Here is a 137,105-nt window from a genome sequence, read left to right on the forward strand (position 1 = left end):
TTCCCGGGTGGACACACGTGAGTGAGCAAACGAATGAGCCTTATCTCACGAGTGTCTCGAGGGTTATTATTACGTAAAGTAGAAGTCACCAGGAACTACTGGGCGCCGGGCACGGTTGAAGCGCTCGACGTGTCGGCTCGGGCAACGCTCGCGGCCCTTGACGTGTTCTCCCCTTAGCTTGTGGGACGCAAGTCGTGAGGCCAAGTGCACACGGCTGGTTGGAGACATGCGGGTTCCAGAGCCAGGTCTTCGGCTGCGACTGCGAGGCTTGTCCTCCCTGACGCCAGGACTGCCTGCGGGGGCGGCTGCTCCTCTCCCAAGTGAGCTGAGCGTAGGCCCTCAGCTCCCCCCCAAACCCACACGCCCGTGGTACTTGGCTCCTGTGATCCGCGGACTCGGTTTCCTCTGCTCACTTAAACCGCGGCCTCCTGGAGGGCAGCTTAACACACCGTATCCTCTCCAAGGCGACCACTGCCCCCAACACTGGAGGTACAGGATGCGGGGTCCACGGCTCCGGTGCCGGCGGCGGCCACACAGGCACCTGCGAGCCTGGAAGGGCACCGAGAGGGAAGGTGCAGCCTAGTGCCGCCGAGCCTCTGGGGGGCTCCCACCTGCCCCATGACCAAAGGTGGAAGTGACCAGGCTCGGTGATGAGCTACAAGATGGGATCCGGAAGGATCCAGAAAAACTTTTTTTTTGGATTGAAAACCGTTTCCCAGTGTTGCCATCCACCGGGATGGGGAATGGGGAAGGGATAAGCTTATGTGCAAATGGGAGTCGTTGTAGAGACACTGAACTTGAGGGGAGACCCCAACATCAAGCTCCGTCCGCATTTGTAGAAAAGACAGACCCTAGGTTTCCCTCCTAGATCGCTTCCCTTTGCCTCCCTTAGGGATGTTCTGAGCAGAACGAGAGGCAAAGGGTCTGTGTCTGGCCGTTGCCTGCGGCTGAGGGGTGAGGCCCGGCCAGACGTGCCATGGGGCGGAGACCTGGGGTTCCCACCTGGGCCTGGTCTGTGAGTCCTCAGCCGAGACCCCAGCCGACCCCAGAGCCTTCGGTCCTTCCGGGGCTCCGGTGCCTCAGCTCGAGCCTGGAGCCCAGCAGCCGGACGTCGGGCAAGTCCAAGGGGTGGGACGTTGGTGATGGGGTCTCATCCCTGCACAGATACCCGATTTGAGGGGGCGCCTCTCCTCGCCCTCCATTGTCCCCTCGCCGCCCCCTCGGTGGTCCAGCTACCACTGCACTAGCCGCACTGAAAAGATTTTCCTGTTTGTCCGATAGATGAGCTTAGAAGTCAGGAGATAGGACATGAGAGACCCCTAACTCTGGGAATCGAACTAGGGGGGGTGGAAGGGGAGGTGGGAGGGAGGTGGGGGTGACTGGGTGACAGGCACTGAAGGGGGGCACTGGACGGGATGAGCACTGGGTGTTATGCGGTATGTTGGCAAATTGAACACCGATAAAAAATAATTTATAAAAAAAAAAAAAAACCCAAGCAACGAATAGAAGCCGAAGAAACGAATGGCCAGGGAGGTGCGCTGCCGTCACTCGGGACAAGCGTCCTGTTCACGTGTGACACTGGCGCGCCCGGCCGAGGACTTCCTTGGTTTTCGTTCTAGCGGATTCCCTGAAGTCCTGCACCAGGTAACGCCAGGTTAACCTGGCTCGATTTAATCGCCGGCGCTTCCCCTGGAGACCTGGATTGAGGCTAATTTCCCTGAAGAACAACTGCTCATTATTCATTAATTGGAGTCTTAGTACCTGTAATTTAATTGTGAAGCCTAAAGCGTTCATTTAGGAAAGGCCCAGGGCGTTGGTGACAATTTATTCTGTGCAAACAATGGATGAGGGTAGGCCTCCGTGTGGCCAAGTTTGCCGGTCACACCTGTGAGGTGCCAGCAACTCGTCGCTCTGGTGGGCGGCTTACGGACTTTTAATTAATTAATTAATTAATGTGTTTGTTTGTTTGTTTATTTTTGTGGCTTACGGACTTAAAGGCCAAAGGAGAAATAAACGGGTAGACAGTCGCCCCCCGCCCCCGCCGATGGTCGGGGACCGTGGACCTGAGGGCCGTGCTGAGGACGGCCCGCGCGTACCGAGCAGGAGTATGAGCCCTCGTTTCCACTTGACGCAACAAGAACCATCAACGGGAGAAGCATCCCCAGGCTCCCGGGCCTATCAGCTGCGTGCTGGAGAGGAGGACGTGGGTCCTGGGCTCCCCCGAGCCCCCCGGTGAGAACCAGGGCACGGCAGGTGGAGGGATCGTATCCCCCCAGGAGCTGGGCAGATGCCAGGGCAGCGGAGGGGAGCTTGAGGGGAGCCGGGCCCGCGGCACGTGCAGTGTTGGCAGCGGCCATGGGGGGTGAATGTGATCTGCACCAGCTCACGGCTCTGCTCGGCTCCGAGGGCAGCGAGCCAGGGGCCTCCGTCGTGCACAGGACACGGGTGTCCTCCTGTCCTTCCAAGAATACGGGGGACTGTAAACCCAATGACACAAGCTCAAGGAGAAGCTCCCACCACGGGGCAGATGGACGCACGGGGCCCGGCTGGTTGATGGACGCACAGAGGCCCGGGTTCGGGGGCCCGGCGGGAGGTAAAACTGGCTCCCGTCCACCATCGGGGCCCCGAAGAATTGAGTGGGGGGCTGGACCGTGTCACGCTCTGGATCCCCAGACTCCTTAATGATTCTCAAACTTATAATTTGCAATAAATGAGACAAATTCAGCCTAAAGCAGTTGGAGTTAGTAAGACTTTCATAGACGTGCACAGTCCATTCAGCCTCAGCTTGTCTTCCCACCCCCCGCCCCCCTGCCCACCTCCTCCCTTCGGCCAGTCATTGGAAGGGAGCGGCGCATGAACACAAGCCCAGCCTCCCTCCCTTTGACTGTCTTTTGGGGCCCCGCCCCTGCCCCCATGACCGCATCCATCCTCCAGCCGTGGGCAGGGGCCTGGCAGGGTGCAGAGAGGAGAGGCTGGGTGGCCTGCACGGAAGTGATGGCGTCTGACCCCAATCACACCGACCTATTCACCTCTCCCCTGCAGGGCTCCCGGGGCCGTCATGCCAGAGGAGGGTCAGGGGTTAGGGACGGGAGACCCACAAATTCCCATCCATCACCCTGCGAGCTGGCTGTGGGATGAGAGCTGGGCACAGGGCGTGCCCGTGGGTGGAAGGGAACGGGCCCTGGGGTTTAAGGTGGAGCTCATACGCCCCTGTGCACGGTCTACGGTCTAGCGTCCACGAACCAGGGGGGCCCCCAGTGCAGGCCGGGCCCTTCTCCAGGTCTCAAGGCGTCCCTGGGTCTGGCCTTCACCTACCCCATGGGCCACACCCAGCAGCCTTCATAAGGAGCCGGGCTCCCAGCGGCTGGTGGGACCAGCAAGGTGCTGCCTCAGCTGCTCTCGGAGCCCCACCAGGTGCAGGCCCTGGGAGTTCCCCACCCCGGGGCTGTGTCTACACCACCGAGGGGAGCGGCCCGGCTGGTGGGCACCCCCCCCCCCACCCGACATCAACACAGGACGCTCTCTTAGCACCCAGTCTTTATTCATTTTTTAAAAAAGAAATCCAAATAAGTTAGCAAAAAAAAATTACAAAACAATGTCAAAACCACACGATGCTTAGTTAAGAAAGGAAATCACCCAAGACCCCTGCCCCCCTCCCTGCCTGTCCCCGGCAACTCGTATGCAGGAGACCTTGGTCAGATGGCAGCTTCGCAAACACAAGACATGAAACCACTGGAAGTTTCCCAGGATTCACTGCAAAGCTTGCCCCCCCCCCCCCGCCCCGGGAGCAGGATCGTCCCCCTCCCTTGTCTCCCAGTGCAGGGCAGGCCCAGCCCAGCCGCTGGCATCGGGAGGGACAAGTGCGGGAGGCGCACAGCCCGTCCTGGTCAGGACCGGCTGGCCTCTCGCGGTCTCTGTCGAGGGGGGTGGTGGAGCATCAGGAACAAAGGGGAGCTCCTGAGTCTGGCCCCTGACCTGGGGCACACACGGGGCACACGAGGGGCCCTCTGGTCCCTGCTTATCTCCCTGGAGACAGGCTGCTCCTTGCTGTCAGGAGTCAGCTGGGAGAGTGGCCACCCCTCTGGGGGGGGTGACTTGACCTTATATGGATGGGGGGGGGGAGACTGGCGCTTGGCAGCCCCGGGCTGGCTCTCTGGCATCAGGACAGCCCGGCTTAGGAAGGCGTCTGCGGCCAGCGGGGGGGACGCTCACGGGCGCCCTCAGTTGGGCATGGCTTCGTCCGGAAAGGCCGCAGAGACGTCTTCCACCGTGATGCTGTCCACGATGGACGTGAGAGAGTGCAGGTTGTGGGCATCCGAGGGGTCGGCGGCGAGCAAGTGGTCTGCGGGGAGACGGGAGGGTGTTACCCGGGGGTGACGGGGCCCTCGGAGTGGCACGGGCGCTCCAGGACGGCGGCTGGGCGGGAGCTGGGACTCCTGCTCCCCAGGCCCTGCCTTTCCCGGGCCTGCGGGGAGGGGGTGCGGGTGCACGTGTGCGTCCGTGTGCCCGCTGAGCACGCGCCCCCTCCGTGACCTCCCCGCTGGTGTGAGTGGAGCCGCCCGGGGCCCGCCGGGCACGGAGGGGCGGGAGGCCTGGCCTGCTCCCCCGGCTCCTGGGCCTCAGGAGGCGGCCTCGGCAGGGAGAGCCCTGGGGCGGGAAGTGAGGCAGAGGCCTGGGCTGAGGGGTGCGGGGCTCACTCACCCCCGGGGCTGGGGCCGAACTCCAGGGTGCTGCCCCACTCGGGGCTGCAGGAGGCGCTGTGGGAGCTGCAGTCACTGGGCACCTGCAGGACGCGAAGCCCGAGGTCAGAGCGTGGCCACTGCTGGCGTCCCTCCGTCCCTCCGTCCCTCGGTCGCCGCCGTGGGGTGGGGATGGGCCCCAGGGCCTCGTCGGAGACCGTGCCCCCGCTGGACACACGCCCCCTGCGTCCGGGCCTTTCCTGACCCCCGTCTCCGGCCGTGGCCCTGTCCTCGCAGGCCACCCAGCCGAAGGGGTCCCTGGTTTTCCCGAGCCTCAGAGGTGAGGGACGCGGCTGCAGCGAGCGGGGCGCTGGGCCACACGCGCCCTTCACCCTCGCCCCCACCCAGGCCGGCTCTGGACTCGCCCTCGCCTCCCTCCTGCCGCCCACCCCCCCGCCTCCGTGTCCCCCCGCCGCCCTCAGCTTGGCCCGAAGGACAAAGGGACACGGGTCAGCTGGGCAGCATGGCTCTGCCGAGGGGCTCCCGCCGTGTCTAGGCCCCCCCGGCGCCTGCTGCAGCCCCCCCGGCCCCACGCGGGCACCGGCCTCCCGCCCCCCGGGCAGCTGGAGGGACCGCGGCCACTCACCCCCGGCTGGGGCCCGCCCCCGCCCCGGTAGCGGAGGTCCCGCTCCTCCTGGTTGAGGGAGCTGAGCAGGGCCTGCAGGCGCTCGATGTACTGGATGGCGCTGCGCAGGATCTCCACCTTGGGCAGCCGCTGGTTGGGGTTGAGCAGGGTGCTCCTCTTCAGGGCCTCGAAGGCCTCGTTCACTTTCTTGAGCCTGCGCTTCTCCCTCAGCGTGGCCGCGCGCCGCCGGTCCACCGACACCGACTTCCTCTTACACACCTTGCACGCCCACGGCAGGCACTGGCCCAGGCAGTGCTCGGGGGTCCCCAGCCCCTTGTCTTCGAGGGGCCCCCGGGCCTCGGGGCTCAGGCTGAGCTCAGTCCGCTCGTAGCCCGGCGGCTCGAAGGCCTGCAGGTGGACGGGCAGGTAGCTCTCCCCGTCGTAGAAGTGGGGCTCCTGGTAGAAGTAGGGGGACGTCTCATAGAGCTCCATGGGGTCGGAAAGGACCTGCTCCTGCCACCGGCCCCCAAGCTCCTGCAGCCCCTCACGCCAACTGCTGGGTGCCATTTAAACCCTCCCCGCTGGCATGGAACCAGAGATAAATATAGCCGATGCCGCAGAAACCTGAGCCCCCCCTAAGCTGTTGCTGCACATCAAGACGTTTACAGTGGATTAGATGTGATTCCCCTGCCCTCTCCCCAGCCCCCGCCCGGCCAGCCCGCCTGCCCCGGCCCGGCCGGCTCCTGTGCACCAGGAGGGAGGCCGTCGCTGTAATTCGATTAGTTTTCATTTCTCTGCGGCCCCCGGGGGGCAGGGGAGGTGGGGGAGGACACACGCTCCCCTCTCATCTGCTCCTTTCAATTACTCCGGGCTGGGCGGCCCGCCTGCCGCGTCCCTGCCAGCCCCAGAGAAGTGGGGTGGGGGCAAGGGGAGGGCACAAGGGGCACGGGGTCGGCTGGAGGGGGCCCAAGGAGTCAGCGGGCCCAGCCCTGGCCCAGGCCCCAGCAGTCAGCAGCAGGAGAGGGCTTCAGATCCGGGGCTCGGGGGGCTCGGTGTCCAGGGATTAGAGGGAACCCGCAGACGCAAGTGGGTTTCCAAAGCGGCCTGGACATCTGGCGACCTCAGGTCTCCGGCGAGGGTGGAAGTGGAGGCAGGAAGGACTCCCCGGTCTTTGGGCGAGGACCTTAGGGGTTTCCCTTCCACGCGGCTGGTGGGGGGCAGAGCAACATCAGGACTTACAGGCTACCCCGCCCCCTCCCCACCGAGTGAACCCTGTCTTCCCCGTCTGTCCCTCTGGCACAGGGAGGCCTTTTGGGTTTTGGGCGGCAATGTGCCCCCTTCTTCATTCTTTGGTCCCACTCTTTTCCCTAGAAACCCGTGGACTAAGTCTGATTCCCCCTCCACTTGACATCTGAGATTGAGGCTAGAAGTTCTAACTGGGGTAAGGACAGTACGGGGAGGAGGAATGGCGCTGGGGACTCAGAGACGACCCCCCGGGGGAGGTGGGACCCAGTGGAGCCCGAGGGACCCGGCTTCCCTGCCGCTCACGGTCCATGGTGAGGAGCCAGGAAAAGGCTGGCGTCCGTCTGGGGCAGGGAACAGAGGTGAGGCGGGGCTGCCACTGGGCATTGCAAACCCCCATGCATGTTGAAGGGAGCGGGGGTCTTCACTGGGTTCTTGGCCTCCCCAGCGCGGCCGCTCGGGGGCTCTGGGTTCCAACCACGCTTCGGCCAGCTGGGCTGAAGGAGGATTGCTGTTTCTAACACGCATCCCGCCAAGCAAGGGAAAAAGAAAAACCTTGCCTCAGTTTACACTCCATCCCTATGAGCCCCGAGAGGAGAAGGGATGCTGAAGTTACTATGGAAACGGACACACTGCACCGTTTCGTGCTTCTGGGCTGCAATCCGCCTTGCCCCTCGGCGGTGCGTTCGCACCCTCTAAAAAAGGAAGCAGGGAAGCTGGGCTTGTTCTGATTTCTAGGATCTTTACTCTCTAGTTGGCGAGCGTGGACTCCGGCACGCGGATGGTGAAGGATGGTGAATCGCAGTGTAAGAGGGAGCTGTTCTAAGGCAGCAGGAAGCATGGGGGCCGGGATCGATGACAAACGAGCGGGCTCGCCAACCGGGCGCTTCAGTCTAGAGAAAGTCATAACCGCCGAGTCGGGGTCTCTGTGGAGGCGGAGGCTTGCGGAGGAGCCGGACAGCAGGTGGGATTTCGGGGGAGGGAGCGGAGGGGCGGGGGCTGGGGAGAGGGTTTGGCCCCGGTCCGGCCGGGTCTGTGGAGGTGGGAGGGGGCCCACCGGGCTCTGCGGGGCTTGATGCTGCGCAGAGAGCTCGGTGCCCTCAGCCCGGGGCAGGAGGAATGGCACTGGGGACTCAGAGCAGCCCGGTCAGCGGGAGGCTGGGCACCGCCAGGAGGGTGCACGTCAGCTGGCAGGGGGGTGGCGCGGCGAGTGGCGAGCGTGATGGGAGGACGCTCACTGTCATCGCGGTAGTGCGAGGTGCTGCACCCCACCGTAGGGGGGGGTATGCACCCCACCGTAACCCAGACGTAACCCAGAGGAAGCATTTGTCGGCCTCCCCTTCCCGGGTGGACCCAGTTTCCCAGGAGCCCCTCCGTGCCAGTCCCGGGGCTGGGTCCAGTCCTCCTGCCGTCAGGCCGGGCTGTGAGTGTGGCCTCGTGCGTGTGTAATGTTCGCTTCGAACGAAAGCTGAGGGCAGGGCTGGGAGGCTGGGGCCATCTCACGTGTCTGGGTTTCACGGAATCCCCGTCAGTCCATGTGTTTGTGTATCTCTGTCCGAGTGAGTGGCCCGAGGCCCGCGTCCGGGTGCAGCTGTGGGGCACGGAGCCTCCCAGGGGGGAGGGCATCCCTGACCTCGACGCCCTCGTGGGGGGCTTGCTCCTCCACCCGCCGTGTTCCTCTCTCCTGGCTGAAGCGCGGCGCAGCGCGCCTAGGGCTTTGGCCTCCCTCCCCTGCACACGCAGGCTGCCCTCTGATGGATGGGAACACATTGGTGCCAAGCACAGAACAGCCTTTGTGCTCCGCCACCAGCGGTGATCCGTCAGCTCTAACCTGACAGCGGGGCGTCGGGCCCTAATCCCCACCCCTGCCGGCTTGGGCACACGGGGCCCCTGCCCCACCGGAGCCTCCCCCAGCCATCCTGCTCCCTCCAGAGGAGGCCCTTGCCCGGGTGTGCTCCAGCCCGGCTGGTCCGTCTCCACTCCATTCGGTCCATTTGCATGCTGGGCTGAGCTCATTTGCATGGCGGTCGTTGGGTTTCAAAATGCCCCAAACCCCCTTTGCTGCCCGGCCTGCCCTTCCTTCCACCTCGGCTACACACCGAGCCCTCCTCCCTGACTCCTGGTCTCTTCCCGTCCCTGCCACCTCACAGGTGGGCTGACCCGGGCCACCACGTCACTTGGCCAACATCAAATCAAGTTTCCCCGTCTGGAGTCTCAAGTGTCTGGCAATGGAGAAGCAAAAAGAACAGTCTGGAAAGGGTTCTCCACACAGGCCCCACCTTTTGTTTTCTTAGCCTGGGTCTCTGGGTGTTGTAGATGAGAACTAGGTGGGGCTTGGGTGGCAGCAACGTGTGCACATGTCAAGGACCTAGACGCATGTGCATGTGGCGAACAAATCAGCTTATTTGAGGATTTGGGGAGCAGTAGCCTGGCAGCAGGGTGAGGGCCCATCACAGGACCGGAGGATGTCAGAGCTGGGGGGCAGCCCAAGGGTTACTGGTCCACCTTCCCTCTACACACCGGGAGACTGCGGCCCAGAGTCCGAGCATGCGATTTGCCCCAGGGGCATGGAGCACTGGTGTCAGAGGTGTGAAGGCGGTTGGCTCTTGCACTGCCTGATTTTAGGCCTTGGGGCCGAATCCAGGTGTCTCCTCTCCCTGAGTGAGGCTGATACGTGAGGAGCACACTTCATGGGAGCATGTGCTTTCCAGGCGGGAGGCTGTGGGGGGACTGGAGGTGCTCTAGGCTTCGAGCGGAGAGTCATGGAGACGTGGAGAGATGAAGACAGGAGAAGAGGGTGAGAGTCACTGAGCCAAGGAGATGAGGAAGTCTAGGGGTTTGAGACAGGAGGAGAGGTCTCGAGGCAGATGGGAGCCCCAGCTGAGAGGTGAGGTGCAGGGGGCCTAGGCCTCCGGAGGCCGCACATTGTTTCCACTGAGGACTGAGCATCAGATAACCACTGGGAAATCCGTCCCTGCCTGGAATCTGGAGCTCAGAGCCAGGCTCATTCATCAAGAATCTCTGGCTTTGGGGTGGGGGAAGGTGTGGGCCTGGAGGCGGAAGGGAGTGGGTCCCCAGGGGGTGGGGGGTCACGGGGAGGTGATTGGTGGACGCAAAGCTCGGAGCTCGGTTTAAAAATAACCAGACCAGGTTTCAGCAGAGTGTGTGGCCGTGTGAACCCGGGGGCCTTTGGAAATATGGGTGAAGATTTGTTATGAGTAATCCATATTCCTGTGTGAGCTGTGCCCTCAGCTCTGGATTAAAACAAATACTGTGAGGAAGTTAAGGGCAAGTGGAAGAAGGAACCCTGGATGAGGAGTCGGGGCATGTGGCTGTCGTGTCTCCCCTCTGGGTCTCAGTTTCCCTGTTTGCAAATCAAGATGCTGATCTGAATGATCCAAATGGCCCTTTGAGGGGTAACATTCCTTTTCTGACTCAGCATGTGGGTCTGGAGGAAGTGCTCATAGGGTCAGAGTAGGACTGTTCAGAGAGTTGTTTTTGGACCAGGCCCGGTCCTAAAGAATGGACTTGTGGGATCAGAAAGGGCAGGTTTCCTGGAATCTGTCTGTCCCTTTCCCATATCCACGGCTGCTCCCAGACTTCATCTCACTGAAAGGTGACCACATGGTCCTCTGGACTCATTTCAGTCTCTAGAACTACCTGGCATGTATTTGTCACACTTGCCCTCAGACTTACCCCCCTCCTAGCCTCTACCCTCTAGCACCCCCCATCCTGCCCTCCATGTGGGTTCAGAAGCCTTCGGCCCTCCCTGTGGGTTCAGAAGCTGCCCCACCCCCTTCCACTCCATGGACAGCTTCTATTTCTGCCTCTTTGACAAGTTGTGACATATTTGGGAGCAGCTGCTGCCTGGGTGGAGATGCCTTTGCTTTTCTCCTGGCTCTGTCTTCTCCTCCCCAATACCTCTCCCAGCAGCCACCCTTTCCCAGAATGTGCTGGAAGACCCTCCCTGCATTCCCCTCTCGGAACTCAGACATCCAGCTTTTCCTACGTTTCTACAGGAGTGGCCCAGGCTCTAAACTGATACAAAGGGAGCCTCCTGGGATAGAAAGTTGGGTGGTTGGGCATAGGGTTAGGATCTCTTCCGCCAAGTCCCAAGATGTGTGGTTTCAGGCAAATCTCTTCCTTGTCCTGGGCTTTATTTTTCTATCTTTTAGATGGGAGTGATGAATAATGTCTTCCCTGCCAACAGCAAGTAGTTTTGCCACCTGTTAACTGTAGGAACTTGGGAACTCTCCCTGTGCTATTGCCCCCATTACTCTCGTCTTCCCTAAATACTTTATTTCACTGTGACCCACAAACAGAGAAAAATCAGTCTATTGAAATGGATTCAGAAATGGTAGGGAAGATAGAGGGGCGCCTGCGTGGCTCAGTCAGTTGAATGTCTGACTCTTGATTTTGGCTCAGGTCATGATCTCAGATTTTGTGAGATCGAGCCCCGGGTTGGTCTCCTCGCTCAACCGGGGTCCGCTTGAAGATTATCTTTCTCTGCCCCTCCCCTGTGTGCACATGTGTTTTTTCTCTCTCTCTCTCTCTCTCTTTCTCTCTCTCAAGTGAATAAATGATAGAGAAGATAGCATTAGCAGGCAGGGCCATTGAAAGAGCTATTATAAATATGCTCAATATGTTTAAGGATTTAAAGGAAAACATGAACATAATGAAGAGAGCATTAGAAGATACAAAAAGGAATTACAGTTTCATTGAATAGGATTATGTATTAGTCTGCTTTTGTTGCCACAACAAAATAATACAGACAGGATGTCTTAAACAGCAGAAATTTATTTTCTCACAGTTCTGGAGGCTGGAAGTCTGAGATCAGGGTGCCAACAGGTTGGGTCCTGGTGAGAGCTCTCTTCCTGGTTTGCAAACGGCTGCCTTCTTGCTGTGTACTCACACAGCCTTTCTTCAGTGCGCGTGTACAGAGATAGCAAGCTCTCTGGTGTGTCTTCTTAAAAGGGTCACTAATTCCATCAGACAAGGCTCTCACCTTCATGCCCTAATTACCTCCCCAAGGCCTCATCTCCAAATACCATCACATTGGAGGCAAGGGCTTCAAATATGAATTGGGGGGGGGGGACAAATATTCAGTATATTACATATTAATAGCAAATTAGACATCGCCAAAAAAAATTCACCAAATCTGAATACACAGCAATAGAAATATTCAAAATGAAACATAGAGAAAATAATATATAAAAAAGTTTCGTTGACTCATGGGACAATATTAAGTGGATTTACATACATGTAATTAAAGTCCAAGAAATGGGGCAGAAAAAATGTTGGAAGAAATAATGGTCATAAATTTTCCAAATTTGATGAAAACTATAAACTCATAGATCCAAATCATTTATCCTTAAAAGTATAAACAAAGAAAACCACACCAAGACACATCATGATCAAATTTCCAAAAACCAGTGGTAAAGAGAAAATTTTAGAAGCAGACAGAGAAAAAGAGAATCAAGCTAAAAAAAAAAAAATACTGATTTATCATCAGATACTTTGAAGTCCAGGAGACAATAGAACAGCATCTTTAGGGGTGCCTGGGGGGCTCCGTCGGGTAAGCGTCTGCCTTCGGCTCAGGTCATGATCCCAGGGTCCTGGGGTCGAGCCTTGCATTTGGCTCCCGCTCGGGGGGGGGGGGTCTGCTTTTCCCTCTGCCTCTGACCCTCCCTCTGCTCGTGCTCTCTCGCGCGGTCTCTCTCTCGTGTGCGTGCTCTCTCTCTCTCTGTGCCAAATGAATAAAATCTTTAAAAAAAAGAGTAGCATCTTTAAAGTGCTAAAAGAAAAACTACAAACCAAGTCTTCTATACCTAATAAAAATATCTTTCAAGAATGAAAGTGAAGTAAACACTTTTTCAGACAGAGAACAGCTGGCAGAATTTATCACCGGGAAAGAGTCACTATAATAAATGTTAAAGGAAGTACTTTAGGTGAAGGAAAATGATACAGGATGGAAACTTGAATCTCCATAAAGGAACGAAGGGCATCAGGGGTGCTGAACATGCAGGTATGAAAAGGATTCCACTCCACCCCCTCATTTAAAAACTTCTTTAAATGATAGTTGCCTATTTAAGGCAAAAATAGTGACCATGTGTCATAGGGTATATAAGAGTAGAATGTACGAGAACAACAGCACAGAGAATGGGAGGTGGGAAGTAGAATTATACCGTTATAAGGTTTCTACATTATATGTGGAGTAGTTTAAATTATTTGAGGATAGACTGAGAAGTTAAAGATGCATATTGTTAACACTAGAGGAACTTCTAAAAAATAAAATATAGACCTACAGCTAATAAGTCAATACTAGAGATAAATGGGAATATTGAAAAATAGTTAATCTAGAAGAAGACAGGAAAGGAGACAAAAGAACAGACAAATGATGGGATAAATTGAAAGCAGTTTGCAAGTCGGTAGATTTACTCCCAACTATAACTGCATTACATGTAAGTAGTATGACTGGATAAACAGCGATATCCAACTATAGGCTATTAAGTTCAGGAAATGAACTTAATGAGTAAAGATAGTTAGGTTGAGAGTAAAATGATGGAAAAATACATCCCATGCAGACAGTAATCACAAGAAATGTTGGAGTGCCTGGCTGGCTCAGCCAGTTGGGGTGAGTTTGAGCTCCATGTTGGGTGTAGAAATTACTTAAAATTAAACATCTTAACAAAAAAGAAAAGAAGTGTGGAGTGGCTATATTAGTATCATAAGAAAAAGTAGATTTCATTTTTTTAAAATTATTTATTTATGTAGTCATACAGAGAGAGAGAGAGAGAGAGAGAGAGAGAGGGGCAGAGACATAGGCAGAAGGAGAAGCAAGCTCCATGCACCGGGAGCCTGACGCGGGATTCAATCCCGGGTCTTCAGGATCGCGCCCTGGGCCAAAGGCAGGCGCCAAACCGCTGCGCCACCCAGGGATCCTGAAAAAGTAGATTTCAGAACAAGGAATATAACTCGGGATAAAGAGACACCCTGCATAATGATAAAGGGATCAATTCATCAAGAAGACATTAATTTTTGAATATCTATGCACCGAATAATAGACCTTCAAAATAGATGAAGGAAAAAAAATGACAAAACTGAAAGGAAAACCAGATAAATCCAAAATTTTAGTTAGAGTTTTCAGTTTTTAAGAAATTTTTGTTTTTTAAGCAGACTCCATGCCCAGCATAGAGCCCAATGTGAGGCCAAAACTCACAACCCTGAGATCAAGAGCTGAGCCGAAATCAAGAGCTGGATGGTTAACGGGCTGGGCCACCCAGGTGCCCTAGTTAGAGATCTCGACAATCCTCAGTCAGTAATTCAGAGAACAAGTAGGGAAAATCAATATGGAAACAGAAGACTTTGCTCATTCTATCGATTTTCCAGCTGACGTTTGTAACAATAAGCAGCACACGGAGCCCCGAGTGAGGCAGACCATGTGCTGAGCTGCTGAAAGTCTCCATAGATTACAAGTACTGATAACAGAGAGCATGTGCTCTGGCCACAGTGGCATTACATTGGAAGCCAATGACAGAAATTTATAGAAAATCCCCCAATGTTTGGAAATTAAACTTTTAAATAACCCCTGGATCATTACCTATCGAGCCCTTTCTGCCAAACCCTGTGCCAAGTGCTAGATAAACTGTATCCCACTGAATCCTCACAGTAATCCCCACACGATAATCACTATTATCACCATTTTGCAGATGAGGATGCAGAGCCCGGAGAGGGTAGGCTGCTGGGAAGTCGTAACGCCAGGACCAGGAGCTCGGAGCCGGCTCGGGCCAAAGCCCAGCTCATGACCAGTTATTCCGCAGCTGAGGAGAGCCCCGCTGGGCCTGGGGTCGGGGAGAGCGTGGCTGGGCTCCTGACCTCCTCCCCAGACCCCCTGCCCAGGCTCCCCCCAGCTTGGTGCTGCAGAACCTTCTCTCGGAAGCTTCAGGCTGGATGTCTCCTGTGCTCTCCGCCCAGATCTCCCTCCGCTCTGGGGCTCCTCTGCCCACGGCCAGCTCTCTCCACGGCGGGCCTGGCCGTCTGCAGGTGCTCCCGGTCTCCCTCCTCCAGGGCTTCCTCTTCTCTTGCCCCCATCCTGGCTTCTCCATCCTGCTCTCTGCTTCAGGCCTTTCTGGAACCTTGTCCCTGGGCCCTCAGTTCCAAGCAAGACCCAACACACTATGCCCCTTAGACAGCCTTCTCAGGCCAGACCCATGGGCGCCCGGCACCTGGAATCCACGGTTATCAACATTTTCCAGCCTGCCCAGCACTGCTCAGCGGCTTGCTTTTTCTTGGTCTTTTACTTGAAAGACCCTTGAGCCAGACTGCCTGGTTTTCAATCCTGGCATTGTCACTTTCGAGCTGTGTGACCTTTAATTCTTTAAAAGGGTAAAAAGTAGGACCTGTTTCGTGGAACTGTTGTATAGATTAAATGGGTTCGTATTTAGTATCTACTCAACAAACTTGGCTTCGTAATCATTATTGAATCTGCCTTCTGTCTGTCTCCTCCATCGGACTGGGAACTCCCTGAGAGCAGCAGTAGTGCCGTCGTCGTCGTCCTCGTCGTCGTTTTCCATCACTCTGTCATCCTGGGAGCTCGCTGGGGAGAGGGGTGCATCTTCCCTAAAAAGTGAGGGGCTCCCCGAGGGCTCCCATTAGCTGGGGACTGTGTCTGCATCCTCAGGCTCTGAATTTCCTTCTCTGCCTGTCCCTCTGGACTCAGGACGGGGACATGAGTGTGGCAGCCCAGGCGAGCTCCCGGGGGTTGAGGATGTTGCAGGGAGAGGCCCTGTTAAGGGACCCATGTAGACAGATTCCTGCCCAGGGCGGGGCGGCACCCAGAGAGAGCTCGGCGGCTCCAGGAATGAGGTCTAAAGACGGCCTCCGAGGGCTACTTCTTTCCTCTGTCCCTGCCCACCACGGGGGACATCAGCCCGCAGCCCAGCCTTACCCCTTTCTCTCCATCGGGAGGTGCAGACGGCACGGGGTAAACACATGAGGTGACACTGAGTCCGGCTCTGCCACTTGCTAGTTGTGTGACCTTTAATTCATTTAATATCTCCGAAGCTGTTTTTTCACGACGCAAGGCTAATTAGAAAACCTGTTTCTCCCGGCGGATCACATGCTCAGTGTTTGCTGAATGAATGAATATTTGGGCGAGGGTCGGGGGTTGGTACGAGCAGCCATGCGTCTGGCCAGCTGGATCCCAGCATCCGCGGGCTGAACGGGTCATTGGGATGACATCTGGTTCCCTCCCAGCCTTTAATCCACCCCAGGCACACACTTAAATAGGCTCCCAGAATGGAACCCGTGGTGATACATTCCCGTGCTTTGGCCATGAGAAGATCCCTCCTGACGTCCCCTCCCCACCCTTAATGGCGCATCGAGGGCTTGTCTGTCTTTGAGTCTTTGAGTCTCCCCGCCGGGGTGAGGAACGCGGCACCTCACTGGGCCGGCAGCCGGCAGGGCTGTGTCCTGCTCCTAGCTCCGCTCGGGACTCCCGTGTGGCCCCGAGAGCCGGAGCCGATCTGTGCAGAGTCTCTACCGAGAGCATTGCCCCACGCGTCTCTCTCAAGTACGCGGGTGAAGGCAGGGTCCCCGTTTCACAAAGGGGAAACGTGAAGCTCAGAGAAATTAAGGAGCCTTCATCGAATCACGACACAGCTTGTATTTATTTATTTTTTCTTTTTAAATTTTTTTAAAAAGACTTTATTTATTTATTTATTCCTGAGAGACACACACAGAGAGGCAGAGACACAGGCAGAGGGAGAAGCAGGCTCCATGCAGGGAGCCCGACACGGGACTCGATCCCGGGACCCTGGGGTCACGCCCTGAGTCAGAGGCAGACGCTCGACCGCTGAGCCCCCCAGGGGCCCCACTTTTTTTTTTTTTACAGATTTTATTCATTACACAGCTTTTAAATGATGAGTTCCTGTCTCTGACTCCATAGTTCCTTTCCACTATGCTATGCTGACTTCTCCAGGGGCCTCAGTTTCCCCCTCAGTAAAACAGGGAGATCGGACTCAGGCTTCCAGAGGGTCCCCTCCAGCCGTGGCATTTTGTCACCTGCTGCTCAAGGCCTCTGAAAGGAGCTCAGGAAGTCGGGGCTGGGCGCCCTGGCTCGGCTCCCCGGCCCCTCCCTGCCCTCCTCTCCTGCTAGTCTCTCCCTGGGCCCCCCTCACCATCCTTCTCCAGTGAGTTGGTGTGAAACAAGGAACCAAATGTTTCCCTGGAGTTGGGGCAGGTCCATCTGCCGCGTTCCCCGAATAGTGGGCTGTGGGAACGCGGCCTTCCGCCGGGGGCCCTGCTTCCCCGCCCCGTGGGGACGGCTGCCTGGGCGCGGGCAGGGGGGTGGGGTGGATTTGCCTCCAAGGCCTAGGGCCTTTTCCTCCGGGGGCCGTTTTCATTCCTAACGTGCCAAGCCTCGCAGCCTCGCACATGGAGGGGTCACTAACTCGCCTGCCCCGCACCCTCTCTCCACCTTGGCTCCACCTCCGTGGCCTCAGGGCCCTGACCTCAGATTTCCAGCCTTGGCTCCTGTCAGCCTATGGTTTGCTCTTCTGCATTTATAGATGGGGAGGTTGAGGCCCTGGGGGGGCGGGCGGGCCGGGCCCCCCACCCCGTCTTCAGGAGCACTGCCTTCCCAGCACTGGCTCTGGCTTCCCAGGCTCCAGCAGCCGGTCCCCAACTATTTTCGCCGTAACCAGGTTTTGATAGAGCCTGTTCCCTTTGTTGGCCAGTGAGCTCTCAGGCGTCCGGGGCCAGGGGTGGGCAGCCCCGTTCCCTGGGATTCCCCAACCCAGGGGCAGCTGCCTTCTCCGTCTTGAGTCACCTGCTAGGCACGGGCTGACCAGGGCAAGCACCCTGGCTCCAGAGCAGGAGCGGCTCGGGGTGATGTGACAACCGTTCCTGGGCCGTCGTCAGCTAGGGCTTTCCTGTCCACCAGGCGCGGTGAAAAATGCTTTATACACACAAACTCTTTGGTCCCTACGATAATTCCATGAAGTAAGTGGTATTTCTGCAGTTTTCAGACTGGGTGGGAACCATGGTCACGGAATTTGTTACCAGCACAACTGGAAGGTGGAGGCAGGATTAGAGCCGAGGCTGGCGGACCCCGAAGTGGGTGCCAGGGTCCTTCACTGATGTCTACTCCCTCGTCTCAGGGCCTAGCCCTGCTGAGCAAGTCTGCAGTGGGTATACAGCAGGTACTCAGCAAGTGCACGTGCACATGCCCACTACACACTTCCTGGTTACCTGAGCTGAGCAAGGGAGCCCATGTCATCAAAGCCTGTCCTCTCTGTGGCACAGAAAGAGGGTTTGGGCCATTTTTCCTTCTCTGGGCTCACCTGAGCTTCATGGCCTCCACTCTGTGACCGGGGAGAATTCCAGGCCCTTTGGATGCTGGTGGGACCCAGCGGGGCGAGCGAGGATGTCATGCAGACGGGCCTGGGACTGTCAAGGACTCGAGACCCCGGGACCTTTCAAAAGGGCTGTTAGGAAGCGGCGAGCTGCTTTGAGCTGCCTGGGGCTTTGCTTGTTCGGAGAGGGACAGCCTCGCTCCCAGAGTCCTGAATTTAGGAGCATCCCACGCCACGTGACACGCCCGGCCCGGCGCCCGTAGCCCCGGAAGTGGGCCGCGCGGGACTCCAGCAGCCTGCCGGCCTTGCCCCCGGAGCCACCTGCATGCTCGTCCTCCCCGTGACCTCGCCGCCTGCTGCTGGCGATCACCTGGGTGCACGTGGGCACCACATGCGTCATGTACACACACGAGAGCACACATTGTCCAGGGCCTCCCCCCGGCTCTGCCGGCCACTGTCCCCTCCGGCCCATCAGAGGTCCTGGTCCACATTTCCACTGCTGCTGATCTTGCCTCTTCGGGTGGGTTAGGACCCATGTGACCGTGGAAGGTGTCTAGACCTCGACCTCCCCTCCCTTGCACGCAGCCGGGGTGCCCGGCAGAGAGCTTCACACTTGTAGTCCTGAGGCCTTCAGTTGGTCACTTATCCTCACCAAGCCTCGGCCTTCTCATCTGGAAAATGGGCAGAATAATGCGCTTAGAACCTGCCTGCAGTCGGCTGCATGAGTTGGTTACTACTTACTACTGTTGTTAGTGGGACTATCAGGATTCCTGAGAGCAGCGCTTCTCTGGGGCACGTCCCGCCTGCTGGGGGCTGGGGCTGGGGTTCCACGCCTCCCAGGACACACGGACGCACGGACAACAACCAGCGTCCCGGGAGCCCTCGGGAGGTTCCGATCCCTACCTGCCCCGTGCATTTCGGCCACGGCCCTGGCTGCCCGGGTCGGCGCTGCCCGCTGCGGGTTGTGAATAAGCCCCGGCCATCTGTCCTACGAAACCCCGGTTCCGAGGCCGAGAGCAGAAGCTTCCCAGATCCCCGTCTCCATCCCTGCCCGTCTTCGGCTGCTTCTGGCAGGATTTCTATTTTCTCTGCTTTAGAACGTGCAGCTCTTCCCAAGCCCGTGTGCGGACGCGGCATCCCCGCACATGCCGAGGGGGTCTCGGGGAGCGGTTCTTTTGGCAGGAAATGCCCCCCGAAAGCAATGGCACAGAAGCACCATGTCCCCCGTATGCCGCGGCTGGGCAGGGCCGGGCGACTGGGCAACGGCGCAGGCGTGGGAACCGGCTGGGCCTTGGAACAGGTGCCCGCCCGCAGCCCCGGGGCTCAGACGCGGTGGCCCTCGGAGGCCCCAGGGCCAAGAGCCCGCAGTCCCGTTGGGGGAACTGAGGGGAGGACCTGGGCCCTTCCTGCCTCCTCCCTGCCGCCCCCCGCGCGTGAGTCCTGTGGGCCGGTGCCGCCCCACCTGCCGGGCAGAGCCAGGAGTGATGACAAGGAGCTGAAGGTGGCCCCCAGCCGGTCCAGCCAGCTCTGCTACGGACGGGACGGTCGTGCTCCTCCGGACTGGGATGTTGAGGCCCTAACACCCGCGGGACGGTCTCTGGAGACGGAGTCCCTGGGGGGCCATTGGGTTGGGTGAGTTCGTGAGGGCAGTGCCTCCTCGGAAAGGACACCCGACAGCCTGCCGTCCCCCCGCGGGAGCAGAGCAGGGGGTGGGCGTCCTCGGGGACCGCAGGGAGGAGGTCGTCTGCAGGGGGTGGCCGTGGGCGCTCGGGCTGGGAATGCATCTGTGCTGGGGGAGCCTCGCCGCTGTCGGGGTGTGGCGGCGGGTGCGGCTGGGGCTGGGGGAGCCCCTCAGTGGCCTCTCCCTAGAGACTTGGGCCGGGGTGGCCCCCAGAAGTCCCAGAGCCTGCGAGACACGAGACGTTTAAACGTGTCAGATTTTACTGAGTAGAAAGTGGTGTCTGCAAGTCATAGGGTGCGACCATGAAGTGCAGCAGGCGCTCAGGGCCTCCGTGGGCTGCGGGCTGCGCTGCCCCCGGCTGCCCCCCGGCTGCCCCCCAGCTGCCCCCGGCTGCCCCCCCAGCAGCCCCCCTGCTGCCCCCAGCTGCCCCCCGGCCTCAGCCTTCCACCCCTGAGCTCAGGTGACCCAGGTGCGCCTCTGATTTCCTTGCCTTCCTTCAGGCTGCGTCACGCTTCTCTCCCGAAGCGACCCGAGGCTTCGTCCCCGCGTCTCTGAACGTCTGGCCCATGGCGTCCGAGGCCCGTCCCTGGGGGCTGCGGGGTCCCTCGCGTCCTGGTCCGACTGCTGGCGGGGAGGGTCCCCGGGCAGGAGGGTCGCCGCTGCCCCGTGGCCCGGGGGTGCACACGCAGGTGCACCTGCTGCCCCGTGGCCCCAGCATCTTCACTTGTTTCCCTGACGTCAAGCCTGTCGCCGAAGGTGACCACACCGATCTACCCCCCTGAGGCCTGATCGTGTCAGACTTAACAATTTGGTTTGTTTCTCGGGAGGGACGACGATGGCATCTCTCAGGCACCTGGAGGCCCAGGGGGCGAAGCGGCTGCCTCAGCTCGGGGCGTGACCCCGGGCCTGGGAGAGAGGCCGCGGCAGGCATCTGGGCTCCGCGGGGGCCTGCGGCTCCCCCCACCTCGCCATGCCCTCTGGGTCTCTCTCTCTCTCTGTCAAATAAATAAATAAAATCTGGGGGATCCCTGGGTGGCTCAGCAGTTTAGCGCCGCCTTCAGCCCAGGGTGTGACCCCGGGGTCCCGGAATCGAGTCCCACGTCGGGCTCCCTGCAGGGAGCCTGCTTCTCCCTCTGCCTGTGTCTCTGCCTCTCTCTCTCTCTCTCTCTCTCTGTCAATCATAAATACATTTTACAAAATAGTAATAATAAAATAAAATCTTTAAAAATAAAGTTTGCACATCCTTAATGACTAATAAAGTTGAACATTTTTTCAGATATCTATTGATCATTCATATTTCTTCTTTTGTGGAAATTCCAGTTCAAGTACCTTGTCCATTTTTCTATTAGATTGTTTATTATTTTCTTACTGATTGTAGGACTTTTCTCATGTATATATATATTTTTTTTAATTTTTATTTATTTATTTATGATAGTCACAGAGAGAGAGAGAGAGAGGCAGAGACACAGGCAGAGGGAGAAGCAGGCTCCATGCACCGGGAACCCGACGTGGGATTCGATCCCGGGTCTCCAGGATCGCGCCCTGGGCCAAAGGCAGGCGCCAAACCGCTGCGCCACCCAGGGATCCCCTATATATATTTTTTAATGAATAGGCTCCCTGCCCAGCACAGAGCCTAACATGGGCGTGACCTCGTAAGCCCTGAGATCAATACCGGAGCAAGACTCAGACACTTAACCGACTGAGGCACCCCGGCGCCCCTCGTTTCTTGATAGCAGTCATTTGCCAGAGAGGAGAGTGACAGGTATCCTCTCCCGCTCTGGTTTCCTTTTCACTCTTAAATGTCATTTTGCCTCTTTTCCTTTAGACTTAAGAATTTTTGTTCCTGGGATCCCTGGGGGGCTCAGCGGTTGAGCGTCTGCCTCTGGCCCAGGGCGTGACCCCAGGGTCCCGGGATCGAGTCCCACCTCGGGCTCCCTGCAGGGAGCCTGCTTCTCCTCCTGCCTGTGCCTCTGCCTCTCTCTGGGTCTCCCATGAATAAATAAATAAAGTCTTAAAAAAAAAAAGAATTTTTGTTCCTGTTTAAGAAATCTATTACAAGGTCATGAAAATACTTTTCCCTGTTTTCCTCCAGAAGGGGCTTTGCTTGACCTTCCGCACTTAGGGCTCCATGTCGGAACTGAGTCCGGTACGTGGTACGAAGCTGTTGGTGTCCCCACAGGGCAGCCCCTGGGGACCCTGATGGCACGGCCATGTGGCCGACACTCATAGACCCCACTTGGTCTCTGTTCCCAGCCACCTCAGACGTCGTAGCCAAGCCAGTGTCCCCAGCCGTCTTTCTCCGTGGGTATTTTCCATGTTTGCTCCATGGCGTTTCTGTAGGTTCTTATCGGACCTCTGAGCCCTCCCAGGGCTGTTTCTGCTTGCGGGTAGCTGTGTGTCGTTTTTTGTGGGGAACAAAGCCTGCTGTCCCCTACTCTGCTGTCTTGCTGATGTCACTCCCAAGTTCCTTTTGCTCTTTATAAATCCTAAACCTGCACTTGTTTTTAGCACTTTAGAGGTTTGCTCCATCGTCTCCTGGCTTTCACTGTTTCTCTTGAAGGGTTTGCTGATTGTATTAGCTCCTTGGCAACAAGGAATCTTTTTACTCTGTCTGCTTTTAAGATTTTCTCTTTGTTTTGTACTATGGTGTATTTATGTTTTTTTTTTTTTTTCCAGGGGAAGGGGATGGATATTCTTGAGTCTATGGCTCCACTTCCGTTGTTGTTTTTCCTTCATTTCTTTTCCGCCGCCCCCCTCCCCGGCCGTGTGTGTATGTGTATCTTATTCAGGTAGAATTAACTTGCCGTGTTATATTAATTTTATGTGTACCATACAGTGATTCGACAATTCTATGTATTATCCTGTGCTCATCACAGTAAGAGTGCTCTTTTCTTTTTAAAGATTTTATTTATTATTTATTCATGATAGACATAGAGAGAGAGAGAGGCAGAGACACAGGCAGAGGGAGAAGCAGGCTCCCTGTGGGGACCCCAATGCAGGACTCAATCCCAGGACCCGGGTCATGCCCTGAGCCTCCCAGGTGTCCTAGTAAGTGTGCTCTTAATCCCCTTCACCAGTTTCACCCACCCACCACCCCCACACCTCCTCTACTATTTTGGAATATTCTAGGATTTGGAATGCTTATATTTGTTTGTTTGCTTTTTAAGATTTTTTTTTATTTATTTGAGAGGGGGAGGGCAGAGACATAGACATAGAGAGAGAATGAGCAGGGGGAGGAGCAGAGGGAGAGGGAGTAATAGGCTCCCCACTGAGCAGGGACCCTAATGTGGGGCTCCATCCCAGGACTCTGAGATCATGACCTGAGCTGAAGGCAGATGCTCAACCGCTGAGCCACCCATGTGCCCCAGAACACTTATATTTGAAGTATCTTTTCAAATACTGCGTCTATCTTACCTTTCTTCCCTCTTCTCTGGCACACCAGTTACATATATGTTGGGGTTTTAACCATATATTGTGTGTCTTACACATTTTCCACCTTTCTGGGAGAGTGATTTTTTACTTTAATCTGATTTGTTTCTATTGATCCATCTTCCAGTTTACCGATCCTTTCTTTTGCTTAGTCTATTCTGTTGTTAGGCCCAACAAATAATTGTTTGTTGTTAATTATGTTATCCTATTTTTCAGTCCTAGGCTCTCTTCAAGAGAAGAGAATCTTTCAAGATTCTAGTCCTCTGCTGAAATATACTATCTTTTACTGTATTTTCTTGAATATGTTAACCTAAATCTGGTAAATAACTAATCTGAATCACCTATGGGGCTGGGTTTTCTTCTTGGAGATAAGGGTCTTCCCCCCCTCTCCCCTTGGCTTTCAATCTCTGGTGTTGACAATTTTTGATTGATTGCTAGATATTGTTTCTGATAAATTGTAGAAGCTCTAGATGATGTTAACTTCCTCCAAATAAGGATTCAATTTTCTTCTGGCAGGCAGATAGATTATGATCAAATTAACGTGATTCAATTGAGGCTTGTCTGTTTCCATGTTCCCCTTACTTCTAGGATATAAGTTCTTCCAGCGGCTAAATTGAAAGCCTGGAGCCCCAAACTCTAATTTGTCTCTCCTGAGCCATAGCATTGCCAAAATTTCTACTTGGTTCCTCGAAGCACTGCCTTACATATGGACAATTGAGACAAATTACTTGATGGAAGATTATCTTTAAAATGTTGGGATCAGCTGAGCACATTTCCCTTCGCTTTGGACTGCGGCCCTTCACCCAGGATGGCTGCCACCCATCATGCCTTCAAACAGCTTTACGTAGCTTTTAAAGTTCTTGGTGCAAGGGATAATCTGATACCAGTCATGTTTTTATAGGTAGAAGCAAAAATCCCCCCTAGATTAAAAACTCAACAAGAGCAGGGACCATGTCTATCTTGTTCTCCCCTAATCTCAGTTTCTAGAGCAGTGACTAGAACATCGTAGGTGTTTAATAAACGGGGCAGCCCAGTCTTGCCATCTGCATGGGTCACATTAGAGCTGTGATTTGCCTCAGGAACTGCAAGTGGACCTCAAAATCCTGACAGATACCACCCCTGGATCACTATGGCATCTCTTGGGATTTTAATTGGAATTGCATTGAAACGATCAATTAATTTCACAGAGAATTGACATCTTTATAACTTTGGAGAGAACTGACGTCTTTATAATTTTGTGTATTCCAAACTATAAATAAGATACCTCTGTCCATTTATTTAATTCATCAAGAAAGGCAAAATAATAGGTTAATCTTTTTCTTTAAAGATATATTTATTTATTTTAGAGAGGGAGAGGATGAGAGAACAGGGGGTGGAGAGGCAGAGGGAGAGAGAAACTTAAGCTGACTCTGCCCTGAGCATGCATTCTATGGCTAAACTGCCTGGGTCCAAATCCCAGCTCTCTCGTTCACGATTTGCCATTTTGTGGTAGTTTCTAGTTTCCTCACCTGTAAATGCAATGATTACCATAATGACGTCTCTCTCATGGGGGTCGTTTTGAGAAATTAGTAGTTAACAATTGTAAATCATTAGAAGCACTTGATATGTAGTGGGTTTTGCACAACTGTTACATGAAATAATAATTCCCGTTTAATGTTTTTAAATAAAGTTTTAAATATTTCTTCATAAAAAACTTGCAATCTTCTCTTAGATATATTCCCAGTGACTTTGTATTTTGCCGTTATTTTGAACGACCACAGTTCTAAAAGCTGTGTTCTCTATCTGTTTTTGCTGGTTCTTGGAAATAAAATTAAGTAAAATTGATTTTTGTATATTGATATTTTTGGTCAGTGACCTTGCAAAATGCTTCAGTTTGTTCTAATTACTTATTTGTGGATTCTTTAGGATTTGTCATACAGATAATCTTATCATCTGTGAAAAATAACAATTTTGATTCTCCCTTAGCAGTTCTTATAACTTTCTCCCTCCTTTCTTTTTCTCCTTTCCCACTTTCTGTGTCTTGCTTAGAACTTCCAGATGATAATGTATATTCTCTTCTTGTTCCGATCTTGTAGGAAATATTTCAAGGATTCGCCATTATGTATAGTGTTTGCTGTGAGTTTTTTTTTTAAGATTTTATTTATTTATTCATGAGAGACACAGAGAGAGAAAGAGGCAGAGACACAGGCGGAGGGAGGAGTAGGCTCCATGCAGGAGCCCGACGTGGGACTCGAACCCTGGTCTCCAGGATCACACCCTGGGCTGAAGGCGGCACTAAACCACTGAGCCCCCCAGGCTGCCCTGCTGGGAGTTCGTTTTTTTTTTTTTTTTAATTTTTTAAAATTTATTTATGGTAGTCAGAGAGAGAGAGAGGCAGAGACATAGGCAGAGGGAGAAGCAGGCTCCATGCACCAGGAGCCCGATGTGGGATTCGATCCCGGGTCTCCAGGATCACGCCCTGGGCCAAAGGCAGGCGCCAAACCGCTGTGCCACCCAGGGATCCCCCTGCTGGGAGTTTTTAAAGGCTCTCTTTTATCAATTTCCTTCTGCTTCTAGTTTGCTAAGTTTTCATGATGAACAGATATTTAATAAAAAATTTGTAGTAGCAAGTGATATGATTTATCGCCTTTAATCTGTTAATGTGTTTAATTACATTAAATGGTTTTTTTTTTAAATGATAGAACACCTTTCATCCCCAGAATAAACCCTTGGTCAAGATGTAGTATATTTCTATATGTTGCCATATCTGACTTGATTTGCTAATATTTTGTTTAGATTTTGCATAGATATTCATGAGAAAAATGGCCTATAAAATCTTGTTCTCATATTTTTTTTGACCTGGCTTTGGTGTCAAGGTTATGTTAAGTAAAATGATATGGGGATTTCCCCCTTTTTTATATTTCTAGAACAGTTTTTGTAAGATGGAATTATTTCTTGAATTTTTGGTAGAACTACTGATTCAATTTTCTTATTGGTTATAAGACTTCAGATTTTTTTTCTTCGGTTAGTTTTGGTAAATTATATTTTCCTAGAAATTTTTCCATTTCATCTAAAGTTCTAAAATGTTGCACATAGAAGTTTTCTTAGTATCATCTTACTCTCTTTTTAAAATCTTTGTAGCAATGTAATTTTGTCTCCCTTTTCATTCTTCATTTTTTTTGTGTCATGTCTTTTCTTTTTTACTCATTCTTGCCAGAGTTTTATCAATTGTATTAGGCTTTTCAAAAAAGCTAACTTTTGGCATTATTGATCCTCTCTGTTTTCTATTTTATTAATTCTGGTTCTTATATTTATTGTTTTCTTCCTTCTACTTTCTTTGAGTTTAATCTATTGTTATTTATTAAATTTCTGAAGTTAAATAGCTAATACATTAATTTTTAATCTTTTTCTTTAAAGATATTTTTATTTATTTTAGAGAGGGAGAGGATGAGAGAACAGGGGGTGGAGAGGCAGAGGGAGAGAGAAACTTAAGCTGACTCTGCTCTGAGCACCACCCTGAGATCACCACTTGAGCCAACACCAAGTTGGATGTTTAATTGACTGCATTACCCAGGTACCCCTAGTTTTCAATATTTTTATTTTCTAATGTAAGTGTTTGAGATTATTATTTCCTTCTAAAGTATCACTTTAATTATATTTAACAAATTTGACATGTAGTGTTTTTGTTTTAAAACTTTTCTAAATATTTTAAATTTCCATTATAATTCATTCTTTAATCCATAAATTATTAAATATTTTTATATTTCTTTCACAGGTGATATTTTCATTAAGAATAATAATTTTAGGATGAAAAATTTAAAAAGCGTATTAAGGATATAACTCTACTGTCCTCTGGCTTTCACTATTGATGAAAAAGCAGTCAGTCTATTTGTCCTTTACTTGCAGATTATGTATCTTTTCTCTCTGATTGCTTTTAATATCTTCTCTTCCTTTTGAATTAAAAAAATTGAGACATTCTGATAATTTCACTGTGATGTGGTCTAGGTGTGGATTACCTTCTATTTTTATTGCTTGTGATTAGCTGGGCTTTCCAATATAGTGGACAGTCATCAGTTATCTATTCTCCAAGAAGATGTCAACCATTAACTCTTCAAATATTGTCCATTCCTTCTCTCTCTCATGTTTTCCAGAATTCCAGTTTAATTTTTCTGTCATACTTTCCATCTCTTTGTTCTCTGAACTGCAGTCTGGATAATTTCTTCAGATCTGTCTTCCAGTACAATAATTCTCACTTCAGCTTTGTCTAATTTGCTATTAAACCTGCCATTTCATTTTTAAAACTTTTTTTTTAATTGGGAAAATACAACACAATTCAGAAAAGTGTGAAACAAATTAAACACACATCTTAACAATTAATTATAAAACAAATTCCAAGTAATCACCCTAGAAGTATAACATTACCAATAGTCCCGAAGCCCTCATGTGTCCTTTCATGATCTCTAACTCCTTCCTCCACCAGAGATAACTACCACTCTGACCTCGATGTAATTAATGTCTTTGCTTCTCTTTATAGTTCCATTAGCTCTGTCCATTTTTGTTTGTCTGTTCTCTTTTAACCTGATAATCTGTATATATTTGGAGTTTTGCTTCTTTCCTTCAACATGCTGTTTGAAAGTTAACCCATGTTTGTACCAATGATTCGTTTACTTTCACTGCTGTGAGATAGTCTTTTGTATGAGTATATTATACATTTTCATTATATTTTGTTGCGTTAGCTTTTTCCCTTTCTGAGGAGGAACCACTTTGAACAATGCTGCTATGAACATTGTAAATATATTTGTACACGTATATGCATACATCAGTGTATATGTATGTTGGAGCACATGGGCATGGGTGTCTCCAGGCTATGCATTAGGAATAAAATTGTTTAAAAAAAAAAAAACAACAAAACAAAACAAAAGGAATAAACTTGTTGGGTCACAGACTATGTATATCTTCAATTCTGTTAGATAATTCAAAGCTATTTTCCAAAGATGGTTGTCCTACTAATTTTTAAATTTCAGTTGTTTTGCTTAATTCATTTTTTTTGTTTTTTCTTCAAATCTGCTTGACAATACAACCCATTGCTCTTTACTCATATGTTAAATTTCTTCAAGACTGCACCTTTATTTATTGCATATACTATTTCTGATCATTCCAAAACAGAAGCTTTGCAGGTTTGATTCTGCTGTCTCAGGTCTTCTCGACTTTGACACTATTGACATTATGGGATAGATGAATCTTTATTGTGGGAAGCTGTCCTGTGCGTTTTAGGATGTTTAATAGCATCCCTGGTGTCTCTACACACTAGATCCAGTAGCACAAGTTTCTCCCTTTCCAGTTATGACAAACAAAAATACCCCTGCAGGGCAAAATTGCCCTGGACTGTGAACCACTGTGATTTTTTTTTCTCTTGTGTAACCTCACTCATGGGGTCTTGTTTCCTTGTGTTTTGTGATTTGTTTTTACTGTCAGCTCATGTTTCTTAGAACTATGCCTGTAGAAATTCTCCGACACCTGGGTTGAAGGTGTTTTCTTCCAGGACTGTTTTTCCTTTGTTACTGCTAGGCACCTGAGGGCACTGGCAGCTCGGGATTGCAAAAAAGAAAATTATTGGTTTTGACTATTTGGGCCACGTAGGTAGTGTGAATTTGGGCAGCAACTCTGCACAATGGCTAGCGGGTAGTTATTCATTCTTGAGAGATGCTTTTCTCCCTTCTGTTTAGTGCAAGTAGGTAGAGCATGGATTTATTTTGAATTCACCCTAACAATAAATTGTAGCTTTTGGGTTCCAGGTTCACAAGTTTATGCTGGGACTGCAGCCTCCTATTAGACTCCTCACCTTTAGCAAGCCTTCCAATGCCTTGTGAGGTTTGTGAAAGTTAAATCTCATTGTACATGTTGACATCAGTGTGAAGATTCTCTCTGGCTCCTGTTTTCATGACTTTTGGCCTCCAAATTCACCTTTCATTCTTTTCCAGTCAATTGATGCATTTAAAAAGAGGTGTTTTTGCTTGTCTATTTGGTTGGGTGGTTTGGTTTGGTTTAAGAAAAAGCCCCAAGTCAATATGGCTTTTATTGCATCTTTAAAATACCACAGGTAAGTCTGAAAAGTCACCTGGCATTTTGCTGTTTCTGTAGCCAGACAACTTAGGTCTTATTCGTCAACCTGCTCAGAAACATAGATATCACCCAAAAAAGTTCTGATATCCTTGCTTTTAACTGTCATTGCTTGCTGAATCAAAATAGCTGAGTTTGATACAAGTTCAACGTCATTCCTACAAGAATTAACTCATCTTTCTGGGCTTGAGATACTGAACAAGCAACACCTGGCCTAATCCAAACTCTGTGAATATATTTTTCACCCACAAAATTTCGGATTTCAACCAGGGAACCATTCTCCTGAATAACAATCTTGTGGGGGGAAGTGAGCATACCCGGACCTCATCCTGCAATGGAAGCCCAGTGTGACGCCCTTGATCACGTCCTGTGCGCGACTACAGAGAGTTGAATTTCTTTTCTAGATCCCACCATTCGTCAGCTCGGAGCCTCTTCTTTTTCTTTCCAAGGATACTGAGTTCTACATCGATGTGATTGTAGTCCCCTTGCAGGGTCCCCCTGGGGTCCTTCACAGTAACAGCTTGTCCCTTTAGAGTGACGTCAACATTTCCTGGAATGTCAACAGTCTGATTGCTGAGAATCGTCTTCATTCTCACAGCAGATGAGGCAAAGAGTAAAAAGATTTCAATTATTTTGTCCAGTATTTTTAGTTGTCTTTAGTGAGGGGATCAATCAGTAAGCTCCTCTGCTATTTATACTCAAGAACCTGAAATCCACCACTTTTAGAAATTAATAACAATCGTGAAGCTAGTTGAACAAATGTATGGATTTTTAACAACAGCACAAAAGCAGTACAAATTGAATTAACATGGTTTATCCAGCAGTGCCCTCCTGGGCACCTACGCTAGATGTGGGTCAGTTTTGAGAATATCAGTGAAGTCCATGAGGACAAGCGTCTAACAAAGGGAGCAGTGGAGTGTCCTTTGGTGAGGCAGGTGTCAACACAGCCCCCTATGTACATCCCTAGTGGCAGTCCTCAGTGTTGGTCTCAGTTGTTTTATGAAAAGAAGGAAATGGACCGAAACGTCACCTAGAGTTAGGCCACACAATAGGCACCTTACCCAGTGCATTCTAAAATCCTAGGAAAAGTAAGTCTTCTTGGTGAGCATAATTCACTTTCATCATAAAAGTTCCCTGGAGATGAAGCCCCATTGATATGGCTGACGCTCTATGATTAGGATCCATCCTCAATTTATGAAAAGCAGTCAGGAGCGCTGAGGTCAGCTGCCAGGGTCAGAGTCCAGGCTCCTCCACTTTTAAGTGGATTTTGCTTCTTACCCTGAGTCTCTGTTTCATTATTGTGGAATGAGAATACCACTAGGAACTACCCCCACAGATGTGTTGTGCAGCCTATATGAATAAGTGCACACAAGATGCCAAGAATAGTGCCCAGAACATATTAAGCACTCAAAGACGTTAGCTTTAAAAAGGTAAAAATACTGAAACTTAAAGCAAAATTCATTCTTATCAAAATCCAAGAATTTCTCCTAAAATGGGATTTCGTGCCCATCAGATAGCATTGCATTTCTTCTTCTTCTTTAACATTTTATTTATTTATTCATGAGAGACACAGAGAGACAGAGGGAGAGGCAGAGAGACAGGCAGAGGGAGAAGCAGGCTCCATGCAGGGAGCCCGATGTGGGACTCAATCCCGGGGCTCCAGGATCAGGCCCTGGGCTGCAGGGGGCGCTAAACCGTGAGCCACCCAGGCTGCCCTTTTTTTTCCCCAAAAGATGTTATTTATTTATTTGAGAGAGAGAGAGAGAGAGGGCGCACAAGCAGGGGGAGACGCAGATGCTCCACCGAGCAGGGAGCCCGACACAGGGCTCCACCCCGGGACCCAGGATGAGGACCTGAGCCGAAGGCCGACGCTGCTGAGCCCCCAGGCACCCCGATGGCCCCGCATCTCTTCACCACTGGTGGTTTCACTGTATCGGGCAGATTCCAACGGTCAGTCACTTTGTCCGTGGGTCCAGCTCCAGTTCAGCGTGAGCACGTCCTCCACCCAACGCATCAGCAGTGTTTTACTTTCAAGATGAGAGTGTTTACACGTCTTGTCACATTAGTAAGACGTGAGCTGCCCGAGGTCTGAGGAGTTGGGTCCTTCAAAGCCTTTTAATTCCTTGTGGTGGGAAAGCAGTTCAGTAAACTTCTCGACAAGTTTCCATGACCTCATCACCCAACAGCATCAACATAAACTGTGTCTCCATACTCTGCTTCATCTTCTTCCAAACTTCCAATAAACCATCAGAAGCCCACAAAGAAAGAACATTCACATTTTTGGTGACTTGTTCCATGGAATCATGCCACGAATGCGATTTGCAAAGTGCACGATCCATACTCCTCAAAGGAACGAGGCCATGCACGTCCTTTCACTGGGATAAGCTGCCGACACCCTCCTGCCCCCATCTTCCTTCGTTTGAGAGCCCCGTCCACCCGCAGTGAACTCTACTTTTGCATGTTTACAGCCACACTCCTCTTGGGAGGTTGAGGGCTGGTCTCATCAGAAGTCTCTGGAGCGCTGCTCTACGGGACCAGGGGCCTCAAGTCCTTTCCTGGCCCCCTGGAGAGAGCCTCGCCTGGTAAGTGTGAATCTTGCTTTAAGTCTCTGCACTTCTTGCTTGTTTTCTTTAACTGAGCGTGCGTTGGGTGCTCAACTCTGTGCCAGGAACTATTCTAGGTGCTTTCCATGTGATTCATTCAACTGGGGAGGCAACAGGCAGCATAAGCCACATTTGGCTCTTCATGATGGGTAGGAGCAAAGCAAGAGCGAGAGGCCCAAGTCACAGCCATCATCTGCCTGCAGACGCACCCTTGCCCTGCGCTTCCGGACACAGGCGGCGGCTCCACTGTCCACCCAACCTCCGAGGCGGGGACCTAGAAGGACCTCCCTGCCTTCCCACCTCCCATCTGCTCCCGCCCCTCATGCTCTCTCCCTCACTGGCTTCTCTCTGTTGCGGCACTTTTCACATCCATCTGGAACCATCTGTCTCCCTCTCCGTCTTCCCCTCTTAGGACAGAGACTGTCTTCCATCGCTGAAGGCTCGGTGCCATGGCAGACCCTCAAAAGATGTTCACTGCACGAACGAACAATGTTCTATCATTTCTACATAAGGATTTCTTGACTTAATCCCTCTGTCCTCACCCCATTAACTGCCCCCATGGAGGGTCCTGCTCTTCCCCATCAGAACTCTTCAGGTAACCTCCCAACTGATGTCCCTCCTCTCCACTTACTCTCACCACTTTCCCCATCGTCTCAAGGGTCATCTCTCCAACACACAGCTTAGAGCGCGCTATTGTTTTCATTAAACACTGTAATGTGCCGGTGCCTTGGCACGAGTGCCTTCTACCTAGGATGCTCCCCCTTTTCTCCACCTGCCAACCTCCTGCCCATCCTTTGAGATGCCCAGCTTGTGAGGACTTCTGGGACCTTGGAACCTCCAGCTTCAGAGGATTAGACCTCTGGTCGATGGGATCCCTGGGTGGCGCAGCAGTTTGGCGCCTCCCTTTGGCCCAGGGCGCGATCCTGGAGACCCGGGATCGAATCCCACGTCGGGCTCCCAGTGCATGGAGCCTGCTTCTCCCTCTGCCTGTGTCTCTGCCTCTCTCTCTCTCTCTGTGACTATCATAAATGAATAAAAAAAATTTTTTAAAAAGACCTCTGGTCGAACATTTGTTGATTGTCGTTGCTCACATATCCATGCCTGCTCTCTCCCTACCTGCTAGACTCTGAGTCCCTTAAACTCCGGAGCTTGGTATCCCTAACTCCTGGGGAAGCTTTAAAAGATACTGGCAGGCAGAGGGAGGAAGGTGGGTATCTGCTATGTAGGGTGGAAACGGCATTCAGGGACCCCTGGGTGGCTCGGTCTGCTCAGCGTCTGCCTTAGGCTTGGGTCATGATCCTGGGGTCCTGGGATTGAGCCCCGCGTGGGGCTCCCTGCTCAGCGGGGAGCCTGCCTCTCCCTCTGCTCCTCCCCCCACCCATCCTCTCTCTTTCTCTCATTCAAATAAATGAATAAAATCTTAAAAACAAAACAAAATAATCACCACCTGTTTTCAGTCCAAAAACCCTGGAGGAAGAGCCTGAGTCAGCTCTGTGGCCGACACGGCTGCTAACGGTGGTCCATGGGCTTCTCTTCCAGCCTCCTGTCCTCATCTCTCCATCTGTGCTGTGCTACCCCCTCCTCCCCCTCCCCCTCTCCCCTTCTCCCCCTCCTCCTCCCCCTCCTCCTCCTCCTCCTTCCCCTCCTCCTCCTCCTCCCCCTCCTCCTCCTCCTCCTTCTCCTCCTCCTCCTCCCCCTCCCTCCTTTCCTCCTCCTCCTCCCCCTCCTCCTCCCCGTCCTCCTCCTCCTCCTTCCCCTCCTCCTCCTCCTCTCCCTCCCCCGTCCTCCTCCTCCTTCTTCTTCTTCGTCTCCTCTCTTATTCGTTTCCCTTGCCTTCCTTCTCCTTGCTGCTATGTAGCGTTAATCAATCATATATTGCACAAAACAATATTACCACAATGGTAGTGGCAATAAGTGGTAATAACAGGGCACCCACAATTCTGCTACCAGAACCAATCTGATTGTTTTCATTCGTCTAGGTTCCCTCCCCATCTTTGTATCATCTTGCAGAGTTGTAGTCATAATGCAGCTTTAATTTTGTAGTCTGCTTTTTAACTTAATATCAGAAGCATTTTCCATGCTCCTACCTCGTCTCCATAATTATCATTTTAATGGTTGCATAATATTCCGCAGACTAGATATGCCCAGTTTTACTTAACTGTTTCCTTCCTGCTGGACGGTCCCAGGCTTCCCGGCTGCAGAGACGGCTGTAATCCGCAGGCCCTTTCCCTTCTCTTTCTTGTTCCCCCCTGGTCCCTTGTCCTCACTGCTCGTCTCTTTGCTCTCTCTGATGTCTCCTTCTCCCTCCTGGACCACAGCCGTCTCCTAGAACAGTAATTTGCCCCCAAGCGGGTATGGAAATCATCTTAGGGGGACCCAGGATTTTGGAAGAAGAAATTATTACAGATTGGTTCTAAAATGCTCCTAAGGTCACTTCTGGTATTTTTGTGCCCCTAAAACAGTGGAAATAGTAACCCTTCATGCCCACAAGGGGTAGGAAGAGAGAATTAAGCAGTTTATGAAAGGAGGCTCGTCCCCATGTTTGTAATGGAGGAAGAAGCACAGAGGCGATCTAAGTGTCGGTCGATAGGGAAACAGCTAAGAAAAGCACGATATGTCCACGCTCAGAACACTACGTACCCCTGAAGGAGGCTGCCGTGTGGAGGTATCGGCTTAGGAAGGGGAGACTTGCTGTGTTTTTTAGTGAATTTAGTTGCAGAATACATGTAGTTACAATTTACATAAAAAATAACAGCAAAACCCGAACCCACATGATAGTACCCGTTATCTTATTAGGCACATGTGCAGACAGGCCGGGAACCGTGGTCACCTCTCTGTTTAGGAGGACGGCTGTGCATTTGGGGGACCCGTCAAAGGGAATTTGAGTCTGAGTGGTAGTGGTTTCATTTTTTATTCGAATCAAGGAAAACGTATTCACCCATTGCTTGTATAACAAAAAATTAATCAAACGAAGGTTGCCACCGCTGCGTCTGTGTGTTTGCATCGAACGCGGACTGGCCCCGACCCGGGCGCTGTGGGGGAAGAAATGAAACTAGTACGACAAGGCTGCTAAACCTGCAGATGTCCTGTTGGGAAGAGTGGGCTTCTCCCGGGTACGTGGGTGTTGTTTGGGGCGGTGCTGGCGGGCCCGGGGGTGGGGGGAGCAGGGCCGCTCTCCCAGGACGTGGGCATGGCCCCGACTCGTCCCCGCCTCAGCCAGGCCTCCCCACCCCAGCCTGGCAGGTGGAAGCTAAGGGTTTTGAAGTTTAGCCTCTCGCACTGAACCCTGGATGGAGGACAACAGATGGGGCCGCACAGCCTTGCCGCTCAGACCGAGGGGAACAGGTGGAGGCTCTGGGGCCAGAGTGTGAATGCTGGCGATTCATGAGTGGCGCAGCAGGCGGGGTGCCCAGCTCAGGCCGGGGACAGCTGGGCAGCACGTGGGCGGGAGGGGAGCAGGGGCCTGGGGGTGGGCAGCGGGTGGCTTCAGGGCAGAGGGGAGGGGGCGGGAAGAGGGAGACTTCCTCGGGCCTGCCCCCCACCCCGCTGCCCACCGGGAGATGGCCCCGGAGGGAGGTCAGAGGTCCCAGGCTGACCTGAAAGTCTTAGGCAGCAGCAGACTGAGTGGACGCAGCGAGAGGGGGACGCGCTGCTCCTTTCCTGCCCCCCCCCCCCCCCCCCGCCAGCTGTCCTCTACCTAGCCCTAAACCCGAGGCATTTGGGCCATTCCAGCAGCTGTGCCAGGCCTTCGGCTGGGTCAGGCCCGGGCAGGGGAGGGAAGCAGCTGCCACCCCTCCCCTCAGACAGGGGGTCGGAGCACGAGGAGGTGACCAGTTGGGAAGTCACCGACACAGGACAGCACAGTCCTCACTGTTCCTCCCAGAACTCCCACCTGCCTGCTGCAGCCTCCCCCCGTTCGTCTTTAGTTAAGTGAGAGACTGGGAGAGGTAGGAGAACTGTGGAGGTAGCGATAACTGCTCGTAACGTAACATTTACGGAGTGCCTACTGTATGCACAGTGCCGCTGATTCTCCCTGCGGGGAGCGGAGGCGGGACTCGATCCCAGGACCCCGGGATCACACCCTGAGCCGCCCAGGTGCCCCCTGCTATTGACTTTATGATTTATCACGGTGCCCTTCCAGCAGCCCACTCGGAAAGCCCCGTAACTTCCATTTTACAGGTGAGAAAACTGAGGCTTCTTGGTTAAGTAATGGGCTCAAAGCCAGACACTAAGAAGGATGATGTCAAATTGGTTTGACACAAGGGACCAGACTGTCAGAACCTTTGAGGAGGACTGGATGGGCCACGAGGGCCGCCGAGGCCCGCGCCCCCACTTCCAGGAGCAGGAGAGGCCGATGCGCCTGAATTAGCAGAACTGCGAGCAGTTAGAGGAGGTCGGGGAGGTCGGGGGCAAGTCAAGGAAGCCAGAAATCCTTTTCTCTGGAGATGTTTTTCTGAATAGGAGGGCCCAGGGGCGCCCACCCCTATCCCTTTGGGCTGGTTTAGGAGACTCGGCCTGGAACGCAGCCTCCGCAGCCCCCACCCCCGGGCTCCCTGGTGCGCTGCGGCGGGGGATCGGCTCACCTGCCACCTGGCGCAGTGCACCTGCCAGGCCCCCGACCCTGCGCCCACCTACGGCTCCTCCTCCCTCGGGAACCCAGCCCGGAGCAGGGGAGGGGGGAGGGGGGAGGGGGGGAGGACGACGGGGGGGGGGGGGGGGGGTGCGCCCAAGGGAAGGGCGTGGATCCGGTGTTAGGCGGGGAGCTGGTCAGGGCATCCGGGAGGGGGCCCGGGAGTTGGGGGGTCGAGCCGGGGAGGGGCGTCTGGGGAGGGGGTTCCGCCCCCGCACCACCCCCCGCCCCTCTCCCCACCCCTCTTCCCCCCTCCCCTCGCCCCCGCCCCGACCCCACCCGGCCCCTCCCCCTCCCCCTCCTCCCGCCCCCTCCTTCCTCCCTCCCCCCCCCCCCCCCCCCCCCCCCCCCCCCCCCCCCGGCCGCCGTCCCGCCAGCAGGGGGAGCCCGAGGCCCGGGCAGCGGCCGAGTTCCCCCGCGGGTCCGCACCCCCAGCCCGGCCCCTCCCGCGTCCGCGGAGCCCTGGGGCCAAGCGACTTCTAGCAGCGCCGGGCGCCCCGCCCTGAGGTCCCTGAGCCCCGCAGCCCCCCGCGGCCTCCGCCTGGCCGCACCCCTGCCCCGGGGCAGCACCCACGCGGTTGGGGCGGAGGCGTGGGCCGCGGGGACCCTGTGCCGCCCACTCGGGGGGAGACGGGGGGACATGGGGGGGGACACGGGGTGGACACGGGGGGAGACACGGGGTGACACGGGGGGTGACACGGGGTGACACGGGGGGACACGGGGGGGGACACGGGGGGGGACACGGGGGAGACACGGGGGGTGACACGGGGGTGACACGGGGGGACACGGGGACACGGGGGTGACACGGGGTGACATGGGGGGTGACACGGGGGGACACGGGGGGGACACGGGGGGGACACGGGGGAGACACGGGGGTGACACGGCAGGGGACACGGAGGGGACACGGGGGTGACACGGTGGTGACACGGGGGTGACATGGGGGGACATGGCAGGGGACACGGAGGGGACACGGGGGGACACAGGGGGGTGACACGGGGGGTGACACGGCAGGGGACACGGGGGGAGACACGGGGGGTGACACGGCAGGGGACACGGGGGGGACACGGGGAGAGACACGGGGGAGAGACACGGGGGGCGGACACGGGGGTACACGGCAGGGGACACGGGGGGACACGGGGGGTGACACGGGGGGTGACACGGGGTGACACGGGGCGGACACGGGGGGACACGGGGGTGACACGGGGTGACACGGGGTGACACGGGGGGACACGGGGGGGACACGGGGGAGACACGGGGGTGACACGGCAGGGGACACGGAGGGGACACGGGGGGGACACAGGGGGGCACGGGGGGACATGGCAGGGGACACGGCAGGGGACACGGAGGGGACACGGGGTGACACGGGGGTGACACGGGGGGACACGGGGGGTGACACGGGGGGACATGGCGGGCACCTGCTGCAGGCCCCGTTAGGTCCTCTGGCCTGGAACTCGTGACTTTGGGGTGAGCCCGAGGGGGCAAGGCGCCCAGGCCACAGCCCCTCCCTGCGCTGACTCTAGGCACGTGCACTGTGCAAGGCCTGTGACCTCACACCCAGGGCTCTCTGGTGACAGGACCTCGGGTTCAGGGCAGCCGTGACCGGAATAACCCGCCGAGCATTCAGTCCTGCCTAACATCAGGGTAAGACTGGGGCCCAGAGAAGGAGCTGAACCCCGAATCCATGGCCGAGCCTGAGGTTTTCTTTTTTTTTTGTTTTTTTTTTTGTTTTTTGTTTTGTTTTTTTTTTTGTTTTTTTTTGAGCCTGAGGTTTTCAGAGGGCTCTGTCTGTTCTTTCCCCAAGAGCGCGGAGCACCCGGGGTGCTGCCATGTGACTGAGTCCGTGCCTCAGGCAGGCTCCTGGCTCCGTCCCCGCCAGGCCCGCTGCTGTCAGCCAGTCGCGGTGGGAGCCTGGGCCAGACTTGGCGACAGCTCCCAGGAGTCACTGGGGTGCAGGAGAGAGGCCTTTCCGCCTCACCCCTCCACGAAGCCTCAGCTTCAGTCTGCGCCTCACCCAGGACACGGTCCCCGAAGCACCCAATGAGGACTTCAGCGTGACGAGGGGACTGTTCACACTGGTTATGCGGCTTTTCAAATGCCGGATGTTTTGTTCCCCCGCGTGGACCGCAGCTCATCATGAAGAACCCTGGACCGGGAATAGGAGGCCTGAGCCCCTGCCCCAGTTCCAGCTCGTGGTGGTTCCAGGCCTCTCTCGGAGCCTGTGATTTAACCTGTTGAACGGGATCAGAAGAGCTTCTGCACCAGGCAGCGTGACGATACCTGGGATGGACGTGACAAAGGCCCAGGCCTGTGGTCCTGCCCCTCCTTCTGTCCGTATCTACCCAGAACAAGTGAAAACATATGTTCACACAAAAACTCATACACGAATTTCATAGCAGCATTATTTATAGGAGCCTGAAAGTGGAAACCACGCGAACGTCCATCAACTGACGAATGGGTAGACACAACGTGGTACAGGCACGAGATGGAATATTACTCAGTCCTGAAAAAGAACGAGGTACGGACACGTCCGATAGAGAGGGACTTGGAAAACGTCACACCAAGTGGAAGAAGCCAGTGCCCGGGCCCCCAGTGCATGGTTCCATCCAGGTGGAAGGTCCAGGGCAGGAGCATCCACAGGGACGGCAAGCAGAGGAGTGGCTGCCGGGTCTACGTAGGACTGGAGAGGGCTCAGGGAGTGACTGCTCGTGGGTGCAAGGTTTCTTTGGAGGGTGATGAAAATGTTCCAAAATTAAATTATGGGGATGGCCGCACAATTCTGTAATTATGCTGAAAAATCATGGAGTGTTACACTTCAAATGGGTGAACTTCATGATGTGCAAACTACGCATCAATAAAGCTCTTTAAAAATGTCTCTGGGTGTCCTGAGTTTAATCTAGAAACGCTACTTGTGCTCCCCCTTCCCTCTCTCCCCCGATCTTCAGGGCCTTCTTCTCCCTCTGAGAACATACAGGAGGTAACGGGCCTCCTTCTCCTTCCTGAGGTGCGAGGGCACCGTTTGATGTGTGGGAAGGAATAGGGAAGCACTAGGGAGTCCGGATGCCACCCTGCCTGACCTCCGACAGCCACGGGAGCTCCCCTGCCTTGATTTACCCTTCTGCCCACTGCAGGGAGAGGAAGCAGGGGATCCCGGCCCTTGCATCCTGCAGATGGTGTCTGGGGAGTCCGGGAAGGTGGGGAGCGTGTCTTGGTCAGGATGGGGTGGCTGGGCAGGGAGCTCTATTGAGTCTGTTAAGTGATGGAGCCCACTCGGCGTCTCCAGGCGGTGTGGGGGGGCAGGTGGGCTGCCCAGGGGTACCACTCTGGCTGCAATCGGGCCGGAGAAGCCAAGCAGTCAGTGGCTGGCGCCCTCTGGGCTGGGGTCAGGGGCGGGGCCGGGCCACCCGCTGCCAGATGAGGAGATGCTGGTGCCTGGACAAGGCTGATTCTTTAATTGGTGTGCAATGTGGCGGGCAAACTGCTGGCACGTGTCCGCTGGGCGCGGTGGGGGTGGGGCAGCGCCGGGCAGGGGGGGGGGGGGTGGGGTGCTCCGGGGGAGATGCTGGAGAGCTAGCACTCCCAGGGCGGTGAGCGCCCGAGCGCCTGCCCAGCCGGCTGTCATCAACCACTTAGGGTCCTTGACAAGCAGGGTCTGTTCTCAGTTGCTCTTCCCTCTGATTCACCTCTTCTTGCCCCTGCTTCGCTCCCTCGGCTGTGAGCATGCTCAGATCTCCCCGCCTGAAACCAGCCTCTTCTCGACCCCACTCTCCCGCCGCCAACTGTCCAGCTTTTATTCCCTTCCCCACGCCCCCCCGCCCAGCGTTAACCCTGGAGAGAGATTGGGCCTCTACCCCCGCTCCTCCCCTCCTGTCACCGCATCCTACCACTTCCCCCCTGGGATCCTGAACCACTCAGCACCCTTCTCCCTGAAACACCTGCTAGCCCGCTCTCCCTCTGGCTGTTCCCCTCCATTTTTCCTTCTGCGTGCCTTCCCGAGCGACCCCATCTCTCCCAGGGCTTTGACCTCCGCCTCATGAGATGACCCAGCTGGAGCTGCGACTGCCTCCTTGGCCACTTGCACAAGCCTGCTGGCCCTTGCTCCTGGATGTCCCCTTACGCACACCCACCCAACCTGTCCTCCTTGCTCAGTCCCCGAAACTTGCGTCTCCTGTGTCGTGTCCGCCTGACAGTGGCCAGCACCCCCCAGGAGCCCAAGCTGGGGATCCGAGTCAGCACCTCTCCATTCTCCCTGGCTGCTCTGCGTGACTGGCCAAGGAGCCCGGGGTGGGGGGTCCCATGTGACATCTCTCTTGTCTATTTTCTCTGTTCCCACCATTTCCTCTTATGGTGGCTTCTAATCTTCTGTGGCCACGACAGGTCTTCCTGTTTTACCTCTCGCTCCTCCAGCCCGCCCTGCACAGGGTCACAGAATGATCTTTCCAAAGTATCTTTCAGATCCTTCGGCCTCCTGCTCAAAAAGGCCCAGAGGCTTCCCGTCTCCCATAGAGGAGGTCATGATATCCGCCCAGTGATTTACAACCTGAAAAGTACTTTCAAACAAACAACAAACAAACAAACAAACAAAAAACAGGCAACGTAATTATTCCTCTTTTATGGAAAAGAAGACTGAGGCTTGGAGAGATGTGGTGAGTGCTTGGGTTCACCTGGTGCTACGGGGTGGAGCCGGGGCTGGGGCTGAGGCCTTCTGGGTTTAACCAGATGCATGGCCCACTCGAGTCTTCTCAGCCTCCCCCGGGAGGCCACCAGCAGCACGGCCCCCAGCTGTCACCCTGCTGCCCAGCCTGAGGTCAGTGCCCTGGCCAAGGCCCCACTCTTGCCCAGAAACCCCTCCTCCATGCCACCAGAACTTCTCCACGAACGCAGAGCACCCTGCTCCTCCTCCAAGACCCAACCCAGGCCGGGCAGGCCCAGGGAGGTCCCGGAACATATCCCTTGGAGCTTCAGCTGATTCTAAGCAGGCCTGACCCAGGCCTCTGGGTCCCACGCTGCAAGCACTCGGATGGCACCTCGGACTGGCGCCGTCTCATGGTAGGTCTCCGACACACACCCGTGGAGCCAGCAAATGCATCCACGAGGCTGCCGGGGATTCTCTCCTCCAAGAACCGCTTCCAGATCAACGGGTGCAGCGACTCCCATCACCCTGACCCTCCCACGCCCCTGCACGAGCACAGGGCCCCGCATCTGGGTTAGTACCAGCCCTGCCAGGCGGCTTCCCTCTGACCTCCCGGCTGCCACTGACCGCGGCGATGCTCTCTGCCGGCGCGCGGTGAGCCTTAGAGGGGCCGCTCCGCGTGGAACATAATGTGCGTGTTCACGGATGTTAACTGGCCGTGCCGCTGCCACACCTCTATCACCGCGGTGTCGTGGATGCCGCTCGGCTGCGTCTGGGCCTCCTCCCTCCTGAGCGGGCGAGGCTGAGAGCCCGGCCGGTTTAAAGGGCTGGTGCTCAAAGGGGTCCGCGGACCCAGGCGGGAGCGTGGCTCACTTGTGGCCGCCCCCCCTTCCCCCCGCGGCACCGGGCTGTCCCCCATCTCGTGGGTGGGCCCGAGCAAGTTCACTGCTCCTCTGGGTCTCGGTTTCCTTTGTACACAACGATGAGGTTGGGTTGACGTTCAGATTTTCTAGTATTTAAAGGCACAGAACTAATAAACTCTTACCTTGATATAAAGCCTCACACCAGGAACCCACACGGGAGGTCAGCGCTCTAGCTGACGCGGGGTGGCTCCTTCCCACCCCGGGGGTCCCGGGGCTCAAGCCCCGAAGGCCTCGATCGCAGCCCGCGCCCCGCCCGCCCACTGGTGAGAGGGCTCGGCCGGCCCACAGCTCTGGCATCAGGCTTCTTCATCCCTCCTGAAATTCAGCAAGAGGAAGGTGGGGTAGACTGAGGCTGGAAAGACCTCCCGCGTCTCACGGGTGGGGGGGGGGTAGTTTCCCCGCCTGACTGGAGCCCTTTCTGAAACTACGGGGGAGACTGGTTTTCTTCTCTCTCTGTCCCGGTGCTCGGCTCACTGTCTGATCCAAAAAGGGATCTGATCAACGCCTGTTGAACAGGACAGGAGGAGGAGTGGATGCAGCAGGGGCACCGGGGCTGGGACAGAAGCTGAGGGGCGGCCTCCTTCGGGAACTCGCACTGGCCCCCGGCCCGGCCCATGCCTCCCCTGCCCTCAGCGGTGGGAGGACATGCGGGGAGCACTCAGGCCGCTCTGCGCTCCTTCCCCGGCGTCTCTTCCGCAGCAGCCTCTGACCTGGGCACCGGAGGGGACGAGGAGGCAGAGAGACCTGGAGTCCAGACCTGAAGGCAGAGGAAGTCACTGCAGGGGCCTGGAGGTGGGCTCCCCAGGGCGGGAGGACCTGCGGCCCTGGCGCAGCCCTCCTTCCCCTCCTTGGACACACACCACCCAGAACAACGCTGAGAGACACCCAGGGACCAGATAGCCTCCTGCCTGCTGGAAAGGGAAAGAGGCCAAGCTCATAACCTTGTCCACTCCCTCAGGCTCTCGGGTGGGGCTGCTAGCTGGCCTGGCCTGGCCTGGCTACACCCTCCCTGCCGGTACCCGGAGGAAGGCGTGCTCAGCGGTGGCTTCTCTCGCTGGGAGGACTCTAGCAAGGAGGGCATGCAGGGTTGCCCTCAGGGGTGCTCCCACTTCAGCCCCCTCTCTTCCCCCTACACCCCTGCCGGCAGCACAAAGACTGCAGGGGTGGGAGGCCCCAAGCAGCCCAGGGTGGGGCTCCAGAAGCAAAGAAGTGGGACCAAAGGTGAAGGGGCGAGGCCCTGGGGGGACTTAGACCCACTGAGATCTTATTCTCCTGTCCCCAGAGCCACAGGCCAGAGAGAAGCTTTCGCTAGGTAAGGACCCCGTGAGGGTCCCCAGCTCTGGAACCTGTGGGATCAGCATGACTGGCCGCGTGGAGCCGAGTCCACCTGCCTGGTGCCGCCCACTTGCCTTGTGGATAAAATCCCACCCACACCCCGCAAGTCAGCTCAAGGCCTCACAACGACGAGGCGAGGCGAGGTGCAGTTCCCACGCCCATTTTATGGATGAGGAAACCAAGACTCGGCTGTTCTAGGCAGGGGAAAGCATGGAGGCTCATGGTCTGCAGAGCACGAGTGGACCCTGGGGGGTCCTCTAGTTAGGAGTCCCGGACAGACTTCGAAAGCCAGAGTTTTTGGCTCAGTGCAAACTCTTGATATCTTGTTCCCCCTGCTCTGCTCACACCTTCCCACGTTGTCTTCTTCCCACTATAGACCCGACGTCCCCCTTCCCCCACCACAGAGCTCTCCTCCGCTCCATCCTGGAGTCTGTCCTATGTGGGGCAGCCAGGACTCAGAAGGTTTCCAGGTAGAAAGACCCAGAACCCGTGGACTCCATGTTTCCCACCTTGGAATGGACTTACCAGCTGTTGGAGCAGGAGAGGACGAAAGACGTCACTCAGCTAAGCTGACCGATGGGTAAACAGGCGCCCAGGGAGGAGAAGAGATTTGCTTGGACCCCCATCCAGTGAGTCAGCTTCCAGCTCTTCCGACTCTTGATCAAGTGCTCTTCTCACTGCACCGAATGGCTCTGTCGCCCAGGAGCGTTGTGTTCACCACTGACACCCCCACTCCCTCCTGCCGAAGACTTGAGGGGATGGTGTGTTTTCCAGGATACTCTGGGAGGGACCCTGACTGGGCCAGCTCTGTTCTCAGACAGGCCAGTCTAATCCCCCAGGAGGCCTGGCCCTGGGAACAAGCAGAGGTTGAGGGAGGAAGGGAGAGAGGGAAGAGGGTTTTGGTTCATTTTACCCAGAACCGAGGAAAAACAAATGATGTACAGGTATTGCGCAAACGTATCCACTAAACGTCAACCACCCACAGTTAGAGGAGTTGGGGGTGGGCTCAGGTGTCCTCTGCAGCTGAAGATGCTGGAAGGTGACATAGGGTGATGCAGTCACCACCCTCCACCACCACCACCCGCCTCCGCCCCAAGATAGACCTGCTGGGGGCTTCCTGGCTCTTTCTGTCATCAGCTACATGAGTGAAAATCGGGGGGCTGAGTGAGAAATCAGAAGAAAACCTTGACCCCAGAAGAACTTGGGTCAAGGCCAGGGTCCAAGGCAGGTGGGGATAGACCCACAGGTTGGCGTGGGGCTTGGGGGGCAAGCATCACTGGGGGTGTTAGGGAAGTCTTAACCTCCACGCAGTCCACGCAGGGGCGTGGAGGGACAGCGGTCAGGGAGAGTGCCCCCCTCCCTATTTCTCCAGCTGGACTCCAGGGACACTGCAATTTTGCCCTCTCCTGGGTTTCTTCCTCCTCCTCCCCCAGGATCAACCCCATCTGACCTTCTCCTCCTGCTGCTGGGCGTCCTGCCCCAGCCCATCACTCCTGTGCTTCGATGCCCCCCTTCCCGCCAGCCGAAGCTGCAAGCTCACCCTCCTCCCAAGACCCAGCAAGGGGGCAGCGCCCTCTGGGGCCTGGGTGTGGCCCGGTGGCACTGGTTCTCTTTGCCCTCCCAGACCCATTTCCAATATCTACCAACAAGGGTTTCTCAGGTCAGGGTCTCTGCAAGGCACGGGGTTCTGGGTGAGGGACCAGTGGGCTACCTAGATGGCACCTGCAGCAGGAGGCAGCCAAGAGGGGCCAGGATGGGGCAGTGTGGAGAGCACTGTGTCGGGAGTCAGGAGCCTGCTTTCTTCCTCTGGTCCCCTTAAGACCTGCTCTGTGATGTCTTGGAAGCCCCCTCCGTCCCCGAGTCTTGGGCTGGGTACCCCTGGGCTTAGGTACTGGGCCATGGAGAGGGCGGGGAGGCGGGAAGGGGGCACGGGAGGGGGTGACAGCGGCCGAGATCCTCTTGGGAAGGTCGGTCACTTCCCCGAGGCCCAGTGCCCCCATCCGCGCAGCGGACCTTGCAGGGGGCCAGCGAGCAGCCCCGAAGGACGAAGGACGGCGGGGACGCGGGAGGGATGTGGTGGCTCAGGCCGGAGCCTGGAGCCTGCAGCGCTGTGCTGGGGGCTGGGGGCTCCGGGCCGGGGTCGCCTGGGCGCGGGGGCCGGGCCGGGGCGGGGGGCGCGGGAGGTGCCCGTCCTCCCCCGGGCATCCACCGCCCCGCCTGGAGCTGGGGCCGGCGCTTCTCCCCAGAATCACTTCCTTTGTCTGGAGGAGGGGGTGGGGGAGGAGGCGCGGCGAGGAGGGAGGGGCCGCGGTGCCGCCGCCCCCGCCTCCCCCCGCCCTCCCGGGGCGCGGAGCCGCTCGTCACTCGGCTCCCGCGGGGGCGACGGAGGCGCCGGAGGCCAGGCCCGCGGCTCGGCTCGTCCCGGGGCCCGACAGGCGGCGGCGCGCGGCGGGCATCCCCGGAGGGCGGCGCGGAGGCGTCGGGCCGGGAGGGCGCTGGGCCCCGGCGCAGGTGCTCGGAGCCCTGCCCGCCCGCGTGACCTTGGGTAAGTCTGTGCCTCGGGTCGCCGCGGCCGCCGGTGCGGGGAGCAGGGGAGGGTGGAGGGGGGACCGGACTGCCCCTCGGGGCGGGCGGGGGCGGGGAGAGCCCGGGCCGGGAGGGTCCCTGCGGGACCGTAGGGCTGCGGGGCGGGGAGCGCAGGGTTGGGGGCGCAGGGCTGCGGGGCGGGGGGCGCAGGGCTGCGGAGGGGAGGGCGGGGGGCGCAGGGGTGCGAGGCGGGGGGCGCAGGGCTGCGGGGCGGGGGCGCAGGGTTGGGGGGCGCAGGGCTGCGGAGCGGGGGCGCAGGGGCGGGGGGCACAGGGCTGCGGAGGGGAGGGCGGGGGGCGCAGGGGTGCGGGGCGGGGGCGCAGGGCTGCGGGGCGGGGGCGCAGGGCGCAGGGCTGCGGGGGGCGCAGGGCTGTGGGGCGGGGGCGCAGGGTTGGGCCGCAGGGTGCAGGGGTGCGGGGCGGCGGGCGCGGGATGCGGGGCGGGTCGGGGGAGCCCGCCGCCCGCCGCCCGCCGCCCGCCCCCTGCCCGGCCCAGGTGACCGGGGCGCTACGTCTTTAAAGGCGCCCGGGGCTGAGCCTCCGCGACCATGTGACGGCTCGAAGGCCGGAGCTGCGCGGGAGCCCGGGCCGGTGAGCGCCGGTGCCCTGCCCTGCTCTGCCCTGCCCGGTGCCCCCGCCCCCCGCAGCCCGCGCGCATCCAGGTGCCGGAACTGGGGCGGCGCCCGCGGACCCCGGTGTCCAGCGGCCGAGGGTGGAGGGTGAGCGCCCTGCGGCCGGTGAGGGGGAGGGCGGAGCCGCCCGGGGACCCCTGGCGGGGTGTGGCCTGGGGCGCCGCACACCTGATAAGGCGGAGCAGCGAGCGCTGCTATTTTAAGTTGTTGAATGGAACCTCCGGGACGATAAGGGGAGGGGACAAAGATTAGGCGGAGGAAGGGCCAGGGTACCCGCCAGCCCGGCAGGCTCTAGGGCGCAGTGGGGTGCAGCTGCAGGGCGCGGGATCTCCAGCGGCCTGGGCTCCCCCCCAGGCAGGCCTCCCCACCCCGGGCTTCCCACCACAGGTGCCTGTCCCCGGACCCTCCGCGCCCGCCTGCTGATGTGCCTGGCCCGCGCCTGCCATGCCGCCCGCCATCTCGGCCTTCCAGGCCGCCTACATTGGCATCGAGGTGCTCATCGCCCTGGTCTCTGTGCCCGGGAACGTGCTGGTGATCTGGGCAGTGAAGGTGAACCAGGCGCTGCGGGATGCCACCTTCTGCTTCATCGTGTCGCTGGCGGTGGCTGACGTGGCGGTGGGCGCCCTGGTCATCCCGCTGGCCATCCTCATCAACATCGGGCCGCGGACCTACTTCCACACCTGCCTCATGGTCGCCTGCCCTGTCCTCATCCTCACCCAGAGCTCCATCCTGGCCCTGCTGGCCATTGCCGTGGACCGCTACCTCCGCGTCAAGATCCCACTCCGGTGAGTCCAGAGCGCCCAAGGTACCCACTGCGCCCCACCCTGCACCCCGGGCCGGGGTGCACCTAGAGAGGATGACAGGTAGAGCAACAGACCCCGCGAAAGCCAGATTGTGCCCCAGCCCTGGCTCTGCCCTCTGTCCCCCGCTCTCCCCGGGAGCAGTGAGCTGAGCTGAGCCGCAGTTGAAGCCGCGGGGGGCTGGGCGGCTGGAGGAACCTGAACCTGGCGGTGCCCGGGCCCCCAGAGCTGGAGCTGCGGCTGTTCGGATACAGCTGGGAAAGGCCAGGCTGCCTGGAGGCTTTGCCCAAAGAGGGGGGTAAACCGAGCCCACTGGCCCCAGGGAGGTGGAAGGGGCAGAGCCGACTGCTAGAGGGGCGAGGATGACGGAGGTGGCCCACGCCGCCCAGTGCTGCTTCTCCGGCAGATCCCAGCGGGCGTCCTGAACACGCTGGTGGCTCCTGTTCTCTGTGGCCGTGGCCGCCGGCTCCACCCTCCGGGGCTGTCCCCTTGAGCCCCGGCGTCTGATTACCTCTGCCCAGCGTCCACTTACGGGATCTCTGCGCCAGGCCGGCAGGGGGGGCGACGCAGGCCCTGTTCTCTGGCTAAACTGTGTGCGTCTATGCCGGTCCCAGCAGAGGTGCTTACGCCGGGTCCAGGCAGCACCAGGGTGGCGGTCCTCATGCGGGTGTCCGGTCCACGCCGGGGCCTGCCAGGCTGTAATGTCGTCACCAGGCAGTGCCTGGGCCACCAAGTGCCAGTGAATGCCTGGGCGCGCAGCCAGCGCTGGTCCTGCTGGGACGCTCTTGTGAGGCGTGCTTGCCCCCTCCAAGTCCTGTCACCAGCAGATTCCCCTTCTACCAGGGAGCTCTGGCCTTGTCTGGCACCCGCCTTCCAGAGCAGCTTCCAGATCTGGGACACGGGGCCTCTGGCCTCGCTTGGCAGCTTGCCCGGGGAAGGCTGCGGCGCCCACGGCTCTCCCGTTTGCAGTACATTTGTGCACGTTTACCTTTTCCAAGCTTTTCTTCGTGCAGCGTGTCTTCCCTGTGTCCTCCATGATCCTCTGAGGGAGGTGGAGTAGGAGCTGCTAAAGGAGAAAGTTGGGAAAGACCCAGAGGGTCTCCCGAAGCAGGTGGGAGCGCAGCCTAGATTCCACTGCCCACCTCCCTTCCTTCCCGAGCCCCCTGCCCGGGCACCGTCATGCCCGTGCCCGTGCCCGGCTTCCTTCAGCACTGCCAGCTTCCCAGGGCAGGTGGGTGAAGAGTGCTGCGGGGACGGGGTGGGGGTGGAGGCGGAGGAGGGGCCTCGCTGCCACCATTAGTCGCAGGCCGCAGGCGGCTGGGGCGGAGGAAGCTGGTCTCAGCCCATTAGAGCGGGCTGCGCCTCCGAGCCGAGCCGACCATTAGAACCAAGTGTTGCCACGTTAGGAAACTCCCGCAGGTCTGCAGAGGTAGGAGGGCCGCTCCAGAAATTGTGTGGCTCAGCGGGTGCCAAGGTGAGCCAGAGGCCTGGTCGTAAGTGACAGAGGTCGCGGGACTCAGAATGTGCTCCACTCGCCCTGTGGGGTCGGGCGGGGGCTGTGCGGCAGGAACCGCAGGCTCCACCTCCCCCGGGGCAGCTGTGGCTGCTCCTGGCTCCAGCCTCCAGGAGCCAGGTCTTGAGGAACTTTCCTCTCTTCTCCTTCTCTTCCTCCTCCTCCTCCTTTTAATATTATTACCTCTATTTTTTTTTAAGATTTTGTTTATTTGAGAGAGAGAGAGCACGAGTGGGCGAGGGGCAGAGGGAGAAGCGAACCCCCGCTGAGCAGGGAGCCGATGCTGGGCTCCACCCCAGGCCCCCAGGATCATGACCTGGGCCGAAAGCAGACGCTTAAGTGACTGAGGCACCAGGCGCCCCGACCAGCTGCCTTCTGCGGGCCGAGGCGGCGAATGCGTAGAGTCCAGGCCTGGGTTCGAATCCTAACTGTGAAGTCCTAGCTGTGTGACCTTGGGAAAGTCACTTCTTCATCTTGTGAACCTTCAATTTCCTCATCTATAAAAGGGAAAATTAATAATAGGACCTTCCTCCTCAAATGAATGGAGAAATACTATGAACTCCTATATAGAAAACCCTTAGGGCTATAAAATGCGCGTAGTATCACCTGCAGGCCATACTATGTCTCTGTCCGTAGCTTTATCAGCAGCATTACCGTATGGCTCAAAGTGGGTCTGAATGAGCAAGCCCTGGCACCCCACCCCGTGCACGCTCGTGCTCTCACACACCCACACACATGCCCCCCCCGCCCCCCGCCCCACGAACACACGCTGCATTCCCAGGGAGGTTTCAAAATACTGTCAGGTTATATTTATACATGTTTTTCCTTCCCTGGTGGATTGTCAGCGTGTTCAAGACAGTGACCCAGGCAGCGACTGCACGCGGCCCGTTTCTGCCAAGTCTCCAGGATGCCTAGCTCAGTGTCTGGCACGCGGCGGATAGTCAGTAAACGCCCGTTGTGTTGGATGCGTCTGCAGAGCTCACAGGGTTGAGCCTGCGGCAGGCCTTCCTGGTGTCTGACCTCTAACCTTCTTGCTGGGAACTAGACCTCCTCTGCATTCTCCTTCAGGGATCTGACCACAGCTGCCCCAGCAGCTCGCACGGTTCCTTGGGAGCCGCACCCCAGCAGCACCTGGGGGTGTCCTGCCCCGTGGAGAAGTCTTCTCCACGGCAGAAATGGGGCTGGGGCCTGTCTCCAAAGCCAGGGTCCTGGAGGCTGATCTGCCGTGATGGTCACTCTGGGCCCTGGCCCGTCTCTGCCACGTCCCCCTGCAACGGGAGCGGCAGCCCTGGTCGGCGAGCTGCTGGGCCTGGGGGAGTATCTCTCAGCCGAGGTCCCCCTGCCCTTGGCTTACTGCCCTGACAGGCCAACTGGAGGCAGATGCGCTGCACTCGGGGAGGGGGTGAGGCATGTGTGGGTCACAGGAGCGGGCTCGGGCCCCTCACTAAGCAAAGCAAGCAGTGCTCAGTCCACCACAAATCGTATTTCATTCCATTTGGCAGAAAGCCAAGAGAGAAAAATGGTTCACATCACATAGTATGATCCAGTTACAAGAAAGAGAAAGAAAAAAAGACAGAAAGAACTCAAATTGTTGATTCATCCATAACCTGTGGCCATTTCCATGTGTTTTGCATCTTATTTGCATCGCGCCACCGCAGGCCTGGTAATCCATACCCTGTTCCCCTGAGCTCTTCTAGGGAATCTCCCGGAGTCTCCATTCATCCACCACCCCGCACCCTGAGGTCCTGGGTGGCTCCAGGGGGCTGGTTATGGGGCAAGGTGCCAGCAGGGGGTCCCTGGCCAAAGCCCTCTCTGCGGGAGGGGAGGCCGAGCAAGGGCTCTGCGGCCGGAGAGGTTGGGGTGCTGTGACGGGGTGGTGGGCATCTGGGAGCCAGAAACCTCGAGTTGGGGCCTTGCTCCGTTACTACCTAGCTGTGCATCCTTGGCGAAACTGGGCACCTTCTCTGAGCTCCACCCCCACCTCACCTGTTAGATGAAGGGACTCGAGCTGAGGCCCGAGCTTCCCTTCGGCTCTAACACTGTGGTTCTTCGCATCGTGGCTCCTGCTGACGTGGTGTTGAGACCCTGGGAAGGTTGTGCTGGGCTGTGTTTTCTAGCTCCTAGTCATTCTGAGCCTGGCATGATGCTACGTGCTTTTTTGGTTTTTGGTTTTCGTTGTTTTACGTGCTTCAACGTGTTCCTTACCTCTCGCTAGTGGACGGTTTTGCTAGACCCATTCCGTGGACACTTTTGTGGGTAAGCTGAAGTCTGGGGGCCGGGGAGGTTCAGTGATTTTCCCAGACGAACATCGTGTCAGGAGCAGAGAGAGGCCTTGGATCCAGGCCTGTCTAACAGATGTCTTGCACCAGGGAGCCCATATGTGTTGGAATCCGCCCCCAAGAAGCTGTGGGATTTATGGAGGAGTTTCCTCAAGGCTGTCAGTGGGGTGACTTTTCTCCTCTGATCTTTGCCAATGGCCTTGGTATTTTGCTCGCTGTGCTGGGCACCTCCCTCTCGGACCCGCTCACCTTCGCGCCAATGGGCAGGGGAGCGCCTGGCAGCCCTGCCTCTGTGCTCAGCTGGACGCCTGCCCAGCAGGGCTTCGATGGGAGCACAGTGGGGAGTGTCGGAGGCCAGCATGCTGGGCCAGGGGACAAATCTGGTAGATGAGGACGGTGCTTGCTGTTGGAAGTCAAATGAGCTCTTCCCACCCTGGTGAGCCGGGATCCTTTTTGATTACCCGAGTGTCTCCTGGGCTTGTACCCCAGCAGGTGACCAGGTGACCGGCTGTGGCCTCCGGGCCCCAGAACCTTGTCCTCTGTGATGCCATCTGCTCTCAGGGGTGGTCGTCTGTCTGCAGCTCCCCTAGGGGTGGGTGAGTCACAGGCCCAGAGCAGCTGTGGGGAGAGGAGCCCTGAAGCTTGACTTCCTCACTCTTGCAGAGGGAGAAACCGGGGCCCAGGGCTCGGCTACGAGCTCTTCCCTCCGCCCAATCCTGACTCTCGCCCGCAGCCTCTGATGTAAAAGGCTTGGGCGCGAGGAGCCCTGGGCCTTCGGGTCCTCGGGGAGCAGCACAGAGTGTGCAGCGAGCCAGGTAAGTCAGCAGACCAGCGGCGGGCCTCGAGGCAGACAGTGAAGACATGTCACTTTGGGATGAAAAGGGAAATGTCTTTGTTTGAATTGGGGCTAGCCTCCAGGTGGCTTATGCTCGGAGCTGCTGAGGGAGGGGGCCTAGATTCTAGCCCAGAGAAACCTGGATGCGTTTCAAGGGTGAAAGAAAGCTCCCCGCCGGCCTCCAGGAGGCTGCGTCGTCTTCAGGAGCGAGCGGCCCAGGTGCCCGGGAGCGAGCTCTGGAGAAACCCCACCGAGGCTCATGGGCCCGAAGCCTGGAGGCCGTGCCCCGGCAGGTGGTATTTATTTCTGAGCATGGAAGCAATCGGTGCTCGTGGTGAAAATGTTGAGAAACACAGGGAAGAATAAAGACGATAAAGTCACCAGTAAATCTCCCGCCTACGGATGACTGGTGTTCACACTCTGGTGTTCCAGAGACTTTTCCCACGTGTGTCTCTATATATATCCGAATCTCTAAATATACAGAGACATCAATGTGATTTTTACGTGGCGGAGAGCAAGCGTGGCTTTATAGCCCACTTTATTTACTTACCGTATCATAAGTATTTCCCTATGTCAATAAGGATGATTTTGTAAGAATTTTATGAGGGTAAAATGTTGGATTGCCTTTTTGTTCATTTCTGGGTCTGAGCTAAAACAGCCTCTGGCCCGGGAGGACTCCTCCGACCCCCTCCCCCTGGACCAGGCTAACCTCTGTTAGGTACTCAGGTGGCATCCACTTCTTTGCAACCCCTCATGGTGCCGCTGGTTTTTCTGAGCTTTGCTAAACATGATCAGGGGTAGGAACATCCGTGTACGAACCCACGTATCCCCTGTGCCTGGCACCAAGTAGGCCTGCTGGAAACATTTCTTGAATAAATGAATTTCATGTTTCACGTATTCATTCTTATATTTTCGGCTGTTCGGATTGTTACCAATTTGGTATGATTACGATGAACATGACAGTGATATGCAAAATTCACGTTGTTTGTGGGGTCGGGGCCCGGGTGCGTGTCCTGGTATACAGCACAGCTTCCGCCCGTCAGGATTTTTATTTTTATTTATTATTATTTTTTTTTTATGATAGTCACACAGAGAGAGAGAGAGAGAGGCAGAGACACAGGCAGAGGGAGAAGCAGGCTCCATGCACCGGGAACCTGATGTGGGATTCGATCCCGGGCCTCCAGGATCGCGCCCTGGGCCAAAGGCAGGCGCCAAACCGCTGCGCCACCTAGGGATCCCCTCCGTCAGGATTTTTTTTTTTTTTTTTTTCTCCGTCAGGATTTTTAAACGAGGTTAAATATTTCCCGTCTCTCTCTACTCCAGCTCTGCCCACTCCTCCTGCCCAGCTTGATGACATGGCAGGTCCCCGGAGGCACGCCCGGTACTCCTCTGCCCCTTTGCCCTTCGGGGCCAGGCAGGGCAGGACTGGCTGGCCCTGGCCTCCCCCTCACGGCCTAGTCTCTATTCCCGGAGGCCTGGACGTTCTGTTTCTTTGCCTCTTGGTGAGGAGAGCAGTCCCGGGGTGGGGGGTGGGAGGAGGCTTGGAGTGTGGCACTTTCTAGTTGGCCCCACTTGGCAGGGCGAGCACATGGTTCCATGGGCCACGTGAATTGCCTCTTGAGCCTCAGCCTCCCAAACTCAAGCCCAGAGGAGGCTGCCAGCTGCCGTAGAACAAAGAAAAAGCTGGTGGGTCGTGGTGGGATGGGAGAGGAAGAGGAGGCAGGTGGGTGGGTGCACGTTGGCACCCATATCCCCTTGGAAATGCTGGCTTGGGGGCAGGCAAGGAGGTGGAGGCAGCTGGCAAAGGCCTTCCCTGCCCCAAAAGAAGAGATGAGACACCTTCCCCTGCATAGCTCCTCGCCCTGGGAGTTTTATCCCTGGCGGGGGTAGAGGCATAATAAGGTCAGGGACATGGGGACTTCCGTAGATGTATTTCATAAACTGACATCTGCACCTGCCACGTCGCAGGCACTTTGCAGGGCTTACACCTGCAGATACAAAGGTGAGCAGGCTGCTCTGGTCTCTCCCTTAGCACCTGTTGAGATGGTGGATTCCTACAGACCCAGGTGGCCAAGCACAAACTCCCAACCTGCCTGGGGTGGGAGCGGGGGCGGGGGGGGGTGTCAGGAGACTGGCCCCTGACACCTTGCAGTGCTTGGGGGGAAGCTGGACCCTATTCTACACCCGCTCCTTGCTGCCCAGCTCACGTGGGAGAGGTCCTTCGGGACACTCTTCCGGCCAGAACTTCTGTCCTTCCAGAGAGCACAGCTGTTACCCTTTCTCATTCTCACCCAGGGCCCTGATATGGACAGATCTATACTGCGGAATGCCTCCTACCGCCAGGCATTGTTATCTGTTATCATACCTGGGGTACGCTCATTAACAGAACAAAGACCCCCCGGAGTCTGCATGCTGACCGGTTTGGAGGACAGACCCTAAGTAATAAGTTAGCACGATACCTAGGATGCGGAGTGCTAGGAGGTAGCACCAGCCCTCGGAGAAGGAAAGGAGCAGGCTCAGCGGAACTGAGGTGCCCGGTGGGGGCAGAGGGCCGCAGCTGTAAATGGGGTATCGCTGAGGCCCCCCGGGGAGGTGCCGTTTGAGCAAAACCTTAGAGGAGAGGGACTACGCCGGGCAGATATTAGAACTTTCACGCAGAGGAAATAGGGAAAGTAAAGGTCCGGAGGAAGGAGTGTACCTTAAAGGGTTGGGGTCTGTGCCGCGGGGGTGGAGTGATCAAGCTGGAGAGTGGTCGGAGACCCGGAGCGGAAACGCAGTGACCTGCTGGCTTGGAGGCTGCTGCAAGGACAGCTTTACCCTGAGGTAAATGGGGAGCCCTTGCAGGATTTACAGCACGGAAGCTGCATGATTTGGCTTAGACTTTATTTATTTATTTTTTATTAATACATTTATTTTTTATTGGTGTTCAATATGGCTTAGACTTTAAAGGCTCACTCTGCTGCTGTATTGAGAGGGCACTAGAGGGGCAGGCAGGGGACAGTTCGCTACTGCGGCCACCACACGAGGGAGGGAAGAGGGCGGTGGCCAGAGTCAGAATGGCACAGAGCTGGTGGGGAGAAGTGGCTAATTCTGGGCGTGCATTTTCAAATTTTACTTTTTATTGAGGTAAAATGCTTATATAGTGAAATGCATGAATCTTAAGCATATTGCTCCATAAATTCTTACATGCAACCCCCTCCCAGGTCAGTATTTGGAACTTGTTCAGCTCTCTCGAAGGTTCCCCTGTGTCCCTCCCGTGCCCTCTGAAAGGTCACCATTACTCTCTGACCTTCATCTGCATAGACTGATTTTTGCCTGTTCTTGAACTTTTGTAAAGGGAATCAAGTGTAAGTTTTCTTTTGTATCTGTCTTTTGAAGCTTAAAGTTATGTCTGAGACTCATCCCTCTTATTGAGGGAAACGGTAGGATTTTTTTGTTTGTTGGTTGGCTTGTGGTTTTTTTCCCCTCATTGCTAGAATTCCATCGCATGAATGTATGATGATTTGTTAAAATTCCGGGTGTATTTTGAAGAAAGAGCCAAGGAATTTGCTTATGGATTGGATGTGGGATGTGAGAGAAAGAAGAGTCAAGCGTGACCAGAATTTCAGTCCGAAGCAACTGGCGGGGTGGAGTTGGCATTATCCGAGGTGGGAAAGACTGCGGGTGGTACAGGTTTTGTGAGCAATGGAGTTCAGATTTAGACACGTTGAGTTTGGGGTATCTGTCCAATACCTCTGGGATGTTGAGCGGGTGGTTGGATGGATACGCAGGGATGGAGTTCAGGAGACATGTGGGCTGGGAATAGGGTTAGGGAGAGCCATTGCGTGCTGATCAGGTCTAAATCACCGAGGAGCCTTGATGAGATCTCCAAGAGCAAAAAATAAAGCTAAAGAGGACACAGAGCACTGAGAGGTCCGAGGGGAAGAGACAGCGTGGATGTAGGAGGAACACCTGGAGTAAGTGTGGCTCCAGGCAGCAGAGCTTTGCAAGGTGTGGAGGGGAAGGAGGGGTGGAGCGAGGCGGGGGAGGGCTGAGAACTGAGAACCAGGATTTAGCAGGAACAGTGCCAGTGGGGTGGAGCAGGGAGCCTGACTGAGAAAGCTCGGGAGAGGAGAGGAAGGACTTGACACCAGTGGGCATGGGCTACTCTTTTGAAGAATTTTGTTATGAAGGGGACAGAGCGATGGGGCAGAAGCTGTCAGAAGCGGGAACAAGAGATTTTGTTTTGCGTTGTGGAGGGATGTTAGCACGTTTGTGTGCCCACAGCTAATGGTCCCGGAGAGAGCGCCAGACCTGCGCTGGAGCCCCGGGCCCGCCGGGTCGGCCACACTCAGAGGGCCTGGCCTGGCGCGCGGCTCTCGGGCAGGAGGGGCGAGTGCGTGGGTGCGGACCGGCAGGTGGAATTGTCCTCCGAGTGTCTCAGCTTTCTCAGGGAGGTGGGGAGCGAGGTCACCCCCGGGGAGGGAGGCTGGCGAGGGTGCAGTCATGCTCCGGAGGTCCAGCGTCTCTGGGGGCAGCACTACGGGCTCGCCTGGGGTTCACGGTGATGAGCCCCAAGCAGCCGTGCTCAGCCGCGCCCGTGCAGGCGTGCCGACCGTGGAGGGGTCATTCTGGATTCATCCACAAGTGCCGGATTCCGTGCCCGTCACTCGGTGTCTGTCGTCACGGCCATGGCCAAAGAGGGGGCCCCGTTCCCCAGAGCTCAGGGATGGATGGAGGGAGAGAACCCGCACACAGGTAAGCAAGCAGGTAGCTGCGGTCACCCGGAGGAGAATTCAAGGGGGGAAGCCGCCCCGCTCTTCTCCACACCCCGAGTCAGTGTCCACGCAGACCTGAAGGCGCCTAAAGACTTAGGTGGGGCCTTGTAGGCCTTGTGGTCCACGGTCAAGAGTTCGGATTGTATTCCAAGTGTGCTTCGAGGCCTCTGAGCGCTTTAAGCAGGGGGTGACATCATCTAAATCACATTTTTCAAAGGTCAGAATTTGTCAATGAAATATTAGCAAATCAAACCCGGTGGTAGATAAAAAGATTAATACATCACCACCAAATAGGGTCACTGCACGTGTGCAAGGGTGTTTGTCGGAAGAACTCCCTGTACTCAGCACATTGATGTAGAAGGTCGCCCTGCCCGGGGGGGGGGCGCAGGAGACTGTCGGAGGTCACGGCTGTCTGCGGGGCTGGGGGCGGCCGGGGGCCCGGGAGGCGGTGGAGATGGAGGGACCTGGAGGGAGTTAGGGTTAGACCCCCCCAATAGAGGCTGGGGGGGCAGAGTGGGGGAAGGGGTCAGGTTGGTTGGCGCCACTGGGTAGCTGGTGGTGGGGAAGGGAGAAACTAGAGCAAGGCTCAGAGGCCGGAGTGGAGCTGGTGCGACAGCGAGCCCTCCGGGTTTCTGTCTCTTGCTGGCTCCCCTCCTCCGTGCCTTCGTGAGGTCGGCAGGTGGGCCCCTTCCCGCCCCCCGTAGCCCAGGAAGGGGACGCTCAAGTGTCCAGGGAGCCTCCCGGTGCCTCTGGCTCCGCCGCCGACTGTCTTCTCGCCTCACTCCTTGGGAGGCCGTCATTAGGTCTCTTGGGCTGGAAGCACAGCAGGAAGGACAGGCGGCTTGGGCCCCCTAACCCTTCCAGAAGGAGCAGCAGAGGGTTTCTTCCTTCCTGCCAGGCTCCATCCAGAACAAGACACAGTGGCTTCTGGGACAGCTGGGCCCCCGCATCTGTGCATCCTCAGGGTCCCTCGGGCGGCTCTGCCCCGGGACTCTCCGTGGGCCTCCGGAGCCGCCTGGATCCCATCACCCCTCCAGAGCAGCTGTCCCCCACCCCACAACAGCCCCCCCGCCCCCCTCCCCCAAGCCACTGTGGGGCACTGAGCCACACAGGTTCAGCCGAGGCGGCAGAGAGGATGGCCGGGCACGGGCACGAGGTTAGCAGGTGCCAGCTGTGGCCCCGCCCTGATGGACCCCGCCCTGATGGGCAGGCTGCAGGGGGAGCCCCACCTGGGCCTCCGGAGCCTGGGCCGCTCCCAGAAGCCCTGTCTGTCCTTCCACAAAGAGGCCAGCTCCTTTAGCCTCGTGCGGCAGAGAACGCTCCGCAGGGCAGTTGGCAGGCTCGGCACAGACGCCAGTGGCCAGGCCTCACGGCGGTCACCGTGCAGCCTGACCTCGGAGGTCACTGGTTTCCGATCCTCCCGTCCCCACCGCCGGGGCGGCCCTGACCACAGCATGGCGAGAGCTGCTTCGGGCCCTCCTTTTCCTGTCCCGGCAGAACCAGGAGCTTTGATGCACACCTGCCGGCTGGAGTGGGAACTCACCGGGCAGTGGTTCTCTTGGGGGCACGAGGGGGAAGATCTGTCTGCAAAAAAAGCTCCTCTACCTCAGACTTTTTTTAAAAAAAGATTTTATTTATTTATTCATGCAAGACACAGAGAGAGAGAGGCAGAGACACAGACAGAGGGAGAAGCAGGCTCCACGCAGGGAGCCCGATGTGGGACTCGATCCCAGGACTCTGGAGTCACACCCTGGGCTGAAGGCGGCGCTAAACTGCTGAGCCCGGTCAGGAGTCAGTGGGATCTGTCGCACTCACCCCAGAGGCACGGCAGGCACTGAAGTGTGAGGGTTATTTCGTGAAAACATTCCCGGGAGGTCAGCGGCAGGGGCTGGGGTGCAGAGGGGTGACGGGCCTCCCCGGGAGATTCCGGTGTCTGGACCCCGGCCTGGCTCCCTCCAAGTCCCACGCTCCTGTTCCGGTGGGGGGGGGCCGGCGTCCGAGGGAGCTGAGCCCCTCCACCCCGGGGCCGCAGCTCCGCACCCGCTCTCGGGGGACCCTGCTGCGCCCGCCCGGCAGAGGAGCCAGCTGCCAGCTGCCTTCGGGGCTGACTGTCAGGTAGGAAGCCGCTTGGCCCCGGGGCGTGTTGTGGTGCCACCACCTGCCAGCACTGTCAGGGCCGCACAGGGAAGGAGCCGCGGGGAAGGAACCGGCAGCCACCGGTGGGCAGGTGGGCAGGGGGAGCGGGGGGCCTGGGGTCTCCAGGCCCTGCGGGGGTCACTTAGCGAGGTGGGGCCTCCCCGGGCCTCACTCTGCTGGTGAGGTCGTGGCCCAGCCTGAGCTCCGCAGGCCACACCTGCAGGACAAACCGTTCAGGCGAAGCTCCTGTGAGGACAACCGAGGCAGGGGCCTCCTCCCTCCGGGGAGGCTGCGGAGCCCCGATGTCCCCACTGGCCAGTGCTGACGGGGCGGGGGTGCCGGGCACCGGGAGGGACCCCTCAGGGCCCAGCCATCTGCCTTGCCCGCGGGACCGCGTCCTCCTTGCTGGGGAGCACTCCTGTCCCCTACCCGCCCCGAGGGGTGTGCGCGGGTCTGGGGGCGTAGAGCCCCGAGCACATGGGCAGCCCGGCTGGCACGCTGGTGCCCCTGGTCCGACCTCGGTCGCGTATGTCCATCGTCGTACTGAGGATGAGCGTGTAAGCACACCAGCTCCCTGCTCGGTCACGGGCTCGTCTGGCCCCTCTCCTGCCGGCTGCTGGGAGGGAGGAAGGCGGGTGGATAACGGGGTGTGGGGTGTGCGTGTGTCTTTGTCTCTGCTGTGGTCGAGGATGCGTTGTCCTCCCCAGGAGGCCTCAGAGCCGGGCCTGGGGAAGTGGCCGAGGCGGGCTGGGAGGGCGCGGCCCCAGGTGAGCTGTGTTCTGTTCTGGCACCAGTGCCTGCCCCCCCCCCACCTGCTCAGGCTCCCCGGGGGCCCCAGGAGGCCGTGGGCCGGTGTGGGGGGCGGAGGACGCGGCGCCTGCACGCTGGTGTCTCCCTCAGCAGCTTATGTGGTTTTCCGTGAGGCTGAGCTCAGTGTCATTTCACACATAGGACAACAGGGGACCAGGGGGTAAGTCACCGGGAAACTGTCACCCGGCTCGTAAGTAGCCACACTCGGACTGGAGCGAGGTGCCTGCCAGGTAGCAAAGCAGATGCCACTGCCCCCGCGCCGCAACCCTGGGCTTCCAAGCTGCGCACACAGAGCCCGTCCTCAGGGAGCTTCTAGGCCCAGAGGGACACAGAGCAAGATCCTGCAGACTGTGAGATACATCCATGCAGGCAGAGCTAGGACGGCTGGGATTCCTGGGGCAGAGGCTGCGGGGGGCCGGGGCCTGGCCTGCCGCCTGGTTTCCTCGGGGCCCTGCCTGCTTCCTCTCAGGATCCAGGTTGTGCTCATTTGCTAGGCTGCTCCACGCACAAGCCCAGGGAAGCTAAATCCGGAGGTGTTGGCAGCTTCACGGTAGCAGAAATGATCCCATGAGGTCCACGGAGGTGAGAGTGGCGGAGATGGGCTAGAGAGGCCGCCCAGCAGGCCTGGGCTGGATCCTGGGCTGGGCACCGAGGGGCTCAAAGGACCTTCTCTGCCAACCCGCAGGAGTGCATCCTGCAAACAGCACCGGCCGGAGTCGGAGGAGCCCGGGTTCAGTGCCGGCTCTGACGCTCACCGGCCAGGCTGTGGTTTAGGGCACTTGCTGAGCCTTCCTGGGCCTCAGTTTTCCAGTCTGCAAAATGGCAACACTCTGCCCTTTGTTTGCCTGGCGAGCGGATGTTTGCAGCGAGTGGGCCGCTGGCCTGAGCGCTTTGTGCCTGTGCTGGGCTGTGTCCTTACCCTGTTGCCCAGATGCAGAGCCTCTCCCCCCTCCTTCTCCAGGGCTGGCTCCTGGCCTTTTCTCTCTGCATGGCGGAGCTAGCCGTCCATTAAGAGAAACAGGTCCCGCAAGTGGATTTGCCATGGATGGACTGGCGGGGACTCGTGTTCCTGTTTCCTGTAGGATCCGAGACAATGCCTCCTCGCCTTTTTCTGGGCTCCTCCGTCAGCCTCCTTCCCAAACAAGGGCGAAGAGGGCGACCTTTGTGCCAGATGTTGTGCCGAGCGCTGCTGGCCCCAGCTCACACGCACTCTCTAGTCTGAGCAGCTCCGACACTACGGGACACGAGGACTGGAAGCCCGTGGTCCTGTTCTCAGGCGTCCTGGGAACATCAGTGTGGGAGACACGCAACACGGCCCTCGGAGGCCGCCGGCCCGCGTTGCCAGTCAAGTTCCGGCCAGCAGCTCTGTGACCTTGGGCAAATCACTCGTCTCCTGGGATGACTGAGGAGAAAGGGAACCAGAGGGTGTGCCAAACTCCGTGCCAGGTGGTGCCAAGGGACACCCTGGGGCCTGGGCTGCGCAGACCTCAGCTCCATTTTAGAGACGCGGAAATCCAGACGCTGCAGGGCCGTGCAGGTTGCTGACACAGCACGTCAGAGTCCGATGGAAGCCAGGCCCCCTACGGCCCCGCATGCCTGTCGAGGGCCTGCTCGTGCTGTGCTGCCCGAGCTTCTGGCCGATGGTGCAACCCGCCCGAGGTGTGAGGAGCCGCGTGGGGGCCAGAGGAGGGACAGGTGTGGGTGCTCGGGCCTCTGCGAGGCTCAGATGTGAAGGCGGCCTTCCGAGTGGCCCAGATGGTCGGCGCGGGTGTCAGGGAACCGCCTCCCTCACGCCCGGGCTGCAGTGCGTGTCCCGCGGGCTTCTTGCCTGGCTGCGTCCCCAAGGCCCATTACCGCCAGCTCCCTGCATTTTCATTTTCCAGCTCTGAGCTCGGCACTTTGAAGTTTTCGTGAATGGTAGATGGAGAAAAAAAAAAAGGGCTTTGATTTAATAAGCTTCCTCCTCCCCCACACGCCTCATAATGTGCGGTTCCCCTCCAGGGTCGGGCAGACGTGAGTGATTTACAGGGCTTTGCACAAGTGGGATGACTGAAAATGAGCGGATCGATCAGCCCTCAGAAGCTGCCTCGCCCGCCCGGCACTGGGGCGCTGCCAGCGGCTCGGGGGCCTTGGCCTCCCGGTGTACACGATGGTGCCCGCCAGCTCCCAGCAGAAGAGAGAACAGGCTGTTCAGTCCTCCACCGGGGCAGGGAGGAGGAGGAGGAGGAGGAGGAGGAGGAGGGGGAGGGGGAGGAAGAGGGGGAGGGGAGGAGGAAGGGGTGGAGGGGAGGGGGCGCCGGTCTCGCAGCAGGAGGAAGTGTGGCCGGACTCTGGCTAGAACTACCTCATTAAGTGGCTTAGGTGCAGCCGCGTAGGGATGCAGGCGCGGGGGTCGAGGGCGCGGGGATGAAGCGGACCTGCGGTCCCGTGGATGCTGTCCTGCTGTCCGAGGCACCTGGTCTGCGTGTGCCCGCCAGGAGGGAGGGTGCGGGGAGGTTGTGGGGAGGGTGGGGAGCTCAGGCTGGCCCCTGACCTGCCCCCGACTTTATCCACTTTGAAGTGATTAAAAATGTCATCCGCTTGCCGGCTACTGTGCTTGCGACGGCTCTCTGTTCCCTGGGTTATTCCTTATTCCCTCCTCCTGCCCCTCTTTTTCTGCCTTCTCTGGTTTTCCTTTTTAATATTTTATTTATGACAGAGGGAGAGAGAATGCGCATGTAAGTGGGGGGGGGGGCGGGAGCAGCTCAGTCCTCGCCCAGCCGGGCGTCCCGTGTGGGGCTCACCCCAGGGCCCCGAGACCATGCCCTGAGCTGAAGGCAGATGCCTCACCCTGGTTCTGAGCATTTCACATGCATCCATTTTCTTTCCCCGAATATTACTGGGTGCTGGCTGTGCGCCAGGTTCTGTGGCAGCTGCTGGGGGCACAGCTGGTTCCTGTTCTCGGGGTTCCATGGTCTAGAGCAAAACGAAAAGTTCCACGTAGTGTCCCGCGTGGGGCGGAGGAGGGCATCGGCCTCCAGCGGTGACCCCGGAGGTCCATCCTGCCTCCCGCCCCATGAGAGGGGGAATCTGGGCCCTCCCCGCCTCCCCTCCCCGCCCAGGGAGGCTTCCACCAGATCAGGCCCCCCCCACTGCCCCCCAACTCATTCCCGGGCTGGGGCAGAGGGAGGGGGCGACCAGGGCCAATGCCAGGGCCCAGCAGCCACGCTCAGGGCTCTGTGCACTGCCACCTGGGTTGACTGGGCAGGACTGGGGCCCGGCCTGGGACTCGGCCGCATGCGGCTGGGTGAACGCGTGGGCGCAGTGACACACACCAGCAGCAGAGGGGACACGGGGAGCATCCCCGGGGGCGCTGCTGTCCTTGCTGTGGGTCCCCGTGGACAGAGGCCAGGGCCGGGCAGCATGCAGCCCCTTCCAGGTCCCGAGAGCAGCACCACCTCGGGTGTAAGGCAGCCCAGGGGACCCAGGCGGCCTCAGACAGCAAAGCAGGAGTGGCCAGAATGGAGGCCTGAGGGCGGGGTGGGGCCTTTGGAGAGATTTCCATGGCGGGTGACCCTCCGTGTCCCGTCTGTCCTCCGTATCCTGCCGTCTGTCACATCTTCTAGGGAGAGGGTGTAACTTTAGGAAGCCCCAAAGGCCCAGGCAGCAGAAATGGGGAAAGAACCCGAGCCCCGTGGGAAGGGCCGCCTCCCCTGGCGAGCATCAGGTCCTCCCCCGTCCTCACCAGGGGAGCGCTGGAAAGGGCACTGCCTCCTGGGGCCCTCGGGCTGCTCCCCACTGGCGTGGGCTCTCCCCACAGGGGCCACATCCTGGTCCCTTGACGGAAACAGGCTTTCGGGCAGATGCTGAGCATCCCTGAGGGCAGGGGAAGGGGCTTGGCTCGGTGTCCCCTGCCTCCAGCCGGGAGGCGCCTTCCCCGGGGCCCCCGTGTGGGCTGAGCGCACTCCCACCCCCCTTGGCCCGGGAACACGCGCTAGTTGGCACCCAGGTCGAGGTAGGTGGGAGAGCTGGCTGCAAAACAGAAACTAGAGCCGTGTGACGGGTCTTCCAAAGTCAGACAAGTAACTGTTTTATCCGTGGGCCTGCAGCCTGTTCCGTTCCCCTTTGGGACCGTTGAGGCGGGAAGGCCGCGCCGGTGTGGTCGGTGCCACCGAGCACCAGCTCCAGGGCCAGGGTAGCCTGCCGGGCGCGCCTCCAGCCGCTGTGCTGCGCGAGGACGGAGTGGGCCCCGGGGGTGGTGTCTCGCTCAGGGCCACCAGCTCTTAACTGTAGAGCCGGGCTGGAGCTCCGGTGACCCCGTGGCACACCTCCGCTCCTCGATGCCCTGGTCTTCCCCTAGAGAGTGAACCCTTAGGGGAGGGACTCCTTCGGGGGAACCGTGGGCGCTTCACAGCCACAGCCCCTGGGTGGTCCTGGGGGTGCCGCCTCCTTCCCGTTAGCGCCAGGCTCAGTTCTCCCTATAGGATGACCAGATACATTCCAGAAGAGGGGAACGCGACCCACAGGGCTGGGGAGTCATCCGGTGTAGCCCCACATCACCTCCATGAGGACACAATGCCCCCCAAGGGGAAGGGCCTCACCCAGACCAGCTCACTCCCAGCGGAGCCCAGATGGGAACCCAGGTCTCCCGACCCACGCCGCTTTGGAGGCCGTACTCCAAGGGACGGCCCTTCGTCTCTGGGGTCCTGATGTTGCTGCCATGCAGGCAGGCACCCCTTGACGGGCAGCATGGGCCCCTCTGTGCTCTTGGGCCCAGGGAGGCGCAGATATTCTCAGGACCCTCCCGCCCTGGCCCTGCCGATGTGCCAGCGAGACCGCAGGCTCCTTGGCCGCCTCTTGTATGTGGCCACTGTCTGCAGAGGCCACAGGGGCCTGTGGGAACGACCCGATCAGCTCCCTTCCCCAGAGGCAGCTCTTTCCACCTCAATGGAAAAGGAATTTGGCCCCTTTACGACCATGGTCATCACGGTGAGGCCTCGCTGCGCCAGCCACTCACAGGTCATTAAATCCCTACGCAGACAGGATGGGTTTTTCCGTCCCACCCACCGGATGAGTCAGGAAGTCGCCCAAGCAGGTGGGGCCCTTTGGCCTCGGAGCTTTTGCTGCCTTGGCCTTACCTGAGAGCAGAAGGGGATCAAGTCTCAGGGCAGGAAGTGGCAAGGACATTGAGGTCTGGGCCCAGTCTCCCCAGTTTAGGGATCCAGCCAGACACCCTCGTCCTCCAGGAACACCTGCTCCCTGGGAGTCGGAGGGTTGCTTCAGATTGAGGGGGACGGGCTGCATCTTGGAACCACCCAGGGCATCGTTTCAGGGGCAGCCCCTGGGTGGCCGTGCGGGGACATGCTGGGGGAAGGATGGGGGACGGCAGGCAGATCGTTGGAAAACGTGCCTCCCCGACGTCTGAGAACCCCGCCCGCTTAGCCCCTTGGGCACCCTGAGCAAATCCAGGTCCCTCTTTGTGAGGATAGGACACAACAGAGAGAAGAGAGCTTGGCCACAAGGCATGCAGGCCCGTGGCAGACTGGCCCTGCCAGGTCCCCCTGCAGCCTGTGCGTCTGGGCTTCCCGCATCTCGTCACGCCCGGTGCTCCCTTGGGGCAAGCGCTGTGCCCACCTGTCGGACAGAAGGTTCCCTTGGGACAGGAGCTCTGCTTTTTTCTGCTCACTGCCGGACGGGGGAGGAGGCTCTGGATGGGCAGCAGGGAGGGGAGGGGAGGTTGTGGGACAGTCACATGCGGGCACTCCGTGGTCTCCCCACCAGGCCGTGAAGTTATTTGTCTCCAGCAAGTGACCAGGAGCAGTTTCCCAGGCCCATTTACGCTGATAACCTAATCAATTTATCGGCTCTTTTCTTTCAAGGAGCTCAGAGCATCTGCGCCTCCTCCCTGCAGCCTTCGGGGACCCCGGTGTCAGGGATAGTGACCCTGGCCCTGGAGGTGGTGGCTGATGCCACAGGGTCCGAGGTGAACCGAGACCAGCGAGATGCAAGGCAGGATGATTAGGATGCAGACATCCCGGCCCCTCCCCATGCCCCTGAGCCAGACTCCCCTGGGCAACGTTACTGTTAAATGTTTGGCCCCAGGAGCACGCCCAGTGCCTCTGATTGTATCTGGTTTCCTGTTCTCCTTTGGGAGGAAGAATTTCTCTGCAGGAAGTAGTTTAATAGCCTGAAAGCCTTACTTCCCTGGTCTCCGGATCCAAGTTTCCAGCTGCAAGGGGCCAAGATCCTTGATACAAAGGGAGGCAGGAAGGGGAGACAGAGGGTGGGGATTCGGACTCTGCAAACTGCAGGGCCCGAGACCAGGCCCCGGGGCCGGCGAGGCCTGAGGGCCCAGCCGGTCGCAGCGGTTCACAGGACACCTCATCTCCGTCTCCGACAGCCGCGTTCAGCCTTTTCCACACCAACCACGCGGCCTCACTCTCCTTCTGGGTCAACACGGGTTTGTTATGAATCTGGTCGGTTTTCTCAGGCCCCGGCCGGGGGTTCTCTGCACTCACTGTTCAGCTCCCCGGCCGTTGGGGTCTGACCCGAACTCGGAAATCACTGAGGTGCTTACGGCAGGGGAACTGGTCATGCAGGCGATGAAGGATCTGAGGGGCTGATGCGATAGCGAGGGGGCCCGGAGGGTAGCCCTGGGCCTGGGCGATGGGGAGAGGCGGTCCTGGAGTGCGGGGCTGGAGCCCAGGGCCCTGCCCGCTGGAGATGAAGCCAGCAAGTGGATGTGGCCGCTGCCTGAGGCACAGGGAAAGGGCTGGAAGTAGCCTGGCTTTCCTCTCCGCCCTCTGGCCCCACTGACACGGGAGCCCAGGAGGCGCAGCCTGCAGGACTCAGCCCGGCTGCTAGGAGCAGGGCGGGGGGCGGGGGAGGCTGAGGAGAGCCAGCTTCAGGACCAGCACGCTCCAGTCTTGTTCATGCAGTGACGGGGCAGCTGCCTTCCTCGGCCTGGCAGTGCCCTGTCCACCCAAGAGGGTTCTCTGAGGCCCTAAGCCCTCCCCTCCTCTTTCCTCTGTCCAGTGCTTCTGTCCTGCCTGTGTCCCAGGGTCTGTTCATCACCTGCTGACGTGCTGAGCCTTTCCTGCTCGTAGGAAGCTTTCTGTTCATGTTCCCAGAGTCAGCCTAAGTCAGTCCCCCAGGCGTGTCCAGGAAGAGCCCCTCTCTGAGGCCGTGGGCAGGGAGAGGCCACTCTCCACGCACAGCCAGGGCCTCCAACTGGAGGTGATCGTGTCTGTGAAATGGGCCTGCTCATGAGGCGTGGGACCAACAGGGAGCCCACATGCACTCATGGTTCCCCCCAGGACTTAACTGAGATGCAGACACAGCTTCTCTGGGCTGCAGGCCGAAGACTCCGGGGAAGCCAGTTCTGGCCGGGGAGCCTCCGTGGGGTCACAGTGTGCAGGGGCCGCGCCAAGGCCTGTGCTGCCGTGGACATGTTGGGAGCAGGCTGGCGACCTGGTGCCACTTGATCGTACGTCTCGTAAGCGGCCATCGTCGGAGTGGTCTCGTGTCGCAGGACCTAAGCAGGGTGCCAGTAGTTACCCAGGTCAGCAGTGCACTCCCCACAGCTCCCAGCGCGACGGGGAACGATTTCCCGCATTCAGGACACCGTAATCGCTTCCGCCACGGCGGTACCTTTCTCCTCTGACCTCTCTGAGCAGCTACATTTCATCTTTATTTCTGGTTCCCCGAGATGTACTCACATGGTAGGTTCTCAGTCGATCGTAAATCACATTTTTATTTATCTCTGAGTCAGTTTTATTTATCGCTGAATAAACCATAAGTGATTGAATAAGTGGGTGTACGGGTTCACCTTCCTATTTTTACATGTATGTACTCATGTGCTCAGCAAATAGTGATGGAGCCTGGCTCCAGGGCCTGGGGCTGCCGTGGTGAACCTGTGAAGTACGGGCTTGTCCTAAATGGACCTTACATTCTGCTGGAGAGAAATAGAAGATAAATGCACATATATATGGAGAGAGAATGAGAGAGACAGGAAGCGAGACGCTCTATCAGGAAAATTAAGCCTGGCAAGAGGTCCAGAGCGATAGGGGCTGTTTTCGCGGGGTGGTCGGGGAAGCTTCTCAGAGGAGGTGACATCGGATCTGAGATCTGAGTGAGGGGAGATGAGCAGGAAGTGCAAAGGCCCCCAGGTGGACACAAGTGAGGGTCCAGCATTGTGGTGTGGACCTCACGGGCAAGGGGAGTGGGGTTCAGAGTAAGGGGAGGGGCCCCTGGGTTGGGGAGGGGGACACGGGCTGGGGAGACTCAGGAAATGGCATCTCCTTCTTCGCGGTGGCCCGAATCGAAACCCAGGCATCATCCTGATTCTCTGGGTCACCTGGACAGCCAGAGTCAGCAGCAGGTCCTGTTGGCTTCATCCCCAAGCGCGCCTCAAAGCCATCCACGTCGCCCGACGTGCCCCCCACGTGCCGAGGCTCCCTAACCTTCCCTGCTCTAACACATTCTCCACAGGGTCATCTGAGTTGGCTTCTAAGAACAAAAATTGGAGACTCTTGCTCCTTTGCTCACAGTGGCTTCCCTGCAGTTAGGATGCGCCCCAGAACCTCGACTGTGGCCCTCCCAGCCCCGGGTGGCTGTCCCTGACGCCGGCCGTGACCGACTGCCCTACCTTGCCGGCCTCACCAGCTTCTCCGTCCTTGCCCTCTGGCCACAGCTCCCTCACGGGCTGTCCCCTCTGCCTGGAAGGCTCTCCCCCTCCCCACACCCGCCAGCCCCATCTTGGCCTGAGTGGCTCTTGGTGATCATTTAGGGCCCAGCTCAGCGTGTCCTCCCCGGGGAGGCCCCCCTGCCCACCAGCTACTCACTCTCTCGGGGTGTCCCATTGATCCCACTCTCTGAAATGATCTGTTTATTTGTTCATACATCTATTTCCTGTTCCCCTGCCTCTAGAAAGTTCCTTTCATGAGAGCCTGCCCTCTTCCTATTTTTGAGCCCGACGTTTACCACTTGGTACCCGGCACCTAAAGGTGTTCGGTGAATATCTGCTTAATGAATCAAAGGGAAGTACCTTGTTTGCTAAGTTGCCCCAACACCCACCACTAATCAGCTAGGCAGCTCAGGAACAGACCCGTCTGGGGCACGAAGAGGTCAGACTGGGGGGTGGACGGAGGCTCCCAGGCCGGTCTAGTGGCGTCCTCAGAACTGCTGGATCTGGGAGCTTGCCTGGAGTTCGCCATGGCTCCCTTCCAGCCTGAGGCTCCACCCTCCAAACCCCCTACACCCATCCTACAGCAGGGCCAGAGCTAGGTCCAGCTCGGGCTTTGGACTTGGAAAGATCTGAAGCTTAGAAATTCTTTTCTCTGCCTGTTTCTGGCGAAGGGACCCGGGCAGGTCTCATAATCTGAGTCTCAGTTACTGTAATTAAAAAATGAAAATAATGATCATAATAATACCCAACCCATGGGGCTCTCTATAGTCAGTGCTGGGCCCAGGGAAAGTATTAATAAATATTAGCTCTTATTAGCATTGTTGTCATGATTAGTGATCAATTAGCTGTTATTTTTCTTTTTTGTTTGAAGATTTGTTTATTTATATGAGAGAGAGAGAGAGAGCACGTGAGTAAGGGGAGGGGACGCAGGGAGAGAATCCCAAGCAGACTTCCTGCTGAGTGCAGAGCCTGATGCAGGGATTGATCTCACAACCCTGAGATCATGACTTGAGCTGAAACCAAGAGTCAGGCACTCAACCAACTGAGCCTCCCAGATGCCCCCGTTAGCTGTTATTTTTCAACGTCCCCTCTACCTTTGCCTTCAGAACCTCCCTCTTCTGTGTGGCAGCCCTGCCAGGGTGCAAGGGTGTGGCAACGGTGTCCTCTGCCTGTTGGGTGTCCTGTTGGGTGGGGGATTTGTAGACCCCCCCCTACCGTATCCACCTCTGAACACTCTTACTCTAGCAGCATCTGTGATGGGAGATACTTCCCCACTCAGCCAGGCCAGTGCTCAGCGACCCGAACGCCCTTCCACTCCTTTCTCCAAGCTCTCGCTGTCGCTCCCACTGCTCCAGGGACAGTCTTCATGTTGTCACCATCATCAGTGTGGTGCTGGCTAATAAACTAACTCATACTCTGTAGTACTGTCTTGGCTTTTAAAAATAACACACAGAGGGACGCCCAGTGTCTCCACAGTGGAGCGTCTGCCTCTGGCTCAGGGCATGACCCCAGGGTCCCAGGATCGAGTCCCGCGTCAGGCTCCCCGCAGGAAGCCTGCTTCTCCCTCTGCCTATGTCTCTGCCTCTCTGTGTGTCTCATGAATAAATAAATAAAATCTTTTAAAATGCACACACACACACACAGAGGGGCCAATTCTTAACCCAAAGGAGCGTCTCACCAGTGGTGGGATTGTAAGCACCGTGAGGAAGATACGGGAGGTGATGGGGCTGGTTCCTTCGATGACGTCCTTAAGGCCCTGCCTGCCCTGCTTGCCTGAGGACAAGGCCCCATTGGGGCTTCAGTGTCTCTGTTCTTTTGCTCGCCTGCCTTTGTCTCCCTGAGCCTGCACGCTCCCGGGCACAGCCATCTCTAGTTCCCAACACAGTCCTGGGGTGGTGAGGCCCCAGACCCCAAGTCGGGAGGGGCAGCCCAAGCACTGGAGATGCGTTCAACATGCTCTCCCCCATGTGCACCCAGGACCTGCAGCCTCTGCCTCGCTTTCCCACGTGTGGGGAGAGGTGAGCTTCTCCTCGGCCCTGGGCCCTCTCCACTGCCCTTCCTGTGGGAGCCTGCCCCACCTCAGCCAAGGTCCTGAGTCCAGCCCTTTCCCACCAAAGAGAAAATAGCAAGAAAAACAGATGAGAACTGATACCCTCAGCTGCAGGTCTGCTGGGACCTGGCCCTGGAGGAGCCCCAGGAAAGCTTTAACCCTGGGGCTCCAAGGCCATCAGGAAGGGGGAGGAGGAGGGGAGGGGGTACCTCCCTAGTGAGAAGCTGCCTCTCCCCTCTCTCGCACCTGGGTCACCGTCGGGACCCACTTCTCTCAGTGGGTCATCACTGCTTCCCCCGCCCCCAGGCCTCAGGCTGGCGGCAGCACGAGGTCCCCTTGTCCACCCCCCTATCTCTGGGCATACCCTCTGTGAACAGGGTCCAGATGTTCCCATTTTAAAGCTCTTAGGAAAGGGACGTTCCCAATCTGTGCATCATCCCATATCTAAGTGACCTCAATGAGCCTGATGCCCGGGAGGAGAGCTGTCCTTGGAGTCAGGAGACCCAGGTAAATTATTGGCCATTTCTGGGCCTGGGGTTCCTAATCTGTGAAACGGTAATCCCGTTGTGTGCTGTGTCACAGGGTGGTCCCAGCAACGACCTGAGGCACGAGTACAAAGGGCTGTGTCAACGGCAGACGTGATACAAATCAAACGTGCGATGAGCCGTGATGGGGGTGCAGGCAGGTGCCTGGCCTGCCATGGGGGGTGCAGGTAGGTGCCCGGCCTGCAATGGGGGGGTGCAGGCAGGTGCCTGGCTTGCATCCTTCCTCCTGCAGCTGCAGCCCTATTAGGTGCTGCTGAGGCTCACCCGGGAAGCCCGCCTCCGGACCGCAGCCTCCTGACAGCGTCCCTCAGCCTTCTCTCTCCGCAGAATCATCTCTGCTCCTTTGCTCTTGCCCCATAGATGCGCCCAGAGCCCAGAGCGTCTTTCACCACAGAATGTGTGGGGAGCACTTTGAGATCAGTAACAAGTCCCGAGCCAGATATTTGCAGAGACGTTACCGTGTTTGCTGAGCATCTAGAGATACCGCAGGTGTTCCAAGTGTGAGTGTTACTAGGGGCTTGGAGGGGAGGAGCTCAGGCACAGGCGCATGGGTGGGGTGTTTACAGACTCTTTCACTTAGGTTGTCTCATCTGGTCCTACTTTCTTTTTTTTTTTTTTTTAAGATTTTATTTATTTATTCATGAGAGACACAGAGAGAGAGGCAGAGACACAAGCAGAGGGAGAAGTAGGCTCCATGCAGGGAGCCCGACGTGGGACTCGATCCTGGGACCCCAGGGTCACACCCTGAGCCGAAGGCGGCTCTAAACTGCTGAGCCACCAGGGTTGCCCTGGTCCTACTTTCTGAAGCGGGATTCACTGCCTCATTTTACAGAGCAAGAGTTGATTGATGTAGTAGTTGCACCTTCAAATCTCTGGCTCCCCAGGGATGCACCAGGCTCTCCATCCCACTGGGGATCCAAGAGGCAGGAAGGGCTTCAGTTACAAGATAATAAAGATTGTGTGTAAGAAAACTTAAGGAGGTACAAGGGAACTGGTGCTTTGGGGACACAAGGACCCTATGATCGCAGAATGGGCGAGGAGGCGCCACACTGAGGTGCTGGAGTCATCTAGGTTCCTCCTTGTCCCCCCTGGAATGATGAGGACATTGGAAAAGAGGTTCCGAAGGTCCCTCCTAGTTCTTGCTCCCTAGATGGGGCGAGGGGGCTGCTTTCTCCCATCCCCCAAGCCGTTCCCCTGCCCATACCTGCAAAGCCTTCCCAGGGGGAAAGGGTCCAGGTGAGAAGGGCCTTAAGTATCTCATCCCTGTGGAGAGGAAAGCCACAGATTCTGCAGGTGCAGGAGTCGGAGCGAGGCCTCCTGGGTCTCGGGGGCTCTTCACACGCTCAGGAGGGCTCCCCGTCCATCTCAGGAGCCGCCCTGGAAAATAACGACTGGGCCAGCGGTGCCTCCTGGGCGCAGAGCGGGCGGCCCCAGGCCCCGACCCCCGGTCCAGGGCGGCCTCTGGGCGGAGGACAAGCTGCCTGCTGCTGTAAAGGGAAGTGGGGAGCCCCCAGGACGTTGGCGCCCTCCGCCCTGGGGGGGCACAGTCGCCGCCCGCGGGCAGCCTTGTCTGTCTTCTGTATCAGCCACGCGGTTCCATTTTCTGAGTGTCATGACCCGAGGAGGCCTGGGCAGGGGGATCCCCTGGACTGACCTGTTCATTCCCTCGAGGGACAATGACAGCCGTAGCCGTCTTGAGTGTTTATGTCCGTGTTGTCTCTCTCTTCGTCCAAAATGTGAGCGCAGAGGGCCGGGCCCCCCGTCCCTCAGCGCCCCGCACGGAGGGCGCCCGTGTTGGGTTTGGCTGAGTGGACTCACCTGTGCACACGTCCATGCAAGGGCCCTGCTTGTAGCAGATGCTGCGTGAACGTCGGTTCTCCTTCCCGAGGTAACCCTGTTAGCTTGGGGAGCTCCAGCCCCCCTGGAGATGAGCACTGGGCGGTGATTGGAAGGGAGTGGGGGCGCTCGCGGGGCCTGGGGCAGAGCGCAGGGGGGAGGCGTTCAGGGCCAGGTGGCCTCCGAGAGCATGCAGTCCTCACTGGCTGGCTTTGCCAGTGTAGACGAGGAAGCACAGCCAAGTGCTGTCGTGGGCGCCGTCGCCGGAGCTTCCCCTCGTCCCAGGAGCTGCCGCCGCAGCGTGACATGACCTCGCGTGTCAGGGCGAGCGCCGGGGGTTTACTGCGCTGGTCTGGGAGCTCCTCGGGGCCATCCTGGGCTACCTTCTGTGATGGTTCTGTCTTGAGTTTTAGTCCGTCCGATGTTCCCGCCGAGCAGGTGCCCGCCCGCCTGGCCCAGATCTCAGCTCCTGTCCTCGACCTCTGCCCGAGCCCCGCGTCCGGCTCTCGGCCCCGGCGGGACGGCCCCGCCTGGAGAGCCCGGGCCGGCGGAGCCTGGGGTGGGGACTCACGCTGTGCCCTCCCCCCAGGTACAAGACGGTGGTGACTCCGCGGAGGGCTGTGGTGGCCATCGCCGGCTGCTGGATCCTGTCCTTCGTGGTGGGCCTGACCCCGCTGTTCGGCTGGAACAGGCTGGGGGAGGCGCAGCGGGCCTGGGCGGCCAACGGCAGCGGCGGCGAGCCCGTGATCAAGTGCGAGTTCGAGAAGGTCATCAGCATGGAGTACATGGTCTACTTCAACTTCTTCGTGTGGGTGCTGCCCCCGCTGCTGCTCATGGTCCTCATCTACCTGGAGGTCTTCTATCTGATCCGGAGGCAGCTCGGCAAGAAGGTGTCGGCCTCCTCTGGCGACCCGCAGAAGTACTACGGGAAGGAGCTGAAGATCGCCAAGTCGCTGGCCCTCATCCTCTTCCTCTTCGCCCTCAGCTGGCTGCCCTTGCACATCCTCAACTGCATCACCCTCTTCTGCCCCTCCTGCCGGAAGCCCAGCATCCTCATGTACATCGCCATCTTCCTCACGCACGGCAACTCGGCCATGAACCCCATCGTCTACGCCTTCCGCATCCAGAAGTTCCGGGTCACCTTCCTTAAGATCTGGAATGACCACTTCCGCTGCCAGCCCACGCCCCCCGTCGACGAGGACCCCCCAGAGGAGGCGCCCCACGACTAGACGCCACCTTCTCCCGCCTGCCCACGTCGGGGGCGTCTCCGCCCCGGGCCCACCCCCCCACTGACCCACTCCTGAGCCCTCCCGGCTGGGCTGCGGGGTGTGGGCACCTGCACCTTGGGTCCTAGAGGAGGTTTGGGAGGACGACCCACGGGGAAGGAACCGGGTGCCCTGAGGAGACGGAGAAAGTGGCTCGAGCCTCCCCAGCTGTGTGACCAGCCCACGGGCAGCCCGGTGCTTCAGGACGGACGGACCTGGGGACACTGGGGCTGCGGGGGTCCCGTGGGCCCGGAAGGCAAGCTTGGGCTCCTGTGGAGGTCGGGGAGCCCGCTTGTCGCTGGTGCTGCTGCTGAAGCCCTGGAAGGGAGCCTGAGGACGGGGGAGGTCCCCTCCGAGATGCAGGGGACGGAGAGAAGCTGGACATCAAGGTCTTGCTTCCTCTCCTGTTCTGTAGAAGGTGGGAGAGCCCCTGGGCAGGAATCAGGGGGCCTCAGCCCCTGCCTCCTGGGACCCTGAGCTCCCAGCCACGCTGGGTGCCAGGGGCCTGCCCCTCTTGCCCCGGGCAACCGGGTTTGCACTTGGGAGGGGCGGGAAGAGCGGGTCCAGAAATCATTCCCAACCTTTACTTGATCCTCCACCAGCCCCTGGCCCCTGCCGAAGGGCCGGCTGCACACAGCCACCAGGTGGCAGCCCCGCGCCGGCTCGGCCGAGCCCCCCAGGAGCGGGAGCAGCGGGGCTGTGAGGGGCCACCTGGGCTACCGCCCCACTAGCCCTAGACGACGCCTGCACTCTCCTAAGTGACACCGGCTGCTGCTTCTGGGCCGGGACAGGGGGGCGCAGCCTCTGGCCTGGCGAGCGCTGCCCGTGGGCGCTCCCGGTGACTTGGGACAGGCTGCACCGCCTGAGGCTGAGGCAGGAAGGTCTTGCCGGCATTTAGATACCCTCAGGACCCCTGGCACTTAGCGGTTTCCAGGGCCTTTGGGGCTCTGCACGGTCTAGATGGGCTTTAGCGCATCCAGGGAAGGGTCCGCCCTCTGCCAAGCTCAGGGCCTGGGGCCCTTGTCCAGGGGGTGGTGGCGGGGTTCGGAGTGTGAACAGCAGCTCCAGGCCTGGATTCCAGGCCCTTCCCTTTCTCAGAGGTAGGCTGGCTCCCAGGGGGGCCACCTTCTAATAAAAGACTGTGGGTCTTGACGGAGCGCTCACCCTTGGCTCCCCACCTGCACTGCCGCCGGCTGAGGGGAGCAATGCGGGGGTCGGGGCAGGGGGAAGCAGGGACGTGTTGGAACAAGGAGGGTTCCAGAGCAGCGTGTCTGTTCCTATAGTTATGCTCTCGGCCGAGCACACCCTGAACATGAAGGCACGATCCTAAAAAATCTCACGTCTGGAGAAGCCCCGTGGCATCCGGAGTCCCTCCCACCGGCATGTTCCTCCGGGTGTCATGTGTGGAGACCCCCTCAGCTGATGCATCCACCCCGCTCACGGTGACACGGCGCCTCCCATCGCCGGGGTGCTCACTGTCACGGAGGCCCCGCACGGTAACACCACACACTTTTATTTGAGTGGCTCTCACCCAGAGCGCGACTCTGCAGGGCGCCCCAGTCTTTGTACCTTCCGGGCCCCTCACGCTCAGGGAGCCTGGCCTTGGCCCTGCCAGGCCTACCCTGGCTCCTGGGCTCCAGCCTCGGGGAAGTGGGGGGGGGGGGGGAGGAGGCTAGGCAGGTGCCAGGAGCAAAGCCATCAGCCGTCACCATGGAAACGGGGCTCTGGGGCATCGTTGGCGGAGCTTGATCCTGAGCCTGGAGGCCCCGGCTCCCCAGGTCTGCAGCACCTGCCAGAGAACATGCTGCATGAGCCTGGTGCTGGGCAGCCCTGGGCCCCACCGCCCTGTTGAAGACGTGAGCCGGGGCAGAGGGACGCAGCCCCCCGTCCATCCCAGGCCGCCCGTCCTATGCACACACTGCCCAGCACTTAGCTTGGCCACTGCGGCTCCGGGAGGCCTCCCAACTGGTCCAGAGCCTCCCAACCACCTGGGGCGGGGGGGAATCAGGTCCTTGTTCCCACTTTGCTGACAAGAGAACAGGCCCAAGGGAACGCCCTGGCCGGGGGCACTCAGAGCCAGGCCTGGACGCCTGTCCTATGCGCACGCAGCCCGGGACTGCAGGTTTGTCTCCACGGGCGACTACCACCTTCCCCTGTACCCCCACCCCTGCTCCGGGCTCTGCACCCCCCGAGGCAGAGGGTCCAACCATTTACCGGCCTCATCGCAGCCTCCTGTCGCTCCTCAGTGTGTGGCTGATGCTGGAAGAGATGCCACAGTCAGAGTGGGGGACCCAAGCCCAAGCTGGGGGTCGTGGGAGGAGAGGGGCTCCAAGCAGCCCGAGCGGCAGCCTCCTCAGCTACCTCCTTTGCCCACGTGGGGCCGTCCTCCCGCTTGGGAAATCCTTCCGCCAGCTGGCCCTCCCTGTCTTTGCTGTCCCATTGTCTTGCCTAGATTGCCGGCACCCAGGTTCGTCACGCCCAGCAGGAGAGGAGGTGGCCTCTATTAAGGGACCATCCCTGGGGAAGGACTTTCTTCTTACCTTTACCTTTGACCTCTAGCCGGCAGTCCACGGACGCCTCCCCTAGCACATTGACGGCCTTGCAGGTGTAGACACCCGAATCAAAGGGGCTGGGCTTGCGGATCTCCAGAGTGCAGACGCCTTGCTCCGAGAGGGCGCGGTATTTGGGGTCACCCTGGATGTCCATGTTGTTTTTCATCCAGATGATCTTGGGCTGGGGGCGGCGCAGGCAGAGGAGGGCCGAGGAGGTGATGGGCTGGGTTGGGCTTGGAAGAAGCTTCCTGGGGAGAGTCTGCAAGCCCACCGCCCCCCATCCCCCCGGCACAGCGGGGCCTGCCCCCACCTTGGGCGATGCTCGGACACTGCAGAAGAGCTGCGTGCTGTAGCCAGGGGTGGAGGTGTGGTCAGCCAGGGGCTGGGTAAACGACGGGGCTTCAGAGAAGTCTCGCTCCACAAACCCTTTAGGTTTGGCAACAATATCTGGGTTCAGGAGACAAAGGAGGCAAATAGACCTCTTAGAGCTGACTTCATCCATTTTCTGAAAATAATCACTCTAGCGTACAGTTGGGTCGTCTCACTTAACCTACATGGCATCCCTCTGCAAGGGCGACTCTGTTATTGCTACCGGACAGATGGGAAATTAAGGCCCTTCATGGCTGAGCGAGTTGCCCAACATCACTTGGTGAGTTTGGGGCCGAATGATAGGAAATCACATGATGCCCATGTCTCCGGGCAGAGAGCCGACGGCCTGGAAGAGGATCTTGGCATCACAGGGGCAGGAGACAAACCATTGCATTGCTGCCGTGGGATGAAGGAGCCGCAGGCAGGACCCCGGGCCCCCAGGGCCTTCGGGGAGCCCGGCATGGCCACCGTGTGAGAACTTAGAGACAGACGGTCTCAGAGAGGCAGAGGAAAGCCGTGACCGTGCCTAGGTGGTCGGGGAGGGGACGGGAGGCAATGAGCAGGGAAACGGGCCAGATGAGATGCTCTTGGCCAAGGCTGGGAACTTGCAACCCAGAGAGACCACATTTCGTCTCTGTTGTCTTTGGAAACCTGGCTGACTTTCCTTTTTTAAACCAGAATTTCTTCCTAATTCTGTGCAGCACAGGCTGGTGTTAAAAAGAGTGTGCCTTCCGGAGCCCACACAGACTCCGTGCGGCAGGGGGGCCTGGAGATGGCAGGGTGACGGGGAGCAAGGTCTTGGCCTTTCGTATTTGACGCAAGCAAGTCACGGGGCCGTGTGGAGACAGTAAATACCCGTATCTCTCCTGTCCATCTGGGTGTCGTTCTATTGGGGTCAGGAGGCTTGTGTTGTAGCCGACTCACCGGGCTCCACCCACCCACGCACACTAGGCCCCGGAGGAGCTCCCCCGGGACCCTGCACACGAGCCCCAGTGACCGCTGTGAGGCTGGCGGCCACCAGCAGCTTCAGAACAAGCGTACAGCCTCCCACGGGGCGCATCTCCTTTGCATGGGCTTGTTGTGATGCATTTGTTAAGATTGATCGACCACATCCTATTTCTTTACAGTCCCTCGTGTGAATGCGTGAGCGTGTGCGTAACTGTGCGGTGGGCGTGCAGGGGGCACAGCGAACGCTCTGGCGAGCAGCACCCATGAGAGGCCCACCGTGAGGGTTGCTGATGTTCTGCAAAGGCCGAGCTGGGGCCTGGGGCAGGCCCGGCTTGGTGTTGGTCCCACACCCGGACCTACCTGCCTTCTGGATGCGGGCTAGCTCCTTGGTGGTTGCGGCCGTGGCACTGAGCCCGCACTGGTTCTCTGAGAAGACCCGAAAGGAGTAGGCGTTTCCCACGATGAGGTCAGAGATGGTGCAGGTGGTCGGGTGGTAGCGCTCCAGCACCGTGAACCATTGCTGCGGGGACCCCGGGCCCGTCACCCTCTCCTCTGACTCCTGCGCTCCCCATCTGGCTCACCCTGTGGCCCCTTCCTCAGAGGGGTTCCTTCCAGGCCCTACCCCTAGGGGGCTGAGCCATCCAGCGTTGGGAGAGGGGGTTCCTGGATGACTCCGATGACCTCCCCGGGGGTCCTCAGAGAATTCTAAATTCCTACTGCTCCAAGAGGACCTGCAGACTCAGAATCACCTGGGAACCTCTTGCAAGCCAGGATTCAGCTCCGGGCCCAGGCCTACTGAATTAAGGTCACCAGACCAGGTGATTCATAGGTACACTACCCTCCCAGAAGCTGCTCTAGACCTTGAAGGGCCTCAGAGAGCCCCCCCCCCCCCCCGCAGCCCTAGGAAGCCACGAGGCCCAGAGAGGGAAGGGGTCTTGCTAAAAAAACACCATGCGAGGAGTCAGGCTAGCAGTGGTTAGAGGAGAACTCGGCCCCTGGACTCTTGGAGGGTTGGGCCTTGGGGGCCACCTTGGTCGCTTCCCCACCTGTCGGCCCCGGCAGCCTCACCCCTGTCTTCCTGTCTGCCTTCTGCACCGTGTACCCCAGGAGCTCTGTGTTGCCTGTGTCCTGGGGCGGTGTCCACTCAAGGGCAGCGTTGCAGCCCCAGACGTCCAGTAGCCGGATGCTGCTGGGGGGTCCAGGTTTCTCTGCAGGACCAGAGCGTGAGGAGGGATGAAGGGGATGCCGGGGCTTGCCGCAAAATCTCCACCCCCAAGATTGGGCTCCTGTCACACTCCCTGGCCCAGTCCCATCAGCGTCAGCTCTGGTAGGAGGTGGGATCTCGAGGTCCCAGCCGGGCGCCCTGCCTCCCCTGGCCCCATACCAATCACCAGGATGTCGATGGCTGCCTTGGCCTCCAAGCCTTCCAGACGCACAGTGAGCTCGTAGCAGCCGGAGTCGGAGCGCTGGGCTGAGCGGATGAAGAGGATGGAGTCCTGGTCCCCGGTGCGCACATTCACCCGCTGGACGTCCAGAGCGTGGCCGTCGTGGGTCCAAGAGGCCTGAGGCTTGGGACTCCCCTGTGGGGAGGAGCTCTCAGGGAAGGTGCAGGAGGCACCGGCACCCCCAGCCCCTCTCAACTCCGGGGATCTCTGGAGTTGTGCTCGGGGGAGCTGGCCCGGCAGCCCTTCCCGGAGGGGCAACGGAGGCTGGAGTCCTGGGTGTCACTCAGCCTCATTCTCCAGGTGTCCAGCCAGCCTGGGACGCAGGCTGAGGAGTCACAGCTGAGGCGGGTGTACAACAGAGGGACCGTGAAGCTATCTGGGTGGGTCATAGGCCTGACCTTATGGGGACCCTGATGTTTCCTGGGCTCCTCCGACACACGCCAGGTGGGGGCTGTGATTTCCACCCAGGCTGTTGTCCTGGGCAGGAGCCGTACGTACCTGGAAGGGAATCTGCAGGTTGACGGTCTCTCCCACCTGGCGGATGTAGGTCTGACGAAGGTGGCGGGGGACTCGGATTTTGGGGGGCTCTGCATCAGAGGGAGGGCCTAGGCTTAGCACACACGGGGCTGCTGGCTGGAAGCTATTGTGCAGGCTCAGGAAACCCCTGGGAAGGCCCCCGGTGGGGGGCCAGGGGGCTCCTGGCTGGTGCGGGGCTGCCTGCCTGTGGGAAGCTCAGCTCCAGGGGCCCAGATCCCCCAGGGCGGGCAGGAAGCCGAGAGCTGGGAGGTTCCGGAAGGGCAGGGCTCCGTGGTGTGAACCCGTAAGCATCCCGGGCACTCCCTCCGTGCCCTGACCCTGCCAGGCTGGCATTTGCCCCGAAGCCCAGGCATTCCAGGGCTCAGCTGGGGCCTGGCGGGCTCCTTGGTGCCCCCAGTGGGGAGCGGGCGCTGCACCTGTCGCCAGCCTTCCCCCTCCTAACCCAGCTCCCTCCATTGCACAGCAACCCAGAACCTCCAGAGAGGCTCCTGTGGGACCCATGTGCCCGTCTCTGCGTGGGAGGCCGCGGGGGAGGGTTGGGATCTTCCCCTGGATGAGGCCGAGCACGTGCACCCTCTTCTTCCTCTGTCACCTCCCCCACTACCTTTCAGTCTCACGGTTGGAAATATCACTTCCGTCCGTGTCCCCTGGACGGCAGGGAGCCCCCTCTCTGACCACCACCTAATCAGGTGCAAGCACCAAAGCCATCGGGCCTTCCCGGGAGGCTGCGCGGCCCCTGCCCTCCACCCCCTTCCCAGGCCTGGGGACAGGAGTGGTGGTAGCTGAGGCTCCTCGGCAGCAAACAGGTGGCAGCAGTTGGTCGGTGGCACACAGGCTGCAGGGGAGGAGGTGGCGAGAAGGAACACTGTGTCTCCGAGGATTAGCTGTGCAGGCGCTTGGCCCGGGAGCCTAAGGAGTGGAGGCTCCAGGGGCAGCTGCGGGGGCCGGGAATGCTTGGCAGCTGCAGGTGGCCAAGGAGGGACAGCTGAGCAGCCCAGGATTCTGGGCGAGGTCCCCACCCTGCCTGCGCGCGAGGAGGGCCTGGCTGGTCCCTGTTGCCCGTGGCATCCTCCCCCGTCTTCTCTCCAGGAAATCCCCTTCTCTCCTGCCGGAGGAACTTTAATGGAATTGTGGGTGCTGAGTCCGGCTGGCTCCTTGAGCGCTGGGCCGTGCGGTACAGGGCCCCAGCCTCTGTGCCCCCCCGAGTCTGAGCTCCCTGGGGTGGGCCCAGGACCCTCCAGCACCCTCAGGCTAGAGTCGACGTGTCCCTGCTGTGGCTGCCGGCAGGGGGGGGGGGGGGCGTCCTGTCTCACCCAGACTCGAAGGGCAGGAGGGTCCCTGAGAGGACTCCCTAATGCTTGGGGGCATGTCACTGGCCCTGTGTGCGAGGCCGGTCCTGGCGTTGCTGCTAACGGGGTGGGTGATCTCAAGGCGGTCCCCAGGCCCCCCGGACGGGCGCGGCTTGGATGCACAGGCCGCCACAGCCTGTGGCTCTGACCTCCCTCACCCCAGGGCCCCCATCTCTTGGGCCTTGAGGTTGAGAAGTATTTCCTTGAATCGAACTGGACCCCCGCCGTGGCCCCAAAGCCCCCTCGTTTTGGAGGCCTCGTTCAAAACTGTGGGTGTGGAAGAACAAGAAGGAAGGCAGAGAGGGCTCGGGCCACCTGCTGGCCTGTGTCGCTCTTCACCTTGGGCCTTGGGCTGTCCCCAGAGACCTCGGATCAGACCAAATGACTCACTGCCATTAACAGACTGAAACCCGATCGGCTCTGGGAAGGGAGCGAGGGCAGGCGGGAGGCTAATGCCCTGCAAATAGAACTGCAGCAAAGGGACGGCAGCTGCCCCCCAGCGCCCCGCTGCCCTCTGGGGACGGAGCAGGCTCCGCGGGCCCGCAGGCTCTCGTCTTTCTCCCACTAGGGACTTGGTGGGATAAGAGGCAAGCAAAGACTTCTCTCTGTTCCAAAACCTTTGGGAGGACCTAGAACTCAGGCCATGTGACACGAGCAGAAAATGGGCAGGAAAGAAGCTCCCATGGCCGCTGGAGGGATTCAGATGAGCTGGGAGGAAGAGCAGAGCAGCTCTTAGCACTGGGAGGCCGAGGCGGCTGACCTGGGGAGCTTGAGCTTTCATTTCTGGGGGTCAGGGAGCCCCTCTCCCAATGCTCAGGGCTGGGCCCCTTGGGCGGATGGCCTCTTTGACCTCCTGAGGCTTGCAGCTGAGGAACCTGGAACTTTCTGGAGGCAGGGTGGGGAGAGTGTGCGGCTCGTGCACGTGCCGGGGGGAACGGGGAGGTGCCTGTCCTCTTTCCTCCGCCCTTTGGCCCACCTATCGAGGTGCTTGGGACGGGCTGGGGGGCAGGAGAGGAAAGGATGGGCTTTACCGATGATCTGCTGGATGTGGACGGGCTGTTCGAGCACCGCTGGTGGGCCGGCCCCCGCAGAGCTCACTGCAGCCACACGCAGGAAGAACTTGTCTCCCAGCGCCAGGTTCCGCACGGTCTGCTGGGTCACCATCACGGGCCGGGCGTTCACGGGCACCCACTCCGAGGCTGGGGAAAGGGACGGCACGGAAGGCCCCGGCTTCGTGACCACAGGCGTCCTACTCACCGGGGTTTTCCTTCTCCCTGGTGACCTGGGGAAGCTGACCCTCCTCCCATCCTGGGCCTTATTTCTCTCTTGCTCTCCTTCCCTGACTTCTTGTCAGATGGCACCAAAGACACCTGGTGTTAAAACCCAGGGAAGGTGGCCGGGGGAGGTGTGGCTACGGCCTGGAGAGGGCAGGACACATGTGCCAAGTCTACCGCAGGGTGGGCAAGGGCAGAAGCCAGGCTGACCTTGGCCACCACGGGGGTGAACAGGATGTGGGCCGTGGCCCTGGTCCCCTGATTCTCCCCACTGTCTCCCCTCAACTCCCGGCTTCCCTGGCCTCCACCTCCTGCCTGCCCTCCCCAAGCAGGCTCCTCTGCGACCCAGCGTCTCCACTTCTCATGAGAGCAGCACCCTCTGGCCCCAACCCTTCTCTCTCTGTTACTCACCCAGAGGCTCCCCGGAGCTGGAGGACGGGGTGGGGGATCTCCCGAGGTCATTTGGATACCCCCTACCTCAGCGGCACATGGGACGAGCAACAGGTGGCAGGTGAGTGGCTGGAGGGGCCCACGTGCACTTCCTTCCTCTGTATCTGCCCCCAGGCTGGCCCAGCCATGCCCCAGGCCCACCTCCCCGGTGTCCGCAGGGCTTAGCCCAGAGCTCACCTCCCTCTCGGCAGAGCTCCAGCACGTAGCCCTGGAGCCCCAGCCTCCCCAGCCTCTCCGGAGGCTCCCAGCTCACGGTCACCGAGCTGTCACTCACATCCTCCACGGCCAGCAGCAGCGGGGCACTGGGCACATCTGAGAGAGAAGCACGGGGAGCCGAGGAGGTCCGCCCACCCCACTCTCCCTGCCATGCCTGCCCCCCTCCTCCACCTGCCCCACCTCTTGTCACCTTCACTGGGAGGTGCAGCTTTAGTGGCTGCGGGGGCTGCAGGGGCTGTGGGGGCAGGTGCCTGAGAGGCAGGCTCTGGAGGCGTGAGACTCCTGGTCAACTCTGATGCTGCCCCGTCTCTGGAGGGCTCTGCGGGGGGTGCCTGGGCAGGCTCAGAGCCGGTCTCCTCCGGACCACAGGTGGGAGCCTCCGAGGTGGCTTCTTCCGTCATTGCCGGGCTGGCTGGGGGCGGGCAGGCTGCAGTGGGCAGGGGTCAGCAAGGAGGGTCTGGGCCTCCAGGGTGCCCGGGACACCTAGGTCCAGGCTTATATAGTCCGGGGCTGCCCCACCCCCAGCCAAATGATGATTCCCAGCTGTGGGGTCAGGTCAGGCAGGGGGACTGGGGGGCAGGGAGATGCCTAGGCCAGGAATAGCTCTGGGGGAGGAACCGCAGGGTCCCTGGAGGAGCGTGCCACCTCGTCCATCACAGCAGTCAGGGTGTTGGTGCCGGATGGGAGGCGGGCACAGATGGGTGAGACGGGACATTGCCGGGAGCCCGTGCCAGGGACCAGCGAAGTGGGAACAAGAGCTTCCATCTGGAGGAGGAACCCAGACCAGGCTTTGGGTCTGGGCCTCTGTGGGGCCACTCGTACCCAGGGCTTCTCAGCCTGGGTGCTGGGACCCAGAGAGCCTGAGACGGCCTTCCCTGGGGAGCACGCCTGGCCTTGCTCCTGGGATCCCACAGTCCCCTTGGCCTCACGGTCCCTGGGCACTGTCACGTGCACTGTGCGGGGTTGAGGGTTCTGGAGAGGGAGGGGGCTGGGATGCCCAGGGTGAGGCTGCTTGGAGGAAGCTCTTCCAGCTCCGCGGCCCCAGGCCCCCGGTTATGTCACTGCCTCTGCTGGAGAGGCTGGAGTGGACTCAGGCTCCCCAGTCCCGGTGACAGTCCCCTAGCCCTCGCGAGTGAGGTGAAGTCATGGGACCCGGCCGGAAGAGACCCCGGAGGAGGGCAGCGCTCTGACTCTTCGACGCCGGGCATCTGCGAGGAGGGTAATGGGGTCGGTACCACCGAGTGTCCCCTCACTGATTCATTCACCCAATAAGACATTCAGGCTGACAATCATTTAAGGAGCCTGAACATACCCCCGTGTCAGGAGGAGGGGAGGCCACAGAGCTGCCGTCGCCGGCGCGAGGGGTGGTCAGAGGCATCCCTTTGGAAAAAGTGAGGTGGCACCTGGTGAAAACAGAAAATGGGCCCATCTGCAGCCCAACAGCGACAGCCCTGGAAACGTCACCCGCGAACCCCAGAGACATGCTCGCGGACACGCCCAGCAGCATCGCCTGTGGTAGCCCGAGCCGGGGCAGCAGCTGTCCCCCCACTGCGGAGCGCGCGCCCCCGTAACCAGAATATGGGACCCGACGAACCAACTGCAGCTTGCCTGGGGGGGCGGTGATGTGACAGATGGAACAGCTTCCAGGCGAATGAAGGGAGGAAGGCTCACGGAGCAGCAGGGCCCCCCCATGTTCGGTGCAAACACAGGCACCCCCAGGCTCCCTTCCTCCAGGGGCTTCTAGATGATGAGACCCCAGAGGGAGGCAGAGGGGTCAGGAGTGGCTGCCTCCAGGTGGAGGGATGGGGGGGTCTGAGCTGGAGGGGTTTCGGGGACACTGCTGAGGTCTCATTTCCCATCCCGGGGGTGTGGGGGTTACACCGGTTCTCACCAGTCATTCTCTAAATGACACAAATCCATCTCGCGCATTCTTTAGCGTGTATGGTATCTCCCAACATTTAAAAATAAATACACATGTCGTTGACTTAGGGCCCCCGCCACACGCAGGCTGTCCCTCTTGCCCCGGGGCTCCTGTCGCTGCCGGCCATCTGTGGCAGAGTAGCCACGGAGGGCCCGGGGAGCCCCGGGGTCCGGCCCGGCCTGGGTGCCTTGCCCTCTGCCAGGTGACTCAGTGTCCTGCCAGGCAGGAGGCGGGCCCCGGAGACCCGATCCCCATCCCTGGCCTCTGACTCCACAGCTATAAGTGAATGTGACTAACTCTGCCGTACCCTGAGTCAGCCCAGGGAGCCTGGCCCAGGCTGGGGGAAGGGTGGCTCCAGGGAGGAGGATGGGGCTGGGCTGCCCTGGAGGGTGGGCAGTCCCGGGGTTTCGAAGACCCTCGTGTGGTGTGGTGGGCAAGGGGCAGGGGTTGGCGAGCACCCGGCCCCCGGCCCGTGATGTGCTGCCAGGTGCCCTCCTGCAGCTTTGGCCACGTTCTCACTTTCTTTGCCTTTAGTGACCTTGGGATCAGTTGCATCTGCCCAGCTCCAGCCGGTTCAGGTTTCAGGGTGGCCAATAGGTACCTCCTTCCCTACACCTCAAACCAGTGTCACAAATGGATAGTCCACACAGGAGGGAATCCACACAGAAATTCCCTTTGACTTTGGAGTGTGCATCTGGGCTCTGGATGCAAGGGCTGCCGGGGGCCCTGGGAGATGCACAGAAACCTGATGAGAGCACTTCTACCTCGTCAAGGCTGGAAGCCTGGCTGGTCTTTGGAGCCCACCCCATGTATTCCCATTGCACTGCCTGCCGGTTCGTGTCCCCAGCCAGCCTGAGGGCCCAGTGGGTCCCAAGAGGAGAGACGAGGGAGGCAGAGGGCTGAGCTGCGGCCCTAGGACACCTGTTTCAGACCAGCAGTGGAGGGGGTCCTTAAGTTCATGAGCCACCTAGGGTCTCCGGAGTCTCCGAGGAGGCCGAAGGGCCTGCAGAGACTCCAGCCTGGGCTGGGGGGAGGGCGCAGGAGGGCTCTGGGGTCTCCTTCTGGCCCTGAGTGGCTAGGGTCGGGGCTCTCTCACCTGGCCTTGGGTTGGCTCCCTACCCCTCCCAGGCGCTCAGAGATGAGGGTTTGGAATGAAGCGACTTCCTTCCTAGCACCTGCTACCCTCTGGGAAACAGAAGAGGCTTCTTTGAACAAGGAACTGCGTCAAGAGGCCTGGACTACGTCAGTACCTGGAAAGCCGTCAGCCCTCCTGGGTTAAATCCTCAGTGGATGGATCTGAGGGGGCTGGCCCAGAAGAGGCCAGGGGAGCCTCTCCTGCTGCACCTCCTACAAGCTCCAAGCCCCCAAGCCTCAGAGAGGAATGCGGAAGAGGCGAGGAAGGGGAGCCCCGGGAGCCCCGTGGGGCCACAGAGACGAGCCAAGCAAGCGCCAACACGCGGAAGCTTTGGTGCTTTATTGAGCCGCGGCTGCGGAATTAGGAAGGGGAAATGGGGGGACGTGGTCATGTTCCTGGCCGCAGCGTTTCAAGTTGGGCCCTGAGAGGGCAATTCGTGCGGCGGCTGCTGCGTGGGACGTGCTTGGCTGCGTGGGGCAGCGCTGGCCAAATGGCCTTCTTTGGCAAGGACGCCTGGGGAGGGGGTCGAAGTCGTGTGGGGCTGGGGCCATCGAGCATTTTCACGAATCCGCAGGGGCTGCTGAGCTGTGTCCCGCGCTCTGCCCTCCCCAGGCCCCAGCTGCCCAGGGCCCCCCTCTACCCGCTGGTGCACCGGAGCTGAGCTGGGGGCTCCTCTGCGGGGGCCCAAGGCAGGGAGACTGAGGCTGGGGGGTGCTCAGCAGGGCGGGCGATAGGCTCCTGGCCAGCCAGAGCCAAGGGCGAGGGTATCCCTGCCCCCCCCTGTGGGCAGGACACAGGCTAGGCCGCCGTGAGCGCGTCCTTGATGGCACTGGTGAGGGGGAAGCGTGCAGCCCCGCCACATAGGGTGCCCCGGAAGTCGTCCAGGTCCAGGGCCCACACCATGGCGCCAGCCAGCTGCCTGTTCCTCAGGTACTGCACCTGCGGGGAAGACCCACAGTGGGCAGAGCTGGGTTCCCCTGGGCTCCCTGAGGGACAGGACCAGCAGGCACCTCCAGGACCTCGTGCAGGGACCTGAATCTGGGCTCCCTTTCCCTCTTCATCCTGGGGTGAGGCCTTGAGAGCCTACCTTGTTTTTGACGCTCTCCTGGTCATCATACCCCACCCACTGGTTGCCCTTGGTGGCGTAGGGGACCTGCTGGCTGGTGAGCCTGTGGACCGAGGCTCCGCGGAGGAAGTCACAGATCTGAGCAGAGGACAGGGCAGGTGGCATGGAGAGCTGCGTGAGACCTTGCAGGGCACCGGGAGATGCCACTGCCCAAGTCTCCTTCATCCCCTTGCTTCATCCTGCTCAGCAGCCCCCAGCCCCCAGCCCCCAGACTGCAGTCTTCATGCAAATTTATGCAAACCAGATGCAAATGTCCCAGGGTCCTGGGGGTGCTGTAGCCTGAGGCCACTGGGGGCGGGGGGACTCTGGTTTGCTTCTGGCATCTTAGAGAGGGAGGAAACGAGGAGGTGGCACGAAGGGGCCCAAAGCGGTAGAGAGCCGCAGAGGGGTCCAGGCAAGGGAACCCGCCCTTCGGCCACCGCTCTTTCCTGGGCTGGAAGGAAGACCTCAGCTAGGACCAGAGGGCCGCGTGGGAGCCAGGCAGGCAGCCAGGTGTGCCTGCAGGGGACTCGGGAGCAAGAGGCCTGACCTCTCCTCTTCTCCCTCCTCAGGGCGCTAGGTTCACCGGAACATAGTGTTTTACTCGCAAAGGAGCAAAAAGAGGGGGGCAAGGTGGGAGGCTCACCTCCTCGGGGCCTCTGAGTGTGTGAGGCTCTTACCTTCTCCCTAGCTCATACCTCATAGTAGGCCAGGATCCCCTCCTCCTTGGTGAACTGGCCTGATAATCCCGGCCCTGAGATGGGGGCACCCACACCGGTCTCGGAGGAGGCCAGAGTGAAGCTCCTTCCAAAGGTGGGGATGCCCATCAGCAGCTTATTGGCTGGGACCCCCAGCCTCAGCATGTAGCTCACGGCATAGTCCTGGGCGGGGGGGGGGGGGGGGGGGGGGGGTATGAGCTGTTAGTGGTGCTGGTGGGGCAAGGGGGGGCAAGACCGAACAGCTCCCACTGCTGCCCTGACCAGGGGCAGTTCCAGGTGTGCTGGGCATCCGGGATTCACTTCCTTCCGGGAGCTGATAATAGCAGTCTAAAGTGCATTTTGTAGTTCCATTCTCAAAAAAACATTATCTTAGGTAGAGGAAGGGATTATTACCGCCGGCAGCCAATCGGGCTCAGGTTACCTGACAAGTGCAAGGCTGGCCTAGACTAGACTCTTGCCTCCTCCCTTCTGCAGCCATGGAGAACTCAGACTATGGGCCTCAGTTTCCTCATCTGTGGAGTGGGCCCCATATGTCATCTGTTGCAGGATTCCCCAGGTGTACAGGGCTGGTGTGTGAGCACAGGCAGGTGACAGGTCTCTGGGGCCCCCTCCTGGGCACCCACCCGCCTTCCAAGCTCACAGCATTGTTGAATCGGTCAGAACTTGCATCCATCTGGCCTCGGAACAGGGGGCTGTGGTGTCCTGTGGTCTGACGCCAGGCTCCGTGAAAGTCATAGCTCATAAGGCTGATGAAGTCCAGGTGTCTAGGGAAGAGAGGTCAGAGGGCAAGGCAGGAAATTTAGAAAGTCTCACAGCCTCACGTCCATTCCCCAGCACGATGTGATGGGCAGCCAGGCAGGCCTTTAACCCCTAGAGCCCCGGATCCACTGTCCAGGCCGCGCCAGGGAGTGGGCACAGGGCCCCGCAAGTGGGCCCAAGGCAAGGGTGGAGGTGCTCTGCTACGTCCCCAGCACACAGTAGGGAGCTGGCCTCGTGTTTCCCTTCCACCCTCGTCTGCCCCCGCCACGTTCATCCTCCTGAAAGCAGATTGAACGTGGCATCAACACAAGGCCTGGTGGGGAAAGAGTTGGAGCAAAGGATGGCCTGAACCCACAGGCCACTGGGGCGGGAAGGGAGCTTTACACACACATGTGGATTGCGTGGACATGAGCTTCAGGTGTTCGGGGCAGATGGTCGAGAGCCATCTAGCTCCTTCCTCCTGAACGGTCGGTTTCAACACTGAGTCTACACCTCCCCAAGATCATAAAGAAGCTTCTGAAAAGTCATAGGGAAGAGCCTTCGTCTTTACTCCTGGACTCCCTAAGGTCCGTGTCTGCTTCCACTGAGACATCAGCCCCTCCTGGCTGAGAACTGCTCATCCTCGTGTGCAGAAGAAGGCAGGGTGGCGAGAAGGGGTGAACAGGGAGGGGGTGGCCTATGTGTGTGAAGGCGCCTCGGGGTCTAGAAATGCCCAGTGCTGTTGCTGCTGTGCCGCGTCCCCAGTGGCCGCGCTCCGTGGAGGAAACCCCCGGGCGGAGAACGTGCTCGGCGGTGACGGGCCAGGTTGTGCAGCATTTCCTACTTCCTTTCCCGCAAATGCATTCAGAGACCCTCTCAGCTGCGCAGCACGATGCCCCGCGTGAAAGAGGAGGGGCAAGGATGACTGTGCCCCCTTTGACAGACGGGGAGACTGAGGCACAGAGAGCAGAAGTGACTACTTGCTCAAGGCCATACATCAAGTCTTTGGAAGGATGGCGGATTGGAAAGCCAGGCTTCTGACTCCGCGCGGAGGAGACTCACCGGGAGATCTGGGCCATGTCGTAGCCACTGTCGATGGTCACCTTCCCCGCAGACACTGCTGCGCTGAGCAGCAGAAGCTGCCCTGCTCCCGCCTGGGCTTCCCTCGCAAACTCAGCCTTCATTTCCTGGTCGAGAGAGAGAAAGAGAGAGAGAGAGAGAGAGAAAGGGGCCCCGGCTGTGAGAGGGAGTCTCTGGACACAGGCCAAGGTCTCCTCAAGGTCGCTGATCTTCCTCATTGGTGGGGACCCCCAACATGACAGGGCTTCAGGGGAGTGATAAACTGACCCATTGGTGGCCGCACCTTGGTCTCACCCACCCTTTTCCTAAAAAACCATTTGGACCAGTCACGTCCGCACACCCCACACGTCCCCATTGATGCTCAGCTGCTGCCTGCCCCAGAGGGACCGTGAGGACAGACGGGGGTCCTCGTTGGCCCACAGATCGTGTTGGAAGAACTTTGTTTTTCAGTTTGTGTTTTGTTCATGCCAGTAAATGAGACCACAAAATTAAAGTGGTCTTTAAAATTAAAATAATGTTGGCACTATGGACAATTTGTTTAGGCAATCAGTGTGCCCCTGGGTGATAGAGATGCTCGGGCCACCCCCTTCAGATCGAGCCAAGGCAGTGCCTGCTGTGGATCAAACAGGCGGTAATGATGCTCCCTGCTCAGTGGGCAGTGATGGGTGACGGGGGGGGGGGGGGGGGGGGGGGCGGTGTTCTGCTTGGTGCCCTCTGGCCTCTGCGGACCCCACCACACCCCCAGCACGGTCACAAGATATCCCCCTTGTTGTCTAAGATCTCGGGGCACAGGCCAGTTGGTCCTTCCCTGGTCTGGGTCCCAGACCCCAGACCTCAGGCCCCTGTCTGCCTGCCCTCGGGGGGCCAGCGGCTGAAGACAGCTCCAGCTCACCCTGCTCCCTGGGGCCAGCCCCCTCACCCCCGCTCTCCCCGACCGACGAGCACCTTGACCAGTGTGGTGAAGTGGTGCTTGTCTCTCCGCTCGGGGTGGAGCCAGGCCAGGTCCAGCCCGTCGAAGCCGTGGGTTCGCAGAAACGGTGGCACCGACTTGATGAAAGACCTGCGACTCTGGGTCTTGGAGGCTATTTTGGAAAATCTAGGGCCCAGATCACCCCGGGAGAGTGCTCAGCGCTGACCTGCTGGGGGCCATGGCTGTCTCCAGGGGTTTCTGAGACCTTGGGAAGCGGGGGCCTGAACCCCAGCGCCCCAGAGGGCATGGCTGAGGCAGGACCCACCTCCAGGCCCCTGAGACAGAGCTCTGGAGCAGCGGCTCTGGTTTCCAGGCCCTGTGCTAACGCCTACTAGCCAAGCCACCTCGGAAAGGTCACAGCCTGCATCTCAGTTTCTTTGTCTGTGAAGTGGGGACAATTGCTGTGCGCCCGGTGCTGCTGGGGGATCACCTGTGGTCATGGCTGGGCGGGGTGCCTGATGCCCAGCGGTCACTCAGTAGGTGGGAGCAATCAGAGCTGCGTGTGCCCCCCCTTCACACCCTGCTCCAACCCTACCCGCTTCAGGGAGTCCTCCAGGCTCTCTAACTCCCAACTTTTCCATTGTTTCCATCTCTCTCCTCCCAGTGCTTAGGGCAGTCTCTCCCAGAAGTTCTGTTTTCAACTCTGAGAGGCAGTAAATGGAGCATGGGCAGAGTTGGAAGACAGACTGGCAACAGGCTGTGTGACTCTTGGCAAGGCCCTCTTCTTCTCTGGGCTCAGGTTTTGGGGCTGTTCACGGGGTGGGCGCCTGGCAACCATTTAGGCCCCTGTGCCTTATCAGTCTGGGGCTCCCAGGACCCTGCAGAGTGGGTGGGGAAGGTCTGTGCCTCCTCACCCCCATTCCATCCTCCGGGAGTTGGCTCCTACCTTTGAGAACCAAAGGTCCATCCTCCAACAGACAGGAGGGTCTTCAGGTTGGGGTTCCTGTGGGGCACAGGGAGGCAGGAGGGCCGGGTGGAATGAGGCTGTTGTAACATGAGTGGCCCCGGGGGTGGGAGACTGCTGAAGGCTTTCAGCGCTGGGCGGGCGGGAGGGGCTCCCAACCCGAGATCCGCATAGACTGCAGCAGTCACCCTGAGGTACGCGGCCCACGTTTGTTCCCCTGAGTGGGGAAACCAGGATACGGCAAAATAGAGTCGTGAGCATTTCCCATGTTCCCTGGAGAGGCACCGCCAGTGGGGGAGAGGGCTGCCCCCCCCCGCCGCCCCGGGAGCTCCACTAGGCTCCTTCTGTAGCCTGCCTCCGTCGTCACCAGGTCCGGCCCAGCATGGGTGCTCATCACCTGCTCCCACGGAAGCCCGGGCCCTCGGATTCCCCAGCAGAGGTGCCGTGCCCTGGGACCAGCCGGTCTAGCCCTCCAACTCCCTCCTGTCCTGGCAGCCTGTGTCCCAACCTGCTCTTGAGTGTGTTCAGCGTGTCGTAGAGCGTGACATCATTCCACTCCCAGGTGTCGATCTCGTTGTTGCTTATGTTGGCGAAGCTGTAGATGACGTGGGTGCAGAGGAAGGGGTCGATGGCATCGGGAAGGCAGCTCCCATCACCCTTCCGGTACTGGGACCAGTTGGTATAGTAGCAGACCAGTTTGTGTGCAGAGCCTGGAGAAGAAGCCTGGGGTGGGGCCTGAGCCAGGCCTGAGCCGGCGCCTCCGGCTGAGCCCTGCCCTGAGCGCAGGCCGGGCTGGGATGTGAGTCCACTTAGAATTCTAAGCACAAGGCGCTGGCTCAGCTGCCCCCCCCTCTATGAGAATAAGGCCTATTCTGAAAATGCTTTGAGCAGATAAAATGCAGTGGGTGAGCATCCCGCAGACTAAGGACGGGGCACCGTGTGCCCTGAGGGTGGGGGCTGGTGACTAAAGGTAAAATGGGACTCGAGCAAGTAAAGAGGGCTTCCTGGAGGCAGTGGCCTGGAAGGAGAGGAGGCACCCAGCCCAGAACTGCCCTCAGGGTGGAGACTAACGACCCCTGCAGGGGGTGGTCCATCTGGGATGCTCTGGCCGCTGCTTCCCTGCCTTCCTGCAGGACTGTCCCTAACTTGTCACCTCCCGGGATGGCGGTCCCCGGTGCCCCTCAGCCCGTCCCCCAGGCCGGGCACAGGCACAGAGGACCGGGAAGTCGTTCCTCTCCTCACCCTACACCCTCCTGCTGCGGAGTGAGCCTTTCCCGCCCTCGTGGTTGCGGAGGAACAGTGGGCGTCCTCACCCAGGCTGCCCCTAGGCCCACCGCGGTGCCCACCAGGCCAAGACGGGTCCGTGCCCTCAGTGCACCAGAGCCTTTGGATGGATTTTATTTTGAAAAATTTCAAATGTACGGAAAAAATAGAGAAGAGCGTAGTAAGCATCCACATGTGTATCGCCTTGGTTTAGCAGCTGTTAGTGTTTCTGAGCCATTTGAATCACAGAAGCAGCTGGCAGGTGCTCCCCTCTGCCAGGACCGAGGCCCCCACGTCCCCTCCATGTTGCCCTCCCGCGTCCTTCCGGGGGTTACTTACAGCTCTGCAGCAGGATCAGGACCACAAAGCCTGGGGGGGAATCCAGAGTCAGGCCCCTGGGAGCACGTCCTGCCCTTCCTTCTGCTCCACCCCACCCCGACGATGAGGCCTTAACACCAGTTGCCCAGCCTCTGTCTCCTCCTCCTCCTCCTCTTCCCCCCTCCTTCCTCCCTCCAGTGACTCTGTTTCCCCTCCCTCCCCTCCCCAGCACGGAGGAGGCCAGCCCCTGTGTGCAGTGGCTCTGAGGGCTGTCTGGGGCTCTCAGCCCGAAAACCCACGACCAAGCCGGCCTTGAGTGCCGCAGGCACCTGTCTGAGCCGCCCTCAGAAGCATCCTGGCTGCAGTGGGTGGGGCCGTGGTGTGGCCGGGTCCTGGTCCTGCGACCTCAGCTCCTGAGTGCAGCTGCCTCTTCCTGGGGCCTCGCACTTCCTTTTTATACCTGTCCCATTCCACTCCCACTGGCCCCAAGACATCCCATTTATGGGAACTGAGCTGTGTTAAGGACGGAACTACCGGCTGGGACACGGCCTGGGAGGAACATGGAGGCCACCAGGGGAAGATTGAGAAACCTTGGAGAGTTTTGAAAACCTGGGCCAGCTCTCGGGCGGGCGGCACCTGCCACCCACGATCCCGTCGGCGGTTCCGTGAGTGAGCCAGCCTCATTCCGAGACACCTCCCTCCCTTGCCGCCTTCCCGCACCGTCCCACACACACCCCTTTACCCCTTCACTTTTCTGCCTGCAATTTCCGGGCTTTTCTGGCAGCCTCTCCGTTGGCCTCACGGGGGAAACCGGGCCCCGCTGAGGTCCGTCACCCGCAGCGCCCCAAACAAGGCTGCAATTTACTCTCTCCCCGGCCCGCAGCCCCGGCCTGACCTGCTGCCCCCTCGGGCTGTCTCTCTCCAAGCCTCTTTCCCACCAGCCTGGCCTGAGACTCAGGTGAGGGTTGGCAGCCTTTTAGCAGTTGCTGTGCTGATTATGTAAGAGAGAGCTGGGGAGGAGTGGGAAAGCCACCCCGTAGGCTGCTCTGGGGCCCCATGCCGTTTGGCTTCCTTTTTGGGATTCCAGTTCCAGGAAGCCAGTGGGGATCCTCACAAGCTTGGGGCTGCAGTGAAGAACCAAGGAGCAAATTCCCGCAGGTCCAGATCTCCCCCAGGAGCAGATAATCCCAGAAGATTGATAACCTCCCTAATCTGACACACAGACCTAAGGATGTCACCCCCACCCCAAGTCCTTGAGTGACCCCTTATCACTCTCAGGGTGAGAACCAAACCTCCTCCTCCTTCTCCTTCTCTTCTCCTTCTCCCTCTCCCTCTCCCTCTCCCTCTCCCCCTTCTCTTCTTTCTTTCTTTCTTTCTTTCTTTCTTTCTTTCTTTCTTTCCTCCTTTAAAAATTTTACTTATTTATTCATGAGAGACCCAGAGAGAAGCAGAGACACAGGCAGAGGGAGAAGCAGGCTCCCTGCAGGGAGCCCGAGTGGGACTCAATCCTGGGACCCCGGGGTCATGCCCTGGGCCTCAGGCAGGTGCTCAAGCAATGAGCCACCCCGGGGCCCCAAGAATGAAACTTCTTAAGGAGGCTGTGCGGGGTTTGCCCCCTGTTTGGAGATACTTTCTTTGGTCAGAGATCCAGGATGACTTCATTGCAGGCTGCAAAGGAATTAATAGGTGGTGAGTGAAAAGTTCCAAACTCCAAAAACCAGAGTGGGTCAGAGGGCTTCTTAACAAAGTCCTTTCATTTGTACCATGACATTAGGTAATAATCGGACACGAGCCACCCTGGTTTCACAGCTCTCTCCTGGTGAGTGAGGTCTCTCCCCTTCTCCCTCTCCTCTCCCTTCCCATCCCTGTAAAACTGGAACAATTCTTCTTTATTGGTCAAGGGGTAAGATAAAATGGTTCGTGCAGAGTCACTGTGTACCTCTCCCTTTTGAGGTGACTGCCTTCTTTTGGACCCTACAAGGTGGACAGCAATGCCAGCCGGTGATCACTTTTCCTCGTTCACGTGGGTACTGGAAAGTGGACTTCCTCTAATCTTTAACAGAAGTATTATAAAGTAGCGTGCAGGAAATAATTTTGTTACAGGGTGAGGTATAGAAAACACTTCCAGTTTGTACTTTTCCTTTGTTAAAAATTATCTCATTGGCTCAGATTGGCCCAAGCCTTGTCGTCCTGTGCCCTTCTCCAAGCCAGTTTGTTAATTTACATGCTCTGCATGGAAGTGGCTTTGTCACCACAAATGACCAAGAAAGCCCTGGGGCTGCCTCAGCAGCAGTGGCTGAGGGTCCATGGCTCGGGCCTCCAAACCTCATCTCACCTCATGGCCCCTCATCCCTGCACTCCGCCCATGTGTGCCTTCTTTCACATCCTTTTATTTGCTCTACTCTTGCCCACCACAGGGCCTTTGCATATGCCATCTACTTGCCTATCAATAACTGAAGGGCCTGAAGTGTTACGCTGCTTGCAAGCTAGTGAGATAGCCAGCCAGTTTCATGGATTCTTGCAGAAGAACAGAGAATCCTAGGTCAGAGACCACGGACTTATCATTCATGGCACAGCGAGAAGCATGAATTTCATTGTTTGTGTCATTTTCTGTGAAGGGAAAGCAGCTATTTTGAATTGCTGTCCTGACATTTTCTACTGTGAGAGACAACCCTGCTCACGCTGCGTCTGGACATTCAGATAAGGACCTGAGCTATGATTCCTGCCACAAGTTCCTGCTTTGCTTTTCCTGATGTCCCTTTTAAAACAACCACCTAGAGTTGAGCCCATGAGAAGTTAGTGACCCCGTCCCAACCACCTTAACCCCAGAGAACAGGTGCCTGTTCTCTATCTCCTGCCTACTTGTGACCTGGGACAGACAACTGCCTTTCTCCCTACTGATTGTCCTTTATCCTCATTTCTGGGATTTGTAAGTCAAAAATCTTGTGGTGACTGTATTGAAACCGTGCCTTCAGTCAAAATGGCCTCAGGGTTTTCACTTCCCCCAAATGGGAGCTCTGATGCTGGAGGTGCCACCTGCCAACCTCATGTGGATGGCTTGTGCCTCTTCGATCAGCGGGTCATCATCTGCATATTCTTAGTGTAACTTCCCAGTTATGGGCTCCCATCTCCCTCCCCTTGGCCCCAAGTTCCGGGAGGGTGATATTGGAGCAGCCCAAGTGGATACTGGGCATGCAATGGCTTGCAGCACAGCCACGGAAGCCTGAGTTCAAGAAACCCAATTCTTTTATCATAGCAGGAAGCCTGCCTCTCCTTGGAACTGGGCGGAGACATTATTAGACTGACAGTCAATGAAGCTGCCTTTTGCACTGTTTCTATCTTCCAAGGCTGTTTGCTATACAAACATCATCAAAAAGGTAGCATAGAACTCAGCGGTTTGGCACCTGCCTTCAGCCCAGGGCATGATCCTGGAGACCCGGAATCGAGTCCCACATCAGGCTCCCTGCATGGAGCCGCTTCTCCCTCTGCCTGTGTCTCTGCCTCTCTCTCTCTCTCTCTCTCTCTCTCTCTCTCTGTTTCTCTGTCTTTCATGAATAAATGAATAAAATCTTAAAAAAAAAAAGTAGCACAGAAATGCAAAAGACCCATGGGGCGCTGTCTCCCAGTACTCCCCTTCTGTGTGGTCTGCTTACTCTTACACATCCTTCAGATGGCAGCTCAGCAAAGCACTTGCAGAAAAGGCAGGTTCCTTGGCAAGAGAAGCCCCCCAACTGGGCCTGTCAGAGTATTTTGTACCCCCTTTCCTGGTACTTGATGGGGTTATAATTTTACATCTTGTGTGGATGTGGGTGTCTTATTAATCTCTGCCTCCCTCAGTAGACTATAGACTCAGTAAAGGCAAGGACTGGACCAATCCTTTTAAAGTTTATTTTTACATATTTTTTAAAGTTCAAGTACAATTAACATACAGTGTTATATTAGTTTTAGATGTATGTACAGTATATGATTTGACAACTCTATGCATTACTCGGTGCTCATCACAGGAAATGTACTCTTAATCCCCTTCACCTGTTTCACTCATCCCCCTGCCCACTTCCCCTCTGGTGACCACCAGTTTGTTCTCTCTATTTAAGAGTCTGATTTTTGTCTATTTGTTTTGTTTCTTGAATTCCACATATTAGTGAAATAATATGGTATATGTCTTTTTCTGACTTCTATCACTTTGCATTACACCCTCTAGATCCATCCTCATCATTGCAAATGTCAAGATTTTCTTTTTTATGGCTAATATTCCCTATCTATCTATCTATCTATCTATCTCACATCTTCTTTATCCACTTATGGATGGGTACTTGGATTGCTTCCATATCTTGGCTATCGTAAATAGTGCTGCAATAAACATAGGGATACATGTATCTGTTTTAATTAGTGTTTTCATCTTCTTTGGGCAAATACCCAGTGGTGGAGTTACTACATGATATGGTAATTCTATTTTTAACTCTTCGAGGAACCTCCATACTGTTTTCCATGTGGCTGCACCAGTTTGCATTCCCACCAACAGTGCACAAGGGTTCTGCTTTCTCCACATCGTTGCCAACACCTGTTGTTTCTTGTGTTGTTAATATTAGCCATTCTGACAGGTGTGAGGTGGTATCTCATAGTGGATTTGATTTGCATTTCTCTGGCGATGAGTGATGATGAGCATCTTTTTGTGTGTTTGTTGGCCATCTGTATGTCTTCTTGGGAGAAATGTCTGTTTATGACTTCTGCCCATTTTTAGTTAGATTACTTGTTTTTTTGGAGTTGAGTTGTATCAGTTCCTTATATTTTTTGAATATTAACCAGGACTGGGTCAGTTTTATTCACTGTTGTATCCATCCCAAGGGATGAATCTAAGAATCCATCAAGTAGATTCTTAGTAAAGTACTCACTGAATGGCTGATTAACAAATGAATGAGTGATCTCAAGATGGTCCGTAACTCCAAACTCTTCTATTTTGAGGTTTGGAACCTGAATGTCCATGAAATTTCATCTCATTCAATAGTTCTTGTCACTCTGAATAAGCCCCAATGCTACACTGGCCATCCATTACTCATTCAACCAATGCTTATTGAGCGCTCACAATTGCCTTGCATGGTAGGGTATGACAGAGACAGAAGAGCGAAAACAGAGTCAGCCCCTGTCCTCTTGAAGTATATGATCTGTCAGAGAAGTTGGACGTTAAATAAAGAATCACATAAATCAGTAATTTATTACAATTGTGAGAAGTTTACCAATAGAATTCCAAGAGTTGGGAGACTTTATAACAGGGGGTGTGGGTGGTCAGGGAAAGCTTCCATAAGAAGTGATGCACAAACTGTGTCGGGAGAGAAGGGTAGGTGCTGGCTTGGCTAAAAAACATGTAGGGCAGAAGAAAAAAAAAAACTGGTGGTAGGGAGAGGCTGCCATGTTCCAGGAACTGCAAGATCTCAAGAGAGGTTGAGGCAGGGAGGGGAGTGAGGGAGGCACGGACGAGGCTGGTCCAGGAGCCGGAGTGTGGACAGAACAACCTCTCTCGGGATAAGTGCCTGGACCCCTGAGGTGGCCTCTTGGCCATAACTGTTCGGAGGATCCCTTCCCTCTGCATGGGGTGTCAGAGCAGACAGACGTGGTGTCAACTTCCTACGAAATATTTGAAGGGGAAGTTCCCCTTTTACAGACAAGTCTGCTACTACTAGGTAGGAGTTCAAATTCATTTCCAAATCCTCAGCTCCGGCTCAGTGTTGCTGTTAGCACATGATACATGTTATCAAAGACTCAGACACAAAAACGTTTAGGCAAGAAAACAATTACTTGGGAAAAGGGAAAAAGAGTCAGATTTCAGGAAGAAAGATTGGCTCATCAAATACAAAACGCAAGTATCTAAAGGAAAAAAAAGATGACCAAGGCTACCGTGTTCATGGTGGAGATCAGCCACTTGCTTACATTTATGGGATGCCTAGTCAAATCAGGGGTAAAACTGTTTTTGTCAGAGAGTCCATACTTATGACAACTAATCCAGGCTTATTATTCTGGAGCCGTGAACCAGTCAGGATAACCTGTTGTTTTGGGTTTTTCTCTGGATGCACAGTGTCCCTCCACTGCCATCCCCAGTGGTATTCAGTCTGGAACAGGGCAGGGTCAGTTTTTGCTTCTGTGGATTTTATTTCCTTGTGGGTAAGTTCTCGTTATTAAGAAAACTTTAAGTCAATTAACAATTTTCTGATGCAACGTCATTAAATTAATATTTTGTTTTATTTGATGAAAATCTATTTCTGTAGGCATACCGTGAGACCTCAGTAAACACAGACACCTTGTTTTTGAATGGTTTTGAGCCACGGCTGCTGACACTGCGGTGAACTGCCTCTGGGGGCTTCGAAAAGCTCCTCAGGCTTTATTTTACTCTTCTGTGCCTGAAGAGCTGTCACCATCCTTTAAAGAAAGTTTTTATCTGTTTGTTTGTTTATTCGAGAGACAGAGAGTGCAAGAGCGCAAGTTGGGGCAGCGAGAGGGACAAGTGGCCTCGAGCTGAGCGCGGAGCCTGACGCAGGACCTGATCCCACAGCTCTGGAACGACCTGCCCTGAAATCTAGAGCCGGATGCTCAGCCGACTGAGCTACCAGGCGCCCCTTTACCACCTTTATTAGCCCGATTTTCTCTAAGATTCCCATATTTGTTAATAGTTCTGGCCTGCCAGGAAGTGAAACTTTTTACTGCCAGTAATAATGGGTTTGTCATACCCAATTCAGCAGAACTTTTGGCATAGTCAATAGCCAATTATATTCTGGGAAGAAAAAGGACAGATTCCTATTGAACCTATATAAATAATCATCAGTATCAATTCCCTTTAGAGGCAGATAAACTATATCAATTTGGTTACATCCCCCCCCCCCCAAACTTGTAGAATAGGGAATTTGGTCACAAAAAGTAAAGGAACACATTAAAGTCACTTTCCATATTATTTAACGTTTACTATTGGTTTGTGGATGAGGCCAATTAATTGATCTATAAAATCTATAGATTATTAATCCATAAAACTATTTTTTCATTGTCCTGATGATATATTAGCTTATAATCTATATTAAGATCTCTCAGAATTTTTTTCTTTTGAAATTTGGAAGTTTAATTGGGACAAAATGACATTGAGAGTGCTTTAATGGGCTGTAAGTATAGAAATAAACACTGGATTTGAAGATCTAAAATTTTTAACATGTAAAATATCTCATTAATATTTTTTAGATTGATTATAAGTTGAAATGCTAATATTGTGGATTCACTGGATTAAACAGATTATTATAATTTTTTTAAAAAAGTGTTTTAAAAACATGTGGCACCTGGGTGGCTCAGTGGTTGAGCATCTGCCTTTGGCTCAGGGCATGACTCCAGGGTCCTGGGATTGAGTCCCACGTCAGGCTCCCTGCAGGGAGCCTGCTTCTCCCTCTGCCTGTGTCTCTGCTTCTCTCTGTGTGTCTCTCATAAATAAATAAATAAAATCTTAAAAAAAATAAAAATAAATAAAAAATGTTTCATTCTAGTTTATGTAGGTATAATCTGTTGAGGGTAAGAAATCAGTGGAAAAGAAAGGTTTTTTTCTTCTGTGAGTTAATGTAAATATTAATTATAATGAAATCTGTTCATTTAGTTCTAGGTAATTAACTTTTATTTTGCTGCTCTTGGGTTAGGTAGTCTACTTCTATGCAGTTGAATCTTTCTCAGCTGTTTGCATCTGCAACCACTCAGCTCTACTGTTGTAGTAGCAAAGCAGCCACAGGTAATAGGAACCCAATGAGCATGATGGTGTTCCAATAAAACTTTATTGACAAAAAGAGACAGTTGGATTTGTCCTGAGGGCCACAGTTTGCTGACCCATGTTCGAATTTAGACCAAAGCCACTCCACAGATTCTGACTCAGTCACTTAGTTCAGCCTACCAGGTCCCTGGGAAAGATGTCAGCTTACACAGGGAAACTTGTCCCCATGGGTATATGTTCTGTGGTATCAAAAGTCAACAGTTCAGTTCTTTATTGATGTCCTTTTGTTATTTCTTCCAGAAGACTCAATTCCTGATCTTGAGCTTGTAGCAGGGGCCTTCAGTAGATGCAGGGAAAAAGGAAATATCATCCGTAATTATAGGATTAATTAATTATCATCTATAATAATGAGATTAAATGGTTCTGGTTAATCAACAAGAATAGAGGAACTTGGAGTCTTTTATGAAGGTATAATATGCAATCAATTTGTGAGACTGAGGGCATTAACAAATCCCCAGGGCCTTTATTTTATACCATAAAGTAAGAATGTTACCAATTGACAAGGATAATTAAACCTAAGGGCAAAATTTAAAGTAAATGACTGTGTTGACAATTATTGTGTCAGTTTGTGTCGATGAACATCAGAATATTTCTTTTCAAAGTGAAATGTGAGCATGATTGTTTTCAATAGACTCATTGAAATGTTTAAATCAATACATTTTACTTATGAATAAGTAACTTTAGTAAAGCTGAATGTTTCTTTTTGATAAGCAGGAATAAATAGGATGGCTCTGACAGTTGTATATCAAGCTAATCAACCCTCTGGAGAATGTCAAAGAGAACTCACTGTTTTCCATATCTCCCATTATCCATGTGTTAACTATGGCCAGCCAAAAAGCAATCTACAGCTAGTTTGGTGTAAAAGATGTCTTCACAGATTCTGCATGTGGGGCCTGAATTTTGACAAGGTCAAATTTGAAAGAGTTGTCCAGGATACAAGATATGGACCGACTAAGGATTTAAGGTCAGAAGCCAATCATAAACAATACATTTAAAAAATACACAGCAATAGGTAGTAATAATTTAGGAACATTAACATGTTCAAAAAGCAGGAATTTATGTTAAAATGTAGAAATATGACAAAAGGACAGAGAATTAACAGAATATGTTTATAAAAAGGGACTTGCATTGTTTAGGAGTGGGTTACACTGGTTGTAAAAACAGGCCGAAAATCTCAATTCTAGGTTTGTTCTTTGTATAGATCATTAGTGTAACAATTTGCAGTAAAGAATACAATACTAATGAATAACTTAATTAACATTAAGCCAACTGAGTAAAAAAAACTAACACATTATTTCTCCTTTCAAACTCATTATTTATAGCTATTTTATACATGAGAAAATGAATTTTACCTCCCCTCATACCATCTAAGCTTGTATACAACTTCAAATTTGTCTCTTATGGGACACCTGGGTGCCTCAGTGGTTGAGCATCTGCCTTTGGCTCAGGTTGTGATCCCAGGGTCCTGGGATTGATCGAGTCCCACATCCGCTCCCTGCAGGGAGCCTGCTTCTCCCTCTGCCTGCGTCTCTGCCTCTTTCTCTCTCTCTGTGTCTCTCATGAATAAATAAATGAAATCTTAGAAAAAAATTTGTCTCTTACTATTTTCTTTTATGTTTTGGCACAAGGATATTTTTAGTTTATGATAAAATTATTCTTTTTCCCTCTTTTAAAAAATATTTTATTTATTTATTCATGAGAGACACACACACACACACAGAGAGAGAGAGAGAGAGAGAGAGAGAGAGAAAAGAGTGAGCACAAGCAGAAGGAGGGGCAGAGGGAGAAGCAGAGTCTCCAGTGAGCAGAGTCCAACATGGGGCTTGATCCCAGGACTCCAGGATCATGACTTGAGCTGAAGGCAGACACTTAACCAACTAGGCCACCCAGGCACCCCATTTTTTCCCTCTTGATAAACAAAAGCATGTCCATTATCTTGCATATACATCTTATTATAACAGACATTTTTTACCTTTTTAAAAAATATCTATATGTACATTAACAAAAGCCAAAGGCATTTATTCAGGCTTTCAACCTGTTACTCCTGGCTATGCTATGCTATATTTTCTTTTAAAGATTTTATTTTAAAAAAATAAATAAAGATTTTATTTATTTATTTGAGAGAAAGAGGGTGAGAGAGAAAGATCACGAGCAGGGGAAGGGGCAGAGGGAGAGGGGGAGAAGCAGACTCCCCATTGAGCAGGGAGCGCAAGGTAGGACTCCATTCCAGGACCCTGGGATCACGACCTGACCCAAAGGAAGACACTTAACCAACGGAGCCACCAGGCTCCCCTAGGCAATGAGGTAGTAAATAACCACGGGGGTATTTTAAAATTATGTTCAAGTATCCAAAGACTTTTTATTATTAACTCAAATTAATATTAGTTTAAGGTCTTAAGGTTAACCAGTGCTCTAGAAGTTATAATTTGACACATTAACATTATGTGTACTTCTAGCATAATACAAATTAATCTTTTTCTATATAAAGACACCTCCTTTTATTATTAATGTAGCTGAATTATTTATTTTGCAATGTTATAATCTTAAATAAATTAATGTTATATGTTTTTATGACCAGAAAAAAACAGTAGAGAAAAATTAGGCAGTTCAAAATAATCACACTTTCTACAAGTAAATTAATCCACGAGTTGACAGACTATTGTCTTCACATTGGCCCTTTGATGGCGGTAGAATCAGAGAGAAGACATAAAGCTGTTCACAAACCAGAATTATTAAACCAGTTTAATTTTTCCAGAGAATCATCTTGATTAGAGTATTATATAACCTTTTCTTCTTATATAATTATAGATTAGATTTTAAAACTTTTAGGTTGTTTTAGAAGTAATGCTTTTACTTATTTTATAACCCAGTAACCAAGGTCATTAATTAAACCCATGACCAAAACTATGGGATTTTTTCCCCCTTTTTCTCCCTAAATTACAGTTTCAGCAAGGAAAAAATTCTCAAAAAGTCGACAGACTTAAAGCATGAAAGTAGAAAAATATTTTAGAAATCCTTGAGTTCTTCACATTCATGTGAGTGCTTGATGTGGTAATATTTCTTTTAGAGTCAAGATGTTTGGCATAGAAGCTTATTACATTAGATTTTAAAAGAACTTATGCCATAATCTGATTTATTAACTCCCCTCAGAAGTGAATAAACTGTATCAATTTGTTTGCTCAAATTTTTTATATTTGCAAAATATACAATTTTATCAACTCTTGTACAAATGAATGAACTAAGAAAACCCAGTATCTTTTTAAAAATATTTTATTTATTTATTCATGAGAGACACAGAGAGAGAGGGGCAGAGACACAGACAGGGGGAGAAGCAGGCTCCATGCAGGGAGCCCAACGTGGAAGTGGGACTTGATCCCAAGACCGCGGGATCATGCCCTGAGCCGAAGGCAGACGCTCCACCGCTGAGCCGCCCCCCCCCCCGGGGGGCCCTGAAGAGGAGATTCTGAACTTAGAGTGAACAGAATTTCTACTGACACCAACACAAAACACACGAACACAGAGACTTTGGCCAATAGTTACAGAAACACACACAAAGCCACTTTTCAACTCTGTATTCTCAAATGCCAGAAAATATCAGAATCCTCAATCACATTCCCTCCACCAAAAGGAGATTACCAGGGGAATCTGATTCCAGAAACCCCATCTGCTGCCCTCTGACAGAAATGGCTCAGTGGCCAGACCATATTCTATTCCCACTGCCACTGATGTGGGCACAATTGGCTGTTCTCCCTTGGAATCAGAAATGAACCTGGCCGAGAATCAGATTTGACTTTGTCACTCCACAAAGGAGCCACGGGAGGCTCAGCTGAGGACTCCAGGGCCCCAGGCCTGGGCCAGGTGCATGGGACCCTGACACCATCGGTGGGACCTTCAGGAATAACCTGTCACAGCAAGACCAGAGACCAATGCTTCTAGAAAAGAGAAGTAAATGGTGTGGAAAGTGTGAGTCAGTTGGTCTTCTGATGGCCAGCTGACCAAATAGAAAAGAAAAGTATTTAAAGAAAAAAATAAAAAATGACCAAGATTACCATGTTTACACCATTCTATTCACGGTAGAAAACGGCAGCTTTCCCGCATGACCATCATATTCATAACAGACCCTTGGATTTCAGCACAGCAAAACTCAGGGATCAAACACTGTTTTTGTTAGGAGTCCAAATTTCTGAGAAGTATTCAAGGCTTGTTATTTGGGGGAACCGGAGCCAGTTAGGACAGCCCTGTTGGCTTGTTTTTTTTTTTTTCCTTTTTTTCCTGAGTGTGGCCTATGAAGTGCTTAGTCATATTGGAAACGGGGCATAGGGGGGCGCCTGGCTAGCTCAGTCATTAGGGTACAACCCAAGGGTCTCAGGGTTGTGAGTTCCAGCCCCATGTTGGGTGTAGAGATTACTTAAAAAAATCTTAAAAAACAACAACAACAACAAACAAAAGGGCACTTGTGTAGCTCCGTCGCTTAAGCATCTTCAGCTCAGGTCATGGTCCCAGGGTCCTGGGATGGAGCCCCTCATCGGGCTCCCTGCTCAGGGGGAAGCCTGCTTCTCCCTCTACCCATCTCCCACTCTGCTTGTGCTCTCTGTGTCAAATAAATCAATACACCAATAAATAGAATATGTAAAAAATTTTTAAATTTCTTTATTTGAGAGAGAGCGAGAGCGAGTGAGCAAGTGAGAGAGAGAGAGAGAGAGAGAGCGCATGCAGGAGTAAGGGGTAGCAGCAGGCAGAGGGAGAGGGAGAAGAAGACTCCCCATTGAGCAGGGAGCCAATGGGAAGCTCTACCCCAGGACTCCGGGATCATAACCTGAGCTGAAGACAGGTGCTTAACCAACTGAGCCACCTAAGCACCTCATAAATAAAATCTTAAAAAAAAAAAAACAAAAATACTGGGATGCTTGGGTGGCTCAGCAGTTAAGCTCCTGACTTTGGCTCAAAGCATGATCCTGGAGACCCAGGATTGAGTCCCACATCGGGCTCCCTGCATGGAGCCTGCTTCTCCCTCTGCCTGTGTCTCTGCCTCTCTCTGTGTGTGTCTCTCATGAATAAATAAATAAAATCTTGAAAAAAAAAGAAAAAACAACAAAACAAAACAACCAAACAAGAAACCGGGCACAGCTTCACCTTTTGCTCCTGTAGTGTTCACACACGTCTGGTAAATTAACCAAAATTAACAGTTCCTAATAGGATTAGGAAAAGGGGTCTCTCTAGAGAAGCCACATGAAGATAATGGACAAATGATGGTACAGGTTCCCTCAGCTGACCTGTCATTGGTTTCTTGGTAAGCAGACAGGATGAGAAATGACCCAGGCACCATTTCTGCGTGGCCGTGTGGGATGGCCCTGGGGGCCAGATGGAGGGTGGGGGTCTCCTCTGTAAGGAACCAGGGCCCCCTGTGGGTCTGCATTGTCTGGCAGGGGACTTCGTTTCAGGGCTCTCAGCTGCCTGTCCCAGGGCCCGGCCTGGGCACCGCGGACATGCCCAAAGGTGCTCTTCCTCCTGCTAAGTGGGGCCTTCGGGGCGGGGAAGCCTGCATGGTCTGGAACGAGCGCCCCTGACTTGTTGAAGGAAGTGCCACCATCGCCCTTTTTAAAGACAAAGTGCAGGCAGCCTGGCTGGGCTGGCACTGGGGGAGGACCTCCCGTGTGGGGAGGGCAGCAGGCTGCACGATCCCTCCTCTGTCTCCAGATTCACCAAGATGCACCTTCCCCTCAGAAGGTTGTCACCGAGAGACACTGGTCATCCCTTCACATGCTGGCCCAGGCGGAGGTGGCTCACCCTGTGTCTGCAGAGCTGAGTCTGAGAGCCGGGGGCCGCGGAGGCAGAGCTCCATCTCCTATCCCGGCTCCACGTGGAGAAGCCCCTTCCAGTCTCTGGGATGCACTGCTGCTCTCATCCTGGGCCCTAGGAGGACCAGCCCCAGAGATGGGAAGCCCTTTCCCTTCTGCCCAAGGCCCATCTTCCGAGCTCTGGTTCCTAATAAAGACACATCCTTTCCCTGGGAAGGAAATCAAGCATTTTCCTCACCAGGAAGACTGAGCTCTGCACTTGCAGACCTGACCTGGCTCCCTGCTGAGGCCACAGAACAACTGGGAGAATGCACCTGTCCGTCAACACCCTATCAGTTACACACCCACGCTGTTTGGTTAAGGCACTAAATTGTCCGCTAGAGCCCAGAAGTCTTTTGACTAAAAATGTCATGCTATTCATCTGTCCTGAGAAGGAAGGCAGGGGACTTCCTATGAGCACCAAATGCTTGACACATGCCACTCACCTCCCTGCCAAAGCCTGGGAGGAAGGTACTGTTCTTATTACTATTTTACAGATGAGTAAACTGAGTCTTGGGGAGGGTAATTTGCTCCAAGTCACACAGACTTTAATGTGGTGGAGCCAGGACTTGAAACCTGAACCGATGGCCTTTTGACTCTTGAGCGTGTGGGTAGTTTAAGAAAGGCCGCCTGGGTGCGGAGGAGAGCAGGTGGAGAGGGGTAGGGTGACCATATTGTAAGATAACTCATGATACACAGGCAGACAATAGAACAGAACAGTTGAAACGAGGACTGTCCTAGATAACCGGTAAGATCTTGCCAAGAAAGGAAGTCAGGAGCTAACTATAGAGCTCGACCACGACTGTCGGAGCTCAGCTGGTCTCCGGACTCGGCCACGTCTCCCTGCCGGTGAATTTCCATTCCCCCACTGTCCCCCCACAGGACTCGCCTTTAAACCCTGAAACTGAGAGAGACAGCCAGGAAGCCAGCAGCCAAGGAGTCTTTGTCCGGTTCCGCAGCTAATTTTGGAGGAGAAAGAAACCCTACAATATGGTGTTTGTGTGGGTAGTTTTGACAAATTGTAAAAATAAAGGGAGCGGGTGCAGAATTCTGGGCAGCAGAGAAGGAGGGAGACAGGAGCTCTCAGGAGGTGGCCTGGGATCAAGGCCACACCTACCCTTTCAGGAACAGCTACTGAGCCCCTGTTAGGCGCCAGTCCAGGCTAAGCCGGGTGGGTGTGGAGTGGGGTTTAGTTTGGATGGTCAGGGAGACCTCTCGGAGGGGTGGCCTGAAGCTGGACTCTGAGGGATGAGAGGGGAGTTAGCTGTGTCAAGAAGCAGGAGGAGAGCGATCTAGGTAGAGAACACCATATGCAAGGTCCAAGGGGGTGGGAAACAGCCTTGGATATTAAAAACAAAATAAAATAATACAGTGAAAGAGGCCACACTGGCTAGAGGGTGAGAGGCTAGAGGCACGGTGGCCCGAGAGAAGGGCCTGGGCAGAGGCCCTTGTAAACCATGAAGGGGTTTGGCCCTCAGTGTGGTCAGATGCCATTGAAAGTGTAAGTGGGGGGTACAGCATAGGATTTGGGTTTTGAAAAGCCTCTCTTGCTCTCCGCAGAGACCGGATTTAGAGGGGACTGGAGTGGAAGAGGCGAAAACATACTGAATAGCTATCAAAGAGGTCCAGGCAGGACTCGTGGCGGCCTGGACCAGCTTACGGGCAGACAGGTGGAGAGAAGCGGGCAGACTCTAGCCCTTTATTGGACAGAAAAGCACCTGACTGCTGAGTTGAATGTAAGAGTGGAGGGAAAAGGGGGAAGCAGGAATCACTTTGGGGTTCCACCTTTGCCGTGTGGAGAAGCTTCTGGCAATTTTCTAAAGTGAGGCACACTGCAAGCGCAGAGAGGTTTTATAATCAGGGCTTCTATTTCGGGCAGAGTAAAGATGAGCTGTTTACACCTCCTATGAGTGGAGAGAGCAAGTAGGCCAGTGGATATATGCATCTGGAGCTCAGAGGGGAGGTCTGGGCTGGAGGTATACAGGTGGGGGAGCCATTAGCATAAATGTGCTATTTAAAGCCTTGGAAATGGATGAGATCATCTAAGGAGGGAAGGGTGGAAGGCCGGCGAGCCCTGGGGCATCAGGACAGCCAGAGATCCCCCAGAGGGGCAGGTACTAGCTCCTCGTTCACAGCAAGCCTACAGGCGACAGGCTGGGCCGCGTGCTGCGGAGGCTGGGGACACCGAGGCAGTAGGACAAAGCCCTTGACCTCGAGGGGCTCACAGTCTACACAGGCCGATATTTACAATACAGTGTGGCACAGTAGTTAGAGATGGGCCCAGGAGAAGCTACTAGCAGATGTGTCTGTAATCTCAGGTCCTAGAAACAGGTATGGCCGAGTCTATGGAAGGCACCATGGACCTCGGGAAGATGGAGACAAAGGATGCAGGGACTGGGAGCTCCTTGGGATCCAGCATCCTTCCATGAGATGCCCTGGATCCTCTAGAACCCAGCTGTCCTCTCCTACCCTCTGGCCTCCTTCTACCATCGCCCCCGCCATGAGCAACACTAGGGAGTCATGTTCATTCCTCGTTTCCACCCCACCCAGGCCCTAGGCCTTCTCCCCTTTCCTGATGGGCTAGCACCCGTGAAGAGAATTGATTTTTAAAACTGGATTGACTTGACAGCAGAAGCGCCGTAGCCTGGAGCCTGGCCCTTCAGTGAAGCGGGATGTTGTCTTGAAAATGGTTGCTTCATTTCCTGCTGTTGAGAAATCCTGCACGTTGACCGGTTTGGATTTCGCATTGCTTGAAGAAAGGAGAAATCTGTCTCACTGAGCTTTTCAGAGAGAAACGAGGTCAGCCCCCTTGTGACTGCCGGCAAGAGCCCTCCACAGACCAGCCCCCCTCCCGCCAGCTGCTGAGTGCGGGGCACTGGGCTGCTCTTGGTCCCTTTGCCGGGGGGTCATGTGCCCTCGTGGTTCACTCTCCCGAGGCTGTGTTGAGTCCATGAACCCACACGGTCTGGCTCTAGCCGTTCCCTTCCTCCTGATCGCCTGCTGCCTCCTTCCTGTGCCCCTGCCGGGTCCAGTCTGGACAAGCCCTGGGAATCCTGGCTCTCGGTACTTGCCTGGGCTAATGCTCTGCCTCAGAGACCGAGGAGGGTCTGAGCCTGTGTTCGGGCTCAGTCTCAGGCCTGGCACCTCTGTTTGTTAAAGCCTCATTGCTCACTCATCTAGAGAGGATTTCTCCTTCTTTGAATATGTTTCGTGTATTCCTATTTCATTGCCTATGGCTCATTTAATCTTGAATTATAATGCTTCCTGGGCATGTTTTATCATCCCTTCTGGACTCTATAGGCTTCAGAAGGTCAAGGTTCTGTCTGGGGTCAAATCTCATTTATCTCCACCCACAGCCTTGGACAAAGAGCTTGCGGAGTGGATGAGGTTAGGTTCAAGTTGTAGAAGGGACTTGTGCCGATATGGGAAATGCAGCCTAGGGCCTGATGTCATTGGATCCCCGGAAAGCGCTTCTCTGCTGAGAGAGTCTATGAAGGGATAGAGAGTTGTTTGTTTCCATCCGTCCATTCACCTGACAAATCCTTATGAAGCATCTATGCTAGAAAGAGTGTTCGATGCTGCAGATACAGTCGTAAGGTTGGATCAGTTCTTACTCACATGCGATCCTGTTCTAGCCCACGGAGATAAATAATAAACAAAGGAAACATCATGTCATGGTAAGTGCCATGATAAAAATAAGTCAGAGTGATGTGCTTGTGTGAACACGAAGGAGTTGGAAGGGCTCTCTGAAGAAGTGATGGAGAGACCTGAAAAGAGGCAGAGATGGCCAGGGGGAGGGCTGGGCATGAGCAGTCCTGGAAGGGGGAAGAGATGGGACCAAGCCTTGAGGTCAGGGAAGGTGGAGACCAAGATGGGAGAGCTAAATAGGTACTAGGAACAGAAGGAAGCCAATAGTGACCGGATCCTGGAGAACAGGAGGTGATGAACACAGATGATCCACGTTCAATAGGTAGATAGATGGTGGTGAGAAAGTCAATACGAGGTGGTGGAGTGCATAGAGCATAAGCTTTGGACCAAGGTCTAGATTTGGTCCTGACTCTAATTATTACCGATGCATGAACTTGTGCAACTTTTCTGAGTCTTAGCTTATTCCTTTATGAGATGGCGAATTTGTAGAGATCTTGTGAAATTAGATGGTATAATGGAAATAAGCACCCACATGTTAACTAGAATGGTAATCTGTAATCCAGGTAGTAACGTAAACACCAGGTTTGCAGGGTTGGGGATGTCGAGGAAACCACGGCTGAGAGGGGACCAGTTAGCAGTCATCCTGACGAGGCGTCTTGGCTCTGTCCTAACTTCATCTCACTTTCTTTTTCTCGTCACTACCCAACCTCTCTCCTTCCATTCCTTTCTTACCTCTTTATGTTTCTTTTTTATTTTCACCAAAATTTCTCTTTTTTCTCACCACAATGTCTTACTCTCACTTTCTTCCACATTATTTCAAATCACATCAGCTCAACTGCTCCAAATTTAGAATAAAGACGTTTTTTAAAATATTGATTATTGAGTATGGTTTTGTCTTCCTTAAAAAATCATATGTGTTTAATGCTGTGTAGATCTCTGTTAATGAAAACCTAGCAGGAGCCCACACCTAAGTAATTTTATATGATCTTATGGCCCTCGGATGATTTTTTCCACTGAGATCACTTGTCTCTTAATAGAAAATGGCTCCTACCACCGGATTAAAGGATTAGAAAGAGATTGTCTCAAGGCATTTGGGGACTGGTACACTGGGAGAAGATCTCCACTGGCTGGAGAGTGGGGATCTGGATGCCCTTCCACAGGCCAGTAACCTCTGAGTCACTCCAGGGATGCTCTGGGACACAGCCTGGACATCATGCTCAACCTCTGAGTAGCTTCAGGTCTGTGGTTGCCCTTGTAGATGTGAAACAGGACAGATGGGAGGGCAAGAGTGGCCTGGCCAGTGTCTACTGGTGGATATGGAGGCCCGGAGTGATGTGTAAAGACAGGCTCTGGCATGAAGGGTAATGTGAGAAGTCCTATTCCCATTGTTGCAGCTGCCTTGTGAACAGAGGCCAAGAAAGGACAAGTTTCATGGGTGTGAGTATGTGTGTGTGTCAGGTAGGAAGCTATAGAGCAAGCACCTTACATTTTGCTCAAGGTTTATATTAAAAGGCGTCTTGTGGTTGGGAGAGCAGGGAGGCCAATACTTAAGCCAAATAGAGGTTCTCACCCTCTTTTGCTTTCCTACTTTCTGAGAAGGGACATCCAGCAGCTGGTGGTGGCTGGCTGTGGCTGGTTGGTCATCTAGTCCAACTGTGCACTGTTCAAGTAGGACACTGAGGACCCAAGCTGAGAAGTGACTTGCCCCAGGCTGCACAGAGGCAGAGGTAATGGCCTACGGTACTTTCCTCCACACCAGGTCACTTCTGAATCTGGGTGATGGCCTTAGGAATATGGGGTGGGTGACAACCTTTCTGTGCTCTGACTTTAGGGATCCCAGATGTCTAGCTTCAAGTCCTGCCTTGGCTCATGTTACAGAGTCTGAGCCCCTCATACTCAAAGTCTGCCTTCCAGTGGGACAGGGCTGTACACTGGAAGGTGGCCCAAGACTTATCCACAGACACAAATAAGCCACGTGTGGCAGACTGAAAGCTAACTTTAAGAATGAATAAGGTGGAGATTTTCATCCCCAGAGAGGCTGAAATAAGGTCAAATGAACTATTGCTACAGCTCGAGGATCTTAAATTAGATGCCAGTAAGGAGCTTAGACCCCCCCGTGGTCTGGGCTGGTTCGGAGGGGTCTGGCTCCTCAGTGCCCTAGCTGTTCTGCTTCAGAAGAAGATCAAGGGCAAGTTGTGGTGATGGCAGACGTTATGGGCACTGCGTCCTCCTGCCATTTTCCTCCCTTTCTCAGATGACCCCTTCAGTGTCCCTTCTTGGAATGAAGGAGCCAAGGGGATGGGTGGACAGGGAGGGTGTCCTCAGCTAAGCCTGGGCTTTTGGCTGCTCGGCCTCCTCAGTTTATTACTGGCCTAAGCGACAGCTGGGAATGGCAAGGACATGCTGAGGAGGGAGCGGGTGGTGCTGGGGCCATCCTAAGCTCCCAAGATCTCACATGCCATGTGGCAGGGGCCTAGGTGGGAGGACGGAATGGCAGGAATGTCGGTCGGGTTCTCTCCTCCCCATCCCATGCTGAACAGAAAGGCAACGCCCAAAAGGAATTTAACGGTGGGTCTTTGGAAGCCATCTTTCTCTCCTTGGGACAAGTTTTTAAAAAAACTTTTTTTGCTCAAATAGGTGAATTAAGTAAAAGGAATCTGGGCATTTTCTCTTTGCACCAAGCTCTGAACTTGGGAAAATGGGCTTTGAAACAGCAACAGACAGTGGAATGAATGTAAGGAGTGCTCCATAGTAGTAATTCCACAGTGGAGCAGGAGCTGGCCTCCCAGCAGGCGTGTGACCCACATCTGGCAATGGGGTGCCAGAGAGTCCTTTAGGGAGCAGTCCTTTATCCCTGATAAAACCCTCTGACGCCCTCTCAGAGGTAGCTCCATCTAAAATGCTTTGCCGGGATCCCTGGGTGGCGCAGCGGTTTGGCGCCTGCCTTTGGCCCAGGGCACGATCCTGGAGACCCGGGATCGAGTCCCACATCGGGCTCCCGGTGCATGGAGCCTGCTTCTCCCTCTGCCTGTGTCTCTGCCTCTCTCTCTCTCTCTGTGACTATCATAAATAAATAAAAATTTTAAAAAATTGTTTTAAATGCTTTGCCATCATTTTCCATGATGTATCTCTGACCGTGCTGCTTCCCGAGTCAAGGTTCCTTCATTTTCCCCCAAAACTCAGTGACAGCAGACCCTGAAATGAAGGGAGATGCTGGACTCTCCCAGGTGTGGGCCTTACAGCATAGGGAGAGTGGCATTCCTAGGCTTTCACCATGTGGGGAGGAGGGGAGTAGGGGCAGGGGGTGGTCAGCATGGAGGGAGGAAACTGAGAGGAAGGAGGAAGCTGGTTCATTGAACCTGAACCTGGATTCCCCTGGCAAAAGTCTGTGGACTCTGTCAATGGGAAGAGGTGAAGATGGCGCCTCTCAATGAACAACCTTTCCAGGAGGCTCATGACTCTCCATGGACCTTAAACAACATAGGTCTGCTCCTGAGACTTCTGGGGAAAATCGCAGGTTTACAGCCTGACCCAACCTCCTCCAGGGCCACCTGGGAAGGACAGATGGAAGAGAGAGATAGCCAGCAACCTCCCTGACTTTATCGTAAATAAGGGCTCTTATCCACCAAACACAGAGAAACCAAGTTCTGAGTAAAACAAAAGCAAGCTTAATGCCACCAATGACCACCCTTAGACCCCTTAGAGCCATAGTAAGTTCAGTTCTCAATATACTGAAGGGAAAATTGGAAATGTGATCGCTCTGTGACCCCTGAAAGACATTGAATCAGCACTTCCAAATCATCCTCGAGAAAGCATGGAGCCAAAATGGCTTTCCTGGTGACAGCTACCAAACATTCAAGGAACAGATAAGTCCTGTGACACAACGCTTCCAGACAGTGGAAAGAGGGATCCTCCCCAACTCATTTTATGAGGCTAGTAAAACATTGATACCCTAAATCAGTTTATTTTTAGCCTGGATGGCAGCGGGGATTGCCAGGGCTCCTAGAGCGTAAGTAAGAAATCATGCGGGCCCATCTTACTCATTAATATATAAACACAAAAATGTGAAACTCAGATCCAGCAATGGACAGAAAAGATAACCTATCATGAGCAAGTTGGATTTGTTCTAGGAATGCAAGATGAAAGTAACAGGGGAAAACTGATGAACATAATTTACTTTATTAATAGCATAAAAGCAAAAATCTATTATAAATAAAAGCCACTTGACAAAATTCACAGTCCTTCTTATGGAAACTCTCAGGAAACCAGGAATAGAAGCAAACTTCCTCAGCCTTATAAAAGACATCTGTGAAAAACCTACAATAAATAGCATACTTAACATTGAGATGTTGTGAACATCCCCTTACAGGAACAAGATAAAATGCCCATTATTACTGCTTTTATTCATCACTGCATTGGAGATCTTAACTACCACAGTCAACTAGAAAAATAAACAAAAGCATAAGGTTTGGAATGGAAGATGTTATGATCATCTACACAGAATGCTTGGCAGAATGATCATTACAATTAATAAGATGGTTTGAAAAGTTCGCTGGGCACATCAATATCCAAATGCCAATGACATTATTATAAGTTAGCAATAAAAAATTTTCTAGTTAGCTGAAAGATTTAATTTTAGAAAGAAGAAATCTATTAACAGTAATCAAAAACTTTAAAAATATAGGATTAATAGAAGGTGTATGAGATCTTTAAGAAGAAAATCACAAACTTTTATTAAGATGTATTTTAGAAGTACAAGTACTCAATATCATAAAGATGTCAATACTCCCCAAATCAACCTACAGAGTCAATGAGATTCTAATTGAAATCTAAACAGAATTTTTAATCGACCAGGCAAGACAGTTCTAGTACGTACATGGAAAAGTAAGGGCCAGGAATAGCCAAAATGTTCTCCAAACAGAGAGCGTAGTTCATAGAAGGATTTGCCCTACTGGATTTCAAGACTGATCATAAAGCTTTAGTAATTCAGTCAGTCAGTTACTGGGGCAGAGATGGAAACAGATCAAGGAACAGAAAGATAACTGTGCATATTTAGAAATCTGTTTGTTAATGTGAAAAGGATACAGTATTCAGTAAGGAATGTCCGGAATTTCTATGTGGAAAAAAAGTAGGAATAGGATCCCACCTCACAGCACACTCAGGGGTCAATTTCAGAAGTATTAAAGACTTAATGATAAAGAACTATAAAACTTGGGATCCCTGGGTGGCACAGCGGTTTGGCGCCTGCCTTTGGCCCAGGGCGCAACCCTGGAGACCCGGGATCGAATCCCACGTCAGGCTCCCAGTGCATGGAGCCTGCTTCTCCCTCTGCCCATGTCTCTGCCTCTCTCTCTCTCTCTCTGTGTGTGTGTGACTATCATAAATAAATAAAAATTAAAAATAATTTAAAAAAAGAACTATAAAACTTTTAGATGGCAATGTAGGAAAATATCTTTTTAATCTTAGACTAGAAATGGATTTTTTTTAAAAAATCATCCAGTGTGAGGCTCGAACTCTCAACCCTGAGATCAAGAGTCACATGCTCTTCCAACTGAGCCAGCCAGGTGCCCCTAGAAGAAGATTTCTTAAGAAGCAGGAAGCACAAACCATAAAGGACAAACCTGATGACTTTACATGAAGCAATACTCAAGGAATAAAAAGCCAAACCTCAAACCAGGAAAAGATACAGCCAAACCTGTAACTATCAAAGATCTGTGTTCAGAATATGTAAAGAATTCCTACATTTCAACAAGAGAAACAACACAATAGAAACATGGGCAAGTGACATAATTGATTATTCACAGAAGAACAAACACAATTAGCTTGCAGACATAGAAAGATACTGAAATAATAAGTAATCAAGGCAATCTGAGCTTAAACCAAAGTGAGATGCCACGTTACACCTCTTAGGTTGGCATAAAGTAGGGGTAGGAACAGTGAGGGTGAGGGGCACTCTGCAATGGTAGGGAACAATTGTACATCCACTTTGGGAAAACATCTGCCTACACCTCGTAAAGCTGAACTTGCACATGCCCCAAATTCTGCACATATATACCGACGGATGTGCTCAAAGTGTTCATAGCGATGTTGTCTACACTAGTCCCACACTGGCAACAGCACCAATGCCTACCGATAGCACAGCATAAGTCGTGGTATAGACACATGGTGGGATCCTATACGGCAGTGAAAAGGAGTGAGTTCCAGCTAAGTGAAGACAAGAAATGAGCCACAGAAAACACCACAGTATGTTTCTACTTATGGAAGGTCAAAGACAGTCTGGATTAAACAATACCTTGTTTAGGAATATACACACAGTTGGTAAAATGAGGGAATGAAAAACCAAAATCTAGCTGGAAGGCTGTAACATTAGGGAAAGGATGCATCAGTAGCTTTGAAAGTGCTGGTAACATTGTGTTTCCTTACCTGGGTCATGGATTCATGGGAGATACTGAACATACATATTTTAAACACTTTTGTCTATGTGGTAGATTTCATAATTAAAACAAAATAAAAACAATAGAGTTTCAGCTCCTACTGCTTAGGGAGGTGGTGGCATATGTGGAAGTGGATACATGTGGGGGCAGGGGCCTCTGGGCCCACCAGGAGAGCTGGGTCCCAGTTGGGAGAAGGGATGGGGTTGAGTATTTGTCTGGGGCTCCGGCAGGTGTATCAGTCATGGTGTGGATGCTATGAATGTGCTCAGAGAGAGAGCCAGAGGGATCTGTACATGTTGTGGGGCTGAGAGTGGTCAACGCCGTTAGGGAGAGTAGCCAAACATTCATGGGTTAAGCCACCCCAACACAGATGATACAAAAGTTCCTTTCAAATGATACTGCTCAGAGCCCATCCCACCAATAATTCAAGGGACATTTGGACCTGACTTGAAAGTCCTGCTGCATGCAGGGGTGCATCATCTAGTCTATAAGTGAAGTGTGGGGGGCTAGTGGGGCAGTCTGATGGGTCAAGGGAGAAAGTATATTTTAAAAAGTAGTATTTGCTAGGGCACCTGGTGGCTCAGTCAGTTAAGTATTCAACTCTTTTTTTTAAAGATTTTATTTATTTATTTATTCATGATAGACAGAGAGAGAGAGAGAGAGAGAGAGAGAGAGAGAGAGGCAGAGACACCGGAGGAGGGAGAAGCAGGCTCCATGCCTGGAGCCCGACGTGGGACTTGATCCCGGGGCTCCAGGATCGCTCCCTGGGCCAAAGGCAAGCGCTAAACCGCTGAGCCACCCAGGGATCCCCAGTATTTGACTCTTGATTTCAGTTTGGGTCATGATCTCAGGGTGATAGGGTTGAGCCCCACATTGGGCTCCCTGCTCATTGGGGAGTCTGCTTGAGATTCTCTCCTCCCTCTGTCCACCTCTTCTTTAAAAAAAAATCTCAAAAAAAAAGTAGTATTTGGTTTGGGGCTGGAGCTCAAATCTCAGGGTGGTGATGATAGACATCTGAGGGTTTCTCGTGAGAAAGTGGCATGGCTGAGGTCAACACTGGCATTTGGGGATCTGACCACCATATTAGACTGGGATGAAACAAAATGAGACCAGGAGATGAGGCTGGGGCCTGATAAAGGGTTTTGACTCTGTACTGATGATAGGGACTTGGTTTTCCCTCCAGGAGAAGCTTTTAGTAGTTTATTAAGCACAGGAAATGTTAGGATTCAATCCAAAATTTGGAAAGACCAAGCTGGTGGCTGTGTGGAAGTTGGCCTTGACAGGGAATGAGCAGGAAGCAGGGATACCAGTGAGAAGACCAGTGACAGGTGGTGCTGGGCTGAGCTGACACAGGGACCATGGGTTTGGAGAAGACCAGAGAGGGGTCATTGTTAATACTGTCCTGAGTGCCGATGCCATACTGAGTATTTAGGGAGACTTTGGCTTTGGACACTCATTCTGGCACAAGGAGACTCTCTGCTAAATTCTTTTTTATTTTATTTTTAAATTTTTTCTTTTTTATTTTAAAGACTTATTCATTTATTAGAGAGAGAGTGGGGTGGGGAGGGAGGAGCAGAGCGAGAGGAAGAGAAGCAGACTCCTTTCTGAGCGCAGAGCCCTATATGGAGCTCCATCTCTGAACTCTGAGGTCATGACCTAAGCAGAAACCAGCAGCCTGATGCTTAACCGACTGAGCCACCCAGGTGCCCCTCTCTGCTAGATTCTCAACTCACCTGGCCCACTGAGGTAAAGAAAGACAGAGAGGGGAAGAGGGAGGGAAGGAGTGAGTGCCGATTGTGAAGAGGAGGGGTTGACTCCACCTGACAGATGAGATGATGAGGTTCTTTGCTTAAAGTCACACAGCTATTAGGGGCCGAGCCAGAAGGCAGCTCCGAACTCCCCTGAAGGAATCTACCACCCAGAGCCCATTCTGAGCAGTCAGGAGGCTCTTGTCAGGCATGTATGTAGCATGTTTCCTTGAGTTGAGACCTCAAAGGAAGGGAATGTGTGCAAGAGCAGACCTTGCTCTGGGCCTGAAGAACAACAGATCGTAAAGGCCTGAGGACAGGCAGGGTGTAGAAGTGGGAAAGCCACTTTTCTAGGGTTCTGGGACTGGCTGTACTTGGGCGAAGGGCCAGTCACATCCTCTCTCTCACCCATCCTTGTCTCCGGCTGCTGGCCCGAGTCCCACCCCAAAACCCAGGTTGAGTGAATGTAAGGAAGATGGGCCATTAGGTTATGTGCAGATTTTCTTCAGACAGAACGACCAAGCTTCAATCCAGAGCTGCAAGGACCATTTGGATGGCTCAGCGACCCCGGGTGCCGTGCGGGTGTGCTCTTCTGGCCCATTTGGGCCCATTGGGGCCTCAGTTTACACTCAGAACTGGGTTAGAATCAGCCTTCTGTTTAAATACCTCTAAAAGGAGGATAATATGGTCCCTGCCTTTTCTGGCAAATAGGGGCAGTAGGTGACGTAAGGCCTGGGAGGGGGAAACAGGACTTGTCTCCAAGCCAGTGCTGCCGACCTGCCTGGGTCTGGATTCCCATGGCCTGGCCCAGCTGCCCCCGCCGCCACCCCAAGGCAAAGAAAGGCTCTTCTCTGCTGCCACCTAGTGCTAGTCCTGGGAATGACACCTGGGCGGAGGCGGGGTGGCGGGAGCGCGCCCGGGAGGTCACCGGGCCCTGAAAGCGGCCCACGGAGCGCGGTGGGACACGCGGGGCCCGTCACAGCCTGGCCGAGGGCTCGGAGGGGCGCCGGGAGGCACACAGCCGGGGGCAGGGGGTGCAAACCGCGGGGCTATTTCGCACGTGAAAGAGGCCAGACCTAAAGGACCCCGGGCTGAGAGCAGGACGCTGGGATGTGGGAAGGCCGCAGAGAGGTCCGCAGGGAGCGCTGGGGGGCAGGGGGGCGGGGGCAGGCTGCGGAGTGACCCCGGCCGGGCGGGGGGCCTGGGCGCTCAGCTGCAGGAGGAGCTGCAGGAGGAGCTGAACACCAGGCTCCTCGGGCACCTGCTCAGCCCTAGACGCTCCGGTCCGCGTCCGGAGGCTTAGGGTGAGCCCGGCAGCTCTGCCCTGGTGGAAGGCGTCCTGTTCAACCGCGGCCCATGCTCGGGTTCAGAAGGCTGGCCTGGGGCAGGGACCTTGGGTTCTGGGGGGCCTGGAGGCATATAGGGAAGACCTGGGGAAACAGAGGAATCAGCCAATTCTCTCCCAAGAGATCCCAGCCCATGGGCCAGGCCCAAAGGCAATGCCCCAGGCTGGCAGCAGCTCCACACCTCCCACCCACAGGCAGAGCACAGCCGGGTTCCCCAGGCAGAGAGCCCGGCACCAGCCCACACCTATGGCTGCAGCACAGCTCAGCAGGAAACACGGGCTGCAGTCAGTGGCCATCTCCCACCTGCACAGGCAAGGGCGGGGTGGGGGGGGTGGGGGGGGTGGGGGGGTTGGAGGGGGTGGGGGGGGCGTGTAGGGGGTGGTGGTGGGTGGGGTGGGGGTTGGATGTTGTGGGGTTGTGGGGGGGTGGGGGTGGGCTGGGGGTGTGTGTGGGGGGGGGTGGGTGCGTGCGTGGGTTTGGCACCGCAGGCTGAGCGAAAGCTCTTTGGAAAGGGAGGAGCAATGGGGATCCCCGGGTGGCTCAGCGGTTTAGCGCCTGCCTTTGGCCCAGGGCTGATCCTGGAGACCCCGGATTGAATCCCACGTTGGGCTCCCTGCGTGGAGCCTGCTTCTCCCTCTGCCTGTGTCTCTGCCTCTCTCTATCTCTCTTTGTGTCTCTCATGAATGAATGAATAAAAATCTTTTAAAAAAGGGGGGGGGGGGGCAAGCTGCAGCTCCCAGGCTGAGGGCCCAGAGGGAAGCCCTAGTTACCAATACCCTCGACAGGCATTGCTGCAGTTAGAAAGGGGAAGAAGAGCCTGGAAAGAGAATGGTTTCTTTCTTTCTTTCTTTCTTTCTTTCTTTCTTTCTTTCTTTCTTTCTTTCTTTTTTTTATTCATGAGAGACAGAGAGAGAGAGAAAGAGAGAGAGGGAGGCAGAGGGAGAAGCAGGCTCTATGCAGGGAGCCCCACGTGGGACTCGATCCTGGGTCTCCAGGATCACACCCTGGGGTGAAGACAGTGCTAAACTGCTGAGCCACCCAGGCTGCCCCTGGTCCAGATATTAGATGGGATAAGTGACTCTGGAATCCTCTTGTCTCAACAGGAGCATGGCCTGGGGTGAGGGTGAGGGTGGAGACGTGAGGAGTGGATGGGTGTGCACTTCCCTAGGTTGGAAGCTTTAACATCTCCATCTTTTCTGGGCTGAGCCGCTGTGTTTGGGGACACTGCCTGCAGTTGTAATGAATCCAGTTACCTTAGGGATGACTTAGCTTCCCCAGAGATCTGAACAATTTCCTGCCTTTATATCTTTGTCCTCCCTTGAGGGCCTTCTCTCCTCCACTAGATCCCGAAGTCGTCCCCAGTGAATGGCTGTGTGTTCCTTTTAAGCGGGCTTCCCTGCCTCCTAAGCCTGCCTGGGGGTTATGGCCTGCCCTGCCGGGAGGCCAGAACTAAAAGGTAGGGGGCTGGTCTGGGGCCTGCCCACATTCTCTGCTTTCAGGCTTTCCCAAAGATCCCTTTTCCCAACTCCTCCAACCAGGATGATGCTCCCTTCTCAATCCTCCCAGAGCCCTTTGTCTACACCTCCAGGAGACCTGCCACTATCTACCCTGCATCATAATGGATATGACCTGTCCAGACGAACAAGTGTAGGTGCCTTTGCAGGAGTTCATGATCTCATGAGGGAGAGAGGCATGAAATACATAAATGCACTAGTTTTGAGTCACCAATATTAGGCAGGAATTGGGGTGGAGGGAATGTTATGTAAATAAATCAAAATGTCTATAATTTGAACATGCCCCCAAATATTGTCAGTGAGCTGAATAAAATACTGCCCTGTATGTCTTTCTCCTCTTCATGGATCTGTGGAATTTGCATTTTATTAAATACAGATATGTAATAAAATTCAAATACTTTCAAGAGTGGTACTCAGCGTAGAACAGCTGTTTGCGATTGTGTCTTTTCTTATTCAATCAGTGGTGAAAGTACAAAATACTATCCCATGAAGATCTGTGAAATGTTGAGATATTTTAAAGGAGACTCCTCTTTGAGAGGTTCTGAATGCCATCATTCAGCGTCATCGTCAGGCTCGGGCCCATCCTGGACCACCCCTCCCGGCAGGGCTGGGCCTTACTTTGGCTTTGAAGCTCTGCACGTCATCGAAACCTACCCACTGGTTGCCCTGGAAGGCACAGGGCACCTTCAGGTCCTTGATTCAGTGGCCCCCACCCAGGAGCAGATCTGAAGGGGAGAGGGCAGAGCTGGGGAGGACGCGGCAGGCACTTCTGGCGCCAGTGCCTCCTTGCCCAGAGGAGACTTGAGATTGGACAAATTCCTGTCTGCGGGAGCTGGCAGGACCTCGGAGGTTCTAGACTGCATGACCCAGAACCCTAGATTCGATGAGGCCCTGGGGCCTAACCATAATCCAAATGGACACATACGGGTGGAATCGACCCGGCCAGAACTCACCATGCCTGGCATCTGCATCCAGAAACTATGGGAGAAGTGCGGTCCCCAACCCCGCCCATCCTGGGGGTGCCTGTGGGTTTTGCACCTCATACTAAGCCGCAGCTTTCCCTCTTTGGAGAAGGAGCTGGGGGTTCCAGGCACTGTGGCTGGGGAACCCACTCTGGGGGCTTATGGGGAGGCCAGGGTGACAGACCACCCATAGGTGGGCATGCCAAGGATCAGGGGGCAGGCTGGGACCCCTTGAGGCACAATGGAAATGCGATGTACATAAAACAGAGAATTAAGAATTCCTAGATTGGAAATTTCAATACCTTCTAATGTTAGGCAGAGAACCTATCTCAGCAGAGGAGAAAAAAATTATTAATACATATCGGGCATACATCAACCTCAGGTTATGGTTACAGGTTACTGACAGGGTTAGAGTAAGGGTTCGGGTTCGGGGTAGGGTTCGGGTTCGGGTTAGGGTTAGGGGTTAGGGTTAGGGAAGGGGTTCGGGTTCGGGTGAGGGTTCGGGTTCGGGTTAGGGTTCGGGTTCGGGAGAGGGTTAGGGTTCAGGTTCGCGTTACGGGTTAGGGTTCGGGTTAGGGTTCTGGTTCGGGTTAGGGTTAGCGTTAGGGTTCGGGATAGGGTTCGGGTTCGGGTTCGGGTTCGGGATCGGGTTAGGGTTCCGGTTAGGGTTCGGGTTCGGGGTTCTGGTTCTGGTTCGGGTTCGGGTTAGGGTTAGGGTTCGGGTTCGGGTTAGGGTTCGGGTTCGGGTGAAGGGTTCGGGTGAGGGTTAGGGTTAGGGTTCGGGTTAGGGGTTCGTGTTCTGGTTCTGGTTCTGGTTCTGGTTCGGGTTCTGGTTCTGGTTCGGGTTCGGGTTCTGGTTCGGGGTAGGGTTCGGGTTCGGGTTAGGGTTCGGGTTAGGGTTGGGGTTAGGGTTCGGGGTTAGGGTTCGGGTTAGGGTTCGGGTTAGGGTTCGGGGTTGGGGTTAGGGTTCGGGTTCGGGTTAGGGTTCGGGTTAGGGTTCGGGTTAGGGTTCGGGTTAGGGTTCAGGTTCGGGTTCGGGTTAGGGTTAGGGTAGGGTTAGGGTTAGGGTTCGGGTTAGGGTTCGGGTTCGGGTTCGGGTTAGGGTTCGGGTTAGGGTTCGGGTTAGGGTTAGGGTTAGGGTTCGGGTTAGGGTTCGGGTTCGGGTTAGGGTTAGGGTTCGGGGTTAGGGTTAGGGTTCGGGTTAGGGTTCGGGTTAGGGTTCGGGTTAGGGTTCGGGTTAGGGTTAGGGTTCGGGTTAGGGTTAGGGTTAGGGGTTAGGGTTAGGGATCGGGTTAGGGTTAGGGTTAGGGTTCGGGTTAGGGTTAGGGTTCGGGTTAGGGTTCGGGTTAGGGTTAGGGTTAGGGTTCGGGTTAGGGTTCGGGTTCGGGTTAGGGTTCGGGTTAGGGCTTAGGGTTAGGGTTCGGGTTAGGGTTCGGGTTAGGGTTAGGGTTAGGGTTCGGGTTAGGGTTCGGGTTAGGGTTAGGGTTAGGGTTCGGGTTAGGGTTAGGGTTAGGGATAGGGGTTAGGGTTAGGGTTCGGGTTAGGGTTCGGGTTAGGGTTAGGGTTAGGGTTCGGGTTAGGGTTCGGGTTAGGGTTAGGGTTAGGGATAGGGGTTAGGGTTAGGGTTCGGGTTAGGGTTAGGGTTAGGGTTCGGGTTCGGGTTAGGGTTAGGGTTAGGGGTTAGGGTTAGGGATCGGGTTAGGGTTAGGGTTAGGGTTCGGGTTAGGGTTAGGGTTCGGGTTAGGGTTAGGGTTAGGGTTCGGGTTAGGGTTAGGGTTAGGGTTCGGGTTCGGGTTCGGGTTAGGGTTAGGGTTAGCGTTCGGGTTCGGGATCGGGTTAGGGTTAGGGTTCGGGTTAGGGTTAGGGTTAGGGGTTAGGGTTACGGTTAGGGTTCGGGTTAGGGTTAGGGTTCGGGTTAGGGTTAGGGTTAGGGTTCGGGTTAGGGTTCGGGTTAGGGTTCGGGTTAGGGTTAGGGTTAGGGTTCGGGTTAGGGTTAGGGATAGGGGTTAGGGTTAGGGTTCGGGTTAGGGTTCGGGTTAGGGTTAGGATTAGGGTTCGGGTTAGGGTTCGGGTTAGGGTTAGGGTTAGGGTTCGGGTTCGGGTTAGGGTTAGGGGTTAGGGTTAGGGATCGGGTTAGGGTTAGGGTTAGGTTTCGGGTTAGGGTTAGGGTTAGCGTTCGGGTTAGGGTTAGGGTTAGGGTTAGGGTTAGGGTTAGGGATAGGGGTTAGGGTTAGGGTTCGGGTTAGGGTTAGGGTTAGGGTTCGGGTTCGGGTTAGGGTTAGGGTTAGGGTTATGGTACGGGTTAGGTTTAGGGTACAGTTAGGGTTCGTGATAGGGAGAGGGTATGGTTTAGGGTAAGGGTTAGGGTATGGGTAAGGTTTAGGGTAAGGGTACTGGTTAGGGTTAGGGTTAGGGTAAGGGTATGGGTTAGGGTTAGGGTGAGGGTTAGGGTACAGGTTAGGATTATGGTTAGGGTTACAGTACTGGTTAGGGTTAGTGTTGGTGTTAGGGTTAGGGTATATTTTAGGTTTAGTTTTAGGGTTAGGTTTACAGTTAGGATACGTGTTAGGTTTAGGGTTAGGGTTAGGGTGAGTGTTAGGTTAAGGATTAGGGTAAGGTTTAGGGTTAGTTTAGGGTTATGGAACGGTTTACGGTTAGGATTAGGGTTAGGGTTAGTGTTAGGGTACGGCTTAGGGTTAGGGATAGGGATAGGGCACGGGTTAGGTTTAGGGTTAGGGTTAGTGTTAGGTTTAGGTTATGGGTTAGGGTACGGGTTTGGTTTAGGGTTAGTGTTAGATTTAGGGATAGGGTACAGGTTAGGCATAGGGATAATGTTAGGGTTAGTTTTAGGGTCGGTTTAGGGTTAGGGATAGGGTTCGGGTTAGGGTTAGGGTAAGGTACGGGTTATGGTTAGGGCTAAGGTTAGGGTTAGGTTACAGGTTAGGGTTAAGGTTAGGGTTAGGTTTTTGCTACTGATTAGGGTTAGGGTTAGGGTACGGTTTAGGGTTACAGTAAGTGTTAGGGTTAGGGTACTGGTTTTGGTGAGGGTACGGGTTAGGTTTAGGGTGAGTGTACGTGTTAGGGTTAGTGTTAGGGTGAGGGTGACGGTTCGGTTACGGGTTAGGGTTAGGGTTGGGTACGGGTTAGGGTACGGGTTAGGGTACGGGGTAGGGTTAAGGTTAGGGTTAGAGTTAGGGTACTGGTTAGGGTTACGGTTAGGGTACAGGTTAGGGTTAGAGTAAGGGTTAGGGTTAGGGTACATGTTAGGATATGGGAGAGTGTACGGGTTAGGGTAAGTGTACGGGTTAGGGGTAGGGTTAGGTTTAGGGTTAGGTTAGAGTTAAGGGTTAGGGCTCAGTACAGGTTAGGGTTAGGGTTGGGTAAGGGTACGGGATAGGGTTAGGTTTAGGGTGAGGGTTAGGGTTCGGTTTAGGGTTAGGGTTAGGGTTAGGGACTGGTTAGGGTACTGGTTAGCGTACGGGTTAGGGTTAGTGTAAGGGTTAGGGTTAGGGTATGGGTTAGGGTTAGGGTTGTTTTAGGTTACGGTTAAGGGTTAGGGTTAGGGAATGGGTTACAGTACTGGTTAGGGTTAGGGTTAGGGTTAGGGTAAGGGCGGGATAGGGTTAGGTTTAGGGTTAGGGTTAGGTTTCGGTTTAGGGTTAGGGTTCTGGTTAGGGTACTGGTTAGCGTACGGGTTAGGGTTAGTGTAAGGGTTAGGGTTTGGTTTAGGGTTAGGGTATGGCTTAGGGTAAGGTTGAGGGTACGGGTTATCTTTAGGGTGAGGGTTAGGGTTAGGGTATGGGTTAGGGTTAGGGTTTGTTTTAGGTTACGGTTTAGGGTTAGGGTTAGGGAATGGGTTACGGTACTGGTTAGGGTTAGGGTTAGGGTTAGGGTTCGGTTACAGGTTAGGGTTAAGTTTATGGTACGGGTTTCGGTACGGGTTAGGTTTAGGGTTAGGGTACTGGTCACGGTTAGTTTTAGGGTTAGTGTACGGATTAGGGTTAGGGTTAGGGTTCAGGTTAGGATTAGGGTTAGGGTTACGGTTAGGGTACTGGTTAGGGTTAGGGATAGGGTTAGGGTGCAGAATAGGGTTAGGTTTAGGGTTAGGGTTAGGGTTAGGATACGGGTTAGGGTTAGGGTATGGTACAGGTTAGGGTTATGTTTAGGGTTAGGGTTAGGGCTTGGATACGGTTTAGTAATAGGGTTAGGGCATGGGTTGGTCTAGTGTACAGGTTAGGGTTCGAGTTAGGTTACGGGTTAGGGTAAGGGTTAGGGTTAGGGTACGGGATAGGTTAGGGTTAGGGTTAGGGTACTCGCTAGGGTTAGGTTTAGGGTACGGGATAGGGTTAGTGTAAGGGTTAGGGATATGGTACGTGTTAGGGTTAGGGTACGGGTAAGGGTTAGGGTGAGTGAACGGGTTAGGTGTAGGGTTAGGGTTATGGTTAGGTTACGGTTTAGGGTTAGGGATGGGTCCGGGTACGGGTTAAGTTTAGGGTAAGGGTACGGGTTAGGGTTAGGGTTAGGGTACGGGTGCGGGTTAGGGTTAGGGTGAGGGTTAGGGTTAGGGTACTGGTTAGGTTTAGGATTAGCGTATGGGTTAGGTTTAGTGGAGGGTTAGTGTTAGGGTACGAGTTTGGGTTAGGGTATGGCTTAGAGTAAGGGTGAGGGTAAGGGTTAGGTTTAGGGTTAGGATTAGTGTTCAGATACGGTTTAGGGGTAGGGTTAGGGTTAGGGTACTGGTTAGTGTTAGGGTTAGGGTACGGGTACTGGTTAGGGTTAGGGTTAGGTTACGGGTTACGGTGAGGTTTAGGTTACAGGTTAGGGTTAGGGTTAGGGATAGGGTTAGGGTACGGTTTAGGGTTAGGGTGAGGCTTAGGGTTAGGGTACTGGTTTGGTTTACATTTAGGGGAAGGGTACGCGTTAGGGTTAGGGTTAGGGTATGGGTTAGGTTTAGGGTTAGGGTTAGAGTACTGTTTAGGGTTAGGGTTAGGGTTAGTGTACGGGTTAGGGTTAGGGAAAGGGTTAGTGTTAGGGTACTGGTTAGTGTTAGGGTTAGGTTTACGGTACGCGTTAGGGTTAGTGTAAGGGTACGGTTAGGGTTAAGGTTAGGGTTAGGGTTAGGGTAAGGGTTAGCCTTAGGTTACGGGTAAAGGTTACGGTTAGGGTACAGTTTAGGGTACGGGTTAGGGTTAGTGTTAGGGTTAGGGTTAGGGTACGGGTTAGAGTTAAGTTTTGGGGTAGCTTTAGGGAACTGGTTAGGGTTAATGTTAGGGTACGGGTTAGGGTTAGAGTAAGGGTTAGGGTTTGGGTACGGGTTAGTTTAGGGTACGGGTTAGGGTTAGGGTGAGTGTAAGGGTTAGGAGTAGGGTTAGGGTTAGGGTTAGGTAACGGGTTAGGGTTAGGGCTGTGTCCGGGTTAGGGTACGGGTCAGGGTATGGGTTAGGGTTATGATACGGGTTAGGGTACGAGTAGGGTAATGTTACGGGTTAGGTTTATGGTTAGGGTTAGGGTTATGGTTAGGGTATGGGATAGTGTTAGGGTTAGGGTTAGGGTACTGGTTAGGGTTAGGGTACGGGTACGGGTTAGGGTTAGTGAACGGTTAGGGTTAGGATACGGTTTAGGTTTACGGTACCGCTTAGGGTAAGGGTGAGGGTATGGGTTAGGTTTAGTGTTAGGGTTAGGGTTAGGGTACTGGTTAGGGTTAGGTTTAGGGTACGGGTTAGGGTACGCATACAGGTTAGGGTTAGGGCTAGGGTACTGGGTAGGGTTAGGGTTAGGGTTAGGGTACGGGAGAGGGTTAGTGTTAGGTTTAGGGTTAGGTTACGGGTTAGGGTTAGGGTACAGGTTACGGTACTGGTTAATGTTAGGGTTATGGTTAGGTTACGGGTTAGGTTGAGGGTTAGGGTACTGGTTACGGTACGGGATAGGGATAGGGTGAGGGTACTGTTTAGGGTTAGGGTTAGGGTACATATTAGGGTTAGGATTAGGGTATGGGTTAGTTTTAGTGTAAGGGTTAGTGTTGGGGTAGGAGTTAGGGTTAGGGTACGGCTTAGAGTAAGGGTGAGGGTACGGGTTAGGTTTAGGGTGTAGGATTAGGGTTCGGATACGGGTTAGGGGTAGGGTTAGGGTTAGGGTACAGGTTAGGGTAGGGTACTGGTTAGTGTCAGGGTTAGGGTATGGGTACTGGTTAGGGTTAGGGTTAGAATTAGGGTACGGGTTAGGGTTAGGGTTAGGTTACGGGTTACGGTTAGTTTGAGGTTACGGGTTAGGGTTAGGGTTAGGGATAGGGTTAGGGTACGGTTTAGGGTTAGGGTGAGGCTTAGGGTTAGGGTACTGGTTTGGTTTACATTTAGGGGAAGGTTACACGTTAGGGTTAGGGTTAGGGTACGGGTTCGGTTTAGGGTTAGGGTTAGAGTACTGTTTAGGGTTAGGGTTAGGGTTAGTGTACGGGTTAGGGTTAGGGAAAGGGTTAGTGTTAGGGTACTGGTCAGGGTTAGCGTTAGGTTTATGGTACGCGTTAGGGTTAGTGTTAGGGTACAGTTAGGGTTAAGGTTAGGGTTAGGGTTAGGGTTAGGGTTAGCCTTAGGGTATGGATAAAGGTTACGGTTAGGGTACGGTTTAGGGTACAGGTTAGGGTTAGTGTAAGGGTTAGGTTTAGGGTACGTGTTAGAGTTAAGTTTTGGGTTAGGGTTAGGGTACTGGTTAGGGTTAACGTTAGGGTACGGGTTAGGGTTAGAGTAAGGGTTAGGGTTAGGGTACGGGTTAGGGTTAGGGTACGGGTTAGGGTTAGGGTGAGTGTACGGGTTAGGAGTAGGGTTAGTGTTAGGGTTAGGTAACGGGTTAGGGTTAGGGCTGTGTACGCGTTAGGGTACGGGTTAGGGTACGGGTTAGGTTTAGGGTTAGGGTTAGGGTACGAGTTAGGGTAAGGGTTAGGGTTATGGTGAGGGTACAGGTTAGGGTAGGGTTAGTGTTAGGGTACGGGTTAGGGTTAGGGTTGGGGTTTGGTTTAGGTACGTGTTAGGGTTAGGGTTTGGGTACGGTTTAGGATTAGGGTTAGGGTGAGGTTTCGGGTTAGGGTTAGGTTTACGGTACGAGTTAGGGTTAGGGTTAAGGTTAGGCTTAGGTTTAGGGTGAGTGTACGGGTTAGGGATAGGGTTAGGGTTAGGGCTAGGTTACTGGTTAGGTTTAAGTCTAGGTACGGGTTAGGGCACCGGTTAGGGTACGGGTTAGGATTAGGGTACGGGTTAGGTTTACGTTTAGGTTTAGTGTACAGCTTAGGGTTAGGGTTAGGGTTAGGGTTAGGGTTAGGGTTAGGGTACGGATTAGCAATAGGGTTAGGGCTAGGGTTAGGATTAGTGTATGGGTTAGGGTTAGTGTTAGAGTCGGGATAGGTTTAGCGTTAGGGTTAAGCTTAGGGAAGGAAACTGGTTAGGGTTAGTGTTAGGGTACGGGTTAGGTTTATGGTTAGGGTTAGGGTTAGGGTACGGATTAGGGTTATGTTTAGGGAAGGGTACTGGTTAGGGTTAGGGTTAGGGTTCGGGTTAGGGTTAGGCTACATCTTAGGGTAAGGCTGAGGGTACGGGTTAGTTTTAGGTTTAGGGTTAGGGTTAGGGTACGGGTTAGGGTTAGTGTTAGTTTTAGGATACGGATTATGGTAGGGTTAGGGTATGGGTTGGAAGTCTTTAGGGTTAGGTTTGGGTTAGGTTATGGGTTAGGTTTAGGGTTAGGGTTCTGGTTAGGGTTAGGGTTAGGATACGGATTAGGGTTAGGGTTAGGGTTAGGGTACGGGTTAGGATTAGGGTTACGGTTACTGTTACGGGACTGGTTAGGGTTAGGGTTAGTGTTAGGGTTAGGGTACAGGATAGGGTTAGGTTTAGGGTTAGGGTTAGGGGTAGGATATGGGTTAGGGTTAGGGTTAGGGTAAGGGGACGGGTTAGCTTTAGGGTACTGGTTAGGGTTAGGGTTAGGGTACGGGTTAGGGTACCGGTTAGCATTATAGTTAGGGTATGGGTTAGGTTTCAGGTTAGGTTACAGTTTAGGGTTAAGATTAGGATTAGGGTTAGGGTACGGTTTAGTGTTAGGGTTAGGGTTAGGGTTAGGATAATGGTTTGGTTTAGGTTTAGGGTAAGGGTACGCGTTAGTTTTAGGGTTAGGGTACGGGTTAGGGTTAGGGTTAGGGAACTGGTTAGTGTTAGGGTTAGGGTTAGGGTAGGGGTTAGAGTTAGGTTTAGGGTACGGGTTAGGGTTATGGTTAGGGCTAGGGTTAGGGGTAGGGTTAAAGTTAGGGTAAAGTTAAGGGTTACGGTTAGGTTAGAGGTTAGGGTATGGGCTAGGGTTATTGTTAGGGTTAGGGTTAGGGTACGGGTTAGCAATAGGGTTAGGGTTAGGGTTAGTTTTAGTGTACGGGTTAGGGTTAGGGTTAGGGTACGGGTTGGGTTAGTGTTAGGGGAAGGGTATGGGTTAGAATTGGGGTTAGAGTTAGGGTTAGGGTCAGGGTTAGGGTTTAGTTTAGGGTTAGGTTTACTGTACTCGTTAGGGTTAAGGTTAGGGTACGGGTTAGGGTTAGAGTAAGGGTTAGGGTTAGGGTACGGGTTAGATTTGGGGTGAGTGTACAGGTTAGGGGTAGGGTTAGGGTTATGGTTAGGTTACGGGTTAGGGTTAGGGCTGGGTATGGGTTAGGGTATGGTTTAGGGTACTGATTAGGGTTAGGGAACGGGTTAGGGTTAGGTTTATGTTTAGGGTTCTGGTTAGGGTTAGGGTTAGGGTACGGGTTAGAGTTAGGATACGGGTTATGGTTAGGTTTCGGCTGAGGGTAAGGGTGACGGTACGGGTTAGGTTTAGGATAAGGGTTAGGGTTAGGAATATGGTAAGGGTTAGGGTTAGGGAACGGGTAAGGGTACGGGTTAGGTTTAGGTTTAGGGTACGGGTTAGGGTTAGGGTTAGGCTTACGGTATGGTTTAGGGTTTGGTTTAGGTTACGTGTTAGGGTACGGGTTAGGGTTAGCGTGAGGGTACCGGTTAGGGTTAGGGTTAGGATTAGGGTACACTTTAGGGTTAGGTTTAGGGTTAGGGTTGGGGTTAGGATAAGGGTTAGGTTTAGGGTAGGATTTAGGGTTAGGGTACGGGTTAGGGTTAAGGTTAGGGTTAGGGTACTGGTTAGTGTTAGGGTTAGGTTTAGGGTACGGATGAGGGTTAGGCTTTGGGTTAGGGTAAGGTTTAGGTTGAGGGTTAGGTGACGGTTTATGGTTTGTGTAAGAGTACTGGTTACGGTACTGGTTAGGTTTAGGGTTAGGGTTAGGTTAGGGGTTAGGGTTCAGGTTAGGATTAGGTTTAGGGTTAGGGTTAGGGTTAGGTTACGAGTTAGGGATAGTGTTAGGGTTAGGGTTGGGGTATGGGTTATCAATAGGGTTAGGGTTAGGGTTAGGTTTAGTGTACGGGTTAGGTTTAGGGTAAGGGTACGGGTTAGGGTTAGGATTAGGATAAGAGTACGGGGTAGGGTTATGGTTAGCGTTAGGGTACGGTTTAGGCTTAAGGTTAGGGTTAGGGTTAGGGTATGGGTTAGGTTTAGGGTTAGGGTTACAGTACGGTTTAGGGTTAGGGTTAGGTTAGGGTATTGGTTAGCAATAGGGTTAGGGTTAGGTTTAGTTTATGGATTAGGGTTAGTGTTTGGGTACGGCTTAGGGTTAGGTTGAGGGTAAGGGTACAGTTTAGGGTTAGGGTTAGGGTTAGGGTTAGGATTAGGGTACGGGTTAGGGTTAAGGTTAGGGTGAGGCTTATGGTACTGGTTAGGGTTAAGGTTAGTGTACGGTTTAGGGTTAGGGTTAGCATTAGGGTACTGGTTAGGGTTACGGTACCGGTTTGGGTACGGGTTAGGGTTAGGTTTAGGGGTATGGTTAGGGTTAGGGACAGGTTAGGGTTAGGGTTAGGTTACGGGTTAGGGTTAGGGTTAGGGTACGGGATGGGTTTAGGGTTAGTGTTAGGGTTAGGGTTAGGGTATGGGTTAGGGTTAGGGTTAGTGTTAGGGTTAGGGTTATGGTATGGGTTAGGGTTAGGGTTAGGGTTAGGGAGCAGTTTAGGGTTAGTGTGAGGGTAAGTGTTAGCGTACTGGTTTTGTTTAGGGTTAGGGTTAGGGTACGGGTTAGGTTAAGGGTAGGTTTAGAGTATGAGTTAGGATACGGGTTAGGGTTAGGGTTAGTGTACGGCTTAGGGTACAGGGTATGGTTAGGGTTAGGGTACGGATTAGGGTTTAGAATAGGGTAAGGGTACGCGTTAGGGTTAGGGTTAGAGCACGGGTTAGGGTTAGGTTTTGGGATAGGGTTAGGGTTAGTATTAGGGTACTGGTTGGTGTTAGGGTTAGGGTTATGGTAGGGGTCAGGGTTAGGCTTAGGGATAGGGTTAGGTTTAGGGTTAGGTTTAGGGTTAGGGTTAGTGTGAGACTTAGGGTTAGCGTACGGGTTAGCAATAGGGTTAGGGGTAGGTTTAGTGTACGGATTAGGGTTAGGGTTTGGGTAGGGGTTAAGGTTAGGTTTAGGGTAAGGGTACAGTTTAGGGTTAGGGTTAGGGTTGGGGTTAGGGTTACGGTTAGGCTTAGGATTAGGGTACGGGTTAGGGTTAAGGTTAGGGTGAGGGTAGGGGAATTGTTAGGGTTAAGGTTAGTGTACGGGTTAGGGTTAGATTTAGGGTTAGGCTTAGGGTACGGGTTAGAGTGAGGGTACGGGTGAGGGTTAGGGTGAGTGTACGGGTTAGGGTTAGTGTTAGGGTTAGTGTTAGGTTATGCGTTAGGTTTAGGCCTGGGTACGGGTTAGGGTACGGGTGAGGGTACGGGTTTAGGTTAGGGTACGGGTTAGTGTTAGGGTTAGGGATAGGGTTAGGGTAAGGTTTAGGTTTAGGGGTAGGGTTAGGGTACTGGAAAGGGTACTGGTTAGCGTACGGGTTAGGGTTAGTGTAAGGGTTAGGGTTAGGTTTAGGGTTAGGGTATGGTTAGGTTTAGGGTTAGGGTTAGGGCTTGGATACGAGTTAGTAATAGGGTTAGGGTATGGGTTGGTCTAGTGTACAGGTTAGGGTTCGGGTTAGGTTACGGGTTAGGGTAGGGTTAGGGTAAAGGTACGGGATAGGGTTAGGGTTAGAGTTAGGGTACTGGCTAGGGTTAGGTTTAGGGTACGGGTTAGGGTTAGTGTAAGTGTTAGGGATATGGTATGTGTTAGGGGTAGGGTACGGGTTAGGGTTAGGGTGAGTGAATGGGTTAGGTGTAAGGTTAGGGTTATGGTTAGGATACGGTTTAGGTTTAGGGCTGGGTCCGGGTACGTGTTAGGTTTAGGGTAAAGGTACGGGTTAGGGTTAGGGTTAGGGTACGGGTTAGGGTTAGGGTGAGGGTTAGGGTTAGGGTACTGATTAGGTTTAGGATTAGGGTATGGGTTAGGTTTAGTGTAAGGGTTAGTGTTAGGGTACGAGTTAGGGTTAGGGTACGGCTTAGAGTAAGGGTGAGGGTAAGGGTTAGGTTTAGGGTTAAGATTAGTGTTCAGATACGGTTTAGGGGTAGGGTTAGGGTTAGGGTACGGGTTAGGGTACAGGTTAGGGTTAGGGTACTGGTTAGTGTGAGGGTTAGGGTACGGGTACTGGTTAGGGTTAGGGTTAGGGTTAGGTTACGGGTTACGGTGAGGTTTAGGTTACGGGTTAGGGTTAGGGTACGGTTTAGGGTTAGGGTGAGGCTTAGGGTTAGGGTACTTTTTTGGTTTACATTTAGGGGAAGGGTAAGCGTTAGGGTTAGGGTTAGGGTATGGGTTAGGTTTAGGGTTAGGGTTACAGTACGGTTTAGGGTTAGGGTTAGGGTTAGTGTACGGGTTAGGGTTAGAGAAAAGGTTAGAGTTAGGTTACTGGTTAGTGTTAGGGTTAGGTTTACGGTACGCGTTAGGGTTAGTGTTAGAGTACGGTTAGGGTTAAGTTTAGGGTTAGGGTTAGGGTAAGGGTTAGCCTTAGGGTACGGGTAAAGGTTACGGATAGGGTACGGTTTAGGGTACTGGTTAGGGTTAGTGTTAGGGTTAGGTTTAGCGTACGGGTTAGAGTTAAGTTTTGGGGTAGCGTTAAGGAACTGGTTAGGGTTAGCGTTAGGGTACGGGTTAGGGTTAGAGTAAAGGTTAGGGTTAGGGTACGGGTTAGTTTAGGGTACGGGTTAGGGTTAGGGTGAGTGTACGGGTTAGGAGTAGGGTTAGGGTTAGGGTTAGGTAACGGGTTAGGGTTGGGCCCCTGTCCGGGTTAGGGTACAGGTTAGGGTATGGGTTAGGGTTATGGTACGGGTTAGGGTAAGGGGAAGGGTAATGTTACGGGTTAGGGTTATGCTTAGGGTTAGTGTTATGGTTAGGGTATGGTATAGGGTTAGGGTTAGGTTAGGGTACTGGTTAGGGTTAGGGTACGGGTACGGGTTAGGGGTAGTGAACTGTTAGGGTTAGGGTACGGTTTAGGGTTATGGAACTGGTTAGGGTTAGGGTTAGGGTAGGGGATATGGTTAGGGTTAGGTTTAGGTTACGGTTTAGGGTTAAGGTTAGTGTTAGGGTTAGGTTTAGCATTAGCATTAAGGTACGGGTTAGGGTTACGGTTAGGGTACGGGTTAGGTTACAGGTTAGGGTTAGTGTTAGGGATAGGGTTAGGGTATGGGTTAGCAATAGGGTTAGGGTTAGGGTTAGGTTTAGTGTACGGGTTAGCGTTAGGGTAAGGGTACGGGTTAGGGTTAGGATTAGGATAAGGGTACGGGTTAGGGTTAGGGTTAGGGTACGTGTTAGGGTTAAGGTTAGGGTTAGGGTATTGGTTAGGGATAGGTTTAGTGTACAAGTTAGGGTTAGAGTACGGGTTAGGGTTAGTGTACGGGTTAAGGATAGGGTACGGGTTAGGGTTAGGGTGAGTGTACAGGTTAGCAGTAGGGTTACGGTTAGGTATAGGTTACGGGTTAGGGTTAGGGTTGGGTACGGGTTAGGGTACGGGTTAGGGAATGGGTTAGGGTTAGGGTAGGGGCTAGGGTTAGGTTACGGGTGAGGGTTAGGGTTAGGGTTAGGTTTAGGGTTAGTGTACGTTTTAGGGTAGGGTTTGGCGTAGCTTTATGGTACGGGTTAGGTTTAGGGTTAGGATAGGGTTAGGGTTAGGGTTAGGGTACAGGTTAGGGTTAGGGTTAGTGTTAGGGTTAGGTTACGTGTTAGGGTTAGGGTTAGGTTATGGGCTAGGGTACGGGTTAGGGTTAGGGTTGGGGTACCGGTTAGGGTTAGGGTTAGGGTACGGGTTAGGGTTAGAGTGAGTGTTGGGGTTAGGATTAGGGTAAAGGTTAGTATTAGGGTTAGGGTTATGGTACGGTTTAGGGTATGGGTTAGTGTACTGGTTAGGGAACAGGTTAGGATTTAGGGTTAGGGTTAGTGAAAATGTTAGGGTTGGGGTACGGGTTAGGGTTAAGGTGAGGGTTAGGTTTAGGATACGGCTTACTGTTAGGGATAGGGTTAGGGGTAGGGTACGGTTTGGGGATAGGGTACGAGTTACGGTTATGTTTAAGGTTAGAGATAGGGTATGGGTAAGGGTGAGGGTGAGGGTTACGGAAAGGGTTAGGGTACGGTTTAGGGTCCGGGTTAGGGTTAGGGCTAGAGTTGGGTTCTGGTTAGTGTTAGTGTTAGGGTTAGGGTTAGGGTTAGGGTTAGGGTTAGGATACGGGTTAGGGTTAGTGTTAGGTTTAGGGTACGGGTGAGGATTAGGTTTAGGGTTATGGTACTGGTTAGGGTTAGGTTTAGGGTTAGGGTAAGGGTTAGGGTTAGGGTTAGTGTTAGGGTTAGGGTACGGGTTAGGGTTAGGGTTAGGTTATGGGTTAGGGTACGGGTTAGGGGTAGGGTTAGGGTACCGGTTAGGGTTAGGGTTAGGGTTAGGGTACGGGTTAGGGTTAGGGTGAGTTTAGGGTTAGGATTAGGATAAGGGTTAGGATTAGGGGTAGGGTTATGGTACGGTTTAGGGTACGGGTTAGTGTACTGGTTAGGGATCGGGTTAGGGTTTAGGGTCAGGGATAGGGAAAATGTTAGGGTTAGGGTACGGGTTTGCTTAAAGGTTAGGGTTAGGTTTAGGGTACGGCTTAGGGTTAGGGATAGGGTTAGGGGTAGGGTACGGTTTGGGGATAGGGTACGGGTTAGGGTTATGTTTAGGGTTAGGGATAGGGTACGGGTAAGGGTTAGGGTGAACGTTACGGAAAGGGTTAGGGTCCGGTTTAGGGTTAGTGTTAGGGTTTGGCTTAGGGTACGGTTAGGGTTCGGGTTAGGGTATGGCTTAGGCTTACGATTAGGGTTAGGGTACGAGTTAGGTTAAGGGTTAAGGTATGTGGTAGGGTACGGGTTAGGGTTAGTGTTAGGTTTAGGGTACGGGTTATGGTATGGGTTAGGCGTAGGGTTAGGGTTTGTATTAGGGTCCGGGTAAGGATTAGGGTTAGGGTACGGGTACGGGTTAGGTTTCGGGTTAGGGTACGTGTACGGGTACGGGTTAGGTTTAAGGTTAGGGTTACGGTTAGGGTTCGGGTCCGGGTTAGGGTTAGGGTTAGAGTTAGGGTTATGGTTAGGGTTAGAGTTAGGGTTAGGGTTAGG

The 137,105-nt window shown here is 55.1% G+C and overlaps 5 protein-coding genes, 1 long non-coding RNA gene and 1 pseudogene across 8 annotated transcripts; 1 reads left to right on the plus strand and 6 right to left on the minus strand.

Moving 5' to 3' along the window:
* Positions 1-3,524: 3,524 nt before the first annotated feature.
* Positions 3,525-5,861, minus strand: MYOG (myogenin). Its single transcript, XM_026017955.2, has 3 exons — positions 5,326-5,861; positions 4,702-4,783; positions 3,525-4,342 (listed from the first exon to the last, which is right to left on the minus strand). Exons 1-3 carry the CDS (start codon positions 5,794-5,796, stop codon positions 4,221-4,223), a joined length of 675 nt encoding a protein of 224 aa, XP_025873740.1. The 5' UTR covers positions 5,797-5,861; the 3' UTR covers positions 3,525-4,220.
* A 21,401-nt stretch (positions 5,862-27,262) lies between these two features.
* Positions 27,263-30,253, minus strand: LOC112934541 (large ribosomal subunit protein uL6 pseudogene; annotated as a pseudogene).
* An 8,474-nt stretch (positions 30,254-38,727) lies between these two features.
* LOC112934516 (uncharacterized) lies at positions 38,728-46,473 on the minus strand. Its single transcript, XM_072733627.1, has 3 exons — positions 46,468-46,473; positions 40,732-46,323; positions 38,728-39,129 (listed from the first exon to the last, which is right to left on the minus strand). The coding sequence occupies exons 1-2, from the start codon at positions 46,471-46,473 to the stop codon at positions 45,115-45,117; spliced, it is 1,215 nt and encodes a 404-aa protein (XP_072589728.1). The 3' UTR covers positions 38,728-39,129; positions 40,732-45,114.
* Positions 40,937-48,484, minus strand: LOC140595027 (uncharacterized). The gene is made up of 3 exons (XR_011996432.1): positions 47,780-48,484; positions 43,756-44,080; positions 40,937-42,652 (listed from the first exon to the last, which is right to left on the minus strand). It is a non-coding gene; the product is annotated as an uncharacterized lncRNA (long non-coding RNA).
* Positions 45,639-75,090, plus strand: ADORA1 (adenosine A1 receptor). 2 transcript variants are annotated; one of them, XM_072733517.1, is made up of 3 exons: positions 45,639-45,775; positions 46,835-47,232; positions 73,263-75,090. In XM_072733517.1, exons 2-3 carry the CDS (start codon positions 46,892-46,894, stop codon positions 73,900-73,902), a joined length of 981 nt encoding a protein of 326 aa, XP_072589618.1. In that variant the 5' UTR covers positions 45,639-45,775; positions 46,835-46,891; the 3' UTR covers positions 73,903-75,090. The 2 variants fall into 2 exon arrangements, with proteins under 2 accessions (XP_072589618.1, XP_025873753.2); XM_026017968.2 differs by lacking the exon at positions 45,639-45,775 and adding an exon at positions 46,310-46,534.
* Positions 75,091-75,430: 340 nt separating this feature from the next.
* On the minus strand, positions 75,431-83,684 carry MYBPH (myosin binding protein H). Its single transcript, XM_072733515.1, has 11 exons — positions 83,269-83,684; positions 83,040-83,174; positions 82,170-82,337; positions 79,751-79,839; positions 79,192-79,387; positions 78,876-79,015; positions 78,168-78,327; positions 76,801-76,937; positions 76,479-76,671; positions 76,153-76,197; positions 75,431-75,727 (listed from the first exon to the last, which is right to left on the minus strand). The coding sequence occupies exons 1-10, from the start codon at positions 83,477-83,479 to the stop codon at positions 76,181-76,183; spliced, it is 1,446 nt and encodes a 481-aa protein (XP_072589616.1). The 5' UTR covers positions 83,480-83,684; the 3' UTR covers positions 75,431-75,727; positions 76,153-76,180.
* Positions 83,685-86,452: 2,768 nt separating this feature from the next.
* CHI3L1 (chitinase 3 like 1) lies at positions 86,453-96,808 on the minus strand. Of its 2 annotated transcripts, XM_026018034.2 has the most exons (10): positions 93,561-96,808; positions 93,253-93,282; positions 92,159-92,360; positions 91,633-91,689; positions 90,722-90,872; positions 89,759-89,883; positions 88,599-88,722; positions 87,938-88,120; positions 87,222-87,338; positions 86,453-87,073 (listed from the first exon to the last, which is right to left on the minus strand). In XM_026018034.2, the coding sequence occupies exons 1-10, from the start codon at positions 93,913-93,915 to the stop codon at positions 86,933-86,935; spliced, it is 1,485 nt and encodes a 494-aa protein (XP_025873819.2). In that variant the 5' UTR covers positions 93,916-96,808; the 3' UTR covers positions 86,453-86,932. The 2 variants fall into 2 exon arrangements, with proteins under 2 accessions (XP_025873819.2, XP_025873820.2); XM_026018035.2 differs by lacking the exon at positions 87,938-88,120.
* Between the last annotated feature and the right edge of the window lie 40,297 nt (positions 96,809-137,105).

The sequence above is a fragment of the Vulpes vulpes genome, chromosome 13 (assembly GCF_048418805.1).
Source record: "Vulpes vulpes isolate BD-2025 chromosome 13, VulVul3, whole genome shotgun sequence".
Lineage (NCBI taxonomy): Eukaryota > Metazoa > Chordata > Mammalia > Carnivora > Canidae > Vulpes > Vulpes vulpes.

Excerpts from the sequence above, each read along its gene's own strand:
- MYOG (XM_026017955.2), bottom strand. The coding sequence starts at position 5,796 with ATGGAGCTCTATGAGACGTCCCCCTACTTCTACCAGGAGCCCCACTTC. Across the intron at positions 4,784-5,325 it reads GGGGCGGGCCCCAGCCGGGG|GTGCCCAGTGACTGCAGCTC; the intron begins GTGAGTGGCCGC and ends CGCGTCCTGCAG. Across the intron at positions 4,343-4,701 it reads GTTCGGCCCCAGCCCCGGGG|ACCACTTGCTCGCCGCCGAC; the intron begins GTGAGTGAGCCC and ends GTCTCCCCGCAG.
- MYBPH (XM_072733515.1), bottom strand. The coding sequence starts at position 83,479 with ATGACGGAAGAAGCCACCTCGGAGGCTCCCACCTGTGGTCCGGAGGAG. Across the intron at positions 79,840-82,169 it reads CCACATCCAGCAGATCATCG|AGCCCCCCAAAATCCGAGTC; the intron begins GTAAAGCCCATC and ends CCTCTGATGCAG. Across the intron at positions 79,388-79,750 it reads ACCTGCAGATTCCCTTCCAG|GGGAGTCCCAAGCCTCAGGC; the intron begins GTACGTACGGCT and ends TCCTCCCCACAG.
- ADORA1 (XM_072733517.1), top strand. The coding sequence starts at position 46,892 with ATGCCGCCCGCCATCTCGGCCTTCCAGGCCGCCTACATTGGCATCGAG. Across the intron at positions 47,233-73,262 it reads CGCGTCAAGATCCCACTCCG|GTACAAGACGGTGGTGACTC; the intron begins GTGAGTCCAGAG and ends CCCTCCCCCCAG.
- CHI3L1 (XM_026018034.2), bottom strand. The coding sequence starts at position 93,915 with ATGAGGCTGGCTCACTCACGGAACCGCCGACGGGATCGTGGGTGGCAG. Across the intron at positions 91,690-92,158 it reads CTGAACACACTCAAGAGCAG|GAACCCCAACCTGAAGACCC; the intron begins GTTGGGACACAG and ends TGTGCCCCACAG. Across the intron at positions 87,339-87,937 it reads GGATCCTGGCCTACTATGAG|ATCTGTGACTTCCTCCGCGG; the intron begins GTATGAGCTAGG and ends TCCTCTGCTCAG.